The following is a 123,304-nucleotide window of genomic DNA, read 5'->3' on the forward strand; positions in this document are numbered from 1 at the left end:
GTTTAGAGAGACAGAATGGGTTTCTGTAATTCTGTAATTGAAAATAAAGCAAAAGTAAAAAATAATTTGCTGCGTGTTACACTTGGTTTGCTTGATAGTAGTGTCATTAAATAAACTATTTGATTAATAATTATAAACATGTTTATAATTTATAACTCAAAAATAATCTTATTGCATTATTAACCATTAGATGGTAGAATTAAAAAGAATATACTTAGAAGTGTTTAGTAAATTATAAACATGTTTGTAGATTATAAATACGAAATTAATCTAAATGAATAACAATCGTTAGATAGTAGAATATCCTAGAATATCCAGTCATATTCTAGTTTGCTTAAGCAAAACCTATATACTTAAAAATGAATTTAGGGTTAATTAGCTTATCAATGCATGGTTCTTAGGGTTCTTCCTCCACAAGCCCTAAAAAGCTTTAACTTTGTTAATAGTAACACAACATAGGGTAAAGGGTGAAAACCGGCTCGTTAACAAATGATGCGATAATCACACATTCTAGTTAGAACAAACAGTACACAAGTTGATTCAGAAGCAACACTAGCAGTATATACCTTTTTCCTGTCCTTGGGAAATCTTGACAGTATGCCTAGAGCTAGATGTTGTGGCATTGTCCCATGTCCAGTTCAATGCGGCATGATATAGTCTTCTCTAGTAATCCACCATGGAGTAAATAAGTTAACATCCTTTCCAAGGAGCTTCTTAGCTCACTGAACAACAACCTGACCTTGTTCCTTGTCTCAACACAACTCATGTGTGGCTCAGAGAGGCCATTTGTATCATAACACTTATTCCGAACTTATCTCACTGCCTGCATAGCCAACCAGCACGCTTTTCCCTATCAACCAGATTGCGTCATACGTTTTGTTCACGCCACTTAACAACTTTGCTCACAAGCTTGAATTGTCCTCGTACAATATGGTTATAACATTTGCCATAGTTTTATCTGTCTCAATAACAACACCAAAAAAACATTTTGCTACAGGCACATACGTGAGCATCCTCTTGAATCATGCAAAGGCCAAAGAACTTAGTTTAGCAGCCTTGTCGGTGCATAGCAGCAGGAACTTACCAGCAGCTTGAGTTTCAGTTTTAGAATGTTCCCATAAAGTTGCATCATCTTTATTATCACGGGAAGGATCCAGTCCCAGATGGAATTGTCTCAGAGATGAAGGCACACAAAACCTCTTGTCAATGTACCATGCTTGACAACCCTTGGAAGATCTGTTGAGCAACGAGAGGGTGTTGACCAGAAGCACACTTTCCACCTTGTTCATAATTTCTTGCTATCTGACACTTAATTATAAAATATTAAATCACTAATATTGATTCAAATGAGTATATAAACTGTGGAGATCTTTTCAAATCATATCAGTTTATTAATATATTATTTTTATTTTACTTTCATTAAGAATTAGGAAACGCTTCAGTACCAATATAAGTCCAAAATAAAAATTAAATCGAACTTAATAATAATTTTCTTTCCATTCATTAATGCTTGGTTTGATTAATAATAGTTCTTATTATTTATTAATTGTAATTTCATATTATAAACATGTTTAGAGGAAGTGTTTAGAAAATTTTATAGATTATATAAATATTTATAAATTCTAAAATATAAGATTAATTTAAATGAATGACAACTGTTAAATTATCCCAGAATATACAAGCATTAAGTAACCCTAGGTTTGCTTATGCAAACCAAAAAGTTCAAAACTATTTACTTTTTTTAGAAAGATTTTTTAAAATAAAAACTACACCAATTATAGAACCCTAGTTATTTTGTTAATTTGTAAGTTCCAAAGTTTAACAGGTTCAGGAGCTGTTTGTTCAACTAACTGCATCTTAAATTCGCCCAATGCACATTCCTTTGCCTTTGGAGCTTTCATGATCGTTGTTTTCATGCCTCCCCAAACTATCAAACTTGTCAAACCTATCATCTACCCCAGCCTTTGGATGCTTAAACACCTGATTGTTGAGCATGTGGATTTCTTCGGGAGACCAAGTCGGGAAAAAAAGTCTGATCACATCGTCTCAATGGTGCTTCTACTCGTGCTCTGACAAGGTTACTATAACGGTCTTGCAAGGTAGGCTCCACTGGTTTTCATTGAACTTCCAGTCTGCCAGGTACCACATTGTGCCCTCCTCTTCAGCCTCCACCCAATACGTGGCAAGGACGGGATCAATAGTGGATGTAACCTTGCCGTCCTTGTTAAAGGCGTAGTACCTGTTGAATTCATTGAACTTGTGGTCTGCAAAAAAGAGGGAGGGGTACCTTCTTTCAAAAGGCAATTGAACTGGGACTTAGGGAAGATGTGTTTGAGGAGCTGCTGTGGGTGATTTCTAGTAGAGTGGTCATACTCTCCACTCACCCCTGGCCCAGAGGTGCTACAGCTTAGTCTTCAGACGCTTGTGAAGGAACTCCCACAACAGAACGAAGAGAGGCCTTATTGATCTCAGGTGTACCCTATGCAACCACAGAAGTTACCTTTGACGTCTCACTGTGTGCCCAGATCAAGTCGAGGATTTTGCCATAGCAGCTCCTCACGTACACCACCAGCTTGTGCTTTCTTGAGTATTGCCAGAGCCCGCGAGCACTCTTGCAAGTTTGCGAGCCCGAAAACAATTAACAATGTTGCTAATGCCATGCAGGATAGTGAGAGACTTTGTGTAGCTAATACTATTAGTCTTAATCAAAAACTAAAAGTCTTAGTTACACAAAATCTCCCACTATCTTGCACAACGTTAGTAATGTTATCAATTGCTTTCTCAAGCTCTTGCTCTTGATGTATGCCAGTCTTGGATAGAACATGCCTCGGGACACCTCCCCACTTGTTAAACTTTTTGTCCACCTCAGCCTTTGGATGCTTAAACACCCAATCGTTCAACGTATGGATTTCTTCACGAGACCACATCGGGATAAAAAGCCTGATCACATCGTCTCCTTTGAAGAAGTGGTGGTGATTCACAAGGTGGCTATAATGACCTTGCAAGGCAAGCTCCAATAGTACTTATCAATCTTCCAGTTTGCCAAGTACTACACCTTGCCTTCCTCTTCGGCCTCCACCCAATTCGCAACGATGGCAAGGATGAAACTTTGCCATCCTTCTCAAAGGTGTAGTACCTATTAGATTCCTTGAACTTGAGGAGGATAAGGTTCCAACAACGCTTCTGAAGGAGCTCCCACAACACAACGAAGACAAAGCTGGACTTGCTGATCCCGGGCATGCCCAACACAACCACGGAAGCTATCTCTGACGTCTCACTGTGCGCCCAGATCAAGTTGAGGAGCAGCTCCTCACATACACCAGCAGCTCGCGCTTTTTTGAGTATTGCCAGAGCCCCACGAGCACTCTTGGCAGCTGCAGAAACTTACCCCCGGGCTTGTCAAGCAGCGGCGTCTGTGAGAAGGCTTCCATGGGCGTCAGCGATCGCCGCTGCTGTCTCTCGCAGATCTCACAGATCTCGGAGACCTCGTGACCAGCCTGGGATGGGGGCACACCGAGCCGCTGGGATGCACGCCGCCAGGAGCCTCGACATCATCCTCAAAACCCTCACTCGCCAGGAATATCCATAGAATATGTTTTCCCTAATTAATTAAACATTAACTCCCTAAACTTGAGCTAAGTACCACTATTTTATATAAGCAGGGCAAAAAGGGGAAGTTCTCAATTAGTGCAGGATTCCTCGTTAAGATCCTTCGTTTTGCTGATCGGACAGCCTGCTGGATGGCTCTTCCGTCCTGCTGTTGCGTGCCTAAGCTTCTGGATCTCAGCCGGCGATATACATCATACTGTCGTGGATATTAAGGACATGGATCTCTCTCTTTTCTTCTAGATATGCCCTGCTAACATTCCACAAGAACCAGCTAACATGGTTTGTAAGATCCTTGGATCAAACCATGTTCCTGCGATGAGGATTGTAAGAGATAGCGGCTCTAAAAGCAGCTTTAAATGTCGAGTTAACTTCTACTTCTAGAGGGGGATGACCCTCCACATCGATCATGTTTTCAATTTTCCTAGTTTTCTTAAGATGTATGTGGCACCAGGGACTTGAAAAAGCATTCCACCAAAAGGCGAAAACTTCCGGGAAGAATTAGAGAATCTGCATCATTCGCACCTCTACCAATATTTTCGTCCGGGTCTTGCGCACACAAAGAAAACTTCTAAGAAAAAAGAGGCCTTGCCATATAAATTACCAGAGACCTCACGAATTCTATGAACCCCTTCCAGAGATCAAAGCTATTGAATTGGAGAGAAACGAAAGCTTTGATGCCGTATCTTGAAATGCATGAATCCAAGCGCTGCGATTTCTAGAGAGATGTTACGCGCAATCCATCTTACTTTACGTTGTTTTCAAGATGCCTTCACGAGCTTCCTCCGAACTCGACAATCACTACTCGTATGTCGTGATTGTCGTCTGTGTTGCATTCAGAGTTTCTAGAGCTGATCTTTACATCGACGAGGTGTTTAAAAAGTGGATCTTCTTCGCTTGCTTGTTTGAAGGCTCCCTGTATACAGGACCGAAACCTCTGAGAACAAATCGAGAAAACATACCGGTGAAGTTTCAAAGCCACCTGGAATTTCGACAAGCACTCTTTCAAAGGCTTTGAGGTGCAAATTCCGGCCAGCAAACTGCAGAGGATCAAAGTGAGAGGCAAATAATTCCAGGACCCAACATTGCCTGGTTAATTGTGAGACCTTTCCCCGATGATTCTACCAGGGAGTCTCATATCTAGGCCATGTTTGTTGGAAGCTTTTAGATTATTCTCCAAATGCGGTCCAGCAAGTGAATCCTGAAGCCCAGGATTGTCAACTCGAGCATCCTTGGCAAGCGATTTATTGAGTGGAAGAAACATGGGTCCTTGGAGCTTTTGTTTCTTTTCCGATATTGCAAGTCTTGCTGTGGGAAAAGATTAAATCTAGGTACTGGAGTCACACTGGATAGGCTACCTTTCCAAACACATGCCCAGCAAGTTCGTTCTACTCGACGTGTTTCTTCAAGGTGATCAAAAGAACAAGAAACAGTCGCACTTCCATCATGTGATTGAGAAATGGAATCCCAATGTCGCACCAAAATCAGAACACATGAAGGCAGAACTCAAAACCGTACAGAGTGCTGCTATAGACGTCGTCTCATGGAGTGGTGAGCTAGCAGACAACTATGATATTTTGAGAGTAGCCAGTGTATGAATCTATGGGTAGCTCATCGTTGTCCATAGGCCCAGTATCAGTGCAGCGCACGTAATCCATCCTTGGAAAGATAGGAGAACGTTTGCAATGCTGTAGATTTCCTCTTTTATAGGAACCCCTGGAACGTAGTGCCACTCGTAAAAGCGTTTGGCTTTCGAACCTTTGAAATGGACAAAGAAGTTGTCGTCCGGTATCTGTTGGCGGCCATCAGTGCCCACAAACTCCTCCAGGCCTTTCAACGCGTCGAAGAACTCGATAGGCTGTTAAGTTTTCACAAGTAGACTAAACAAGATACACGAAAACTTTCACTTACATCGGGGGTGTCCACTAGAACGTCGTTCAGGAAAAAGGAGGCGGTCTCCTAGTCCATGCTCCCTACAAAACCTGTCGGCTATATTGCCAAAGGGTCTCGTCCAAGACAGTGTGCAACCCAAAGCGGTAATGAGGCCGCCCACCTTACCACACACACCACCATCGTCGCCTAATGCCTATGAAATGAATTTCTCGGCTGGTGCGAATAGGATGGCTATGGTGCAAAGCTCTTCAATCGAATGTCAGAACTGAATGTCATCGATCATCGGAGCAGCAAAGTGGGTGTTCCTGGGGAGCAACATGAATTTCTCACATTTTGGGACTAACTTAGCTCACAGATTTGCGAAGTGGGGTCTCGAAGTCTCCGAGGAGAAGATCTCGCTGAAGACGCTCGAGGAGACGCTCGAGGAGACGCTCGAGTTTGTGCGGAAGCAGGGGGATTCCATGGTCAACATGGACCTCATGGATGCTTTCGAGGGCTACATGTCCGTTCTGGCTCGGGTTTCCTCAATGGATTTCCCACGATCTTCATCGACGAAGCTAATAAGCTGGCTAGCTGGACAAAAAGCGCAGAGGATGCTGCCAATCTGGAAGCCCTACTGATTTCCAAGCAGCAGAATGCGACTAACGTGGTTTTGGCTTCATCGTAGAACTTCTTCCTGTGTGGCCTGGAACCGATCCGTGGTCATAAGAACGTCGTCACGGCAACTGTTGGTTACTTGAACGAAGAGGAGGCCAAAGAGTTCGTGGCAGTCCATAAGAGACTCGTTCGTCAACCGGGAGGGGCTTGGAGCGGAGGTGTTGGGATGACGTTTACGCACATTACGGGGGGTGCATTCTGCTGCTGGAGCCTTTCTGGACGTGGCGTAGGCTCAGAGCCTGGTGAAGTCTGCAAAATCTGGGAGGAGGAGAAGCAGCAGTGCATGGAGACGGCCCTAAACTCTGTTGCTCACACGCTGTCCGGGCTTCACTTTGGGTACCATCTGGACGATCTTGGAAGAACGTCGTGGAAGCCATGACAGGTGCTGAGTCCTGATGGAGTCGTCCCCTTCCACCAACTATCTCAGACTGTGTCTGAACCTAGGCTTGTATCCCCGATTTCTCACATTACAGGGTCAGGGACACTAAAGTGCGTCCTGGAAGTTGGCCTGTTGTCATGCCGGTCAGGAAAGCTCAACATCTGGGAATGAAAGCTCGAGGGCTACAATTTGGAAGAAGGATTGACAAATGATGAGCAAGAAACAAGTTAATAGACTTTGCATGCAGAGAAATCTGATTTGTAGAAAGTTTAAGTTGCATCCAGTATACTTGAAAAAGTTTTGCTCACTCTGCTCTAGCTTTATGCGATGCTTTGTCGATGAGTACATGTACCTTTTAGTTTTGATTCGCATTTTACATGTCTTCATATTTACATCTCTCTAACATGCAAAACTTTTCAGGGGATCCAATCTCAATCCCTCTTTACGGATTGAAACTCCACCTTCATTCCATGATTCTGTGGACCAGACCGCATCAATCAACCTTGCCCCGCCAGAGCGAGAAAGAAGGCTGGGTTCTGCAGCATATGGAGCACATTAGACATGGTCTGGTGCTGGGCGTGCTCGGGATCCAGGCACGACTTGGCGATCACCGCCAGCAGCATGAGCTCCTTGACGTGATCCTCGTCCAGCACCAGTGTCGGATCCACCAGCCTCAGGAAGGCATCGCGCTTCCCGAATTCCATCAGCGGCAGCGCCCTGTGCAGCCACGCCTCGCCGAATCCGTCGCAGCAGCTACTGATGTCCAGCCCCGACAACAGGTCGAGCAAAACCTTCCCGTAGCAGTATATGTCGTACACAGGGAACACGTCGTTTCCGTACTGCTGCCGGCAGGCTTTGCCGAAGCTCCCCAGCCGGACCTCGTACCCTTCGTCCAGGAAAACGCTGCTGGATTTCAAATCCCTGCAAGGCAAGACATCCATGGGTAAGGGGCAAAAGGTGGCAGGCCTAGCCCTAAAACCACGAAAAAGGTGGTAAGCTAAACCTTGATAAACCCTAATCTGGGATGAAACTGACCTGTGAATTACTGCCGGGGAGCAGTCGTGGTGGAGGAAGGCGAGGGCCTCGGCGACGCCAATCGCGATCTTGAACCGCGTGATCCAGTCCAGCGGCTTGGCGGATCCGGCGCTGGACGAGTCCGAGGACTCGCTCGTCTCGCCGTCGGAGGATTTGAATTCGTCGCCCCGGCGCAGCGCCGACGCCAGATCTCCGTTGGGCATCTGGCGCAGCACCAGCAGCATTCGCTGCGCATGCCCATCCGCGCAATCGCCTCCTCCCCCTCCTCCGGCGCTGCTGCTGCTGCAAATGCCGATGATCTGGACGAACCTGTTGGCGCTGCTGCTGTGGCCCAGCCCCGCCAGCATCGCCACCTCCGCGTCAAACATCTCGCGGCTCTCCACGCTCTTGATCACCACCGCTTCCTTGCCGTCCCCGCCCAGGGTGCCCGCAAAGAGCCCCTCGCGGAGGAGATTGCCCTGCGCGAAGCCGTTGGTGGCCTGGTGGAGCTGCTGGTAGGAGAAGTCGCGGAGGACCTGGCGGAGGAGATTGGCCACTGAGAGCTCCGCCGCTGCCGCCGCTGCTGCGGTGGATGAAGAATCCGCGAGGATTGGTGCACTGCTGGACGATCCCGCGCCGTCCCGCCCTCCGTATCTGCGCAGGAGCTCGATGAGCATGAGGAAGAAGGCGAAGCCCAGGCCGCCAAAAACGCCCCACACGGCTAGTCTCACATCCATAAAGTTTCTCTCGCCGGGAGGAGAAAGCGAATGAGAAAGAGAGAGAGAGAGATCGAAGCTCGAGCGGGAGGAGTTTTGGGGATCAAAAATGCCGCTCGCGGGGAAATTTTCAGCTGCAATTGTCTGCTCTCACAGAGCGCGCGTCAGCAAGAACAACTCCATAGGAAAAACGTTTGGAATTTGAGGAATCTACACCAGAGTTGAGAGGGTAGTCCTATCCTATTTTCCTTTTCCTTCTCTAGCAGCAAATGCCCCTGAAGAAATCACAGAGCTACTAAAGCGGGGGAGAGAGAAAAAGAGGGAGGAAAAGAGCTGCAATTCTCAAGGAGAGAAAGCAACCCAAAGCAGACAGGATTCAATTCCTCTGCTGCAGTCTCTGCAGCACTGCATCAGCTAGCTCAGCTATCCGCAGCAGCCCATCTGCTGCAAAAGGAGAAAAGAAAAGCATACAACTGTAGGATCAATCACATTCTTAGAGGAAAAAAAGGAAAGAGAAAACAGAGGTGCAGGCATATTGAAAGAACTGCAAGATTGAGTACAAGGAAAAGGGAGCACACAAATCCTCCCTTGGGACCAAGGGAGTGTTTGTGAGAAGTAACACTTGATCACCAAAAACACTCTTGCACCTGTAAGAGGAGTGGCCAGCAGAGGGACTATCAATATCCATCCATGTATGTAGTATGAGAAGCAGCAGCCAGCAGCCAGCAGCCTTACCTTACCTTACACATTACAGACCCAAGCCAGCCATGCCTTCTGCAGAGACATTCAATGCAAAAACCTTTTTCTTCTTAATTTTTTTTGTCCTTTTACTGTGTTTTTGGTGGTATGTTTTTCTTTTTTGCAGTTTGCAAATCCTCCAGCTTAAATACTGAGAAAATCCAAAACCCAGGTGGTTTGGTTGGCAAACAAAAGGGGAGAAGCTTCTCAACCTTGGGGACTAGTAATTCAATTCACTTCCCCGTGCTCTCGCCCCCAGAGGAAGACTAAACATTTTCTATCCCGTTTAGTCCAAGATGGATCATTAAGCGCACACATCTCTCAAGCCCAAAGAACACTGCTCTTAATTAAGTGTTGGAGAGCCCAGGACCAAAGACTACAAAGACTTTGGTGGATCCAATCTACCCTTTTCTTTTCTTCTTCTCCTCAGTCATCTAGAGAACAGAAGATCATAGACAAAAAAGAGAAGAAGAAGAAGAAGAAGAATGGTCATAGCCATGTGGTTGTACTGTTCCAGTCCTTTTGTTTTGTGTGCATGTTGTAGAAAGAGTGTCTACAAATTAGATATGATAATTTGGAGAGATTTAAAGACAAGAGAGAGTTTGGCCTCTTTTCATTCGAGCACTGGGACATGCTTGCTATTGCAACTACCGAATTGGGTTTTAAATGCCAGAATTGAAACATACCACCGCATAGACAAAGCTTTTTTGAAGTTCACGAACAAGATGGATAGCTGGAAAATACTGGAAAATGCTGGAAAATGGAGCATATCTAGCATTTGCTTTTGACACATCCATTTCTAAACAAACTCGGGTAGTTTCTAGCATGCTTTGCTTTCCCTTTCGCTCTTTCGCTATTGTCATGCGAATGCTTGCCGACCTTACGTAAGCCATCCAAATCATCGTCCATCCTCTCAGCACCAGGACAATAAGTGTCCGCTTTCGAAAATTTCCGCAAAAGATTCCACCCTATCGTACGTAGAGGACAGCGTGAAGGACATCAGCTCGACTACGCGTAAGTGGAGCCTCACTTTTTTTTTTCCTTCTCTTTTTTCCCTTCTGCTTGGCTTGGCATTTTTTGCCTGCCTAGCTCGCTTGTGTTGACAGAGAGAGCGCTGGCTCGAAGTTCCTGGGATTCTCTAGAAAAGGAAGGAAAAGAGGAAAAAACTTAGCTCAGATTCGAGTCAAGTCGTGAGCCAGGCCTCGACTGCCAATCCCTCTTCATTCTATACGCCTCCACCGCTTGGAGCCTCCGGCGCTCCTGCGAGACCAGCGATGGCCCAGCGGCATCTTCATCCTGGACACAACCGAAAAGAGCCACGTACTAAGTTGGAAATGGCTTGCACGGTTTCCAGGACACATACCTTCTTGCGCAGCCGAGGTAGCTTTGGGGGAGCTTGAGCAACCTCTCCAAACGTGACTTGTTCGTGCTTGTACAGTTGCTGGAGGCTGTGGTCTATGGCATCCAGCTGCTTTTGCTTCTTCTTTTCCTTCCTCTCCTTGAGAAACCTGTGCCATGGTGTGGTCAGCATTGTGGCATTTGGAAGCTTTGCTTCTACAGCTTACTTCTTGCGTCGCTCCCGACTCTTGCCTCCAGCGTTCTCGGCTTTCAGCTTCTCGGCAAACTCGTCCAAGCCGGTGTTTCGCCTCCTCTTTTTGGATCCGGGCTTACTTGCATCAGCCGGAGTTTGATCGGTGGAAGGAGCCCCTACCGCATCTTTCTTCACTGTTGTTGCCTAGCAAGCAAAAAACACGAGTAAGTTCTAGCTAGGCATGAAAGAAAGCTACTTACATTCTCAACTTTGCCAGCTGATATTGGCTGCTTGCCTTGGAGACCACATTTTTAGAGGCAAAGTTTCCCAAGGAAAATCGACAAAGACTTACCCTCGCGAGGATCCATGAATTTCATGATCGCGCGAAGCTTACTGGGAATCGCGTCCACATCCTTCATCACTGGCGGAGGCGCCAGCTCCAGACCTGTCCTGTGCGCCGCCTCATAGTTGTGCTGCCGCCTCCGCCTCGCTTTGCCCTTACCCATAAACCCTAATTCTCAGGCCAGACACAAAGTAAAAAAAAACTCTACACCATATGGATTTCACTGGAAGTGTCAATGCTGTGCATGGACGCCACGCACAGCGCATGAGGGGCGAAGAAAAAAATCGCTAAGAAGACCAAAACTCCCAAATCGGCTTCTTCTCCCACGGCAGGCAATCGGGGAACCATCACGTAGACTCTGATCGCACACCAGAGGGTGTAGAGAGCCGCGACTATGGCGATGGAAGCCAGCGCTCGAAGAGGCTGCGAATGATTTGTCTTGATCGATCTAAAGAACAAAGAAAGAGAAAACTAAGTTTGATCGAAGGAGTTCTCGAAAGAACTTACCTGTTGATGTAGATGAAACTTGCAAGGAGTACACTGCAGAGCAGTCCCACAATCAAAACCGACATGAAATCGAGCGGAGCAGCGCCTTGCCACCACCCCGTGCTTAGAATCCACACAAGCATTTTCGTGTGACCATTTTCCTGCCACGGATTCTCACAAAACTCAAACTCGCGTTCTTAGATCTCGTGTGAATTACCTCGAACAAGTTGTCAAGAAAAAAATGTGAGAGACTCCCGGCCGCGATGAGGTACAAGCACTCTTTAGGCTTCAAGTGGACCTGCAAACACAACAAATAGCAAGGATAAGTAAGAAAGGAGGAAAAAAAAACAAGCTTTACCCCGGGTAGTGTTGGAAGAAATCCGGCCTGGAGTAGAATTCTTGAAAGCTTGCTGTACATGAAACAGAGAGGAGCTCCCAGGATTAGTACATAGTACACTGGGTCGTGGACGTAGTCCATGGCTTTGGAGCCGAGAGCCCGACCAAAGCTGCTCGTCTGTGCAAGCCATTCGCAAAAGGAGCCCAAGTCCGGTCCGAGGAACGCATTGAGCGTGTAGACGAGACAGTGGTGCGAGGTGAAAGCTCCTCGCGAGAGATGCATCATTCCTGTACCCATGGCAAGTGTGTACATGAGGTGAGGGCCTGGTCCAGGCATAATTCGCTGGAAAGCAGTGCCGGAGAGAACTTCACCTCATCACACACTGATGCCAAGAACCCTACTTGGTAGTCCTGGAAAAGTCGAGTTTCTGTGGAACTCAGAACTCTACCGGGGATTTACGTGTTAGTCGTCAAAAATTCCAAGCAAAGAACCTGCGATTCTTTGTTCGTCGGGAGCCGTAGCTTGGTCTTCCGAGTCTAGCCAGTCGGTAGAGCCGTTTAGTTTCTTTTGCTGCCGCGCTTGAGTGACTTCTTCCGGATTTGAGCATATCAGGCCTTGGCGACGGGCAGGACGGTCGGCAACGATGAACTTCTGGCCGTCTCTCTCACGTTCGGGAAAACCAGCCCATACTGAAAGAAAGGGAAGTGAGAAAACAGAGTTTTGTCATCGAACTTAAAGCACACTTGCCAGAGAAGTGGTGCAGGACGATCGACGCAGCGACTGTAACGTTTAGCGACGCAGTGCCGCAGCCAACTTGAGGTATGTAGGTGAAGAAGTCGCAAATCTCCATTTCCTTGGGCGATAAACCAGTTCCCTGGGACGAAACACATCTAAAGGTGATCGACGTTGATCGCCAACAGGGAGCTCTCTAACCTCGTTACCAAGCAAAAACGCAGTGCTACGTTGGAATGGATGCTTGTGCACAGCCACAGCTCCCTCGGTTATCTCCACTCCACAGATATCACAACCTATTCCCTTTGGAAGCCACACGTCAAGGAAGGAATGAAAAAATCATCGACCAAACCTTGAGATAATCCCTGGCCTCGAGGAGCGAATGGAAGTGCCGGAAGCGGACATGGTGCGCGGAGCCATGGCTGCCAAAGCTGTTGAAATCCTTCTTCCCGACGAGGATCATCTCCGAAACGCCAAAGGCCGTGGCGCTGCGAGCAAGCGTCCCAATGTTGTGCCGCTTTGCGACATTGTGTACCACAACATAGCACTCCATCCTTGTTGCCCTAAATCTCGAAGCTTAGCGATGATCGATCGATCTGACACGAGTACCCCACTTGCGCCAGGAAGACCTCTTCTAGAACAAGCATCGCATTCATACCGCTAGAGATCCATGCGCCTGTCACGCGGCACTAGTGGCGATGGCAGCGCAATCAAGAAGACCTAAATCCAAGAGGGAAAGAAAGAGAAAGAAATCGCCATCGCCGAAAGAACACACACACACCTCGTTTTCTTTGAATTATAACGTTTACCAATGTCACATCGTAACATGGATACTGTGCTACCAGCGCGCTATAAACAATGTAAGGGTGGCTGGTTTCGAACACCGTACCAGTTTGAAATTTTCCCTCCAAAATCTTGTGAACGTGGCGGCATGACAGTGGCGGGCAGTGAAAAATATGGTGGCTCCAAAATCTTTTTTTCTTTCGAAATATTTATACTGTTCTAGGCTACTCCGGAAGAACAGAACACAGGCTTCGATCATTCTCTAGGGCTTAAAGTACAGGAGAGATTTTGGGCGCGCTAGCGCCAGGATCGCCATGCCGCGGAAGACTGCTCTCTCGCGTTTCTTTCTCTGGCGCTGGCGCCGCGTTCTTCGCTACCGGTAGCGAAATCTGTAGCAGCATTGGCGATCCAGGCAAGGGAAACAAGATTGCTGCTCAGGGTTTGAGTGGTTGCGGCGCCGTGCAGCTAGATCAGGGTGGGATCGAGTGATTCCGGCAGGGATGAAGGGGGAAACGCCGTTGGACTACTGCGTTTTCCAGCTCAACGAGGCCAGGTGAGGTTTGTCGCGAGGAATGCCGCTTTGCTACTGGGATTTCTTTCGCAGATGTGAGCTTTGGATATGCGCTGGAGATAAGAACGAGAAGCTGGCCTCTGGATCGGTCAAGCCGTTTGTAGCGCATCTCAGGGCTGCTAAGGAGCAGATCGCGAAAGGGGGGAGCTTCATCATATTGCAAGCCCCGCCTTTCGTTGGGGATGGATCCCCTTGGTTCACTAAGAGAACTGTAGAACGGTAAGCTATTACAACTTCATTTTAAATTATCTGTGTGCTTAAATTTTTTTATTCCTTTTGGAGCTAGATTTGTGAGATTTGTCAGCACTCCGGATGTTTTGGAGAGTGTTAGCGTACTCGAAGCGGAGCTCGCAAAGCTCGATGATGCAACCTCGATCCTTGTTTCTGATTCTTCATGGGTAAGGCGTCGCTTGAGTTCTTTTTCAGAATTACTGATCCCGTGCTTCGATTCTAGAGTGCTCCTGTTACTCCAAGAACAGGTACTTTTTTCACACTTTGCAAGGGCTTCTGAAGTCTCAAATGTCTCGTCTGTGCAGGAAATCTTTCTTTGTACAAGTCTGATGTAGAGCAACACGGAAGCCAGACCAAGGTACGTAAACGTATCACTCAAGTGCGCAGTTGTGGATCTTCGTCACTAACTTTTTTGTAGGTTTACCCGAAGCGACCTTCGTTTGACTATGCAGGCATTGCTCTATTAGATGGTTCCAAGTGCGTTTCGTGTATCAAGAGAAAGATGTATTGATCATTTGCAAGTTTTGCAGGAAGGATTTGCTCAAAGCGATGGAAATGCGTAGGATGATGCTTATGCACGAACAGAAAAAAGCATTCTCTCATGCTACTGCCGCGGGATTCAACGTCTCGTGCATTTCGGACCTGATGGTATTTGCGAACTGTTTTGGTGCACCACGTCTTTGGTACAATATTTTGTTGAATTTGTCATGTACTAACCGAAGATGTACTTGCAGGGAGGCGTGTTTGAAATATATGACACTATGCAAGAAGAGGCAGGATTCAGGATTGAATCCAGAAGAATCTTTATTCGATTCTATCTCTTCGGGTTCGTCGGATGCCAGCATACAGCTGATGTCGAACAAGTCAGAAACCAGCGACAGCACAGAGGAAACGAGCAGTGGATCAGGAAAAAGCAAAGCACGTAAGACATGGGATCCACAGGTTTTAAGCACCTTGCAGCAGTTGCATGCGAGGAAAGTAGAAAACGGGTCTTTGATGTCTCCAGACGGCAAACGGGTTATCAGAAGACAGAAGACTGAGGATCCTAGCCCTCTCGCAGACGAGGACTTAGTCGTTGGAGCCAGGGAATCGGTGAACAATCCTTACGTGCTGCTCCAATCTTCTAGAAGCAAGGTCGAGCACAAAACTATAAGCGTTCAAGATGCCATTAGCCTGTTCGAAAGCAAACAGCAGAAGGTGGACGATGCTTTGAAGAAAAAGATCACCAAAGAAGACATCGAAGTGACGGAGCCCGTAAAGCCAGCTATTTCTGAAGAACAACATGTAGCAGAAAGCGAGCCAGACAAGCACACAGTGATAGTGGAACCGACCATAGCCGACCTTGAAGCGGTTCCTGAAGCCGGTCCGGAGGAAGTCGTCCCTCAGCAAACTCTTTTATTGCAGCATCCTAGCTGCAAGGAAGATAAGCAGGCGATTCGAAAACCCAGCGCTTTAGCTGTCGTGGCTGAGGCAACGGAGTTGGAGGAATTGGATAACATTGAGTGGAGACCATTATCCAAGTCGTCGGGATTCGTTTTTGACGACATGTTCCTCGACCAGAGAGCCACCGTTGCGCAGAACAACAGAAGACAGTCACTTTGTGTCTGGAAGACTAGCGACCTTGAAAGTTACAACACTCAGAAGGCTGAGAAGAAAGAATCGAAGGGACGGTTTTACGACCAGTATCAAGAAAAAAGAGAAGCCAAACTGAAGCATGAACCTGTTTTGAAGAAAGCGGAAAAGGAAGCGAAGCTCAAGGCTATGCAGGACGTGCTGGAAACACGGAGAGCAGAACTGTCTACACGCAGCATGAGATTAACCGATAAAACTGCCACCTTGACATCAAGAAGTAAAAAGGTATTGTATCTCTTTATCTCAGTTGCCAGAGTTCTTACGCTTCTATAACAGGACGTGGAGTCCAAAAGCTGCGAGCTTAGGATTCCTTCGAAGCGAACGGGTTCCGTGTCAAGCGTTCATTCCGCTCCTCTGGTGTTAAAGGCAGACGCAAACAACGCTAGGACTATCTCTGTCAGAAAGTCTTCACCTTCTTCTCAAAAATCAAGCACAACAGTTCGTGCCTCAAGCTCTTCAGGCAGCAAAATACAAAGAAGGTCTGCAGAGAGCTTGCATTTGGAACACGGCAAAGAGAACGCCGACCCCTTATACACAAGTGATCTCGAGGGCCCCCAGAAGTTTAAGTTCTTGGAGCGAAAGAGTAAGGGGCCTCCGTTTATGACGAAGAAAATCGTTGACAACAATCAGCTTAAAGGAGAACCGGGCAAAGCCTCCAAGTCCGACGGTGCAGTTTATCAAAAGAAAGTGCCTCAGACTCGGCAACCATCTGCAAGCAGTTATGTGAAAGGTAAACCAACAGAGGAAGACTCAAAGTCGCAGAAAACCAGTGCCGACAGTTGCTCCGCCAGCAGCGAGATTTTTGAGATGAAGCTCGAGGGCGATGACACGGAGAGTTCATGCTCCTGTTCAGTTGCTGGGAACGCGACGTCTTTACAGAAAGAGAACTTGGCAGATGATCTAGAACCGGAGGTGACTTTCTTACGAGTGGAGGTGACAGACGTCGAAGCCTGTCCGGACGTGGCCCAGGCAGAAATGCAGGTGAAAGACGAAGCATGCATACCAACTGTGGAAGGTGCTAGTGCTGAGGAAGTCAAGCAGGAGGTTGATAACCGGGAGTTGAAGGGCGGAGAAACAGATGAACATCGTCTCGAGTCCAGTATGAGGGTCGGGAGTCCCGACTCTGATACTGTCGAAGTTGTGCTTGAAACAGCTCCAGACGTGAGCAACGCAGCAGCAGCCAGAGAAGCTCATGCCTCCATTGACATGAGCGTTCTGATTGAAGAGCTTGAGAGGGAGGACGAGCTCTCGGAAGTGAAGAAAGTCGTCGACGTCGAGATCCCGGAGAAAGCGCCGCCATTCGAGAAAGCCAAGGCAACTCCTCTCTTCGAGCTTGCCGAGCTCGACCAGAAGCAGTTCCCGGCCGCCTACAAGGTGTATCCGCCGCTGGAGGACTTCAGCAGCACCACGGGAACGCAGTCGGAGGCGTCAGGCGTGTCCAGTGCGATATGCGGCCCTGGCGACCCAAAAGTCGAGAGCTTCGGCTCGAGCAAAGACGAGGGAGAAGAGGCGACAGCCATCTACAATCCGGACTCCCCGACGCTCATGGTTGGCTCGTTTCTCCCGAGGAAAGTCGTGGTGGCCGGACAGACGCAGCCGAAGTGCACGATCTTCCCCGCAGTGGTGGAGACGAGGAAGAGCTCTTCGGACGCTGCGATGGCCCGATCGTCCAGCGAGCCGGGCTCTCCGACCAGGCAGCCGCTCTTCGATCTCTTGGCCAACGAGCACAACACTCAAAGCAACGCCACCACTTCCAACTCCGCCACCGCCGCCACCAGCGCCGCTACCATCGGTATCAAGCCTCTCAAGTCCGCGTCTCACAAGCTTCCTCATATGTGCAGGCTGCCATCGCCAGACGCCCGGGGCCACGCCACCGCACTGCTCGAGAAGAAGAACTCGGCTCCATCGTGCGCAAAGCTCGACTCTTCGTCGACGTCAAAGCCGCTCAGAGGCATCCGGAAGTTCTTGCGATTTGGAAGGCGGAGCTCGTCAGGATCATCGGCAGCAAACGCAGCGGCGGATCAAACAGGCAGGATCATGTGGCAGAATGGATGGTTCAAGGGGGAGTGACACGAAAAAAGAAAATTCCAGGAACGATGGATCATCATATCCTTGGAACTTTGGAACAACTTGTTTCATCATATATTTTGCTATCATCTTTTGCTACTCATCATACTAATCGACCATACTTTAATTTTAGTGAAGCATATACTAGAATATCCATCCAGTTGCGGGCATCTGACGGTGGGGCGTGGTCCCCTATCCGACGGTTGCGGGGGCCCCAATTTTAAAATAACGTTTTCTTAGGTGTTGTGTGTTGACTGTGTGGCGAGTGACGAGCGCCGGACACGGGGAGGTTCCATGGTTGTTTAAGCCACATCGAGAGAGAGCGCTTCTAGTTTTGGCCCTTTCCCTCGCATTTTTTTTGGTTGGATCCGGAGAAGCGTGCGAATGGCGCCTTTAGGATCATCGGTTTTGCTGCCCAAGACAATGGATTTAAGATCATTCGTCTTCTTCTCCTCGCTCATCCGCTTCCTCCTCCTCGTCCTCCTCCACCTCGCCTCCGCCGCCCTCGCATTCTCATTGCGGCATCGGAATCTGGCGTGAGCGCGGCCGATCGCGCTCGTAATCCGCGGCTTCCGAGATTTCTTGGCCCTAAAGAAAGGTTCTTGCGCCGTGATGCTCTAGACAGGATCTTGGCGCACAGGCATCCCCATTCAATCGTCCTCGAAATTTGGATCGGAATTCCGTCCTCCCGGCCTGGGGAATAGGAACCTTCTTCTTCTTCTTCTTCTTCTTCTTCTTCTTCTTGCGCTCTTCTTCCTCGATCGATCGATCGGCGCACGGGCGCCTCCGCGTCAGCATCGGATTTGCCCCGCAGGTCAGCGATTCGTGGCATTTCCATTTCCTTGTGGCGATAGGACTGTACTCCCACGACATTGCGTACGTGACTCACCACAAAAGCGAAGCTATGGCGGGCGCTAGGCGGAATCTTTGATCCTTGACCGCACGAAATCGATCCATTCCACATCCGGGAGCTCTATCGTATCGATCGGTCCAACCAGGTTTGCGATAATCTGTTTCCTTGCGGCTGGGCCAGGAGATACCGATCTCCCACTCTTCTATCATGGGATGGGAGACCGAGTACCAAGAGAACCTGGCATTCAAATCCCAGGCGGGCGAGGCTCTAGAGATGGAGCTCCAATCCCCGGGATCGCTGGTCGTCTCCAAATTGCCGTCATGGAGCAGCAGCAGCGGCCACCTCCACGATCACAAATCATCCGACGATCAGAGCTGGGATCCCGTCATGACCTCTCTCTTGAAAGCCGGCAGCAACGTCGCCTCGCAATCGCCCACCTTCGATCACGCCTCGAGCAGCTTCCTCCACACGAGCGCTACTACTGGAGCTTTCGCCCCCGGCTTTCCCAAATCATCCAGTGACGAGACAGCGGCGGAGCATCGCTCGGGCACTGGAATTCTAGTCGCTGGCTCTTCGGTTCTAAACGCTCCCTCCTCGGCCGGCGCGACGTCCACCAAAGTGAGCAAGAAGCGATCCAGAGCGTCCCGGCGTCCCCCGACCACGGTGCTCGAGGCGGACAGCGCCAACTTTCGATCCATGGTCCAGCACCTGACCGGCATTCCAGCGCCGCCACCCATGCTCGCCTCGTCCTTCCGCCCAGCCCGGTTCGATTACTTCGGGGCATCGCCGGGGCTCGTCCGGCCACAGCCCACGCGATCAGCTCTCTCGTTCGGCCACCACGGCGGCGCTCCGGGGGGCTTCTCGATCGATGGTGGCAGCGCCAGTGGGGGATTCCTCCAGACGTACCAGCCGCCATACAGCTTGAGAAGGCTGGAAGAGTTCCGCGGCTTCTCTTACGTCTCGGGGAGAGGAGGATCGTCGGTGCCGTCGTCTCACGGAAGTTTCATGGATCCGGCATCGCCGGGGGGGATTTACAGCTCCATGCAAGCGACGCCAGGCGTCATCAACGCCAGGCCATCACACGGCACGACGCAAGAGGGCGTTTATGTCCCGCACAGCGCCACAAACCCGACCACCACTTCCTCCTCCTCCTCCGCCCTGGCAATGCCGTCGCTGTGGGAGTGCGAGGCCAGAGAGGGGGATCAGAGCGTAAATGCGAGAATAAAGCGAGAGGCCGGGGGCCGGGCGGAGGAGGCAACGACGAGGAGTAGTAGTGGCAGACCAATCGCATCGTGGTCAACCGGCAGCATTTAAGCTCGGGTATTCTTCTTTCTTGCTCGTGCAAACTTCTCTCACTTCCTCAGGTGTTTTGCTGATCTTCCCGGCTGGCTGGCTGTGTTCCAGGTGAGCAAGGATCATTAAAGGGAGGAAAGAGAGATCGCTTCGATCGGTGTGTACATAACAAAGACAAAGCAAATCAATCAATCAATCCGAGCGAGGTCGGTTTCCAAACAGCCTGTGAGTGAGGACTCTCTCTTGATTCCAGAATCGTTTTTTTGGTTGTTTAAGTGCTAATGTTTTCTCGGTAGTGATTCCTTTGATCTTCGTCCCACTAGGACACTACACAGGTAAATGCTTTTGTCAACAGTGGTGATGTTACATCTCTCACAGAGATTCTTTGTTTGTTTTTTTTTTTTTCCTTCTTCTTACAGGTGTGCAAGAATTTTGAGGCGCTGTGTCTCCTGCTGTCGTGACCGCTGCTGTGCCTGCCTGGTGGTGGTCACCCAGGAATTTTTGTGAAGCTGCAAAGCTCTCCCTCGATTCATCGATCCATCCGAATTCATTCATTCGCGTTGTCTTGTTCCCTGGCAACGCGCTGTACGTATGCCTGGTGTTCTTCAATGCTTGCTCGCGCTTCTTTGTTTTCGCGCTTGGAATCATTGCCCGCGAGCTGTTCTTCCGAGGCATTTGTTTTTCAAAACAAAGAAAACTCAGTGCCAGAGTTTTGAGAAAGAACACACAGGTAGCCAAAGGTTTTTGAGAAAAGAACAGCCAAAGTCAAGATGTTCTCAGCTTCTTCGATCGAAAAGATAGTAACTCGTGTTTGATTCAAAGAAACTTTTTTCGAGAACAAGCATTCGTCTCACTCACTTCCCAGAAGACCTGGAAAGCAAAGCAAAGCAAAGAACGCGCGTGAGCAAAGCGAGAGCGGAAGAACAAAAATGTATAGCTCACCTCATCTTCCTCAACACGGTGGACATCTCCTCGCGTTTCTTCTTGGCTCTCAGGTGGGTGCCGAGCTTCCGCTTGGCGACCTTGAGCGCGCGCTTGTCTTTGCCCACCTTGAGCAGCTCCGTGATCCTCTTCTCGTAGGGAGCGAATCCCACCACCTCGCGGATGAGCTTCCTCACGAACAGCGTCCTCTTCTGGCCTTTCTGCGAAGAGGAAGACGAGAGATTTTCGAGAATTTCTTGATTAATCGCGAGATCTTACCCCTTTCATGTCGATCGGCCGCTTGGCCGGCGTCCTCTTGGTGACGGCATGGCCCTTGTTGAGGCCGATGGCAATGCCGCTGCTCGCTACGTTGGGCGCCATCGCGCAGTCCCTAAACCCTAAACTCTTTTGCCCTAATGCGGTGAGGTCTCGGGTTCGAATCCTGAGAAGTGTCGAGATTTTCTCGTCTGGCTATGGCGGTGGTGGAGGCGCGCAAGCTCGATCCTGAAGAGCTGTGGAAATGGATGGACGATTTCCACTGGCAGAACTTCCACGGCATCTGGGTCAACTGGCGCATCGATGGGAGCTCTGCCTGCGACCCCGCCAAGGTGTATCGCAGCATCAGGTCATTCCAGTCCCATGCCGACGATCGCTCGGTCGTCTTGCACAAGAACGATTGGTACGACCCCAGGGGCGGCGACAGGGATTGGATGCTTGGCCCGTGGCTCATCAATCGCCAGGATCACTGCGCCGCCGATGGGATCATCCATCCCGCGGTTCCATCGTCGCGGACGCTCATCTTTCCAAACGGAGACCTTGGCTGGCTGCCGCTGGAGATTGATTTCCCCCGCAAGCCCGTGCCATCCGAGGTCCATTTCATGCTTCCAGGCGAGCTCTCTATCTAGCTCCATTCTTCTCTCTTGTCTTAGATCACTTCTTCGACCAGGCAAGGAGGGGAGAGCGGCGATCATCTTTAGCTACAGTACCGATGGATCGGTTTCAGCATCTCAGATTCTCGAGGAGTCCAGAGATTCGGGCGAGCGCCCGGGAGATTCATGGCACGGGAGCGTCTGGAAGCACGAACTCGCCACCGTTCCTCTGGAGCCGAGCCGGGAGGAGCCGCGCGGGGAATTCGTAGGCCAGGAGATGACGTTGTTTCCCTGCGATTTGACGCTGGAGACAAGAGGAGGAGTAGCCTGGGGAGGATTCAAGAGCGCTTGCGACGAAGAACAAGCCTTCATGGTCCATATGCCCTATGGATTCACGGCTTGCGTGCCAAGAAACGTGAATCCTGGCCAAGAATTCGCGTGCGTGGTGAATTGGGTGGTGAGCGCGGATGAAGTGAGGAGGATCTCGTGGAAGTATTCGGCGGAAGGGAAGCTCGATCACATCAAATCGGCAAGCTTCCACTCTGTGAAGACCTAAAACAGAGTATTTTAAAATTTTAAAATTTTAAAATTTGCGGGAAAAGAGGATTAGGGTAAACCCTAGGGCTCCTCTCCTTGTTTGCCCGGGCGATGCGCATTCTCCGGCAAGCGCGGGCGCTAAGCACCGGCGCTAGGGCTGCGCTTCACGATCTGCCGCAGCTGGAGCGGTCTTTCGATTCCATCAAGCGCAGGCTGCTGATGCCGCAGGAGGTGGAGACGCGCCGGATCCCGTCCATGAGCTTGGAGACGGTCAGTGTGGCGACCATGATGAAGAAGGCCAAAGGCGATCCTGACCGGCTCAAATCCGTGCTGCGGACCTCCGTTTCTAGGCTGCTGAGGGAGGAGCTCATGTCGCTCTTCTGGGTCTTCGTCAGGGCCAAGGAGATGGATCTTGCGGAATTGGTAAGAGAGCTGGGATTCCTTATCAAAATGTCGTGTTTTTCCACTGGACTTGGCAGATTTTTGGCTTGATCCGGAAGGAAAGCTGGTACAAGCCACAGGCATCGCTCTACTTGCATCTCATCACTGCCTACAGCGAGAGATTGGATTCCAAGGCGATGGAGAGGATTTTCCAGCTGCTGGATGAATCGGAGGAGGAGGGGCTCATTCCAAATGTTTTCTCGTTCCAGACTCCTATCCAAGCGTGCGTGAGCAGCACCGACTTCGATGCGTGCATGACGCTCTACGACCGGATGCATGCCTCGACGTGCCGGAAGGACGTCCGCTTCTACATGTACCTGACCAGGAAGTTCGAGGAGGCTGGGCTCCTAGACGAGGCGCAGAAGGTTTACGAGCATTATCTGGAGCTACGAAACACACAGGGATTGCGGACTTTGGTAGAAGAAGAGTGAGGAAAATCCATCGAGGTTGGCCAAGCGCTCCTCTCTCTCGCGGTACGTTAACTGTGTTGATTCAAACTTTTCTCATTCTTTTCCTTTGTTTTCCTGTTCAGAAGCTCTTCCAGGATGGAATTCCACTTAGAAACAACTTGGTTTATCAACACACAAACCTTACAGGCTTTGCTTACGCTGGCTTTGGAAAGCAGAACGCCAGCAAGCTCTGTACGTCTTCAGCAATAGGCATGAAAGGCATGTTGACGATGAGATCATTGGCATCTCTCAGGTGGCCCGCACGAGCTAGAAGGTCGATGATGCAGCTAAATTGCAACTTGGTTGGCTCCAGCCCATAATCGACCAGCATGGAAGCGAAGAGCTTGCACGCTTGGGTAGCATCACCCCTGTGGCTGCATCCAAACAGTAAGCTCGTAAAGCACATCTCGTCCGGATTCTCACCTTGGACATTCAGGTCTTCAAACACGTCTTTCTGGAAGCCATCGACGTTGCGGGCGTGGTTGGACAAGGCTGTCCTCCAGGAAGTGAGATCACGATCAGGCATGGCTTGAAACAACTCCTGGGCTTGCCGGACACGTCCGTTCTGTGCGTATGCAGCGAGCATGGAATTCCACGACACCAAGTCACGAGACGGCATACAAGAGAAGAACGCCTCGATCTCGCCCAAGCTTCCATTGACGGACAGGACCGAGTTTAGCGACACAAGGTCCATCTCCGGCATCGCCTGTGACAAAATCTTCACCTGGTCGACATGGCCTCCAACTGAGTAGGCCCAGAGAATGGAGTTCCAGGAGAAGATGTCCACCACAGGCATGCTTTCAAAGAAGCAAATGGCTTGCTCGATATGTCCGTTCCGGGCATAGGCCGCGAGCATGGAGTTCCAGGAGACAAGATCCCATTCCGGCATGTCGTCAAACAAGAGCTTCGCTTCGCTGATACTTTGATTTTGTGTGTATGCTGTTATCATGGCTGTGAAAGTCACCAGAGTGTACGCAGGCAGCGATCTATACAAAATCCGAGCCCTTCCGAAGTAGCAAGTGTGGTTTGAGTACGCAGTTAGCATGGAAGTGAGCGAGACAAGGTTGTGACAAGGCATAGCACGGAAGACATTGTTTAGTGTTTCCATATGCCCTGACTGGGCATATGCAGATAGCAGAGTGTTCCATGAGATCATATCCCACAGTGGCATCTTCTTGAAAGTCTCCACTAGATTGTGCAGCTTTCCAGCACGCGAAAACCCATCCAGCATGCAGTTCCACGATGTTAAGTTCGGTCTTGGGTTTGATTCGAAGCATCGAGCTGCGGCAACAACATGCCCGTGAAGGGTATATGCCGCCAACATCGCATTCCACGCAACATCATCTCTTTCGGGCATAGAGAGAAATAAGATCTCGGCCTGAGCTATTTGCCCCTGCTGTGAATAAGCCGCCAGCATGATTGTCCATGAAACGGTGGTCCTGAACTCCATGGCATCAAACAGTTTCTGCGCCTCGCGGAGGCAGCCATCCTGGGCAAATGCTGTGAGCATCAGATTCCAGCAGAAAACGTCTCTGTGCTCCATGAGGTCGAAGATGTTCTTGGCAGGAGCTGTGCAGGAGCAGCGCACGTACATCCGTATGAGAAGCTTGCTCAAGTAGAGAAAAGTGTCCTGAGATATGTGCTCTCTGTGCTCCTCCACAAGCTTGTGGATTTGCCTGGCTTGGTTGGAGTCTTTGCATGATTTTATCGACTCAGCTAACTTCATAGATTATGGGACCATAGTAATTTACATCAGATTCTCTGCGAGTTGGGACATAGTTTCTCTCAATTCCTACCAAAGTTCTATCGCTAATCTTCGACAAAAAAGACTCTCTCCCTCTTCTCCAATCTGGAGGGAGCTTGTTCCGCCGGAGCATCCGCAAAGATCTGGAAGGACTTCTCCTTGAGCCCAGCCCTGCTAAAGCTCTTGGCCAGGTAGGCGTAGAGGCCGCGATGAACTTGGCACCCCGACGAGCGCATGAGCCTGTAAAACTGGAGGCACGTATCGAAGTCTGCCTGGAGGATGCAGCAGCGCATGGGCTCCGTGAGCATGGCCTCCGACAGGGCGACGCCCTCGCCCTGTGCCGTGTTGAGAAGCTCCAGGATTGGTCTCATTGGTTTCTTCCTCTCGTCGGCGCGGCAGTAGAAGCTGACAAGCCGCATGTAGGTTGATTCGCTCGGCTTGTACCAGCTCTCCTTTCGAATCAGCTCGAAAATCTGCAAAACAGATACTTAGATCCAAGGACATGAAATGCCGTTCGCGAGAACAAGCAGATGGACTTCCAGGAGACGAAACCTTGCGAGGAGACAAGGAGGAGACATGATTTCCACACACACACACACGTAGGAAAACATGAGAGATAACAACACAAACGTAGAAAGAACAAACAACGTTGGGGATGAGATAACAAAACCCTGGCAAGATCAAGGACATGCAATGGAGAGAAAACCACGAGTAAACGAAGGCAAGAACCAGAGCTCGCGAGAACAAGAAGATGGACTTCCAATCATAGAAAACATGGAGTATGGTTTGTTCTTTCTACGTTTGAAGATCCGGGACGAGATAACAAAACCTTGGCAAGTTCAAGAACACGAACAAAGACGCAAGGCAGCATGGAGAGAAAATACAACCTTAAGATCCATGAAACTTCCAATCGCCAGACTTCCAAACAGACAAGTGGAATCTAAACGTGATAGATCTTCCAACAACACTAGGAAGAACAAACAACGAGACAAGGAAACTTGGAAAAAATCTGGAGAGAAAACGACGAGAAAGCAAAGCTTACGAGTAGAAAGCATGGATCTCCACGAACACGAACGTAGTAGAACGAACAAACGAGGACGAGAATGCTACCACGTACCTTGAAAGCCAGGTCTATGTCGTTCTCCTGGTTCTTGAGGAACACATTTAAGACGTACTGGAGATCCTTGCAAAGGAGCCGCGAAGCGTGGCTGCCCAGGTACGCATCGAGCTTGGCCGGGGATTTCTTGGCGCTCCTCAGCAGCTGGATGACCGTGGCGGATTCGCGGCTGGCCCGCAGTGTCTTGGGCGGCGCCGCGTCCCTGATCTTCTTGCTCGGGAAGAGCTCCACAAATCTGCCAATGTCGACATCGTCGCACTCGTAATCCCCTTCCCTGTCCCAGCGATTGGCGCCGAATCGCCTGATCGAGGAGGCAGCAAGAGCAGCGCGATCCAAGAGCTTGATCTTACTCTTGGCGAGCGCTATGCCTAGCAGCATTCCCGCACTAGCGAATGGAAGAACCCTAAATTCCCGCGTGGAAGAAAATGCGCTACACAGGAGATGGATCTCCAGGGCCTCGCGCGGCGCATCAGATCGTGCCGGAGCTTCGCCGAGGCGCGGGAGATCTACGCGCAGGCGCGCGCCAGCAGCGATGGATCTGCCCACTACTCCATCTCGAATCTCCTCGTCCAGATGTTTGCGAGTTGCGGCAGCGTGGAGTTCGCGAGGAGCGTTTTCGATTCGATGGCTGTCAAAGACATTGGCGCCTGGAACACGATGCTGGGTGTCTACGTCCACGCCGGAGATCTCCACAGCGCCACACTTCTCTTCGACGACATGCCCGATAGAAATGAGATCTCGTGGACTTGCCTGCTCACTGGATTCTCGCGAAGCGGCGATCTCGATCGCGCCACCAAGCTTTTCCATGCGATGCCACAACGGGATCTAGTTTCGTGGAACGTGATGCTTTCTGCATTTGCCAAGTCTGGGCATTTTTTAGAAGCTTTGGATCTCTTCCGATCATTTCCAGAACGTAACATTGTTACATGGAACACACTATTTTCAGCGTTTGAAAGCGCAAATCTCATAAATCATGTCCTGGAAGCTTTTCACGCAATGCCCGAAAGAAACACACTGTCGTGGAATGCAGTTCTTGCAGCATTTGCCCAATCAGGGCATATTGAAAGTGCAAAGCAATTATTTGATGCGATGCCGGATCGCGATATGGTTTCATGGACCACACTACTTTGCGGTTTCTCCCGCGTTGGAGACGTTAAATCTGCCGAGGAGTGCTTCAAGGGGATGCCATTTCGGAACTTGGTCTCGTGGAACGCGATGCTTTCGGTGTATGTTCAAGCTGGAGAGATCACCAAAGCGGAGATCATGTTTGAGGAGATGCTCCCGGAGAGAGGAGTGGTCGCCTGGACTGTCATGCTGGGCTTGTACATTGAGCACCAGGGAGAGGATTCCACCTTTAAGGATAACTTCCTTTCGCGAATGCCGGTGAAGAACATTGTGTCGTGGAACTTGGTGCTCGTCGATCTTGCTCAGAAGAGAAAGCTCCACGAAGCCAATTGCGTCTTTGATTCCATGCCCGAGTGGAACCTCGTGGCCTGGAATGCAATGCTCATGGCCTTCTCCCAAGAAGGCGATAGCGGGAACTTGGAAAACGCCACCATTCTCTTCCGAGCAATGCCGTGCAGGAGCTTGATCTCGTGTACGACAATGCTGGTGGGCTTCGTCCAGCACAGGAAACTCGAGCAAGCCAAGTGCCTGTTCGATCATGGCATGCCATACCACGATGCTGTTTCGTGGAATGCCATGCTTGCTGCGTATAACCAGGGCCAAGAGAGGAGAAATCTGCTGGAACTCACTGCCTTGTTCGTGGCTATGCCAGAGAAAGACATGGTTTCCTGGACGCAAATGGTGGTGGCGTATGGACAGAAGGGATGCCTCGCAAGTTCTCTAGTACTGTTCCAGCAGATGCCGGAGAAGAAAGACTCTACTGCGTGGAATGCAATGCTTACACTGAATGCCCAAGCCGGGAACTTTGAGCAAACTTTCGGGATTTACAACGAGATGGCGATGGATGGTTCTCGCCCTGACGAGGTCTCCTTCTCTGGAATACTTCTTGCCTGCAGCCACTGTGGCGATCTTAAAGTCGCCAAGCTTTACTTCGCTTCGATGCTGCGCGACCATTGCTTGGTGGCTACCAAAGAGCAATACGGTTGCTTGGTTGATCTTCTCAGTCGAGCTGGGCATTTAGGAGATGCTCGAGACCTCATTGCAAGCATGCCATTCGTTCCAGAGAGTGGATTCTTGACGAGCTTTGTCCGTGCTTGCCAAGGCTTGAGCGACGTGGAAGCGGGAAACCAGATTGCCGAGAAGGCCATTCTCGGGGATCCAGGGAGTGACGCTCCTTATGTTTTGAAAGCGAGCATATTTCAGTCGAAAGGTGGCTGAGAAGCAGTCTTTCACTTTCTATTTCTTGTAGGAAAGCTTTGACGAGCTTTGGCATGAGTGGGCGGAAGCTTTGCAGCGATGTCGAGCTCCTGAAACTGCCTTGATCTATAGAACAAACCAAGTGCTCGAAGAAGGCCTTGTATTGTTACTTGTTAACGTTTCCATCACAGAGCTTTCCCGCTCCAGGACCTGTCTGTTATCATACAACAAAGGGCAAAAGCGAGCGACTTTCCAACTCGAGGGAAGGTTTGGGAGAACCAGGATTGAAGCCCCAGAAGATCTGGTTTCCACAAGATCGGTGATCGGCCCTTCCACAAGATCGGGGACCGCACGAAGCGAGTAAGAGGCTCATCGAAACGAGTAAGAAGGGTGAATTTTAATGAAAGCACGTTTCCCTATATTTATCCAGAGATCTTATCGGCATTAACCCTACCTGCGATGTTCCTTACGTTCTGAAAGCAAGCTCCTTTTTCTCGAAAATGGCTGCCAAACTTGTAAGCTGATACCGAACAAAAGGTTTACGTAAAACACAGCATTGTTGCAAACGTTTTCCTTACAAGACGTTCGCCTCGTTCCAAGAGACGATGCTGCAAATGCCTAGCCTCGAGCATGAAAATCAAGCAAGCGGCCATACTCTTGCTTGCCTGACTCCACGCCGTGATCCAAGACGATCGACTTGAAGTGCCTCACACCTCTGTCCAAGTCCGGAGTGATTCCTTTGATCTTCAACTTTGGGCGGTGATATCCCTGAGTCCAAGACAACCCCAGATTGGATTCTCCCAGTCTTTCTACATTTACATTTAATGTGTAATTATTTAGGGTCAAAATGCTCATGTCTAGATGTGAAGTATATGCATAAATTTGTGTTGCTATGCAATTGCAAGTTTTCTTTCTCTTTTAATCTGTTTTTGAAGATGAGTTATAAATCAAATTTAAAGGGAGTGTTCATCAGTAAAAATATGACAGTTAAAACATTGACAACAATAAACTTCATACAATGTAAATACTTTGCTGTGGCTTCCATGCAGCAATGCTTAGTTTGTGTGTTTCACCTATTTATTAATCCAATTGATCAAATGGAAATTTATAATTTATAAATATAAGGATAATCTTATTTCGTAAGATTAAACTAGAATATATTAACAAGTGTTTAGGAAAGTTTATAAATTATAAGCGTGTTTATAAATTAGAAAAAAAGATTAATCTAAATGAATACTAACCATTAGATTCTAGAATATCCCAGAATATCCAAACATGTTCTAATTACCATACAGTTTTGCTTAAGCAAACCAAAAACCTACATGATGAAATTTAAAACAAGTTCTTGTAGCAAATAATTTTTAATTATTATTAGCACAATATGAATAAAATATTACAGACTTTAGTCAACAATATTAAATTATATATGTGGCTTGTTTCTGCAATAGATTGGTGGAAGTCTCTTTTTCTTATATGCATTTTGATCAAATTTAGAATGAATCAAATCTTAACTGGTATAGAGGTATAATATAACAATTAACCCTTACAACAATTTCTATACATAATTAAATCTTTCAAAAATATAAAAACCATTAAGAAATATTGCAATAACCAGGTGAAATCATAACTTCAATATCATTGACACACAATATAGTATGAATTTTATTAGTTTTATTTGTCAATATTTAATTTCTCTCTAGATACCCCTCATTGATAAACTTACAGGTATGCCAGAGTGTGTAGCAAACTTGATACATTGTACTTTTGCTATTACAGGGGTGTTGTTTCATTTGGCGTTAAGCACATAGTGCTCCCAGCTACATACGCACACCTTACCTCTTGTATGTACTGGGCTTGTGGTATAGTTCAGGTTTCCTTTCGATAGTCTATTCTATTTTATATTCTGTTTTGGCAGTCTTGCAGTGCCCAACAAAAAGCATGAGACTGTGCAAACAAGTTTGTAAGTTTGTTGTGGAAGTCTTCTCTCTCCCTCCATTCCCATGCTCACGTTCCTCCATCTCCCCGCGCACACCACTCTGAGGTCCTTGTCCCACCACGCTCTTGCTGAAAACTGCAGGGAAAAATTTCTTAATTTTCTATCGAAGTTCAAGTTGATTGTCAGTGTGGTTTTCATTGGACTTGACACAGCTGAAAATCTAAAGCAAATGAAAATAAAAAGAGTGGACACCTGATGGAAAAGTGCTACTTTATGTGTGTTTGGATAATACTTGCAATCCATATAACACGATCACACCTCAGTCATATCATTCTGTTGCTTAGAACCACGTTACAAAAATTCAACTATAAATTATTTATATAATAAGACACTGTGAGTGCATGGAATATGGAAAGGGAATACAGAAATGTGCATATCAATTAGCCCAAAAACCCTATCTTATATACAGGAGTGAGTGGTCCGGATTGAAACCAATCCGACAGCTACCAAAATCCACTACGCTAATATTAGTATACGGCATCGTAGCCGTACACTTGGCCCTCACATCATCCCCTCCTCTCGGAATAATGGAAGGCCGTCAGGGTTCTCTTGTAGATGGGCCAGGATCTGGAGGAACGTCAGGAGGAGGCATTGGCGGATCTGTAGACGGTATTAACTGCTCCTGATCCCTTTGTATGAAGCGTTTTAACCACTGCACATGCACAATCTCCGGAGGATCGGCCTGCTGAACGTCATGCCGAACCTCATAAACTTGCAGTCTAACTTGCCGCAACACCTGATACGGTCCTTTCCACTGCGCAAGGAGCCCCTTAGATAAACCACGTACCGTAAGATGGGGAAAACGGACTAACACCAAATCATCCACTTTGTACTCCGCAGGTGGATGATGATGGGAGTTGTAGCGCCGTTGTTGTCCCACTTGTACGCGGCCTAAGTGTTCGGCAGACTCTGCTCGGACAAGTGGAAGAATGCTTGTCAAATACTGATCCCATGACCTAGCATCAGGAGCTCGTGGCAATCACGAAGGTAAACCCAACTCTGTTGGTAATATTGGATCATGACCATATAGAAGTTTATATGGTGAAGCACCAATAGAACTCTGCACCCCTGTGACATAGGCATACGGAAGAGACGGCAAATAACCATCCCAATCCGAATGCTGAAAGTTCACATACTTCGAAATCATCCCTTTGAATGTCCGAACGAGCCGTTCCACCAGACCGTCTGATTGTGGATGATAAGCACTCGTAAAAGTGTGGCGTATCCCCAACCAAGATGTCAAAATATGAAATACCTCAACCATAAATGCAAGACCATTATCCGAAAGAATCCGCTCTAGACAAGAATGCTGGAACACCACTCGATTGAGGAGGAAGTATCCAACAGCAGTTGCAGAGGCACTAGCAAGAGCACCAACTTCCACCCAACGAGTCAAGTAGTCAGAAGCAATAATAACATACTCATTGCCAACAGTCGATCGTGGAAAAGGTCCCATAAGATCAAACGCCACAAACTCAAACGGACGGGAAACTGCAATTGACTCCAACCATCCTTCCGCAGCACAAGGGGGAGTATTACGAGCTTGGCACCAAACGCAGCTACGCACATATCGGATAATATCACGTCGCATCTCCGGCCAATAGAAAGACCTGTGCAGCTTCTCGGTGACATGACGGTGTCCCATATGCCCACCTAGAACAGGAGAATCATGGTAGGCATAGAGAAACCGCGGAATAAACACCGAAGGTACCACCAGTCGTAAATGATCATCAGGATCCGTCCCCACAAAATAAAGAAGGCCATCTTCAAGGCGATATTGAGAATGTAAATGCCGGAAAGGCAAGTCATTAGCAAGTGATGCAGGATTCTCAAACCCATCTCGAAGCCTTCGAATCCACGGCTCAATCTTTTGAGCCTCGCGAACCTCCTCAAGAGAAGGCAGACCTTGCTCTGCACCCTGTGGACACTGAACGTCAAGGACAGCAACCGCCGACGGCACAGAATCCTCATCTAGAAACTCCATAGATGCTGGAACAACAGGTTCGTCAGAATGATGAGAAGTGAGTGGAGAAGGAAGAGGAGCTCGAGAAAGGGCATCAACATCAGCCATAGAACTCCCTGGGCGATGAAAAACATCGAAATCATATATCTGAAGCTTCAAAGCCCATCGAGTCGTACGACCAACCAGGTTCTTCCGCTTCAATAATGAAGTAACAGCAGCATGGTCACCTTCAAGTAACGTCCGAGAACCATGTAGATATGCATGAAGTTTCTCGAAACCCCAGACTGCTACTAAACACTCCTTCTCCGTCGTGGAGTAGTTCATCTCCGCTGGTTGTAATGTACGGCTTATGTATGCAATGGGATGGCACTGACCAGGCACACTCGAGCTCTCTTGCATCAACACACCTCCAAGACCAATGTCAGAAGCATCCACGCGCAAAATAAAAGGTCGAGTGTAGTTAGGATATGCCAAAACCGGAGGAGTTGTCAATAGCTCTTTGAGATCCACGAACGCCCGCTCACAATCCGGAGACCAGATGAAAGATGACGTTGATGACTTCAGCAATGCTTGCAATGGTGTAGTGCGATCGGAAAGATGATCCACAAAACGACCAAGATACTGCACCTTACCCAAAAAGCGCTGCACATCATTCACACACTTCGGAGTAGAGAACTTTAGAACAACCACAAGTTTGTCAGGATCAACTTGCAAACCCTCACGAGAAATACGGTACCCAAGATAAGTTGTATCCTTGGACCCAAACACGCACTTCGACCGCTTCAGCTTTAAACCAACATCGCGTAGCCGATCCAACACTTTACAAACATTACGAACGTGCTCCTCCCACATCCCCTCCGAGTGGATCAAGACATCATCAATGAAGTCAGCAGTCACCTCTGGCATATCGCAAAGAACCTCGTCCATCATCCGCTGGAAAGTTGCTGGAGCATTGTTCAAACCAAACGGCATCACCAAGAACTCGTACAAACCAAATGGTGTACGAAAAGCAGTCTTAGGAATATCTTCTTCAGCCATTGGTACTTGCCAATACCCAGAAGCAATATCTAGCTTGGTGAACCAATGACTTTGCCTCAGACGATCCAAGAGATCAGCAATGTGAGGAAGAGGATACACATATGGGATCGTCACTTCGTTTAACGGACGATAGTTGATGCAGAAACGAATACTCCCATCAGGCTTTGTCACAAGATGAGGTTCACATGCCCAAGGACTCCGCGACTTTCGAATAACACCCTTTTCCAGCATTTCCTTGACGTTTGCTCGTAAAATTTTGATCTCCTTAGGTGACCGACGACGAACAGGAACCTTGATTGGACGAGCATCCCCGGTGGGAATTGGATGACGTGTGGCAATCTTGGCCCCAGATGATAGGTCAAATTCAAAGAGATCAGAATACTCCTTCATGAGCCGGTCAACTGCTGCAACACAAAGATCGTCGGAGGGATCGAAAAAGGGAAAAGCAGAACAAGATGGAAAGACAGAAGGAAAGAGTGGGGAAACAAAAGTAATGGAAGCAGAGGTAGAAGTAAAGGGATGAAGAGGTATGGAAGTGAGAGGAATGGATGAAACATAAGGAAGTATGAGACAAAGGGGAGAAGCCTCAAAGTCACACTTGGCATGATTGCGCTGCAATCAATCCATACCAAGAATGAGGTCAAAAGCTTGACTCGGCACCACCCGCAATGACTGCAACTCAAGCTCGAGATTGCCCACACGCACAACCAGGTCCACCTCATCCCGTGCACATGCATGTGTACGGCCATTGCCATAAAGAATGAAAACTGGTTCTGCCGCACGACGCAAGTGTAGACGACAACGTGTGGCAACAGGTCGAGCAATAGAAGATAAACTCGAACCTTTATCAACCAACACGGAGAGAATAATAGAAGACTTTTTGTTATAAAAACGAGCTTGGAAAGTAAATACTGGATGAACTGGTGCCGAATGAACCCCTTGATGATACTCCCGAAAGAAAGATGGAGGGGTCACTGATTTATTCGCGCAAGGTCCCTCTGTTGCTCGCACGACTCCTCGTTTCCCGGATGCATCTCGGTGTCCAAACCTTCCACTGCAGCAGCACCCAGGGGACGTTGCTGACGCCAAGGTCTCCACCCAGGAAATGGAGGTCACCAATCCAGAAAACGACGGCAACGCCGATAAATATGACCAACTTCATCACACGCCCAGCAGCGAATATCACGGCCACGACCACGTCCTCGCACTTGTCCTTGGACTCGAGCAGCAGCAGCATCAACCTCCATTGGAACAGGACCATCACCCATAGGAAGTGGAGCGGAAGGACGTGCAGCGAGAAGTGGAAGAGGCGACGTCTCATAACGTTGTGCCAAGTGAAGAGCATTGTCAAGGGTGGCAGGAGCAAGTGCATGCACAAGTCCGACAAGATCTTGACGAAGTGCTGGCCACAACATTCCTAGCTTGATCCGCTCCGACATATTTGGCTCCGCACGAAGCAAAAGACTTCGGAAACGAACGCCAAATTGCATCACCAACTCCGATGGCCCTTGGCGAAGACGATGCAATTGTTGGAAAGCATCATCACAATCATCGGCATGTCCGAAGGCTCGTTTGAAAACGTCCGGGAGAACACTCCAATCCCCACGAGTAGCTGCGCTCAAACCATTGTACCACTGCAACGCCGTCCCTTGGAGACACGTGGGAAACTCACGCAACTGTCGAGCATCATCCCAAGAATGATATGTGGCAATTACCGTAAAGTGATCGAACCAATGGTACACATCATCCCCAGGATTCCCGCGAAAGAACTCCGGCCGAACGCGAGGATTGGCACCAAGAGCAGGAGGAGTTGTACCACGTGCCGTGAACGCCGCTATCAACTGAGTTTGGTTGTTCAATTGCAAGCGCATAGCATCAAGCAATTGAACCAACTGTTGCTCTAGAGTCAAAGGAGGAGATTGCGGATCGGCCATGAAAATGAACGAAAAAGAAAGAGCAAAAGAAGAGAAATGACAAAAAAGCTGGAAAGAAATGGTAGATCTAGACAATGCAAAAAGCTAGATCGAAACCAAAATCCTGAAAGGAAAGAACAAAAGAAAGGAAATGGAAAAAGCTAGATCTAAACCAAAATCCCAAATCTAAGCACTCCCCAGGGACAATCAAAGGTGCCCCTCACCTCCACCAATGTGAGTGCATGGAATATGGAAAAAGAATACAAAAATGTGCATATCAATTAGCCCAAAAACCCTAGTTTATATACAAGAGCAAGTGGTCCGGATTGAAACCAATCCGACGGCTACCAAAATCCACTACGCTAATATTAGTATACGGCATCGTAGCCGTACACTTGGCCCTCACCTGTTAACGAAAATTTCTCTTATTCCCTCCCAGATTGTTAAACTTTATGACCTTCTAGGCAGCACACAGTCGGATTGTTAATCTTTTACAACCTTCTAGGCAGCACACAGTCGGTCAAGGGAGCAAATTTCGTATGTGTCCATACATGCTTATCACATTAAGATCCTTGTGAGCAAAAAATCGTGAGATGAGAAAAAATTGGTGCCTATGACTACCCAAGGCTCAAGCCACATAGACATTCTTCCCGGAGAAGTGCTCCGTGTACACCTCGTGCATGTAGTCCCTGTAAGTCCTGCTGCGGTACTTTTCCGGACTCTCCTGGCTCACCAGCTCTGGAATCGGGCTGATCTCCGCATCTAGTGATGGCCCCAAGAACGCCCCAACGGACAGCCTCGAGCTCTTCGAGTTCACCATCACCCTGTGCAATATGCTCTTGTATCTCCCATTGCTCAGCTTCTGATACAAGACAATCAACCAAGACAAAGATCAATCCACAGTTTCTCAAAACGTTTTCGACTGCTCGTACCTCTAGCTGATCGCCCATGTTAACCACCAGCATTCCCTCGAGTGGCCTCACATTGTACCAATCCTCGCCTTGCTTGAGCTGCAATCCCCCGACTCCATCCTGGAGCACAAACGTGAGGCCGCCGCTGTCAGTGTGGCCTTCCATCCCCAAGGCCTGCCTCGGGTTCGGGCAAGCCGGATAGAAGTTGGCTCTCGTCAGAAGAACCATGTCTTCGAATGCTTCCAGAAGACGGTTTGAGCGGAGGCCAAGTCCCTCGGACATGACCAACAGCATCCTCTTCCCGAGCTTGAAGATGTTTCTGGCGTACTCGGATCCAACGTCTCTGTTGCATATAGACCATCAGCAATCTAGAGCAATACCATAATCAAGGAGCGAGATACTGACTTATAGCTGGCTGGGAACGCGGGCCAGGGGTGCGCTCCGAGGGACTCTTCCTTGAGCCACATCTGGAGGTGGTCGTGCCACTCGAGCTTCTCTTCTTTCGAAGGCATCATGCTGGTGCAGTAGCGGACGGGTGTGAAGATCTCCTCGGTGTAGTACCGCATCTTGTCCTCGCTGGGCGAGTTGAAGAACTCGAGAGCGCACCTCATCACATCCTCGGTGTGAATGCCGTGGTTCTTGAGCTGAACAAGAAATACATCCACTTAGCAAACATGTAGTACAGGAAAAAAGTCACTTCTTGAAATCTTACATAGAACATTCCGTACTTTGAGCAAGCGTCAACGAGATCCCTCTCGAAGCTCTCGCTCGCCACATCGACTATCGGCAGCACCGCGTACCGGGAGACATCGGCAGCTCCATTCGGCATCATGTATCTGTCTGGAACGCTGTCCAGCGTCCCGTTGCAGCTGTCAACAAATGCCTTGATCCCAGCCATGGATGGGACTGTGAAGGCAAGAAAGCTTGAAATGGAAATCGAATGCTTGGATGCTAGGCTTTCTCAACTTTGAGATGCGGGTAGTGTCCTCCCAGTGCCCTGCTTATATAGTTGCAAAAAATAAGATTTTCAAGTGGGCAGCACGAAAATGCTAAGAACGTTACCATTGCGCCGATTCCGGATCCGCCCCCGCTCAAGACCATTTTGTGGACTTTTCCGTATCCGTGATCTGACCAGCGTCCACATGTTGCCTGCCTCGGATCCACATCAAGCGTCAAAGCTCAACTTAGTTGACCCACCACCTAGAAAAATCCATGAACCTTCGCAATTGTCACGTTTTCTAGTGTGTTTTGAGAAACGAAAAGATCGTCCACGCAAGCGACGGCTACTGCAATACGAACAAGACAAAGGCATAAAAAACGATTATTACCTGCGAAGTCGGCAATGGCTCTAGCAATGGCGAGGGAGCTCTTCTCCATCGCCAGCAATCGCTGGGTCATCGCAATGTCGGGCTTCTACCTGATAGCATGCACCGGAGGCACGCTCACCAGCTTCAGCTTGTCAACGCAGGAGCTCAAAATCTCTCTGTGTTACAAGCAGGAGTCCATCAGCTTCTTCAAGGATCTCGGTACCAGCATGGCTTTCCTGGCCATTCGCGGTTGTGTTCCAGACTTTCTTCCAGTTCCACGTCAGCTCCTTTCTGCTCCTCCTTGGGCTTCTACCAACGTTCCTGTATCTACTGCTTAGCCTCTTCCTCGGGCCCGGGCCTGTCGTCCAGAAGTCCAGCGACAAGTACATTCTCAGCTCGTTCCTCTACCCCACCTTTGCCTTATCTCATCGTTGTCACAGTCATCGAGGGGAGCATACCGAGCAGGCTTCCAGCCTCGGTGCCTTTGGTGTTCTTTGGTTTGATGCTGCTCATCGTACTACTTCTGGTTGTTCTGGTTGTCCAAGCTGAGCTTCGATCACATTCGAACGGTGCTGGTGTTGTCGATCAACTCCGAAGCATCCAGACACCACGAGTAATTCCTACATGCCCTACAACGTCGTCTTGGATGGCCATGTCTTCTCTGATCTCGGTAAAGATCATACGATCAATCCAAGCTATTTTCATGACTAAAGCTCTGTGTCAATTGGCTCTGACGATGCTACCGTGGATACATTCGGAGAGATGCTTCGCGAGATGGCGCACGATTTATATCCCGGCTTGGTCAGCTTCTACCGCCTAGACGAATTCTTGCTGGACCACCACAGCGACGAGAGCATAGCGGAGCTCGTTTCCGGCATCGAGCTGGAGCATCCCATCGCCACCGACCCCACCTCCAACGCCGAGACCGCGAGACGAGCTCTCATCCGCTTGTTTGGAAGCGACGAGTAGGCCGTGCACAGGGACATCAAGGAGGACCCGGAGACGCGCAATTTGTACCGCGGCTTCTCCAGGTTCATGCTTGAGGATCTCTACGAGCACAAGAGTTGCAAGAGTCTCCCATCCAAGTCGGCCAAGAAGAAGCTGTGCAGCCAAGTCGGCTTCCTCATATCGCGCCTACTCGGCGATGGTGGAGTGGCTCTTTCCACTGCAACTCCGCGTCTCCATAAATCCGCATCCCAACCAAACTACGGCATCAACGTGATCCACTCCTCGCTCGTGGCGGTGCAGCGCTCCTCCGAGGAGAGGAACTTCCACATACCGACTCAACAAGAACTTGCCATCGGACAGCATAACGTAATCGTGGAGCTGTCCGATGGCAAGTTCTTGTTGCTCCACTTCACGATCATCCGGGGATGAGGATCGGGTGTGGGAGATTTGGCTTGCGAGGAGCTCGAGCATGAGATGCTGCTCAAGCGTGACGGGTTCGAGATGACGTGTGAGGTATCCAGATGGGAGGCCCAGCCACTACAGGCAAGTGAGTGTGTGCTAGATTAGAACAAGCGAGGCTCTAGAGCTCCAAAACAATTTTCGGCACCACGAGGACTCAGATTCCCTGGTCAATTCGGACGAATTTTGGCTTTGCGTGATTGAAGGAATTCAAAAATTTTAAGAGAATCTAAACTGGGATTGCTATTGGCGCTTGTCAAGAATGTCGACTCCTGCTTAGCTTAAGAAAGCTGTCCGTTTGATCCAACTCCAGTCAAAGTTTGCTGAGAAATATTTTCGCTCGGCACTCCTGGTTCCATGCTATCACTTTCTAGGATTTGAAATTCGGCTTCATTGTCTTTCTTGAAGTCCCTGTTTATAAAAAATCTGGCTGTTTGAAATCGTGTTAGAACATCTAGGTCATATTCTGGCCTTCAGAGCAACCAAGTAAGTTAGCACTCCCTGTAATCTATGTCGGAGATGGTTGATAGAAAATGTAGCAAATGGAGAAGGAATGAACTCTCATTCGACATTCAGATATATCCCAAAGCGCCATTATACTGCCATCACGAGTGCATTCTTCTCACGGCATGCTTGAAACACTATAAATCAGGGAAGCATGGGGAAAGCAGTGTTGAGGAAAGTATATAAGGTATGAGCCAGTCATGCATGATATTAGACACATCTAAATCAGGTTCATTAGCAAAATCACTGTTTATATTGTATCACTAGAGAAACTGCCGAGAAGGACAGACAACCACACGATAACCTGGGACCATTTAAACAGTTAAATGCATTAAATGAAATGTATTATATAGTGATCTTGGTAGTTTTTGCTGTACTAGACTATTTGAATTCAACCACTTAAACCGAGTATCTAAGATGCACGCGCAGCTCACTTGCCAGCACTGTCATGGGCTTGCAAGGTCCAACTCATAAGTGCCAGATACATTGTGCTGTTAAGACTGCTGCTTGTGCACGAGACCTCTGTACGATGGTTGCTCCCATGCTGTACGGCGTCCTGATCTTAGACGGTTTCTGGTACCCTCTGTTTCCCTCGAGTTAAGGTTCCATAAAACAGAGCCAGATTCTTGTTGGGGTCACCAATGGAGGCCAAGGCCCTGGACAGTGTAGACAGATGATCAGTGTCCTGAAGAACTTGTAGATATCAAGGAACGGAGGGAAAGGCTGGTAAGCAGGCTTGTCGATATACGCTACACAAATAGGACAGCACCACAACTGATAAGTCCATACTTCATGACCTCAATGAGAGGATGCATGAAATGATAGAAATAGCATAGTTAACTGCAAAATCATATATCTCCCCATTGACCATGAGTTGATCTCCATTTCTCTCCAGGCATTTCCTTCAAATCTGCAACAACTTCAATGCAGCATATGGCCATTGCACAACCGTAGCCCTTCCAGATTGTCACGTGAAACATGTTTAAACTATTCTAGTGGAAAACAAGTATTTCATGCCTGGGACTGCCTTGATTCCTGCCACTTTGGTTTCCATATAGTTTTTTAGTCACATGTTGATATTTCAAATGCCCAGAAGAGTCATGATAGAAAGTGTGAAATAAATCTTGAAGGTACCATTATCTGTAAGTGATCATCAAGATTAGTCTCAACAAAATAAAGAAGGTTGTCCTTAAGGCAATATTGAAAATATAAACTACCGAAATGGTAATTCAATAGCAAATGATGTAAGATTTTCAAAGTTCTCATAAAGCCTTTAAATTCACAACCCAACCTTTTGAGCCCTATGAATTTATATTTTGCATTAAGATATTCTAAGATTGATATTTAAAACATTTATATGCAAAATTTCAACCACTATCCCCATTATATATTTGAAACAGGAACAATTATGAAAACTTACTAAATATGGAATAGTGCTAGATTACAAATCTAGAAGCAAAAATAACACCATTGTATTCAGGACAATCTTTATATGCTATAAATATGCTTAACTAGTAGATCTAAATACATTTTTAAAATAACAAATGGGACTAGAATGGGACTAACACAAGGGGGATGATAGTGAGAGTGTTTGGTAGATGCGATAACTTATTATCTAACAATATTGAGGGACCAAGTTTAATATTACGGGGATTCCTAACACTAGTAAGTGCAAGTTAGCAAATAAGTTTCTCTAACCTGGTCAAGTATGACTAATAACATTTAGGAATTCTATCTTTATACTCATTTAGTCAAGTGCACATATGATGATTAGTTTCTTAATTAGCTTGAGTGGAGACTATAAAAGGAACTAATAGTATTGACCTCCTGCTATAATGGTACGAAGGAGCAAGTGTCTGTAAAAATTGGCAAATAAGTATCCTTTGATATCCGAAGTCACATTTGTAACAATGAGTTAGTCAACTACTATAACACAAAGATCATTTAATGGACATGAAAGTGAATAAAAGAGCAAAATGGAAATATAGGAAAAATTAATGGGAAATCAAAAGTAATAGAAGCAAAAGTAAAAGCACAAAAAAGAAGAACAAAAGTGAAAGGAATGGAATAAATATGAGTAAATATAAAACAAAAGGAAGAATATCACAGTCATACTTGATATAATTGTGCCACAACTAATCTATACCAAGCATGAAGTCAAAAGTTTAACTCAACACCACTTGTAATGATTAAAACATAAATTCAAGGTTGTCTAAATGCACAATTAAGTTTGCCTCATTGTGTGCACATACATATGCATGGCCGTTGCTATAAAGAATGAAAACTAATTTTGATGCACGACGGCAAATATAGACTATAACATATAGCCGAGAAATAGAAGATAAACCCAAAATTGTATCAACTAACATAGAGAGAATAATAAAATATTTCTTATTATAAAAATGAATTTAGAAAGTAAATATTGAACTAACTAGTGTTGAATGAACCTTTTAGTGATACTTTTGAAAACAGGATGAAGGGGTCACTAATTTATTTTCACAAATACCCTTTATTGCTTACATAACTCTTTATTTCCCAAAACAATCTCGATATCCACACTTTTTATTGCAACAACACCACTAGGACATTGTTAATGCTAAATCCTCCATCTAGGAAATAAAGGACACTAATTTAGAAAATGCCAAAACCATTAATATGTGTGGTTAACCTCATCATATGCCTAATAATGGATATCATGGCCATGATCACGTCTTTGCCTTTATCTTTGCAACAGCAGCATCAACCTTCATCAGAACCATCTCCCATAGGAATTGGAGTTAAATAACATCTAGCAAAAAGTGGAAGATGTGATGTTTCATAATATTGCACGAATCAAAGAGTATTGTTAAGGGCGGTTGGAGCAAGTGCATATACAAATTCTACAATATCTTGACAAAGTGTTAACCACAACATTCCAACTTGATATACTCTTATATATTTAACTCTATATAAAGTAAAAGTCTCCAAAAGTGAATGCCAAATTGCATTATTGATTTAAATGGTCTTTGATAAAGAAGATGTAATTATTAAAAAGCATCCTTTTAATTGTTAGCATGTCCAAATGCAAGGTTGAAGACGTCCAGGAAAATGTTATAATCCATATGAATAGTTGCACTTAAACCATTATACCACTATAACACCATCCTTTATAGGTACGGAAACTTATGAAAACATCAAATATCATCCCAAGTATGATAAGTACTAGTCACTGTAAAGTGATTAAATCAATGGTACATATCATCCCTAAAATTCCCATAAAATAACTTTGGGCAGACATGAAGATTGACAGTAATAAGAGGAGGAATTGTACCACTGTGCTATGAATATCATTATCAAGTCTGATTGTTCAATAGCAACCACATAATATCAAGCACCAAGTGCTACTTCAGAGTTAGGAGGAAAAGGCTATTATTTTGCCATGAAGATGAATGAAAAGGAGAAAAAACAAAAGAGAAAAAATTGAAAAAGCTAAAAAGAAAGTGAAATCTAGATAATATAAAAATTAAATCTAAACCAAAATCCCAAATTGAAGCACTCCTTAAAAATAATTAAAGTTGGCCCTCACTTCCACTAATGTGAGTGCATACAATATAGAAAGGGAATAGGAATATATACATCCATTAGCCTAAAAACCCTAGTTTATATATATGATTGAAATCAATCTAATAATTATCAAAACCCTATTATATTAATCTTAGTATATAACATTATAGTTGTACACTTGGACCTCATAAAAATATTCATCTATTTAAATTAATTTGTTTTCTATTTTAAAAGATTTAGACTAAGGTATAACAATTATAATATATTTTTCTTTCTTTTGTCTTATACAAATGTTTAAAGTTTTTAAATCTATTTTTTAATAAACTATATTTTCAATATATATTAATTTAATATAATAATAAAAAATATAAAATAAAATAGAATGAAAATACTTAATAAATTAGGGCATAGCTATATAGTGAGAAAATCACAAAAGTTAGTAAAACTTAATGTATAAATTTTTAAAACTAAAGGTAGTTAAACTTTTTTTTATAAAGGTAGAGTGGAAGATAAGTTATTTCCTAGTTTTTTAATTGAATCAATTGAGATTGTATTAATTAGTTTTTTAATTCAAAGTAGTTATTATAACCATAATATCATCCTCGTCACTAGGTAATCAAGCTGAGTGAAAGTTTATTTTAGTTTTTATTTTTTTGGTTGTAAGTTATATTGTGATGTTATATAAATTAATTATGATCAAAGCACCATAACCATATAAAATTTTAGCCATTAATTATTTTATGAATAATTTGAAAATTAAAAAAATAGAAATTATTTTTGAAATAGAAGTTCATTGTAATTTAAAACATTGAATACTGTAATTAATTATACACTAATGAAAACTTACATTGATTTGATATGAAAAATATTTTGAAACTTGTTAAAATTTGATAATTAATCTATAGAAAAATGCAAAGAAGGTAGAACTAGAAAAATTACTTTTCCTCTTTAGGCTTCACAATAAAATTTTAGCAGTTATGTTAGACACGGATGTTGTTCTTGGCAATAAAAGCAAATGCTTTGAAAATGTCATCAGTTTAGTGCGAACAACATTTTAAAATATTTAGTAACAATTTTGATAGTAAATATGTTTTAGTTTTAAAAATTTGATAGAATAAATTATTTATACTATACAAATTAAAAAATTGTTTTAGCACAACATCTAAATCAAAATGAAAAAGGAACTAAAAATGCAATTTACTTTTAAAATCTCATAAGCTATAAAAGTAAAACTGAAAAACAACCATCTTTACATTCTGAAACCAACCTTTTGCTCGGAAGTTGGAGTGCAAAGGTTTGTTAGCAACACATAAGGCACAGAGCTGCGTGAGTCCAGCTCCAGTGATGATTTGGATGCAGTGGACGCTGTTTTGAGATCGTCGAGACTCTTGCAAGATGCAAGGAAACTCTTCCAATCGTCCACATCCGGCTCGAACGGCATGTTGGCAACGAGATCGAAAGCATCCCGCAAATGCCCAGCTCGGGCAAGAAGATCAAGCAAGCAGCCATACTCGCGCTTGCTCGGCTCCACGCCATGATCCAAGGCAATCGACTTAAAGTGGTGCACACCTCTGTCCAAATCTCCAGCGTGGCTGCAACTAAAGATGAGACACACAAAAGCAATCTCGTCCGGAGTGATTCCTTCGATCTTCAGGGAAGTGTAGAGCTCTGCCACGAGATGAAGTTCCAAGCTCCGGACATGCATTGCTAGAATGGTGCTCCAAGAAAAAAGATCTTTCCCCGGCATCGTCTCAAACGTTTTCATTGCAAGACGGTCGTGACCAGCCACGGCGTAAGCCTCCAAGATAGAGTTCCAAGAGACAAGATCGCGTTCGGGCATTTCATGGAAGAAGTTGGCCGCTTTGTCAAGGCAATCGTTTCGGGAGTAAGCCGCGAGCATGGCGTTCCATGCGACGACATCATGCTTTGGCAAAGCATCAAAGATGGATTTGGCTTCTTCAAGGTGGCTGCGAGATGCGTAAGCCGCGAGCATGGTAGTCAACGCGACTAAGTCCCGGTCGGGCATCTCATCAAACAAAACCTTCGCTCGATCAAGACTTCCATTCGCTTTGTCTGCAAAGCCGGAGAGAAGTGTCGTCCAGGAAACCAAGCTCCTCTCGAGCATTCCACGGAAGAAGAGCTCCTTCGCTTCTTCCAGATGACCGCTTTGGATATATGCAGCAAGCATGGAGTTGCACACGACGATTCCTCTTGCTGGCAGCGTTTTGAAGAATGTTTTTGCTTGATCCAGGTTTCCAGCCTGAATCAGAGCAGCCAGCATCGCGGAGAGGGAGACGAGGTCGTGCTCTGGCATGGAATCGAACACCATCTTCGCTTGGACGACATCCGCCCTCTCGGCATAGGCAGTGAGCATCAGGTTCCACGAGACTCTGTTCTTCACCGGCATCGTCTCAAAGAAGAACTTCCTCGCTCGATCGAGATTCTCCGAGTGGATGTAAGCCTGGCACATCGACGTCCACGACACCACATTCCACTCGGGCATTGCAAAGAACACTCGTTTGGAGCTCTCAACATCTCCGACTTGCGAGAAAGCCGAGAGAAAGGCGTTCCAGGACACGAGATTCCTCATTGGCATCGCGTGGAAAATCTCCATTGACGCTTTAAGATGCCCGTTCTGGGAATATGCTGCTAGCAGCGCCGTCCACGCAATGAGATCCCTTTGTGGGATCTCGTCAAACAAATGCCGGGCCTCAAGCATATGCCCTGCCTGGGCATATGCTGCAATGAGAATATTCCAGGATTGAGCTGACCTATGGGGCATCTTTTGGAATAACTCACTGGCCTCTTCAAGACGATGTGTTCGTGCCAAAAGGGCTATCAAACAGTTCCAAGCAATCACATCTTTCTCTGGCATTGAAAGAAAAAGATGCTTTGCAAGATCAAGATGCCCTAACCGGGCATATGCATTTAAGAGGACATTCCAGGTGAATACGTCTCGGCAGGGCATGCGATCGAATAGCTCTTCGCCGTCGGTGATCCGGCCATGGTCGAGGAAGCCACTGAGCATTGCGGTCCAGGAAACTAGGCCTCGATCGGGCATTTCGTCGAATAATCTCTTCGCGGTGCCAATATCGTTGTTCTGGGAATAGGCCGTGATCATGGAGTTCCAGGAGAGGACGGTCTTGGACGGCATGGAATCGAAGATCTGTGCCGCCATGGCGACATTGCCAAGCCTGCCATACATTTGGATCAGGAGCTCGGCGATCGGGATGGAAGGCGGGCATGGGATGGAATCGTGAATCTCTTTGGCTTGGGAGAGGTTGGGGCAAGATTTGATTAGCTCGGCCACATTCATCCTTCTTGTTCTAGGGTACCGCCATTCTGTCTTCGATCGGCCGCAGCGATGGCGCGCAGGGACTGAGATCGAGCTGGAGGCGATGGCGCAAGCGCGCGTTGCGAAGCGTAAGATTTCCTGCTAGAACATATATCATGTCATTGGATCTGGATGTTGTGGCACAGGCACGCTGGGATTTTCGAGGATTGCGGCCCAGACGAGGAGCTTCGTCAAGAGTCGCCATGCCGTGTCGTCGGAGCTTCTGAGCGCTAGAGAGATCGACTGGAGGCCGGAGGGGAAGAGAATGTTTCCCAGCAAGGAAGCTCTGGCGCTGGTGACCGAGATCAAGCGAGCTGCCAGGGGCAAGAAGGACGTGGAGCGGCTGCTCAAGGATCGCTCTGCCAGAATGATGCGCTACGATTACTTGATCGTTCTTCTCACACTCAAAGACCAGGACCAAGTCGATAGAGTTCTCGAGGTGAGCTCCATCTTTTCTTTCTTCTCTATTTCTTCTGGACGCTCTCTTTCTTCCTAGATATTCGATGTCATACGAGAAGAGATGTGGTACAAACCAAGCGCGCAGCTCTTTCAATCGATCATGGAGTTCGTGATCAAACACGACAGGATCGAAGACTGGAAGAGGCTGCTCAAGAACTTACACGACGAGAAGCTCGAGCCTTCGGAGGAGATGCTCGTTTTTCCAGTGAGGAAGTTTGCAAGCCTGGCGAACTTTGCCAAGTGCATGGAGATCTACGAGGCGATCAAGGCAATCGGGTGTAAGGTTTGCCCGAATTTCTACGCGTTTCTCATCGCCAAGCTCACCAGCGCCGGGGAGCTCGAGCGAGCCGAGATTCTTTTCAAGGACCTCGACAAAGGTTTAGGGTTCTTAAGATGATTTCTCGGAGAGGTGCGTTCTCATCTCTTTTTGTTGGAGTGAAAGCTGATATTCAAATGCAGGATGTGGGTCGCTCGCCCGGAGAGCTCTCGAAGCACAGCTCCAAAAGATACGTCTTTTCCACCGAGCAGCTCCTCTTCTAGGATCGAGGGAGAAGAACGTTGGATTCTTTTGGGCCGACACTCCAGATCCAAGGCCTTCCAAGTCGAAGGTGTTTCGACCCGAGAAGATCCCCAAGGAGTTCCTGCGTCTCCGGGAGTTCACCCAAGAAGCAATGCAGACCGTGACGGCTCTCAGGCATCGCAAGAACGATCCAGACAAGGTGGACTCGTATCTAGAAACAAACGCGCCGAGGATGCTCAAGAAAGACATGCTGTGCGTCCTCACCATCCTTCGCAAGCACCGAGAAGAAGAAATAGCTTTGAAGGTAAAACTTCGTCCTCCAGGAGCTCTTCCTCACGGTTTGCGTCTCCAGGTCTTCCGGATCATCGAGAAGGAGTCGTGGTACGAGCCAAACAGCTACCTCTACCGCGAACTCATCCTCATCCTCACCAATCTACGAAGATTTGACGAGCTGTGGACGACCATGGACGAAATGGACGCCAACGAGATGCATCCCAACCGGCATATGTTCGTCCCGGTGATGAGCGCGTGCTTCGATCTCTTCGACTTCCAAAACCTGGAGAGGTTCTACAGCCGGATGCTCAAAACTCCAGGCTTGCACCTCCATCACCTCGTCTACCGGGGCCTCATCAAGAAGCTCCAGGCCGCCGAGCAGGAGGAGTTCGCGCAGCGCGTGTCAAACGATCTCGCGGACTACATCAAGCTCCAGAAGAAAAGAGGCGTGCCACTGATCGAGCACTACGATGATTTCTGGCGAGACAACTAGTTTCTACAAAGAAGTTCTACGAGGAAGAACTTAGAAGGAAGATATGTCTCATGGGTGACTTCCACAAGAGTGTCGAGCTTATCAAGTCCTGCAACGCACTGTCCGACGCACGAGATGTGGAGCGGTCCACTCGGCTCGTCTATTCGGATCCACTGCCCGCTTACCTCTCGAATCTCCTCATCCAAATGTACAGCCGGTGTGGAAGCATCCACCACGCGAAAGAGATCTTCGATGGCATCCAGGAGAAAGATCGCTACTCCTGGAACTTCATGCTCACAGCTTATGCCCGGCACAGCTACGTCAGGGACGCTGAACGGCTCTTTAATACCATGCAGTGGCGGGACCAGGTGGCGTGGACTTCCATGCTCACGGCATATGCCCAGACCGGGCATGTTGCCCAGGCCAAGGGTCTGTTTGACCAGATGCCGGACAGGGGATTGGTCGCGTGGACTGCCATGTTGACTGGATTTGCGCAGAACGGACACATTGACGGCGCAAAGGACATGTTTGACCGGATGCCGTACAGGGACATTGTGACGTGGAATGCCATGCTGGTGACGTATGCCCAGAACGGGCATGTGGACGCTGCAAGGGACGTCTTTGACTCCATGCCGTACAACGACCTGGCGTCGTGGAACGGGCTGCTGCAGGCGTACGCGAGGGTGGAGCGTACGGAGGAGTGCGACCGCGTGGTCAAATCAATGCCCATGGTCAACCTGATGACGTGGACGACGTTGCTGGCCGTGCATGCCCAGGCCGGGCATCTGGAGAGGGCCCAGGAGGTGTTTAATGGCATCCCGGAGTGGAATCTTATCTCCTGGACTGCGATAATGGCGGCATATTCCAGGCACGGTGAGCTAGAGCAGCTCAATCGGATGTTTCGCAAGGTTGACGAGAGAGAGAAGGACGTGGTTTTGTGGAACACCGTGTTTGTGGCTTACGCGCAGAATGGGAATTTGGAGATGGCCAGAGCGCTCTTTGATCAGATGCCAAAACGTAACATTGTCTCGTGGACTGCGATGCTCTCGGCTTACATGCAGTGGGATTGCTTTGAGGAATCGAAGCTCCTGTTTGATCGGATGCCCGAGTGGAATCTTGTGGCACACAATGCAACGCTCGCGGCGTATGCGCAAATTGGTGACACGGCCTCGGTGAAGAGAATGTTCGATGCCTTGGCCGAGAGAGACTTGTTCTCGTGGACAGCTATAATATCGGCATATGCCCAGGCTGGGAATCTGGATGAATCTTTGCGACTGTTTTCTAGGATACAACAGTGTAATTTGGTTTTGTGTAATGCAATGCTTAGTGCGCATGCCTCAAATGGAGATTTGGAGGGGGCAAAAAGGTTTTTGTCACAAAACATGGCTGTGTGGGATGTTTTCTCGTGGAACACTATGCTCACTGGATATGCGCAAAGTGGACAAGTGGAGGAGGCCAAAGAAATATTTGACACGATGCCCGGCAGAGATTCTGTGACGTGGAATGCCATGCTTGCGGCATATGCCCAGAATGGGTATCTCGAGGAGGCCAAGATTCTCTTTGATGGCATGTACGAGCAAAATCTTGTCTCTTGCATCTCCCTGCTGGATGCATATTCCCAAAACCGGTATCTGGAGGATGCGAAGCGCATATTCTATGGTATACCGGATAAAAATCTGGTGACTTGGAACTCCATGCTAACTGCATATGCCCAAAACGGTCATTTGGAGACGGCAAGTGTTGTTTTCAACCGGATGGTGATTAGAAATCTAGTGACCTGGAACACCATGCTAGCAATGTATGCCCACTGTGGACATTATCAACTTGTTCTGGATATTTTCAAGGAGATGATATCTCAAGGAATTAAACCTGACGAGAGCTCGTTTGTTTTGGTTTTGGTTGCTTGCAGCCACGGGGGTGATGCTCATGTGGGTATTAATTTTTTCAGATCTTTTATTGTTGATTATGGTACCTTGGATCCTTCAAAGGTTCTTTACGGTTGCATTGTGGATCTACTTGCACGGGGAGGGTATCTTGTTCACGCAGAAGACCTCATCTTGCATATGCCCTTTTTGCCAGACTCAAGGGATTGGAACTGCTTACTTAGCTCTTTTGCTAACTTTAACAGGCAGCTTAGTAAAAATCCCGAGAAATCTCTGTTTCCAGGTAGACAAAGATCTGGGCTTGATCTAGATCTGAAAAGTGCTGCCCCTTATGTTCTCTTGTCTAACATGTTTAAGGCTGTTAGGTTGTGACTATTTCCACCAGACCCCGCAAGAATCTATAAACAATATATTCAAAAGTGAAATACACTCGATATACAGAAAGATTAGTGTCAGGCCGCCATTACTATGCTTGTACATACATTTGACAGTATATAATGAGTAGAAAATGTGTTTCACATGCTGAGATATTCTAAGAATATGTCCATTTTTTTGTTTAACAATGGGAAAAAATTCCGCGATAAATGGAACGAAAAGCCAACACGCACGTTCCTTGACTTTCAATGTTCAAACTCAACCTACGCTCCAGAAAACTACAAAAAAAAAAAAAAAAGAAGTGGGGGTTCAAGCAAGAAAATTTCTTTTGTGCTCCAGAAAACTACCAAAAAAAAAAAAAAAACATGTGGGTTCAAGCAAGAAAATTTCTTCTGTTTTGTGTGTCACGGGAAAGGAATTCTCTACTCTTCTTTGGTGAGGCCTAGGAGAAGCACCAGCACCCAGAAAATCTTCGTCTTCCTGCCGGCGACCCGAGCCATCGATTCCAGGACGGCCTGGAATTGCTGCGGATGGAGATGGGGTTGTGAAAAACAAAGAAAGTGAGAAGCTTACTGATTTGTGACGAAAGGATCTTCCCGGCCCCGGCTCTCAATGAACTCCGCGACTCTTGAGTTTAAAAAACAGTTCCATTGTCAACGAAATTCGTAGAGATCTCTCGATGAATACGTACTCTTTGCAAGTGATGGAGACCCTGGGTGCCTGCTTGGCTTGGCTAATTTCCTCCTGACGTCCATGGAGGAGAAAAGTGAATCGAAAGTTCCAAGATCCACAAACGAGGAAGGAATGCAGCTAAGCTAGCCAGTCAACCAAGAACACACGAGGCATTGATGGAAAAAAAAATTAAAAAAAAACCAGGAGGGAGCGAGAGAGAGAGACTAAATCTTCATAGAAGTGGAGGATTTCAAATGCAAAGAGATCGAGAACTCCAGAGACGAAAAGATGAAAAGAACTTCACAGAGATCGATTTGAGGGAGAAGATCATCCATCCAAAGCCAAGGAAAGCTGAGAACACTTACATTCAAGGTAGCTGCCTGTTTCTCCAGCCTAAAGAGCTTTTGGAGGCGCCTCTTCTCCGAGTTGCGGCTGGTCCGTGGCGTGCGCGGCTCGGGCAGGGGCACCGCCACTCCGCTCCATCGGTTGAATGAGGGCAGCGGCGCCGGGACGTGGTGCCTGGCGCCGCTGCTCTCGCCCACCTCCCAACCCTTCCTCTCCCTGCTGCCCTTGCCGCCCCCGGGGACCGGGCGATCCATCCAGCGCTGCGATGCCACAGCTTCCCGCTAGCTAATCCCTCTCCCCCGCTGCATTGCTGCCCCGGATTTCGATTTGGCGAGGGCGATGACGACCGACGAGGACGAGGACGAGGACGCGCTCGCCAGGCGCCGGGCACGAATCTAGGCAGCGCTGCTTCCAGGCATCCGGGAGGATCGCCGGGAATTCCCTGGAGCTGGAATTCAACTAAGACTGCGCCAAGGGGAGCCGCCGCCGGAGTGGAAGAGCCATTCTCTCAAAACTAAAACATGTGGTATATTCCCCGCCAACCGGAGGAATATACAGTCTGACATGCTGGCTTGGCAGAATATGCTGGGAACAGAATATGCTTGGACCGTTAGCGATATATTCTAATAAACCCATGTGGGTATGGAGGACGGGCGCTCGCAGCATTGCCGCTCGGCATTACCGGCGATTCCTTTGCTCCGGTACGCAGGTCTTGGATCTCTCGCAGCTCGGTGCCGGTGCCACTGCGGGGGGGGAGGCACCGGCGCTGGATGTCTTCAAGATTCTAGGGCTCTTCCGGGACAAGAAGGAGCGGGAATGCGTGGATGCGGTGGGCATCGTCGCTGTTCTGCGCGATTCTTCCGACTGGCAGGGCAGGCTGGAGGAGATTTTCAGGCAGCAGCCGCTGAATTCGTCCCTGGTTGAGGATGTGGTGAGGAGCTGCGACGATCCGGACACGGCGGTGGGCTTCTTTCGATGGTCCGTGAGGCAGGATTCGTGCGTGAGCACGCTGCATTCTTACAATTGCATCATCCGCAAGCTCGTGGAGGCCGATCTGGTCGCCCAGGCGGAAGCGATCGTGGAGGAGATGAAGTATGCCGGTTTTTCTCCTGACGTCCAGTCCCACTGCCTCTTGATACGTGGTTTCTTCAAGAGTGGGAGTTTTCAGAGGGGGTGCTCGCAGCTGGATAGAATGCTCGAGGCTGGATTGTTTCCAAACGCGATTCTCTACAACAATCTCATCAGCTGCCTCTGCAAGGCCGGGATGCTGGCCGAGGCGGAGAGCTACTTGAAAAGAATGCCGCAGCACTGCGCTCCCAACGTGGTCTCCTACAACATCATCATCGATGGCTACTGCAAAGCTCGCAACATCGAGAAGGCCTTGGCGTTCCTGAGGGAGATGGAGGAGCTCGGGCATCCTCCGACTCCTCACGCGTACAGCAGCATCGTCCAGAGCTTTTGCAAGACGGGAAACGTGAGCAAGGCTATGGATGTTTTCGCCGAGATGCCAGCGAAAGGATGCGAGCCGGACATTGTCAACTTCAACGTGCTGCTGTCCGGGCTGTGGAGAGCGCGCAAGATTCACGAGGCGAGGGAGCTGTTTAGGAGCATGAACAGCCGAGGATGCAAACCGGATGTTGTCACGTACAACACGATGATCGCGGGGCTTTGCAAGTGGAAGAAGCTTGACGAGGCCGTGTTCTTGCTGGAGAGGATGAAACAGGAGGACGTCTCGCCCACTTTCGTCACTTACACGACGCTGATCGACCACCTTTGCAAGTTTACGAGACTCCAGCAGGCATACGAGGTGTTTGAGAAGATGGCCGAAGGTCCTTGCGCTTGTACCGAGCCTGCATACAGTGTCCTGTTTAACAAGCTCCAGCGAGCAGGGAAGCTGGTGGAGGCCTCTCGGGTGTACAGCGATATGTGCCGGAAGAACGTTTGCATGACGGACAACACTTACAGCCTCGTTGTTCTAGGCTTGTCCAAGATGGATGGAGGAAATGTGGAAGCGGCGAAGCTCGTCACGGAGATGATGGGCAAGAAGATCGCTGTACACCCGGTTGCTTTCAACGTCTTCCTCAACAAGCTGTGCATCGAAGGTGGGATCGACGAAGCTATCAGGCTGTTCAGACAGATGTGTGGGACAGAGCTCTACAAGCCGGACTTTTACGCGTACAGCATACTTATCAACGGGCTTTGCAAGGCAAGGCGACCCGGAGAAGCCAAGGAAATGTTTCAGGAGATGAGAGGCAGGGGGATTAGTCCGACAGTGGTGACTTACAACACTTTGCTCGAAGGACTGCTCAGCACTGCTAAATTGCAAGATGCAATGGAGCTCACGTACTTCATGCTGGATCAAGGTGTAGCTCCGAGGATTGCTACACTCACCAAGCTGCTCTATGCTTTGGTGTGGAAGAAGCGGATGGACGAGGCACTTAAGCTCTACGAAGCAGTGACAAACGAAGGAGTTATGGTGGCGGAAGATGGAGAGAGTTTGGACTTGGTGGTCTTTCCTTACAGTCGTAAGAGTGGCGAAGGCCCCAGCGAGCTCTTCGACGCCACAGTTGCCAAAGGCCTCGTCCCGAGCACAGGCTCTTGCAACGTCATTCTCGACCGGATGATCAAGGAGCACAGGTTTGAGGAAGCGAAAAAACTCTTCTCGGACATGAAGACAAAGAGGCTACCCGATACGTGCTCTTACAATCTCATGATCCGAGGCTTTTGCGCCAACGGAGATACAAATGAAGCCTACTGCCTGTTCCAAGACATGATCAAAGATGGTATCGTTCTCAACACCTGGACTTACAACTTCATGATCGTCGGGTTCATCAAAGATGAGGCCTGGAGCTCCGCGTGGATGCTGTTCAAAAGGATGCAGTCCGGAAAGAATGACAAAGTTCCAGCTCCCAACATGTTCACGTACGAGATCCTCATCTCCAGCCTGTGCAAGACGGATCAGGTGGAAGAGGCCTTCAAGCTCCTGAGCGCGATGCGTGACAAAGGATTCGTCCCGAGCTTGAAGATCTGGGAGGTGCTACTCTCGCGGCTGGCCAGAGCCGGAAGACTGGACGACGCGTTCGAGCTCTACAAAGAGATGTCGAGGATAAACTGCCAGCAGCTTGTGGGATCGAGCAACATTCTCCTGGACGGGATCCTCCGGCGAGGCAGCGTGGACGAAGCCAAGGATTTCCTCAAGCAGATGACCGACACCGGCATCGTTCCAGACAAGTTCACGTATGACAAGCTGGTGGTGGGACTCTGCTGGCAAGGAAAGGCGGATCAAGCTCGAAAGCTGGTGGAAGAACTCGTGAGAGATGGGAAGCGGCCAGAGAACCAGGGACTCCGGCAGCTCCTGGGAGCCTTGTGTGCGCAGGGAGACTTCCAGGGAGCCTACGAGTTCTACTGCTGGCTGCCGAGCGTCGGCGTCGAAGTGACGCTGGGAATGCACAACACGCTGGTGACTTCGTGCTGCCTGGCCAGGAAGCTCGACTATCTCGACATGATCGAGCAGCGCGAGGGCGTTCCAGACGTGATCGTGGAGAGGATCGAGAAGTTTAGAGCCGAGCTCTTCCGGGAGGAGGAAGTGAAGATTTACGAGGAGACGCGTGACCGGAAGATCAGGAGGACGATGGCGTATAGCGAGCCGAGAAGACCAAAGATCGCGAGCTTTAGAGCTATGGATCTCCACTATGGTCAGTAAAACTCTACTCGTAGCTCGCGAACTTTAGAACTATGGATCTTCACTATGGTCAGTCAGTAAAACTCTACTCGTTGGAGCTCGCGAACTGAAGAGCTATGGATCTTCACTAGTAATAAAGAAATGATGACATTTCGCCAAGGTTTTAGGGTTTAAGCGATAGATAGATGCCCGGGAAGGAATGAGAATGGCATTCCTTTGCCGGCAGCTCTATCCCTCCGTGGCTGCGCTTAGATCGCCTCTCGCGCGCAAGCCGCCACTGTGCCGGAGGCTGAGCGTCGCGAGCGGGCCGCTCCGGGCGGCGCAGAGGGGCGGGAATTCGTCGGCAGCGCTAGCGGATGAGGATAATCTCCTCGACAGGCTTCGATCGAGGCGGTCCAAGGAGGGATGGAGCGGCATTGCCCGGGAAGAAGAGGAAGGTAGGAGATGGAGGAGGGGCAAAGGCGAGAAGCTGGATTACGAGGATTCTCTGGCGGAGGTTTCTACGCAGTCGTTCGACGAGCTCGGGCTGGCGGAGGAGCTGCGCGGCGCCATCGAGGAGCTGGATTTGAAGGAGCCGACCGAGGTCCAGAGAATGGCGATTCCAGCGATTCTAGACGGTGAGAATGTGGTGGTGGCGTCTCACACTGGCTCCGGAAAAACGCTCGCTTACATGCTACCGCTTGTCCAGGTTTATTTCATTCCTTGGTGTGCTTATCATTTTCTCACTTCTCTTCTTTCTTGTTGCGCAGAGCTTACGAAAGGATGAAATCGAGAGTGGAAGAACCGTGCGAGCTAGAAAGCCCCGAGCTCTTGTTCTTTGTCCGACCAGAGAGTTGACAGAACAGGTACTAATTTTCTTTTATTCCAGAAGCTTGCAAAAACACTCTTTTTGGTTTGTAAACTTTGTCCAGGTTTTACAAGTCGCCAAGTCGTTAAGTCACCATGCTCGCTTTCGTTCTGCCATGATCAGTGGGGGATTTCGTCCCAGGCCCCAGGCTGACGCGCTCAATGGAGCTCTCGACATGGTAGTCGGGACTCCGGGGAGGCTGCTGATGCATGTCGAAGAAGGGAACCTGGCGTTTGGAGATATCAAGTATGTGGTGAGGCAGCTAAGTTCTTTTGGTTTTCTTCTTTTGCGTAAACTCGGATTTTTTCCCCTCTTCTGTAGGTAATCGACGAGGCCGACACCATGTTTGATCGTGGATTTGGGCCTGAGCTGAAAAAGATAATCGATCCTCTTCGCAACCGTGCCTTGCGAAATGGCTCGGATTTTCAGACCATTCTTGTGACCGCGACGATTACAAAGGTGAACTGCAAACTCTCTCTCGCGTCCTTTTGGTCTAACTTTTGACCTGTGTAGTCCGTGCAAAAGCTCCTTGATACTGAGTTCCCAGGCATTCGGCACATTTTCACGTCCACCCTACACAAAAAGGTCGATACGTCCCGGCATTTCTTCCAAAAAGTTCCTGGCAACATTAACAAGCTCGAGGCTTTGGTTCAAGTATGCTTTTAACTTCTTGAATGCTTCATTTGCACGACTTACGTGACACTTATGTGACTTTCCAGGTTCTTGAGCCCGCGCTTGCCAAAGGAAGTCGTTGTATGGTCTTTTGCAGATCAGTTGATTCCTGCCGGGCTGTTGATCACTACCTGAATGAAATGGATGTCCATTGTGTAAATTATCATGGCGAGGTCCCTGCAGAAGATCGGTACGCATGTTTCTAAGTTCGTGATTGTTTTTAACTGCTTATTCTTTACTATCGCAGGATAAAGAACCTTGCAAAGTTTAAGATTGAAGATGGAGAGGGTCCAGTTCCTGCGCTAATCTGTACTGATTTGGCTGCTCGGGGCCTTGATCTTCAAGTCGACCATGTTATCAACTTTGATTTCCCTTCGACTTCGGTAAAGTTATCTATTTCGTTGAATGAAACTTTAGCTCATGAACTAAACTTGTTCCAGATTGATTACTTGCATCGGAGTGGACGGACTGCTCGCATGGGCTTAAAAGGTCTGTTTTTTTTTTTTTTTTTTTTTTTTCTTGATCGTAGAAACTTACGAGTAACTTTCCTTTCTTTTTTTTCCAGGACGAGTGACCAGCCTTGTTACCAAGCGCGAGCTGGCTCTAGCAAATCGGCTCGAGGACGCAATGCGGCGAAACGAGACCTTAGAAGGCGTGTCTCTCGAAAGAGAACGAGTGCTGGGGGCCAGGATGCGAGCGCTAAAGTCCCGTTACAAAGAAGCTTTCGATCGAGCCGCGGCCAAGGGAGTGAACTTGGAGAAGGTTGGCACGCGAGCTCTGGCCATGGCCAAGGCCAAGGCGAGAAGGATCTGGGAGAAGGAATGCCGCAAGAAGTTTGCGTCCAAGGTGACCAAAACTGGGCTCTCCAAGACGAGAGGAAGAACCAAAGCTTTGATAAGAGCCGAGAGGAGGAGAAAATTCATGGCCAAAGAAGCGTCCTCTCCAGTTTAATCGATGATAGATATGTACCTTTAAAGAGCTTCCATGGTTTGAAAGCTATAGTATAGAACTTGGAAATTTTGTAGGGTTTTGATTATGGAGCAGCAGCCAGAGCTGGATCCTCGCCTCAAGGCGCTGCCGTTCAAGGTGCGCGCATCGTCGCGCGAATCGGCGTCGCAGAAGGCGGCGTATGTCCTCGATCCAGATCTCCGGACGCATTGGTCGACTGGGACGAATGCTAAGGAGTGGATCATTCTCGAGCTGGAGGTCAGTGTCGCGAGTAGTGAGTCCTTTGAGCTTCTATAGTGAAGATTTTGCGCAGGAGGCGTGTCTATTGTCTCACATTCGCGCGCACAACAAATCGGTGCTGGAATGGGAGATTGCCGCCGGGCTCAAGTTTAAGGTGTGGCATTGTTATCTCTTTCTCTGTATTTTTAAGCTCGGTTTGTGTGATTTCTCAGCCGGAAAGTTTTGTGAAAGTAAGGCCACGCTGTGAAGCTCCCAGGCGAGACATGACGTACTATGCGGGCTACACACCATGCCGATTCATTCGGATTTCTTGTCTTCGTGGAAACCCGATCGCCATTTTCTACGTCCAGGTCGGAACTAGTCTTTGTTTTCGTTTTCTATACTTCAACTGACATAGTGATGTTTTTCTCTTTCTTTGCAGTTGATGGGCATTCAAGTTCCTGGTCTAGAACCAGAACTCCAGCCTGTTGTTGACTACTTGCTCCCACGGATTATTTCCCACAAGCACGAGCTACATGCCGTCTACCTTAAGGTATGAGTGAGTTATCATTTTTTCTGTGTAGAAGTTAACATGGAGCTGCAGCTTCTCCAAGACATTGCGAGCCGGCTATCGCCGTTCTTGATTCAGCTCGAGGTGAGAATAGTTCCATTTCAGCTGTTTCTCTGATGCTCATTCTGTAGAGCGACTTGGCGGTTAGCAGTGAAGCTATGGAATCAACTGTTAAGCTCCTGGCGATGCTTGTAGGTCCATTCTATCCAATTCTAGCGTCAGCTGGTGGAAGGTTAGATTCTTTAATAAGGCTAATACTGCGTTTTCACGCACTGTAGTCATACAGGGAAGCCGAGAAGACTGGTATAGATGAAACAGCTCGAACTCAAACTTCCGTATTTTCGGTCTCTTCGAATTTTCAGGTTGCATGCCGTAAGCTTTACATTCTCGTAGTTTATATGTTTCTCTCTTGTCTCAGGCACCTCCAAAACGAGGAAAGGGCTCTGGAGTTTCCCAGAAACCCGTGGGTCTACTTTTGGCCTATAGATTTGATGTCATTCTGTTGCTCTTGAAGGTGGCCAATAAAAACAGTGCTCTTTCAAGGATTTGTAAAAAGGTTTGAGTTCTCTCCGTTTGTTCCTCTAACAAAAGATAATTTCCTTTCCAGGTTGCTGTAATATATACGAAGCTAGCGGGTACAATTACTCACGACGCTGACTCGCTTGAAGCGCCCGTTTCTGATGCTTCAGCTGCTGCTGGTTCTGATTATTCGGAGATTTTTGGAGAAGAGTACAGAATTGTTGAAGAAACAACTGACATAACGAATGCTGGAATATTAGAAATCTCGTTGATTGAAGAGGGTCTTTTGCACGTTCTTTACTGCTTAGCTTCCCAGGTAACTCTCTTTTTTTCTCGGATTTTGAATAATTATGATTGGTGTATGTTGTAGCCTGTACTTTGTAGAAGGCTAGCCGATTCGGAAGCCGACTTGGTGCCAGTATTGCCGTTCGTTCAGGCTACTGTTGGAGGTGCTGGTCCTAATTTTGTTCCTAGTTACTTGTAGTTTTAATATTTCATTATCATCTTCTCTTTCAGCAATCCGTCCTTCTTCCACCTTGCTAACAGGCGCTGAAATAATTGATGAAACATTTTGGCCGTGGCAAGTTCCTCAAGTTCATGGCGTTGTGTCACACGTAAGAAATATCTTTCTTTTTATGTTTCTCATGCAAGCGGATTCTTTCAGGTGGTATCTTTGTCGATCTCGTTGGCGTATCGCCCACTTCTGGACGCTTGTTCCGGATACCTTGCATCATTTTCTGCGGCGCATGTATGATAAACTTTTTTTTCGCTTTAATCGTACTTATCAGAACTTGTGATTTTCTCTAAAGGAGAAAGCGGCCTGTTTGCTGATCGACTTATGTACCGGCCCTCTTTCAGCGTGGTTATCCATGGTTATTTGCAAGGTCAGATGCTTCTTGTAAGTTTTTCTTTCGTTTTTGTATTTCTGGTTTTGTACCTGGGATTCAACGATTTTCATTAGTGCAGGTGGATTTGGCTATCGAGCTCCTTGAAGATGTAGCCGGCGTCATTCAGGTATAATAATCTCATCAGCTCTATTTCGTCTGAAATTATTTGCTGCAGGCTGGCCATAAAAGTGTGAACAAAGCGCGTGCAGCTTTGCTCTACGTAATGCTGGGACTTTCTGGTTATGTGGACGAACTACTAGAGCAGTACAAGGTGAAGCACTTGTCTCATTCACTCTTGTGACGCTATTTTCTTATCTCTAGGACGTGAAAACCAACATTTTGTTTCTTATCGAGATTTTAGAACCTTATCTGATGCCAGCATTGACATTTACCGAAAGTACAATTACATTTGGCGATATGTCTACAATGCTATATGAAAAGCGAGACCAAAATTGCGCCTTGGCACTTGATTTTATCTGCGCCGCGGTCAAAAGGTTCTCAGTTCTGCCTGCTTTAGAAGTGGAATGGCGACAAGGACGTATAGCACCAAGGTACTTTTTTCTTCGTTGTTTCTTTCTGATGTAGCTTCTTTCAACGGCAGTGTATTGCTTTCTATTCTTGCTCCACACTTGGCAATTCCTACTGGTTTACCGAGTCAGGATGATAATACCGTCGCTGATTATAAGTTTGGAGTTGTTGGCGAGGGAAACGATAGTATCGCTGCTGCTGATGAGTCAAACTTATTCTTCATTTCTCCAGAACTTAAGGGGATGATGTTGGCTGCTGACCGGAAAGCAGTGGATTCGGATGGAACAGCAACGATTGTAGCCGATGAAAAATCTCCACTGGATCAAAGGGCCGTAGATCAGTATTTTGATTTGCAGAAGGACTATCTGCAATTGATAAGCCAGGCGGAACGTGAGTTACAAGCGTCCGAGTTTATCCGTTTTGCGGTCGAGCTGCACTCTCAAACAGAACAAAGTCCCGAAAGTCACCAGGCTGCGATCGATTCCTTACTTCTAGCTGCGGAGTGCCATCTGAATCCCGTTTTCATGGATTCACGCAGCGACGATCGGCAGATACTCTCCAAGGTTGGTTCAGGGAAGGACTTGGCAGCGGCAGAATCCATTATCGAATTGGAGGAAGAAAGAGACAAGGCTGTTCTGAGGATTCTCTTGCAAGCGTCAAAATGGGACTGCGACCTGGCACAAAGCGTGGGAGACGTTGGCAGTGCCGAGTTTTCCAACAGTCTATCGGTGGATGCCGAAGACGAGAGACTCCAAGATGCCGCCACTATTGTCCGCCAGCACCAAAGTCAGCTATGCATGTTCTTCGTTCGGCAGCTCCAGAGGGACATGCACAACTTGTACGACGTTTTACTACAGGGCCTCCTGTTCGTTTTGGAGACGAGCACTGGGCCGCTGGTGCCGCCTGGGGATCTAGTTGGGGTTATTCTCAAAAGTGCGGAGCGGCTTAACAAGTCAGTGGTTTTGGAGCACACCCGCGCAAAAGATGGATACTCACAGCGACGCATAGCTAATGCTTTTGCGATACGACGCCAGTGGGCTTTGCTCAGCCGGATGGTCTATGTCGCTGCTGGAAGGCCTTTCAGAGGGAGCGATATTTTCGACGGGGGATCAGCACACAAGGAGCTGGTTCCAGCCTCTTCGTGGCTTCAAGAAATACCGAGGTTTGCCTTGTCAACTTTTCCTCTTGTTCGCTACATCGGCTGGATGTCGTTATCGATCTACGCTCAGACATATCAAGAAGCCGGTCTTCTTCTGGCTTCGTCACTTGAACAGCTTACTGGCGCCCTTCTCATTTTCTCCGACGAGCTCACGGCCTTTGGTCCCGCCAACCGATCATCAAGTAATGAAACTTCTGAGGAGTTTGATGCGCAGATTAAAGCACCGGGTGCAATGGCAAAGCTTGATATCGTGAACTCTATCGACACTCAAGAGTCGGCTGCTTCGGTACTCTATCCAGAGTTCGACTCATTCTTTCCCAAGATGAGAACACATTTCCAAAGATACGCGGACATACTACTGGAATCAGTTCGCTCTCAAATCAAGTCTCTTGCTCCTGCTAGTGTACCCGATCTGCTGGGATGGTTTGCGGAGGTCTGTTCAGATCCGTTTCCTCAACACAAGGATGGTAGCAGTTACTCCGTGAAAGGATTTGCGGCAGCCAACGTGAAACGCATTGTTCTCCAGCTGCTAGAGGTTATTGTGCTAGAGCATATGGAGGCCATCGTACCAGAGATGCCAAGAGTCATCCGTATGCTCCTCAAGCTGTGCTCGAGCTCGTACTGCGACATGTTCATGCTGGAATCCGTGATGAGCGCTTTGCAGCCGCTCGTTGCGTATGCTGCGGCAGCCGGAGGATCAAGTTATGGCGAAGAGCTTCGCGAGTCTTTCAGCGTTATATGCTTCGGTGCTTTGCTGGATGCGCTAAAGAGAGGACCTCAAGACAAGCAACAATCTGTCGAAGGACCGCTCGTAATCTACTTATGCGGCTATCTTCTTCCAGACATCTCTCCGGGTATGCGACCGGGCTTTTATTCTTCTCTTTTGAGCTGGGTGGAGTCGACAAAATCCTGTCCTCCCGCTGCTTGTGGGAAATACGTTCTCGCCTTCGACAAGATCCTGGTAGCACTTTGCTCGCTTATGGAGAACAGCCTTGGGGACGGGGAGCTTTCAGTTTATCGTGGCATGCATTCCATGCAACCGCTGAAGCAGGCTCACCCCGACTCATCTGGTGCGGAGCAAGAAACAGACTTTGTCGAAGTTGGGAATGCCGTGACTGATGACGACGGCGTGCTGAGTGAAGGTGACAGCCTTGAAGGCAGATATGCCGAGCCGCCATCAAGCTGCAGCCCAGACTTACTGGATGACAACGTGGAGAAGTTCCTGCAGGCACTCGGTCCCGAACTTGAGGCCGCATGGAAGCTCCATCCTAAACTTGCTGCGACGGCCGCAAGTACGAGAGCGAGATGTTTACTACTGGCAAGTTATCTCCGCCGGCGGCACCAACACGATGGTCAGCAAGATTTTTGGCACTATGCTCTGATATCCTTGACGGACTCGGTGGCTATGCTGCAAAAGGGTCACTGCTGGCAAGTCGCTGCGGCAACAATGGACTACTTCCTGGCGCTACCATCGTCACTGCACGTACACATGGTGCTTGCTGAAGTTTGCTCCATCCTGCAGTATCAGTGGTCGCGTGCTCCCAGACTGAGCTGGAGGTTATGGACTGTCAAGTGGATGCCACGGGCTCTTCAGCATGTAGGCTTGGAGATCTGGAAGCCAGCAGCATCCAGTTCGCTTGCTCCTCTTCTGGCAGCGATGCTCGAGCATCCCGAGCCAGAGCTGCGGTCAGGGGCATTGCAGCAGCTGAGGGAGCTTTTAAGGAGGAATGAGAACGTCTCAAACTTGGACGTTCAAGTCGCAAGCCAGAGATACTCGTATGATAAGTTTGTGCGCAAGCTTGTTTCTGTTACCTGGGACAAAGTCACATTCTCGGCTGCGTCGGACTCTCTTTTGGGACTTAGACAGCAAGCAATGGAGTTGCTGCTGAAGTTCATTCCTATGGCAGAACCACATCAGCTAAAGACGTTTCTCAGCACAATCGACTCGTTGGTTCCTGGCACGACGTCCTTGCATTTTATGAGATCGGGCCCATACACGAACCTCGCGCTATCTCTACTAGCACGGGCATGCATCTATGCCTCACCAGAGGATGTCACGTCTATTCCTGCTAAGGTTTGGAGAGTTATGGAAGAACAAACAAAAACGAAACCAGGTAAGCAACCAAGTTTGTTCTTCAAGATTTTGACACAAGTTTTCTGAATGGTACAGGAACGACGTGTATGGAAGCTGGACGACGTCTCTGCCAGGTCTTACTGGAGTTTAGGACCCAAGGGAATGTCGTGAAAGAGGTAGAATCTTTTTATGAAAAATTGAGAGCTCTCACAGTTTTTTACTTCCAGAATCTAGAGCAAGCACTACTGGGTGAAGACATCAAACGTCCAAATGATCCAGGATATTTGGCTGTCAGGGACTCAGTACTAGAGGTAAGATACTTAGTTCTTTGCTTTTCTCTCACCAAATGAACACTTCTTCAGGTCTTTGCTCGCCTTTCAGTTCTGCGTGATAGCCCAGACGCGCGTGATGCAGCCGCAGCAGAAGCAGCCAAGGTAATGAAATTTTGGTCTCTCTAACAAAGATCATGCGGGATTTTATAGGAGCTGGAGGAAGTAAAACTGGAGCTGGAGATGCTGGAAGGAAAGCGTCAGCCACAAAGTTCCGCAAATGACCTCGAACAACTTAAAGAAAAAATTCTTCAAGAGTAAGCAGTAGAAAGTTCATTGTCGTAAAACTTCAGAGTGCTTGTAGGCAACGTGAAGAATCACGACAACAAGTTGCGATCAGAAGAGAGCGTCAGCGAATGGCAGAGCGGGATCGTCAGATTGCGTTGGATGAAGCGGCACACCGGGAGATTGTAATCCTGCAAGAACTTGATAGGTGGGCCTCTAAGAGATTTCCATGAGTCATTTATACATCTTTTGATTACAGGGAGCGAGCAGCAGAAGCTGAACGGGAGATTGAAAGGCAAAAGGCTTTGGAGAAAGAACGCGAAAAGACGAGAGAGCTGAGGCATGTAGTAGAACTGGAAATGGAGAAACGCTCACAGGTAAACTCTTGCCAGTTTCGTTTCTTACTTACACTCGAGAACACAGAGAGACTACCAAAGAGAACTTGAGCAAGGAAGCGCGCGGAGCTCGCGGAGAGACTACAGTGCCTCGACCACCTCTGGCAGCAGGTGACTTAAAACTTCTTCTCCGCTTCTTCCCAATCCATGTATCTTCTATCCCAAATGTTAACACGCATCTTCTAGTAGACCAAGAGATCGCGATCGCTACCGCGAGGGCGCGCGAGAAAGTAACAGCAGCTCGAGGCCGGATCGCGAGAACGCAGTGACTCCACCTCCAACGCCACCCCCAGGAGCCGCGGCAGCGTCGGTGAGCCCGACCAACGTCCATCTAGCAGCAGTGGCAACGACAACAGCATCGACTCCAGTGCTCATGACGAACAGCCGCGGCTATCCAAATCCAAACGCTCCAAGCTTCCAGCACCAGGACAGGGCCTACGAGGAGCTCCTGGGAAACGGCGGTGGCATCAGCGAGTACGGGGAGATGGTCGACGAGAGGCAAGCGAGGAACTCCTCGCGGCCTCGCATGATAATGGAGCGCGCGAGCAAAGAGAGGAGCGATGGAAGACGCGAAGGGAAATGGGAGAGGAAGCAATAGCAAATGATAGCAAATGCCCTCTTGAGGTATTCCATACTGGAATTTGAATTTGAAAATTTGAAATTTGAATTCTCGCGGGAAATCTATAAGGCCGGCCTGTTTAGGGCTCACGATAAGAATATGCTATATGCTAGGGTTTTACAGAGGTCTAGTCGTGTAGGGCGTGGCTGCGCGAGCAGCGCTATGAGCGAGGCAATGGAGGCATCTGTGGAGCTCTTCTGCCGAATCGGTATCGAGGAGACCACTGCGCAGAACATTATGGTGAATCCGAAGGTCAGAAGCAGTGTCCTGGCTGTGATCAAGGAGGTAATTGCATGCGATTTCGTGTTTCTTCCAGAGATTCTCATTGTCGAAATTCAGGCTGGTGTGCAAAATGGCTGTAACAAATCGGTTGGAAACGTGCTGTACACGGTAAGCTATCGAATTTTTCCTCCTCGCTTCTGAATGGTTTGTGGCAGATTGCAACCAAGTACCCGGCAAACCGTGCGAACGCTCTTCGTCATCGGCCAAAGTTTTTGAGCTACGTTACTTCTGGAAAGGTCTTGAGATGTTTTTGGATTTGATTCTCTGTGAGCTAAGACGTTATGGGATGTGGCAGATTAAGAGCCATCAGTTGGATGCAGCCTTTCGCTATTTTTCTTCCGATCCAGAAGAATTCCTGGTGGAAGATTTTGAGAGAGTCTGTGGTGTCGGTGAGTTCTAGTTCCGTTAGCTTTCGGTCACTGACTTCTTTCTGGGTGAAAGGTGTGGTTGTCTCTCCAGAGGACGCGGAGCTTGCTGTCGAGAAAGTGCTGGAAAAGAACAAAGCGAAACTACTCGATGAGCGCTACAAATTTAATGGTTTGCCCTTTAGTACATTCAGTGATCTTATTCTAATCTGGAGACTTTACAGTTGGGATTCTACTGGCACAAGTCAGGGAGTTACAGCCGTTTGCGGACTTCACATATGTCAAGGTATTGCTCGGGTAGCCTGATATATGTTTTTAAAACGTGTTTGTGTTTGCTTGTAGAAAGTGATAGACAAGAAAATGCATGAACTCCTGGGTGAGAGAACTGCAGAGGACGACGTGAAAACCAAGAAGAAAAAGCCAAAGCCTGAGGTGCTTATTGTCAGTTTTTAACGCGCTTAATCTTGGTACCAATGTAGGAAGTCAAGAAGGAAGAAATTCTCCCTGTCGAGGAAGTAAGCCCCTATTCAATATTCCCAAAACCGGAAGACAATATCGGAGTTCACGTGGAAATAAGATTCAGCGACGGAACAGTACTGAACCCAGCGAATACGAGAGCTATGCTTGAAAAGCATCTGAAGGCAACCGGTGGAAGAGTCTATACCCGTTTTCCTCCTGAACCAAATGGTTACTTACACATTGGACATGCTAAGGTAAGTGTCTTTTGTGTCATTAGTGTCTTGATTCTGTTTGGCAGGCCATGTTTGTCGATTTTGGATTTGCATGCGATGCAAATGGCTACTGCTACCTGAGGTAATCATTGAATTCCACTAGCAGGTTCTTATGTCTTTTCTACGGCAGGTTTGACGATACGAATCCAGATGCCGAAAAAGAAGAATATATTGAACACATAAAAGAGATTGTAGAGTGGATGGGTTGGAAACCGTTCAAGGTCTTTAAACATTTAATTCCTGATAGGAGTTTTTAACGTCGGTTCTTGCAGATTACCTACAGTAGTGATTACTTTCAGGAGCTTTACGAGCTTGCTGTAGAGCTGATAAAATCTGGTCACGCCTATGTTGATCATCAGGTAAGAAATATGGCGCGCTTTATTTAACTGATTGTTTCTATAGACGGCAGATGAGATAAAAGAATACCGTGAAAACTTCAAGGAAAGCCCATGGAGGAACCGGCCTGTAGAAGAATCTCTGGATCTTTTCGAAAAGATGAAGGCTGGGTTGATTGAGGAAGGGCAAGCTACACTGCGAATGAAGCAAGATATGAAAAACGAGAACTACAATATGCTGGACCTTATTGCTTATCGAGTAAAGGTACAGGCATGCTGTTTATGTTTTATTTCTGAAATAGTCACTTACAGAAAGCATCACACCCTCGCACAAAAGACAAATGGTGCATTTATCCAAGCTACGACTTTACACACTGCATCGTCGATTCATTGGAAAATATATCCCATTCGGTACGTAGAGAATGTTTTTTTTGTTTTGTTTGTTCTGAATTGGTTCTTTTGTTTGTAGCTGTGTACTTTGGAGTTTGAGTCCCGCAGGGTATCGTATTACTGGCTGCTAGACAGATTGAATCTATATCTACCGTATGTATGGGAATATTCACGGCTGAACATGACGAATAATGTGCTGTCTAAGCGGAAGGTAATTTTTTTTCCCTACTGTGCGCGCTTTGACCTCCTCATCCTTGCAGCTAAACCGATTAGTAACAGAAAAATATGTGGATGGATGGGACGATCCTCGGCTTTTGACATTGGCTGGTTTACGTCGACGAGGAATGCCGGCTACTGCTATCAATGCTTTCTGTCGGTCTATAGGCATCACGAGGAGGTAGATTGATGTAAACTTCTCGAAGGTTTTAACGCTTCGTATTTCCAGTGACAATCTTATAAGAATGGATAAGTTGGAACATTTTGTTCGGGATGAATTGAACAAAACTGCTCCAAGAACTATGGTGGTTCTCCATCCACTGAAGGTACGAGTAAAAACTTCGTGAGGTTAGAGTCACTTTATTTCCTCCTTAGGTTGTTATTGAGAATCTGGAAGCTACTGAAGAAGTGGAAGGCAAGAGGCTGCCCGATGACCCGTCGGCTACGTACAAGGTTTTCTGTGGATTGATTCCTTGATGGTTTTTTATTTTTTTCCTTTGCATGTTGTAGATGCCATTTACAAGAGTTGTATATATTGAGCGCTCCGACTTTCGGACGAAGGATTCCAAGGATTTCTACGGGCTAGCCAAAGGAAAATCAGCCTTGTTGAGGTACGCTTTCTTGAAGTTGGAACAATCACCTTAGAGCATTCGAGTGCAGATATGCGTACCCCATCACGTGTGTCGACTATGTGTGCGATAAGGATGGCGAAGTCATTGAAATAAGAGCCACGTACGACGCCAAGAAAAGCATCAAGCCCAAGGTCTACTCTGTGCACTAAATCTTGTGCTTACTAATCGTTTTATATGTTCCTTGGCAGGGCGTTCTCCACTGGGTTCCCGAACCTGCTGAAGGAGCGCGCCCTCTCGAAGTTGAAGTGAGACTCTTCGACAGATTGTTCCTGTCAGAGGTATGAGAACGTGTTAAAGCGGTGATAACTCTCTAGTTTGATCATGGCTGTGTAGGATCCTGCGGAACTCAAAGACACTTGGCTAGAGGACCTCAATCCCCATTCAAAGCAAGTCATACACGGGGCATTCGCTTTGGATAATCTGCGGACGGCGAAGCCGGGGGATAGGTTCCAGTTCGAGCGAACAGGTACTTAACTTCCTTTGGCTCAAATCGTCAAATCGTGACAATTCGGATTATGCAGGATATTTTTGCGTTGATCCCGACTCCTCGGCGGAGAAACTAGTTTTCAATCGTACAGTTACACTGAAAACATCGTATCCATAGCCATTATAAGTTGATCAAATTGTTATCTCGTGCTAAGTCCATGTTGCAAAGAATATACAGAACAGAGAGAGAGTCCCTATCTACATGCATTATTCCGTCCCTCAAAAGATTGTTTGGACATCCTTTATCATTTCTATCTTGGCAATTGCTTCATCAAAGTTTGGAGCCCTCCCATTCCACTAAATTGCTTCACCATGTTTGCCAGCAGCATCTTACTCTTTCTGCCCCTTTCTTGTTGAGCTTCAGGCCTTTCATCTGTTTGGACATTGTTTTTACATTATCAACGCTAGTCCCCGAGCCCTTAGCGATTCAGAGTATACGAGATCCCAACAAACTCATTCTGCAATTCAATACCTTAGTTTTGCATTCAAATCAAAGCCAGAGTTTGAGAGTCAGCTTCGTTTCTCGTAGAGTTTTCTTAACTGTTGAGTGTCAAAACTATGCACATTTACGTTGTTGAATCCTGGAATCATGGACATGAGCTGCGCACACAATCAGAAAAAATAGTGGTTCTCGAGATAGTAAGATCCTTAGAGATCCCATGCTAGTAATGTTCTCGATTTGATCGCACAAGAATTTAAAACTGATGTTTCCATCCACCAAGTTTACACCAACTCTGGCTGCAATTCACTTGGAACAACCTCTTTGATTTTCTCAGCAAAACCAGCTATATCTCCCATGTCTGGAGAGACATGTGGAGTCGAATCAGAAGTTACCGACAAAAGCTTTTTCTCTACTGGAAAACCAAAACCTTGGCAATTGTCAAGGTTTAAAGGAATAGTTACGCACTAAGAGCTCCGCCACCTTTTGCATGGCCATCCATCTTGGTGATTATAACAGCACCGACCTTAGCGCTCTCTATAAAGGCCAGTGTTTGATCATTCGCAGCTTGCCATATGCTGCTATCCATGACGAAAATGATCAAATCGGGGTTCTGTAAAGTTCGAGAGCAAATGCTAAGTATCCTCAAGAAAAAGACTCTAGCAGCGGCAAGCTCCTCATTCTCTTGTTTGTGTCTTCCACTTGTGTCAAGAATGATCAAATCGTGCTTCGCATCGGCGAACTTCCTGACGCCCTCTTGGGCAATCACCACCGGGTCTATCTCCGAGGGGATCTTCACCTTCGTGGCGTTCTGCTTTAGCGGATCGAATGCTCCAGCCCGGACGGTGTCCGCACAGGCTCTTCCCACACCCACGATCATGACGACGTGGTTCTTCCGGCCGGAGTTCATGGAAAACAGCACACGATATTAGATTAGATTAGATTAGGAATGCAATTAAATACTAAATCAAAAGGACAAAAAAGCCCTAAAAGGGCATGTGGCGATCATCCTGCATTATAGATCGACCGAGGCGCTGGATGATAGCATTCTTCCCTCCGATTGAAATGCACGGCCCTCCAGTGGAATGCGAAAGAAATAAAGCATTTGGTCGCCCTCCGGAAGTTCTTGCGAGTTCTCTATTTTTAAAACGCATTCATCCTATTCTATTCTTGTTTTTCTTTGGTTCTGGGTGCTAATTTCAAGTCTTTGGTTCTTGTATAGCTTGGAACCAAAAAAAAAAGGAAGATGAGAGCTCTGCTATCATCGTCAGTAGCAGCAACTTTTCTCATCAACCTGGGCCTCACCTCCGGCGATGGCGCACCCAAACAAACAGGTGGCGGCCATGACGAAGAAGGTTTCGCTGTAGCACTTGGCACCGTGGCACAAGAGCCCGGTCTCCAGCGTGTCAGGGCCCCGATATCTCCTGGCTTGTCGATCGTAGAACACACCCGCAACTTCCACCGACAGGACGAACGTCCCAATCCCCTTTGCGATGTTTGGGAAGCTCTGGAGAACTCCATAGTGTTTGAGCCCGAAGATCTCCGCGATGATGGTCGATAGCAACCGCCCACTGTCCTCCGGTGGCGAGGCCGATGATGATGGAGCCGATGTACAGCGCACCGGGAAGGCCCAAGGCGATGAGCAAGTTGCCGAGCACTAGAAAGCCAACCACAGCAGCGAAGACGAACGGCCGTCCAATGCCAAACTTGTGAGGAATATCTCGGACACGAAGCCGCAGCCGACTGCTCCCAGGAAGTCCCAGATGTTGAGGAGAGCCACGAAGATGTTCATCCTCGCGGTGGAGTCGCTCAGCTGGCCCAAGTTGCTGTAGAAGGTAGACACGGTTCCCAGGCCGCAGGAAGTTGCGATCACCATGAGCCACGTGTCGATGCTCAGCAAGGCGTGGACCAGCCTGTAGTCCTTCCCTCTCACCGGAACTTGGAACCATCTGTAGATGCAAGCGCTGGAAGCTTGAGAAGGAGAATGTCGACGACTTGCAGAGCACTACGGGTGGAATTCATATCCGCGATCTGAGTTTCAGACTTGTCAGTTGGCGGTGGTGTCTGGATGCTTTCAAGTTGATCGACAGACTCTCGTGGTGTCTGGATGCTTCGGAGTTGATCGACAACACCAGCACCGTTCGAATGTGATCAAAGCTCAGCTTGGACAACCAGAACAACCAGAAGTAGTACGATGACCAACATCGAGGCTGGAAGCCTGCTCGGTATGCTCCCCTCAATGACTGTGACGACGATGAGATAGGCCCTTAAGGCAAAGGTGGGGTAGAGGAACGAGCTGAGAATGGACTTGTCGCTGGACTTCTCGACGACAGGCCCAGGCCCGAGGAAGAGGCCAAGCAGTAGATACAGGAACGTTGGTAGAAGCCCAAGGAGGAGCAGAAAGGAGCTGACATGGAACTGGAAGAAAGTCTGGAACACAACCGCGAATGGCCAGGAAAACCATGCTGGTACCGAGATCCTTGAAGAAGCTGATGGTATTGACGGACTCTTGCTTGTAACACAGGGAGATTTTGAGCGCCTGCGAGAACAAGCTGAAGCTGGGCCTCCGGTGCATGCTATCAGGTAGAAGCCCGACACTGCGATGACCCAGCGATTGCTGGCGATGGAGAAGAGCTCCCTCGCCATTGCTAGAGCCATTGCCGACTTTGCAGGTAATAATCGTTTCTTATGCCTTTGTCTTGTTCGTATTGCAGTCCATGTGACGCCCCGACTGCAGCCGTCGCTTGCGTGGACGATCTTTTCGTTTCTCAGTGCACACTAGAAAACGTGACAATTGCGAAGGTTCATGGATTTTTCTGGTGGGTCAACTAAGTTGAGCTTTGACGCTTGATGTGGATCCGAGGCAGGCCACATGTGGACGCTGGTCAGATCACGGATACGGAAAAGTCCACAAAATGGTCTTGAGCGGGGGCGGATCCGGAATCGGCACAATGGTAACGTTCTTAGCATCTTCGTGCTGCCCACTTGAAAATCTTATTTTTTGCAACTATATAAACAGAGCACTGGGTGGACACTGATATCCGCATCTCAAAGTTGAGAAAGCCTAGCATCCAAGCATATTTCGATTTCCATCTTTGAAGCTTTCTTTCCCATCCATGGCTGGCATCAAGGCATTTGTTGACAGCTGCAACGGGACGCTGGACAGCGTTCCGGACAGATACATGATGCCGAATGGAGCTGCCGATGTCTCCCGGTACGCGGTGCTGCCGATAGTCGATGTGGCGAGCAAGAGCTTCGAGAGGGATCTCGTTGACGCTTGCGCAAAGTACGGAATGTTCTACGTAAGTTTTCAAGAAGTGTCTTTTCCTGTAGTACATGTTTGCTAAGTGGGTGTATTTCTTGTTCAGCTCAAGAACCATGGCATTCACACCGAGGATGTGATGAGGTGCGCTCTCGAGTTCTTCAACTCGCCCAGCGAGGACAAGATGCGGTACTACACCGAGGAGATCTTCACGCCCGTCCGCTACTGCACCAGCATGATGCCTTCGAAGGAAGAGAAGCTCGAGTGGCACGACCACCTCCAGATGTGGCTCAAGGAAGAGTCCCTCGGAGCGCACCCCTGGCCCGCGTTCCCAGCCAGCTACAAGTCAGTATCTCGCTCCTTGATTATGGTATTGCTCTAGATTGCTGATGCTCTATATGCAACAGGGACGTTGGATCTGAGTACGCCAGAAACATCTTCAAGCTCGGAAAGAGGATGCTGTTGGTCATGTCTGAGGGACTTGGCCTCCGCACAAGCCGTCTTCTGGAAGCATTCGAAGACATGGTTCTTCTGACGAGAGCCAACTTCTATCCGGCTTGCCCGAATCCGAGGCAAGCCTTGGGGATGGAAGGCCACACCGACAGTGGTGGCCTCACGTTTGTGCTCCAGGATGGAGTCGGGGGATTGCAGCTCAAGCAAGGCGAGGATTGGTACAATGTGAGGCCACTCGAGGGAATGCTGGTGGTTAACATGGGCGATCAGCTAGAGGTACGAGCAGTTGAAAACTTTTTGAGAAACTGTGGATTGATCTTACTCTTGGTTGGTTGTCTTATATCAGAAGCTGAGCAATGGGAGATACAAGAGCATACTGCACAGGGTGATGGTGAACTCGAAGAGCTCGAGGCTGTCCGTTGGGGCGTTTCTTGGGCCGTCACTAGATGCGGAGATCAGCCCGATTCCAGAGCTGGTGAGCCAGGAGAGTCCGGCAAAGTACCGCAGCAGGACTTACAGGGACTACATGCACGAGGTGTACACGGAGCACTTCTCCGGGAAGAATGTCTATGTGGCTTGAGCCTTGGATAGTCATAGGCACCAATTTTTTTCTCATCTCACAGATTTTTGCTCACAAGGATCTTAATGTGATAAGCCACATACGAAATTTGCTCCCTTGACCGACTGTGTGCTGCCTAGAAGGTCGTAAAAGGTTAACAATCAGACTGTGTGCTGCCTAGAAGGTCGTAAAAGATTAACAATCCGACTGTGTGCTGCCTAGAAGGTCATCAAGTTTAACAATCTGGGAAGGAATAAGAGAAATTTTTGTTAACAGGTGTCTCATTATATAAATAATTTATAGTTGAATTTTGTAACGTGGTCCTAAGCGCCAGAATTATATGACAGGTGTGGATTGAAAGTACTATCCAAACACACAAAAAGCAGCACTTTCCCATCAGGTGTCCACTCTTTTTATTTTCATTGGCTTTAGATTGTTAGCTGTGTCAAGTCCAGTGAAAACCACACCGACAATCAACTATAGAAAATTAAGTGAGCTGGGCTGGGAGATGGAGGAACGTGAGCGTGGGAATGGAGGGAGAGAGAAGACTTCCACAACAAACTTGCAAACTTGTTTGCTCAGTCTCATGCTTTTTGTTGGGCACTACGAAACTGCCAAAACAGAATATAGAATAAAATAGATTATCCAAAGGAAACCTGAAATATACCACATACAAGAGGTAAGGTGTGAGTACAAACCGACCGCAGATAGCTGGGAGCACTATGTGCTTAACGCCCTCCCTGCAAGCAAATGAAACAACGCCCCTGTAATAGCAAAAGCACAATGTATCAAGTGTGCTACACACTCCGGCATACCTGTAACTTTATGAAAAGGAAGACAGAACAGATTTTTTTTCTTATTCGTTGGCACATTACAAGCTCGTTTGCGGATTGAAAGTGTACAATGGACACAAGTGCATCAATCCGAGTGGTGAAAACGCTTGTATACGTAAACTGCTTGGTAAAGAGAACTTGGACGAGTCAGCCTCTCGTCCTTCCTATATTAACACATACCCAGCACTCTGATGTTCCCACCAGATCCTGCAACTCGTCATTCATCCTGCAAAAGAACCACCGATGTTTCTAAAAAGTACGCTGTACATATCTTACTTTGAGAATGCGAGCTCCAGAGCTCTCGGTGTACCACACTCCAGAGATGCTCGAATGCGATCCATGGGTCGAGATCGGCGTAACTTGAGAAGTTCGAGTTGTGGTGCACATCTGTTACCTTCGGAAGAGCTGCATGGAAAATTACTACAACTCGCCTCCATCTTCACTGCTGGTGTGCACCTGGAAATCTCTCAAACATTAGGAATTTTGATGTGGATGTGGGAGTACGATTGTGTCGAGCGCCCTTTTTGGAGGGTGGAGCGATCGCGCGTGGGCAATGCAGTGCCTAACACCAGCGAGGATTCAAGATTATATGAGCAGGTTCGTGAATCTTCCCGAGGAGCAGCGGCAATGGGCGGAGAGTGTCTACTCGAATGGGGAAGGATTGGAGCTTTTCCTTTTCCAGGTGAACGCCATCGAAGGCGAGGGCTTTGAGTTGTATAAAGAGACCCTGGAGGCGATTGCCGCAGGCGCGCTGCTGGATGGCTCTCAAGATATGAGCCAAGAGGCTGAAGCCCTGCGTTGCCTCCACAGGGCATTTGCACACCAGCTCCAAGGAAGCAATCCAAACTTGGCACCGAGGCTGAGCGCTTCTGGCATTCTGGATGCGCACAGGTGCCTGATGGGCTCGAGCAAGCCAGACATCGCCAGGAGGCTGAGGCGCGAAGACGAGATTGCCTTCACCATGACGACACTGAGCTTGCCGCATGTTTTCATGTGGCCTTCGGACGTGGAGGGAGCTCTTCACAGGCTCGTGGATGCGGAGCTAGATGAGCTCTTCGCGAGAGATTGTCAAGACACTCTTTTAAAACTATTTATTGTAAACACCAATGTTGCCTATTTCTAGAGGAGATAGAGGATAGAACACCGAGGGGAGCATACCGAGCAGGCTTCCAGCCTCGGTGCCTTTCGTTTGATGCTGGTCATCGTACTACTTGTGGTTGTTCTGGTTGTCCAAGCTGAGCTTCGATCACATTCGAACGGTGCTGGTGTTGTCGATCAACTCCGAAGCATGCAGACACCACGAGTAATTCCTACATGCACTACAACGTCGTCTCAGATGGCCATGTCTTCTCTGATCTCGGTAAAGATCACACGATCGATCCACGCTCTTTTCATGACTAAAGTGTCAGCACGCCACCTTCCTCGCTACGATCGAACTCCTGCTCTTTTCGAAGCATTCCCGGTAGTCATCCCCGTCCACAAAAGGAGGGTCCTGCTTCATACTTTCCACCAACAAGGTATTCGGGAACGGCGCAAGTGACTGCAATAGCTTTGCGAGCAGTACTCCCCCGATCCTCCCATTCCCGTCCTTGAAAGGATGTCAAACTCGAGGAAGAACCGTGCCCCGAGCTTGAGAAGTATCTCAGTCCGATGACTGTGACAACGATGAGATAGGCCCTTAAGGCGGCAAAGGTGGGGAACGAGCTGAGAATGGACTTGTCGCTGGACTTCTTGACGACAGGCCCGGGCCAGAGGAAGAGGCCAAACAGTAGATACAGGAAGGTTGGTAGGAGCCCAAGGAGGAGCAGAAAGGAGCTGACGTGGAACTGGAAGAAAGTCTGGAACACAACCGCGAATGGGCGGGAAAGCCATGCTGGTACCGAGATGATGTTATTGACGGACTCTTGCCTGTAACACAGGGAGATTTTGAGCGCCTGCGAGAACAAGCTGAAGCTGGTGAGCGTGCCTCCGGTGCATGCTATCAGGTAGAAGCCCTGACCCAGCGATTGCTGGCGATGGAGAAGAGCTCCCTCGCCATTGCTAGAGCCATTGCCGAATAATCGTTTCTTATGCCTTTGTCTTGTTCGTATTGCAGTCCATGTGACGCCCCGACTGCAGCCGTCGCTTGCGTGGACGATCTTTTCGTTTCTCAAAGCACACTAGAAAACGTGACAATTGCGAAGGTTCATGGATTTTTCTGGTGGGTCAACTAAGTTGAGCTTTGACGCCTGATGTGGATCCGAGGCAGGCCGCATGTGGACGCTGGTCAGATCACGGATACGGAAAAGTCCACAAAATGGTCTTGAGCGGGGGCGGATCCGGAATCGGCGCAATGGTAACGTTCTTAGCATTTTCGTGCTGCCCACTTGAAAATCTTATTTTTTGCAACTATATAAGCAGGGCACTGGGGGGACACTGATATCCGCATCTCAAAGTTGAGAAAGCCTTACATTTCCATCTTTCATCTTTGAAGCTTTCTTGCTTACACAGTTTCATCCATGGCTGGCATCAAGGCATTTGTCGACAGCTGCAACGGGACGCTGGACAGCGTTCCGGACAGATACATGATGCCGAATGGAGCTGCCGATGTCTCCCGGTACGCGGTGCTGCCGATAGTCGATGTGGCGAGCGAGAGCTTCGAGAGGGATCTCGTTGACGCTTGCTCAAAGTACGGAATGTTCTACGTAAGTTTTCAAGAAGTGTCTTTTTCCTGTAGTACATGTTCGCTAAGTGGATGTATTTCTTGTTCAGCTCAAGAACCACGGCATTCACACCGAGGATGTGATGAGGTGCGCTCTCGAGTTCTTCAACTCGCCCAGCGAGGACAAGATGCGGTACTACACCGAGGAGATCTTCACGCCCGTCCGCTACTGCACCAGCATGATGCCCTCGAAGGAAGAGAAGCTCGAGTGGCACGACCACCTCCAGATGTGGCTCAAGGAAGAGTCCCTCGGAGCGCACCCCTGGCCCGCGTTCCCAGCCAGCTACAAGTCAGTATCTCGCTCCGTGATTATGGTATTGCTCTAGATTGCTGATGTTCTATATGCAACAGGGACGTTGGATCCGAGTACGCCAGAAACATCTTCAAGCTCGGGAAGAGGATGCTGTTGGTCATGTCTGAGGGACTTGGCCTCCGCACAAATCGTCTTCTGGAAGCATTCGAAGACATGGTTCTTCTGACGAGAGCCAACTTCTATCCGGCTTGCCCGAATCCGAGGCAAGCATTGGGGATGGAAGGCCACACCGACAGTGGTGGCCTCACGTTTGTGCTCCAGGATGGAGTCGGGGGATTGCAGCTCAAGCAAGGCGAGGATTGGTACAATGTGAGGCCACTCGAGGGAATGCTGGTGGTTAACATGGGCGATCAGCTAGAGGTACGAGCAGTCGAAAACTTTTTGAGAAACTGTGGATTGATCTTTGTCTTGGTTGGTTGTCTTGTATCAGAAGCTCAGCAATGGGAGATACAAGAGCATACTGCACAGGGTGATGGTGAACTCGAAGAGCTCGAGGCTGTCCGTTGGGGCGTTTCTTGGGCCGTCACTAGATGCGGAGATCAGCCCGATTCCAGAGCTGGTGAGCCAGCAGAGTCCGGCAAAGTACCGCAGCAGGACTTACAGGGACTACATGCACGAGGTGTACACGGAGCACTTCTCCGGGAAGAACGTCTATGTGGCTTGAGCCTTGGATAGTCTTAGGCACCAATTTTTTTCTCATCTCACAGATTTTTGCTCACAAGGATCTTAATGTGATAAGCCACATACGAAATTTGCTCCCTTGACCGACTGTGTGCTGCCTAGAAGGTCGTAAAGTTTAACAATCTGGGAGGGAATAACAATCATTAACAGGATTTTTGTAAGGTCAGATGAGGTGTGATCGTGTGATATGGATTGAAACTACTATCCAAACACATGAAAAACAGCGCTTTTCCATCAGGTGTCCACTCTTTTTATTTTCATTTTCTTTAGATTTTCAGCTGCGTCAAGTCCAATGAAAACCACACCGACAATCAGCTTGAACTTCGATAGAAAATTAAAAAACTTTTCCCTGCAGTCTTCAGCAAGAGCGAGCAAGGACCTCAGAGTGGCCTGGGCGAACGTGGGCGTGGGAATGGAAGGAGAGAGAAGACCACAACAATTTTGGAAACTTGTTTGCACATGCTCGAATGCGATCCATGAGTCGAGATCGACATAACTCGAGATGTTCGAGTTGTGGTGCACCTTCGGAAGAGCTGCATGGAAAATTACTACAACTCGCCTCCATCGCCCCTGGTGTGGAAATCTAGGGTTTTGATGTGGGAGTACGATTGGGTGGAGCGCCACTTTTGGAGGTGGAGCGATCGCGCGTGGGCGATGTAGTGCCCAACACCAGCGAAATTCTCGCCAGGATTCAAGAGAATATGAGCAGGTTTGTGAATCTTCTCGAGGAGCAGCGGCAATGGGCGGAGGGTGTCTACTCGAATGGGGAAGGATTGGAGCTTTTCCTTTTCCAGGTGAACGCCATCGAAGGCGAGGGGTTTGAGTTGTATAAAGAGACCCAGGAGGCGATTGCCGCAGGCGCGCTGCTGGATGGCTCTCAAGATATGAGCCAAGAGGCTGAAGCCATGCGTTGCCTCCACAGGGCATTTGCACACCAGCTCCAAGGAAGCAATGCAAACTTGGCACCGAGGTTGAGCGTTTCTGGCATTCTGGATGCGCACAGGTGCCTGATGAGCTCGAGCAAGCCAGGCATCGCCGGGAGGCTGAGGCGCGAGGACGAGGTTGCCTTCACCGTGACGACACTGAACTTGCCGCATGTTTTCATGTGGCCTTCGGACGTGGAGGGAGCTCTTCACAGGCTCGTGGATGAAACCAATGCGGAGCTCGAGGAGCTCTTCGCGAGAGATTGTCACGACCGGACTGAGAGACTTCTCAAGCTCGGGGCACGGTTCTTCCTCGAGTTTGAGAACATCCATCCTTTCAAGGATGGGAATGGGAGGATCGGGAGAGTACTGCTTGCAAAGCTATTGGAGTCACTTGCGCCGTTCCCGAATACCTTGTTGGTGGAAAGTATGAAGCAGGACCCTCCGTTTGTGGACGGGGATGACTACCGAGAATGCTTCGAAAGGGCCCAGGCAGAGCAGGAGTTCGATCGTAGCGAGGAAGGTGGCGCGCTGAGGTTGACGAGAGAGGGCGCAGTGAGCAAAACTTCTCCTCCAGAGGATCTGGCGGCTTTGGTGGTGGAAGGCTTGTACGTGGGGTGGAAGCGCCTGTTTAAGGCTCTTCATGAAGTGGAAGTTCCAGTGACAAGGGCATGGAAACCAAAGTGGTGGGAATCACGGCAGTCCCTGGTCCAGGCATGAAATACTTGTTTTCCACTAGAATAGATGGCCATATAGTGCCAATATGCCGCATCCACGTCTCACAGCCGCTGAAGTTGTGAAAAAAATGCATGAGAGAAATGGAGATGAACTCACGCCTAATTTTCTCCTGGGGAGAGATACGATTTTGTCAGGGGTACGAACATACAGGATGCATGAAATGATAGAAAAAGGAAGGAAGAAGGTTGGTTTAACATCGGCATCATTTTGCTCTTGATCTGATATAGCTTTTCGTCAGATCTTGGATTTGTGCTAGCTATCCTTTTGTTTTTTATCTCTCCCGGCTATATAACAGTCTTCAAAGTCCCAAGACTCAAAATATTGCCCAAACTCGGCTTCCCGTTCTGCTCATCTCCATGACGTTGCTCACTACCTCCCAGTCGCTTGTCTTGGCTCTTACCTCTTGAGGGCGTGGAGCTCAAGTTTACATATTCGAACAGGGGCCACAGCATGCGGATATCAAGGTTGAGGCTTAGAGAATGGATTACCATTGCCATACTAGTGGAACAGTTGGGAGCAGAGACTCTCGTTGAGGTCGTGAAGTACTCATATTGTCGTGCTGTCCTATTCTGGTGATCGAGTTGGCCAGACCACATATACGAGTTCGGGGAGCTGCAACATACATCGACAAGCCTGCTTACCAGTTTCACTCCGTTCCTTGTTATCTACAAGTTCTTCAGGACTCTGACCATGTCCCTACACTGTCCAGGGCCTTGGCCTCCATTGGTGACCTCATGCTCTGTTTTATGGAACCTTGACTCTAGGGAAACAGAAGCCGTCAAAGATCAGGACGCTGCGAGAGCAGGAAGCAACCATCGTACAGAGGACTCGTGCACAAGCAGCGAGTAATCTACGTCTGATGAACATTGGCAGGTCCAACCAGCTTCTGTTTAGAGTAGGGCGGCCTTGGATGTCTCCCCGTGTCATCAAGTTCTCTCAGCGATATGAAATCGACATCCAGCAGAGTTTTTCATGTGTGAGGATGGCTGGTTCATGATAGATATGGAGTTTTTCCCCGAGGAGGACGGTTGGATTCCCTCATTGCAGGCGTCTGCTGCAGCGATTTTGCAAAGAGCAGGTACAAATCACTGCAGAAACGTTTCCTTTTATAGTTCATGGGGATTTGCGGCAAGGAAACATACTTTACAACACTGGAACGTGGGGGCTGGCCTTCATCGATTTGGATTCACTTATAACATCCAGATAATCTGGCCTCTTGGCGTTGATACTCGGTTTTAAGTGTTTGATTTCAAATAGTCTAGTACTGCAAGCGCCACCAAGATAAATTTCATTTCCTGCATTTAACTGTTTAAATAGTCTAGGTTATCGTGTCCTAGACGATCTGTACAATATAAAAATTGATTTTGATAATGAACCTGATTTGGATGTCCCTGATAGCATACTTTCCTCAACACAGCTCTCCCCATGCTTCTCCTCCCCGAGTTTCAAGCATGCCGTGAGAAGAATGCACTCGTGATGGATCTGAATGTCAAATGAGAGCTCATTTCTTCTCCATTTGCTACATTTTCCATCAACCATCTCCAAAACAGATTACCCGGAGTGCTAAACTTTGTTGCTCTGAAGGCCAGACTATCACCTAGATGTTCTAGCACGAAGAATAAGGTTTCAAACAGCCAGATTTTCATAAACAGGGACAAAAGAAAGACAGACAAAGAAGACAAAGAAAGACAAAGAAAGACAAAGAAGCCGAATTTCGGATCCTGGAAAGTGATAGCGTGGAACCAGGAGAGTCCGTGCCGAGCGAAAATATTTCTCAGCCGACAGCTTTCTTAGGCCGACATTCTTGACAAGCGCCAATAGCAAGCGAACTGGAAAGGTAGCCCAGCTTAGATTCTCTTTAAATTTCTGAATTCCTCCAATCACGCAAGCCAAAATTGGTCCGAGTTGACCAGGGAATCTGAGTCCGCGTCAGAATTCTTGCTGACGAACAAGTCATCAACTTTCATTTATTTTATGTTGAATTGGTATCGACAAGAATAATTGGGCCTACAGTTCGGAAAATTGTTTTGGAGCTCTAGAGCCTAATCTAGCACACGCTCACTTGCCTGTAGTGGCTGGGCCTCCCATCCGGATACCTCACAAGCGCCATCTCGAACCCGTCACGCTTGAGCAGCATCTCATGCTCGAGCTCCTCGCAAGCCAAATCTCCCACACCCGATCCCCATCCCCGGATGACCTTGGAGTGCAGCAGCAAGAACTTGCCATCGGCCAGCTCCACGACTGTGTTGTGCCACGGCGTCGGTATGTGGAAGTTCCTCTCCTCGGAGGAGCGCTGTGCCGCCACGAGCGAGGAGTGAATGACGTTGATGCCGTACTTGGGGCCGCGGTTTGGATGCGGGTGGATGGAGACGCGGAGCTGCAGTGGAAAGAGCCACTCCACCATCGCCGAGTAGGCGCGGTTCCTCAGGATCATGAGGAAGCCGACTTGGCTGCACAGCTTCTTCTTGGCCGACTTCGATGGGAGACTCTTGCAGCTCTTGTGCTCGTAGAGATCCTCAAGCATGAACCTGGAGAAGCCGCGGTACAAATTGCGCGTCTCCGGGTCCTCCTTGATGTCCCTGTGCACGGCCGACTCGTCACTTCCAAACAAGCGGATGAGAGCTCGTCTCGCTGTCTCGGCGTTGGAGGTGAGGTCGGTGGCGACGGGATGCTCCAGCTCGGTGCCGGAAACGAGCTCCTCTATGCTCTCGTCGCTGTGGTTGTCCAGCAAGAATTCGTCTAGGCGGTAGAAGCTGACCAAGCCCGGATACAAATCGTGCGCCATCTCGCGAAACATCTCTCCGTATGTATCCACGGTAGCATCGTCAGATCCAACTGCAAGAACAGAGCTTTAGTCATGAAAAGAGCTTGGATCGATCGTATGATCTTTACCGAGATCAGAGAAGACATGGCCATCCGAGACGACGTTGTAGTGCACACCGGGGGCGTACACGGCTTTGATGAGGTCCGCGACAATCTTCATGGAATGAATTGCGAGCTCCTCGGCCTTGTCGGGGTATTTCCCCAAAGTCTTGTCGGAGTTGCACGACTTCACCGGGAAAGCTGGAAGGATGAACTCGAGAGGAACGTTTCTTGCGACGTGATACCTCACCTTGTCCGCGAACCTCTGCTTGCCCCCGCTAGTGAACCACTGGTCGTGCCTTGGGAAGTGGATGTAATTTGCCTCGATGATGTCCACCACCTTGGAGGCGATCACGTCCACCTCGAGTGGAGTGTGCGATGCGAATGGCTCCAGGAGGCAATCCCTCGTCATGACGCTGTTGTCCAGCAGGAGAGTGGCCAAGTAATCGGTCGCGCTCGACTCCAGCGCTGGTTCATCCATGGAGAAAACCACGCCCTCGAATCCATTGCCAATGTATCTCTCGTACACAGTCGCCTCCCAGCTTGATGAGCTCGCGGCGTCAAGAAAGGATATATTGTACTTATGGATCTCTGGAGTGGTGGAGCGCGTGGCGTTCTTGGCCGCCTCTAATTCCGCGGCCGTGCTCGCAACCATGGAAGAAAACACGAAACCATCGCCTCCTTGATCGGCAACCGGGACATGCCATGATGCGGATTGGGAGATGAAGCACACCTCGCCCCTCTCCCTGTGGATATACATGAACGCGATCTTGTCCTTGGGATAACCCATGATGGAGAGCTGATCAATGCGTGAATTCACACTCTATGAGAATGTAGTTTGATCAAATAAGGGATTGCTAGAAATGCGTTGAGGCGGTTCTTGGGTTTCTTTCTTATAGGTGGCCAAGCCGTCCAACTCTGACGAAAATAGTTGTCCGTGGTTGGACTGTTCTCTCTGAATAATATTGTATTATACGTTGATGGGTACGTGTGGGTACTAGAGACCAGTTCTTGAGCAAGTAGCTTCTCGCTGCTTTCCAGATCCTTTCATGCAAGCTTTGGGAAGCACATGTCTAAATTGATCAATATTAAAGAATAGAAGGTTCGTGTGTTCAAATAACTCTTAAAACATGTAAACGAGTGGCATACAAAGTTTGACCACTCTGTGCTGCAATTGCTCAAATTTGGTTTTGATTTAGGCGGCTAAATCAACCAAACCGACTAACCGAGTAACAGAGTGACCAGGCGAGTAAACATAAAAGTCCAAAACGAGCAAAGACATTAGACATTCTTTGACCATCCCCGGTTTACGTAACCGTATCTGCCCTACGCAAATTTGCCAGCGTTCCTACGTTGACATGAAAGCATGTATGGCGGCAAGGTTCACGACCAAATCCATTCGCAGAAAAAGCACCTTTCATGAAATGTGAACAATCCACACGTCTCAGCTTTTGATTTTGATTTCCAGCTTTGGACTTTTCCAGTGTAGTTTCTTATATGCTAGTCTCTTCTATGCTGTTTTTTCAGCCCTCTCGTTTGATAATTTACACATGTCCTTTCAGGGGAAAATGTAGTATTTGACACATAACATTTGCCTGTACACCTTTTGACATAGGAAAAATCTAGGAATCAGCAAGTCGACATGTAGGCCATAGAAAGTTTTTGTGTCCCTTATCGAGTTTTTCCGAGAACTCTCTGATAAGCTTTGATTTATACAAAATCTAGTTGATTTCAAGGATGCAGGGGGATCCCTCTCAAGCCCAACGTCATGAAATGGCGCATGAGATCAGCAGGCCTGGTCAAGGACTAGTGAGACTTCGCAACCGTTCTCGGCAACAATGACTTCCAGCTTCTCGCGTAAGAACAACATGGCGAAAACTTCCAGGATGAGGAATGTGAGTGTCATTCCCGATCCAGTCTTTGAACATCTTGGCTGGATGGAAGTCATGGCTTGGAGCTTGATCCAGCTGCAAGTGTAAGTGACCAAAATTGACCAGTCAAAGCGACTCCAGTCTAGGAATAGGTTTGATTGTTTTCGAATTCTTTGGCGGGAGACTCTAGGTAAGAGCTATGGAGCGGCTCGATCCGGGCTTCGTCGCGACATTCGACGGCACCAAGGATTTCCTGTGCTTCATGTCGGCTCGATCGGGCCTGTGGCGCACCATCCCAGCGCCGTCCGTGCCCTGGGACGATCTTGTCGCCGCCGATGGCTCGCTCGTGCTGTTCCAGAGGAGGATCGCCGAGGGGGTAAGAAAAACGGTGTTTCTAGTTTTCGACCCAGGCAAGGGCAGCTGCGAGGAGCTCCCGGCGATGGATGGCGAGCCACTCCTGGCGGGATTTAGCATGGACGAAGCGTCCAGGCGGTACAGGGTCGTGGTGGATGGTATAGGCAGGGATTTTCTTCCAGAAGGAAGAATTGGGTCGATCGATGGTGATGGATTTCTCTACAAGTCAGAGGGTAAGGCGTGGAAACGGCTTGAAAGCTCTCCAACGTTTTGGGAGAAGAGACCCAATGGACCTGCGTGTAAGGATGGCGTGATTTGGTGGCGCCTGGGCAAGGAGATCCGGAGCTTCGACGTTGCCCAGGAGAAATGGTGTAAGTGATGTGCTGCCCAGGAAAAGGATGAATCGATCGACCGGGAGGAACGCAAGCGGCAGAGAAAAGAAGAGATTCCGCGAGTGCGTGTGGGCTACGCGGGAGCAAACATGGAAGTTCTCATGGATTGCGGCAACACCCTCTTTGCGAAAGGCTCTCCTCCCTGGCCTGGTCCGAAATGGCTGAGAGCTCCCGGCTGCCACGCAGAGATGCGCGTCCAAAAGCAGGAAAACCACGGCGTTTGCATCCAGCTCGCAAACAACTCAAGCTTCGCAACCCAGGGAGATAGCTCCAGAAATCCCAAGGGCTGGGCGATTTGGCCACACTGTCCACTCCGCAAAGGCATGCTCTCCCTCTACCCTCTCAAGATCGACACAGGCAGCAGGGCCATCTCGAGATTTGTTCCGGAGGAGCAAAAGGTGGCAGGTCCTGGCTTCGTAGCCGCCTTCAAATGCATCAAGAACTTCCTGTGCTTCTACTCGATCGAGAGCGAGACTTGGAGGAGAATGCCAGCTCCATCGCCGGCTTGCTGGGACGAGCTCGTAGCGGCCGACGCCACACTGGTCTTGCTAAAGAGGAACTCGAGAGGTGCCGGTTTGGAGTTCGTGGTCTTCAACCCGGCAACCTGTTCGTGTCTGGAGCTCCAAGCTTGCGGGTTTCTCGAGGACGAGGCCTACATCACGGGCTTCTGGGTGAGCGACGCAGTCGACGGCCTTCCATGTTTCAGCATTGTCTGCGCCAAGCATGAGGATAGCCAGGACGCCTACGTCTATACTTCCCAGAGTGGATCCTGGAGAAAGTCGCAAGCCATGCCAGAGCTCGGTGGATGCTTTGCTCTTGCCGGAGCAAGCAGCCGGCCAGGGAAGTACTCGTGGCGCCTGGAAGACGACTGCTTCGAGCTGCAAGGGCTGCTGACGTTCGACTTTGCGACCGAGGCGTGGTCGGTGCTCGCCAAGTCGGAGTGTAGTGTTCGGTTCCAGAGGAGATCTCTCAAGAACAGGGACTGGATAGAGGCCGTGTATGCGGGGGCTGGCGACTTTGGGGACCTCAAGCTTGTCCTGGACGACGACAACCTCGACATCTACATTCTCAACGGAGATGGCACCCAAAAGTGTGCCAAGCTTGCCTCGGACGTGTGGGACTACGAATGGAGTGGCATCGCCGGGAAGACAGTGGAAGTGATTCTTCACGGAGTGCGTGCTCGGCGGCAGGGAAGCGTGGTGTGCATCCAAGTGGAGGGCCAAGAGTGCGTGGCCATGAAGGATCTCCGGGCAGGAAATGGATCACAATGGATGATGTGGGATCACTGCCCACTTGAGAAAGAAATGTTGGATCTCCATCCTTTGAGTTTAGACTATTGTTGACCAAACGGAAACAAGTCAACCTTACATAGTCAACCCAAATCAAATACCATCTTTGACTAGATTCCCAGTGCAAAGAATGGTGTTAATGGTACATACAAAATCAGCGGTTACGAGTAGCATTACATTGCTTTCATGGGCCGACCCGCGTCTTTGTCACGTCCACAACTGCGAAGAACAAACGCGAGCGTTTAGCACTGCAAGATCTCCTCCTCCTATAACGTACCGGTTACAGCATTCCCGGGATGCGTAGTTATGGTTGTCACAGTTTGTACAAATCCAATCTCCAGCGCGCCAGTGTTTGGCTCTGAAGAGCAAAACAAGTGATTCAATGGTATCAAAGCTCGAAACAACGTGAGAGATCTACGCACCCCTTTCCGACGTTTGGAGGGTTTTGCAACGCTGCCGCTGCTGCTGGATTGGGAAGTCCCAGGTTTGGGATCAAGTTGAGCCCTCCGAGGACAAGCCCTGAACGGTCGTTCCATCCTCCGCAAGAAGTAAAAGATGCCTGCAAAAGAATCAGTGAGAGCGTTTAAACAGAAAAGCATGAGTTACTTACCATGTAGGCCTGGTGCAAGAGATCAACGTGTGGACGCTTGGTTACCCAATCGTTTGATAACTCATCAGAGGCCTGGCGCTTCACCCCAGAAACTAAAGTTTCCGGCACGAGACACAAGAGGAACGTGAGTGAGAGTTGTGGCAATGCGTAGCTTTGAATACCTTGATATCCAACTGTACTCAAGTTTTGTTGCGGCAATGCGATCGCTGGCAAGGAATGACATTGTTTGCACTGCACAGAGCAAATCACAAACAGCTTAAGAGAAGGAATAACCAAGAAAGGGTTTAAGAGACATACCGTGGTTCTCGAAGCATAGTTCACGTAGCCGCAGGTGCACGTCCAGTCCCCAATCCGCCAGTTACCACCGCCTCCACCGCCTCCGCCACCGCCACCAACACCTCCTAAAGTGTTGTCACTCAAGCGGACGCTTCTGGCTAGAGCAGCAGCGTTCATGTTCCAAGTGCCGAGCGAGATTGGAGCCGGCATGATCCCCATGTTGAGGCCCAGCGCGGCTCCATTGGCGAGAGGCGCCGAGACCGCAGCACCCGACCCGGCGGCGGCGGCTACAGACAGTGGCAAGGCTGCGACGTCTCTGGGCTTGCCACACTTGTTACATTTGTCTCTCGAGGCATAGTTGTTGTTGCTACAGCCTTTTGGTACGTAGTAGTAGTAGTAGTACACACACCACCACACGACGTACGCACACACCAGCACCGCGGGAGAAAGAAAGACGCTTGCACGAGCAAGCCATCATCCAGTAAGGCGTCCCCACGCAACACAGCAAAACCAGAAAACAAAAAACAAACGCACCCGGATCACGCCAGCTTGAACAGCTGAATTCGAAAAAATCGAAAGAAAAAAGAACCAAAGAAGAAGGGAAGAAAAAAAAGATGGTCTTTCTAGTGCTTGCTATTGCTACTGCTACTGCTACTACTGCTACAAATGAGCACACACCTTTGCAGGACGCAAACACTTGAGCACGCAAACGCAAACACCAAGGGGGAGGAGAGGATTTACAGACCCGCGCATATCCAGTCGCCAATCCGAGGAAGCCATTTGGAATCCGGGGGCGTGTCAGTGTCGACCAGAATTCTCGGCTGCTTGCAACGATTGCACAGCGACCGGAACGCGTAGTTCCGGTTGGAGCAGCCGGAGCACTTCCAATCGCCTTCCCTAGCTCCGCTGGATCTTGTCATCGCTGCAAGCAAGACGGAACGAAATCTCAGGGACTTCCGCAAGAAATGCGAACCAAGAACAATGCGGCGGCCGTAGATCTGAGAGATTACCTGGTCGACTGTCGACAGATCCGGCAGCGCGCTCGCTCGCCCAAACTCCCACGCAAAATGGACAAACCCTAGCTAGACCCTTTCGAAAGAGAATAGTAAAAAAAGAGAAACTGCCAATGACCGGTATCGAACCCGGGACTGGTCTAGCGATCGAGACGTTGGCTTGGCATTTTAGAGCTCGTTGTCGTTGGTTACCACTATCATATCATCGTCGTGGTTCTTCCCTATCCTATAGTATATTTTAGCTCTAGGAATTCCTCGCGAAGGCGCTGTTAGTGGCGATGCTCGTGCTCGTCGGTGATAATCCGCGTAATACTCCTCCAGCTCCAGATCTCCGGGTATTTCATTGCGATCGCAGGGATCCGGATCCGGGGGGTAGGGTTTTGTAGATTCACGCCAGGAATCGGTCATCGCCGAGCCACATTGCCGTATCGCGGAAGAAATCAGGTGAAGAAATGGCGTCTCCGTCGTCTTCTCTGTCGATCACAGGTGGAAAATCCTTCCGGAAGCTCATCAGCCCGAAATCCTTCAAGACGGCGACGACTCCTTCTCCCAACAGCAGCGGCACAAGGCGCACATCCAGCGGCCGCTACATGACGCTGTCCAAGGACGATCAAGATCTTGGAGGAGAGGTGAGCTCCGAGTTTAATCCCAGCTATCATGTCCACATTCCTCCAACGCCGGACAATCAGCCAATGTCCTCCACACCCGCCGACCAGATCCTGGCCGCCAAGGTGGAGCAGCAGTTTGTTTCCAACACGATCTTCAGCGGTGGATTCAACAGCGTGACGAGGGGCCATGTCTTGGAGAGGATGGTCGAGGCCGACGCATCCCATCCCCAAATGGCGTGCGCTAGGAGCGGGGTGTGCTCGGTGGAAGGCTGCGATGGGAAGTCCATGAGGGACGAGAGGGGCGAGGACATCACCCCTTGCGAATGCGCGTATAGGATCTGTCGGGAGTGCTATGTGGATGCGCTGGAGAGCACAGGGAAGTGTCCCGGATGCAAGGAGGCGTATAAGGTGATCGATCCAGACGGGGAGGTCTTGCCACTGCCGCCACCCCCAGGGAGAGTTGACAGGAGGCTCTCGCTGCTCAGGTCCAGCAAGCCATCGCTGCTGATGAGAACACAGACGTCCGACTTCGATCACGCTCGATGGTTGTATGAGACCAAAGGGACTTACGGGTATGGGAACGCTCTCTGGCCCAAGGACGAGGCTTACATGGAGAGTGGAGATGATGGAGCTCCTCCGAAATTCAACGAGAAGGCGAGGAAGCCGATGTCTAGGAAGACAGGGGTGTCTGCTGCGATTCTTAGTCCATACAGGTACGCACCACTGTTGCTTTTTGGTTTTTTATGTCCTGGTTCTTTACAGACTTCTCGTGATAGTCCGGTTGGCAGTGCTGGGACTTTTCTTGGAATGGCGGGTTCGACATCCCAACAGAGATGCGATGTGGCTGTGGGGAATATCGGTGGTCTGTGAGATCTGGTTCGCCTTCTCTTGGGTTTTGGACCAGCTGCCCAAGCTCTGTCCCGTCAACCGTGCCACCGACTTGAACGCGCTCAAGGACAGGTTTGAAACGCCGAGTCCCGAAAATCCCAGGGGCAGATCGGACCTTCCAGGCATCGATGTGTTCGTGTCTACTGCTGATCCTGACAAGGAGCCAACTCTGGTGACGGCCAACACCATCTTGTCGATTCTAGCTGCCGAGTATCCGGTGGAGAAACTTTGCTGCTATCTTTCCGACGACGGTGGTGCATTAATCTCTTTCGAAGGTCTGGCCGAAGCAGCTAGTTTTGCCAGGTTCTGGGTTCCTTTCTGCCGGAAACACGATATCGAGCCTAGGAATCCAGAGACTTACTTTCTTCTGAAGGGTGACCCGACGAAGAACAAACTGAGGTCGGATTTTGTGAAGGACAGGAGAAGAGTCAAGCGAGAATACGACGAGTTCAAGGTCCGCATCAATGGACTACCTGATGCAATCCGAAGAAGATCCGACGCCTACAATGCTCACGAGGAGATACGAGCCAAACGTTACCAGATAGAAAGTGGTGGTGATCCAAGTGAGCCGCTCAATGTTCCGAAAGCTACTTGGATGGCTGATGGCACCCACTGGCCGGGAACTTGGACGTCTTCGAACAAGGACCACAGCCGAGGAGATCATGCTGGGATCATTCAGGTACGCAATGTTTTCTATTACATTGTCTCTTTCTTACAACTTTCCTTTTTCTCGTTGCAGGTTATGCTCGCTCCACCAAGTAGCGAGCCTCTCATGGGAAGCTCTGACGAAGACAACCTCATTGACACGTCTGAGCTTGACATCCGGCTTCCGATGCTTGTTTATGTTTCAAGGGAGAAGAGGCCGGGATACGACCACAACAAGAAGGCAGGCGCCATGAACGCGCTTGTGCGAACGAGTGCTATCATGTCCAACGGTGCCTTCATCCTGAACCTTGACTGCGACCACTACATTTTCAACTCTCTTGCGCTGAGGGAAGCAATGTGCTTTATGATGGACCGAGGAGGCGACAGGCTTTGCTACGTCCAGTTCCCGCAGCGTTTTGAAGGCATCGATCCAAACGATCGCTACGCCAACCACAACACCGTGTTCTTCGACGTCAACATGCGGGCACTGGATGGTGTACAGGGACCAGTTTACGTGGGGACTGGCTGTGTTTTCAGAAGGATAGCGCTGTACGCGTTCGATCCTCCACGACACAAGAGTCGTGGTTGCTGCGGTGATAGAGACAGCAAGAAGAAGTCGGCCAAGTCGGATATCGAGATAGCATCTTTGAACGGTGGAGACGACGAAGATGCGGAAGCTCAGCTGGTTCCAAAACGGTTTGGAAATTCTATCAGCTTTCTGGAGTCGATACCCGTGGCGGAATTTCAAGGCAGGCCACTGGACGCACAAGGTGTGAAGTATGGAAGACCTCCCGGAGCTTTGACAGAGCCTCGTGAACCACTGGATGCTGCAACCGTGGCTGAAGCTATCAATGCCATCTCTTGCTGGTACGAGGATAAAACAGAGTGGGGACACAGAGTAGGATGGATTTACGGCTCGGTCACAGAAGACGTGGTAACTGGCTTCCGAATGCATGACAGAGGCTGGAGATCGGTCTACTGCGTGACCAAACGAGACGCCTTCAGGGGAAGTGCTCCTATAAACTTGACGGACAGGCTGCACCAAGTCTTGCGATGGGCTACCGGGTCAGTGGAGATTTTCTTCTCACGCAACAACGCTCTGTTTGCAAGCTCGAGGCTGAAGTTTCTCCAGCGGATAGCCTACTTGAACGTCGGGATTTATCCGTTCACGTCGATCTTCCTTCTGGTCTACTGCTTCCTCCCGGCACTGTCGCTCTTCACGGGCCAGTTCATCGTCCAGACGCTCAACGTCACCTTCCTGGTCTACCTCCTGACTATCACGGTGACGCTGTGCCTTTTGGCTGTGCTGGAGATCAAGTGGTCGGGCATCACACTGGACGAATGGTGGCGGAACGAACAGTTCTGGGTCATTGGGGGAACCAGTGCGCATCTGGCAGCCGTGCTCCAGGGGCTACTCAAAGTCATCGCTGGTGTGGACATATCTTTTACTCTGACGTCCAAAGCAGGTGGAGAAGGCGAAGATGACGCTTACGCCGACCTCTACATCGTCAAGTGGTCTGCCCTGATGATTCCTCCGATCACCATCATGATGACCAACTTGATAGCGATCGGGGTCGGAGTTTCCAGGACTATTTACAGCGAGATTCCCCAGTGGAGCAGGCTACTCGGCGGAGTGTTCTTCAGCGCCTGGGTGCTGTTCCACCTCTATCCGTTTGCGAAGGGACTCATGGGGCGACGAGGGAGGACTCCGACCATCGTTTTCATCTGGTCGGGACTTCTCGCCATTGTCATCTCACTGCTCTGGGTGTCGATCAGCCCTCCGTCTCAAGCTCAAGGCATTGGTGGTGGCTTCCAGTTTCCGTGAGTTTACTCTCAGGTATGGTTTAAATCCAACTTTCTTTTCAACTTAAGACGACGTTCTTGCTGACTTGATCTCGTGTATGCAGGGGCCCTCTGTCTGTACAAAAATGATATTCTCTCGCTTGATTCAGCCCCCGATTGTCAAGAGCGGCAGTCCTGGCAGTGACATTCCAGTTGCCAAGCGTCCAGCAATTCCAGCTGCTTGATGTGCACATCGTTGTCGATCTCGAGGTGGTCTCTCAAGTCGCTTATTAGCTTCTCCTGGCCCCAAGTCAAGCCAGTGCACCTCGAACGAAGCGCTCTCAGCACGCACGAGTAAGCCTTTCTCTGGATGTACTTGATCATGCAGTATTCCTCCCCGGGTCCTCCTTTCCCTCCCTGCTGCTTCTCCTCTTGCCGGTTTTCTTCCATTCCCTTCGATAGCTGCTGCTCCTCCTGTTGCTCTGGCTCGCGAGTCCCATTCCTCCTCTCCCCCCGATCACCAAGGTCCGAGCTTTCAAGATCCTTCCTTTTCCTCCCGTTCACGGCCGGACTGTCGAGGTCCGAGACGTTCATCCTTTCTTTACTGTTTGTTCCCGCCTGTGGTGAGCCCGGCGGTGTCAAGTTCGCATTGTCTTGCGAATGATCGCTGGGTGACTTTAGAGGCACCCCGTCGTTGAGCTCTTCTTGCTGGTTGACGTTGTGCTCCGCCTCCTCGTCATCTTCGTCGTCTCCCCTGCGCTGCTGCTGCTGCTGCTGCTGCTGCCGCCTGTCTTCTCTGTTGGACACTGGCACCCTTCTCTCCGAGTAGCCCCGAACTTGGTACTTTGGCTGGGTGTTCTTCCGGCGATAAGCCTCCAAGCACGGATTCCTCTTCTGCGGGTGGACAAGCAAGCGAGCATAGCGTCAGCGATCCAGCGCAACGACGAAGTAACCAATGCAGGAGGAAAAAACAAAAACCAAGACCTTGGAACTCACTACTTTGGACGAGGAAGAGCAAAGAAAACTCTCAGCAAAGAAAGATCTCGGTTGAGCAGCAGTACCTCATAGACACGAATCCAGATCCCGTTGTGCCAGTCCTGCCGCAATCGCAGCAGCGCCGCCGGGTACTCCATCTCCTCGACGCTCTCGCGGAAGTAGACCACGTACTTGTTGTCGGGCTCCACGACCCGGGTGACGGTGCCGACCCACCAGCCATCGCGGTCGTAGGCCTCGATCGCGTCCCCCTCGTCGAACTTGGCCGCCGGGGCCGCCGGGGGAACGGGCCTCACTTGCGCCAGCGGCACGCATTCCTCGAGCGGCGCGTCGGAGCTCTCCCCGATGAGCGTGCGGTAGCGCACCCAGCAGCTCTTGTTGCTCTTCTTGAGAAGCGTCGCCTCGTACCAGCTGCCCAGAAACCCCGCCTCGTCGCTGCGTACCTCCACGCGCTCGCCCTTGCGCAGCCGATTCCCCGCCGCCATGCCGCCGAGGAGCACGCGGGGCGATTGAAGCAAGACCGCTGGCGATTCGCTCGTCAGGCCATCGCGCACAAAGAGAGAGAATTTTAGGGCCCGGAAAAATATCTATCGAAATATGCGATCTGGTAGCAGAATATGCCGTTTTATGTTTTGGATAGTTATAGTGAGCTTTTTACATCTTTTTAACATTAATAATTTTTATATTATATTTAGTATTTGAATCCAATAAAAAAAACTAGGATTTTACTAAAGTTTTTAGAAGATAAAATAAATAAACTCTTCAAGTTACCTGGAAAAAATTGAATGTTATTGCTAATTAAAATTTCAAAAATATTTTTTGTTACTTATTAAATCATTACTTTTTTATTACTAAATTTTGAGAAATGGGAATAAAAAATTAATTAGGTCTAAAAAATTGATATTCAGTTCCAAATAAAAATGCTATAGTGTAATAATTAATATGATACTTAGTTAAGATAATAAATGTATACACTAATTAGAGAATTACATCATATTATTTTAATAAATAACATGATTTTTCTATATGGCAAAAAACATTAACAGATAATATAACAATATTTAGAAAGAATAATTACATTTATAGATATAAAAATTAAAGGTTTCTATTTCCAATATCACTTTCTTTTTTTGCACCACAATGAAAATTTAATAGCTTAAACAACTTCATAGTAAAATTTGTAAAGTTATCATTTAAATTTATAAATATTATGTGTAAAAGAAAACTTTAAACAACAAAAGTGTATTATATTTCTTCTAGAAAAAAATTTCATATGAATATCAAATAACAATATTTATTTTAAGTCTTTTTTACCTAAATTTTCAATATAAAATTAATCACAATAGCTAAAAAAGTACAATATATTTTATTTAATTACTTCATAGTTAGAATTATTATCATTTGGTATTTTATATGTCAAACTCAAAATAATAGATATTAAAAATTTATAATTATTTTAAATATTTATTAAAACTGTATCAAATATTGATATTAATGTGTTTAATATTACTTTTAATAATTTTAATACTTAACTTGACTTTTATATCATCAAAGTAAAGTATCATAATCTATACTAAATAATTTATTAGAGTTGTCAGTGAAGAATTATATTAGATTACTTAAATTCTTGTATGACTTCCATAAAATATCAAAACTTAATTACAAATAAAGAAGATTTAAGAAATATATTGATTATAGAATGTTCAAATATTAAAATCTCATTATCAAATAAAGTATTATAAATTTTGAGAAATGAAGTTTTATTTTATTTTAGTATAAAAGTTTTTTATAGTATCTAGGGGTGGGATGTTGCTTGATGAAAAGTATAGCATTAATAATGATGACTATAATAAAAAGAAAGAGATTTTTAATAATGTCAGCACTTGACTATGAATGCACTATTGATGAGTTTTAATTATAATTTCATAATGTAGCCTAATATTAGATGATTGTTTTTTTAATGAAACTAAAATTTTATTTTTTATGAAAATATTTTACAAATATGAATTAATAATAAATATATTACTATAAATAACTATATAATATAGATAATAAGTATATATATTCTAATTAAGAGGATGAATAATTTGCTGGTACCTCCACTAGAAAAGGTAGAAATAAATTATAGTAATAAATGATAAATTTGTTGAAAGGTAATATTAGAATCTAATAGTTTTTAGAGAAAAAAAGTAGTATATAACTTAAATATCTTGTTTGTTAAATATCTACAAAATATATTTTAAATCTCATTAAATTTGAATGTTTATGGAATGTGCTTCCAAAATAGATTTATCACAGATACAAATAAAAAATTCATAGATGTATTTGCTAACTACCAGACTCTAACTATCCATGAAGTTCCTAAAGAACCTGGTAAGTTGGTTGAAGCATTTTTATGTCAAACTCATGCATTTTTTTAATGCTAAAGTTATAAATGAGTAGCAATGAAAGATTTTGGCAAAATATAATAATATCCAATTGTCCAACCTCATCTAGCAAGACCAAGGACTAATTATGAGGATCTCTTACTTTGATTATTTTCCACAAATACCAATTCCACTATTTTTTATCTTCAGCCCCAATAAACTAGAGAGCTGTGGCCAGGTGTTTAATCTTGTCTATGCATGAAAGCAATGATTGACTTCACTTGGAATAATAAAATCTTAGAACATACCTTACACTTTATGCTTTGATTAGGAAGATTTAAGTAATAAAAAAATAAGGAAATAACCATATGACTTGATTTTAGTTAAGTAAGTCCAATAATGTGAAATTGAAACTTTTGGACAAAGTGTGTTACTTAAAAATTATTGAATTCTAACATTTCTCAGTTCCAAGGGATCTATATAGTGGCAATGGAATGTAATTGTTAAAGATGGGATATGACAAAATATAGGAATATTGTAAACTATTACCAAATAGTGAATTTGAATATAAGAATTTAATATTAGGCTTCTTGAATGTTTTTAGTTAAAAACTAGATAATGGATTTGGTATTTAAGCAAGAAAGAAAATATAAAAATAATTGTTACTACTCTTTTGAAATACATATTATTAATAATATCAGAAAGTAATTTCTAATTATTTCATAGTAGGAAATGGTTTTAAAATTTTATTAATTATAAATACAAGATTAATCTAAATGAATAATAACCATTAGATGATAGAATATTGAGGTATTTTATAGGTATATCCACTACCATATAGCCAAAAATATCATGTTGAGTAAAAATTAAACTAAGATAAACTATAAAGTTGTTGTTATGTAAAATTTTCTTGAAGTATTTTTTTATTTCTGTGGTAAAACTAGAGCTGTGATATTTTACTTATCTTTCCATAATTTTTCATTGCACAGTATTATCTCTACATCTGCACAAAAGGCCTTGAAGATTGTTTATTTAATATATAAGAACAAAAACCTCTTAGTACACAAGGAGAAAGGTAAACAACAAATACCAACTGCTTACTTTAGATTTTTTTTATACATACACAACTAAAGTAAAACTTTTGGCAGAAGTAATAGCCAATAAGGGATAGTTTTCTTTCATGTATATAAAATATATGAAAAATCTGGTGGTTTTCACTCACCATGTAACTATAGCTCAAATATTAATTTTAAAGTATTGCATAATAAACTAATAAAATAATGTATTTATAAATTATATTTCCTCTTTAACCCATAATAGTAGAGAAATTACCTTATCTTACCATCTCTTGTGTTGCAAGGAACTATTATGCATTTCTTAGATTTTATCAATTTATATTTTCTCAATGTGTCTAGAACCATTCTCTATTGCCAACTTTGAGGTTTAATATAAATATGGTAGCAATATGGATAACTTATGTATGTTTTTAAATGCAAAATCCAATACATAATAGAAATTTTAGTAAACTATGAATTCAGATAAAACTCATTACACACTTAAAATTATAATGTCACCAAACCAGTTAGAAAACCTAGTTTACAATTCTTTGGTTTTGTGAAAACTCAATTGCTTTTAAAGCTTGATGTGTTTAGGGTTGTGTATCTTTTTATGAAGGCAATTAAAAAAATTCAAATTCAAATTTCATGATGATAAAATAAAATGATTTTATCTTCCCCAATACATACATTATTATCTAATTTCAGTATTGTTCTTTGGAGATAAATAGTAGCAAATTTAGATATGTATACAATCAAAATTTATACAAATCTAATTAACATATTAATTCTAACTATCAAGAACACCCTAAAACCTAAACATATATTCTTGTGAGCTAGTATGTACTGTGGTTCATGACTGGCATGTAACGAAGTTTTCTATCGTCTTTTGTAATATGTATGTTTCCTTTCTATCAACATAACTATGTGTGCAGAATGAGAGTTTTGCCTATTGCTTCCTGGAGGAATCAATTGATCTGTGATTTTCTTTGCGATCATCATCATGCACTACTTTGATAACCATGAGGATCCTCCACTCAGTCAAGTTCCAGATTGTCCAACCAGAACAAATAACTTGATCAATGTATGATGTATAGAGATGAGATCCTCCAGAATATCATAACAGTTAAATCTATACATATAAGTGATAGTGGGGAGGCCTGCTGGCTGTTGGATCCCAGGCCTGCTGGCCATTGGATCCCAGGCCCGGGCTAGGGTCAGTAGCCATGGTTGTGTGAGAATTTTTTCTGATGTTTGCACTGGCCAGTGGGAGACCACTACAGCTCTGGTGCTCATTGGCTCCGAGCGAGGCAAGACAGGCATCTAACATGTGCCACCAGTGGTGTCCTATCCCCGTGCCTGTTCTTTTTAGCTCACCCTAGATGCCTTGCCACAATTGAGCTAATGCTTGCTTGCCGGATCCAGCGGCAGAGTTGGAGCCAGAGCCAGCCTTCACAGCCAAAACCATCAAAGAGTTTGCAGTTTGCAGGTAGCAGCGTCGCATGTTCCCGAAAAATCAGCCAAGAAGTCCGGAGAGCCACGGATGGACAACCACGTTTAATCATTGGTGGCTTTAAACCACCCATATTCAGGAGGGTCTTGTCCTTCTATGAGAGAGAACAAGCCCAAGGTGAGTTCTCAACTCCACCCACCTCTCACGGCTCAAACGTCATTGTATTCTAAAAAGCATAGGAGGCTTTTTGAATGCTCACTACGCCCTGGAAAATGTGTGCCAGTCCTGTGTCTAGGTTTTATTGGTTGTTAGATTAGTCTCTTTTGTTTATAGCTTCAGGCGTGTACAGATTGTGCTCTCACTATATAGTCTTCGATTTTTTTTTTTTTTAATTTTTTCTGGCTTTTACTTAAAACCTCTGAAAATTTTAAGATAAGTTCTTTGATTTTCTTTGATGCATCACTTGCATCTATTTCTTGCCTTAAGTTTAAATTTGCACTAGATAGGTTATTTCATTTTATTTATCAAATAAAATTTCCTCCCTAGCAAATATGCCTCAGCTTCGTGAAGTATTAAGAGGCATATGTCACCACTTGCCTCCAACTATTGACATTAGCACATATATTCATACTCACAACAACCTTGCATATGCTAATGAAGAAACTAATTTAGACTTTGAACATGCTAATACAAAAATTACTTCAGATCTTGACAATGCTAAACATAGCACATGCTGATGAAGGTCACACAAATATAAACCTTGAAAATGCTAATGAAACTAATACAAATGCATGCAATCATCATAGTTATACTGTCTATAAGTTAGCACATCAAAAGAATTATAATAACCATACAACACATATATTTAATATTGGAAATATGTCATTTATATGTGTTTTTTGTAATGCATTACATTTTGAAAATGAGTCAAAATCAATGTGTTGCCAGAATGGAAAGGTTTTCCTTCCCCAACTTTCATCTTTACCTACTATATTACGTATGCTTTTTAATGAAAATAAAAACTCTAACTTCAAAATTAACATAAGAAATTTCAATAGTGCTTTAGCTTTTCATCAATGGGTGCTAATGTTAATAATTTAAGTGGTAAAGGCCCATATTGCTTTAGAATACATGGTCAAATTTATCATAATATTGCTTCAACGTATCCTGCTGCTAACATGCTACCATCATGTTTGACACATATGAGGCTACAAATATTAGAAAGCAAAACCCATTCAACACAAATTGTGATTTTAATTTATTATTACAATTAGATCACTTGTTAAAAATAATAAACCCATATGCACAAGCTTTTCAAATGATGTATGATTTTAAATCACAAGAACAATGTTACTCAATTTGCAATGGAATTCCAAAACATAGTGTTTACATGATTGTTAAAAGTGAAGGTACTAATCTACATTGTTATAACTTGCCACAGACTAATGATATTGCTATTGTTTTTGCTATCGATAAGGATGAGCCATTTTTTGATAGAGAAATATACATACATCTATATAACTCACAGCCAGAAAACATTTCTATTCTTAATGAAATTTGTGATCTTATGATTTATCTTTTACTTTTGCCATTTGGTGATAAAGGTTAGCATGAAAAATTTTACCACAATGAGTCATATGTAACACTACTCTAGTACTATACATATCAATTATCTCAATGGGATAGCATTGACAACTCTTTCCTTTATGATCAGGTGCTACATGTTGGGAAACTCACTTAACAATTTATGGTTGATGCTTATATAAATGTTACCTTAATTTCTTTTGCACTCATTAAAAACACTTAAAAGTGGATACTACATAGATTTTATGGACTATGTTAACAACAAAGCTACTATTAATAATGCTGAACTTGGAAGAGTTATAATTTTGCCTTTTACATTTCCTAGTAGCCTATGAGCAATGCAACAACATCATCAAGATGCTATTATTATTGTTACACATTTTGAAAAACCTAACTTATATATTACATTTACATGTAACCCAAAATGGCCTGAAATTATGCAGAACTTACAGCCAAATGAATCACCTGAGGATCAACTTAATCTTATTTCAAGAGTTTTCAACTTGAAACTTAAAAAATTCCTACATGACATAAGTATCAAAGAAATTTTTAGGAAGTGCATGGCATATATTTATGTTATTAAATTCCAGAAAATAGATTTGTCTCATTGTCATTTTTTAGCAATGTTATTAAGTGAAGACAAGATAAAAAACCATGACTCAATTGATGAATTTGTCACTACACAGTTACCACATCCATTGCTAAAACCAGAATTGCATAACATAATTATAAATTATATAATACATGGTTCATGTGGTTATCTGAATCCTAGAAACCCTTGCATGGAAAATAACAAATGCTTTAAGAATTATCCAAAATAATTTAATATTGAGACCATTTATTGATTATCCTGATAACTATTGACCAAATAACAGATGCACTTTCATAAAAAATGGTTGTACTATTGATAATAAATGGGTTGTTCCTTATAATAAATACATTTGTAAGAAATATAAAGCACACATCAATGTATATTAAATATTTATTTCAATATGTATACAAAGGTTATAATTGTGCAACATTAAAATTCCTAACCACATCTTAAGAATGAAGGACTTTAAATTGGGATGAAATCTCAATCTTTGTCGATGTTCGATATATTTCTACTCCCAAAGCCATGTGGTGTATATTTAAGTTTCATATGCATAATAAATCACTAACTATTATATAGTCTATTTCATACTAGGTCATGAATAAGAAGCACTAGAAAGAGCCACTCAAAATGAATAATGCTTACACAATAGTTCAATTTAAATATGCAAAATATTAATGTAAGGCAATACATATATGCTTAAATTATGTTGCACTACACATATAAAAAATCTTCTCATAAATGACAATTACGCTAACAAAAAGCTAAAATCATATTAAGAATGTATTTCATATCTCCTTGTACCACTTGTGGCTTATATTACTCTATAAAAATGGTGTATTATTGAAAATTCCTCTTTTAAACAAATAGCTATGACAATGGGGCTTTTAGCAGATGATTCAAAATGGTAATATTGCATACAACTTTTAAAATGACATCCCAATTAAAATAGTTATTTGTTTTTATTTTTTTTATATTATTCATTAAAAGATCCAAATCTATTATGGGATGAATTTAAAATTGATATATCTAAGGATTACGCTAGAAATAATATAAACTATTTTGATATTGCTTTACTCAATATTAACTCAAAATTCCAACTACACAATAAATTTAATTGTGATTTTGGTTTACCACTCCCAACTCTTACTCCCATTATTAAACATATGCTTAATACACAGATCCTTGATCCATCACAAAACCAAATCAATGCAAACATAAATTAATTCAATCATGAACAATGTTATATTTTTTACCTCATTATGAATGTCATTGACACAAACCAACATCAATGTTTCTTTATTGATGAACTTAGTGGTGCTAGGACAACTTTTCTACTTAATACCATCATTACAGCATTATAATTAGAAAAAATAAAAGTAATCAGTATGGCATAGACTAGGATTGCAAACATTTGCTAAAATATGGTTAAACAGCACATACAACTTTTAAACTTTTTATTTCTTTAAATGAAACTTCTATCTCTGCTTTAATAATTAATAGTGTTGCTAGAAAAACCATTAAACAAGCAAATATTGTCATATGGGATGAAATTAGTACAGTCCACACATATACTTTCTCTACAGTTAATAAATGTTAAAGCATTTCCAATGTAATTTTAAATCATTTGGAGGTGTTATAGTGATTATAAATGGTGACTTTTGTTAAACCCTTTCTATTGTTCCCCATGGCCATAAAACTTCTATTATTTCAAGCTTAGTTAAAATGAATAAACTATAGTCACTCTTTACAACACTAACACTAATAAAGAACATGAGTTCAAGCAATTTTTGTTTTTTTGAATGGCTTATCAAACTTGGCAATGGTGATAATAGTTTGCAATTGCTATATCTCCCACAAGATATTATCCAAATACCACATGCACTATCTATCTTTACACTTGTTGTAAATTTTGCTTTTCCAAATACCAATAACATTATAAAGACTTACATAGCTGCATCAAAAGTTATTCTCACCCCATTCAATGACAACACATTTAGAATAAAAAATGACTTGGTTGGAAGACTACCAGGTGATCCATATATTTACTTGAGCATTGACATAGTTGACTCAAATCACCTTGAAGAGTTCTTAATTGAATTCTTAAATTCAATCGCCCCATCAAGACTACTACCACACAAATTAATTCTAAAACAAAATATTATTTTGATTCTTCTTAAGAATATATCTCCACAAATTGGTTTATGCAATGGCACTCACCTCATTCTCAAGCAAGCATCCCAAAATGTTTTAGATTGTGAAATTATCATGGGACAATTCAAGGGATTGTGAGTTTTTATTCCACATATTACCCTTACACCTTCAAATGTTGAAATCGCTTTCAAAATGTCCCAAAGACAATTCCTAATTCATCTGGGTTATTACTTAACTATTTCTAAAACCAGGAAGCAACAGAATGAAAACTGTACATCTGCCATTAGCAGCTCAATAACACGTTGCCATAACCAAAATGGCACACCACCCAAGTGTAGCGCATGTGATCATGGGATGAGATTTGGATATATTGTCACCGTGGATCCTTGGAACCTTGGGGGATAAATGGGGATAAAATAACCACTAAGGGCTCTTTCATCAAGCAATTGCCCCTTTTCCAGTTGGCTTAAGGGGAGAGAGATAATGTGTGCTACAGTTGGTATCGGAGCAAATGGCACGGGTTCGATTCCCATTGATTAGTGGCTACTTAAAATATAATATACCCTTGAGCAAGGTATATTCCTACCCCTAAATTTGAAATCGTACGTATTGGGCATCCATGCGTACGTCCTTCCTCTTGTGTGGAGTATCCACGGACCGTGGTTCCAAGAGTAGGGGTTGCTAGTCAATAGTCAATGAGGACATTGACATCTCTGAAGGGGGGGTGAGTGTAGCGCATGTGATCATGGGATGAGATTTGGATATACTGTCACCGTGGATCCTTGGAACCTTGGGGGATAAATGGGGATAAAATAACCACTAAGGGCTCTCTCATCAAGCAATTGCCCCTTTTCCAGTTGGCTTAAGGGGAGAGAAATAAGGTGTGCTACACCAAGGCACACCAATCAATACTAGCTTTGTTGTGGCCTTTGTTGTGGCATGCACTTGAAACTCACAATTGCAAGTCAATGGTGGCTAAGTAGGTAACTTTGTGGAATCATAGTTGGATTTGGAACTGTCATATATTTGTTAGTTTATTTAAGAATTTCAGCATAGACTGTATTCATAATGTAAAAGTGTTAATCATATGGTATAAGATTGTCTTGGAGGGGGGTTGTGAGCACTTGAACACAAAGTTGTTCAAGTGATCTACACCTTGAGAGAGCAATATAAAGTTGATTATGTGTGAAAATAGATTGGGGGAGGTAAATGCTAACATGGTTGAAAGTTTGGCCTTGAGTGCAACTCTTATTGCAGTATAATGGTTTCCAGCTCATCCCAAAAACCTCTCTAGCAAGCTGTGAAGCAAATAGCAACACTTGCACCAAAGATGGGCTTGGAAGTATTCTTTGGGCTCTTTGTGTTCAAAATGGAGGAATGCAACTCAACAGTGATTTAATCTTAACTTATGTAATGCTCATGGGTAGAGTTCATAAATTCCAGCATAGGAAATTTGGATTTGAGGAGTTTAGACAACATTTATAAAATAGTAATGCACATTTGGTCAAGAGAATGTCTTTCAAATGTGGAGTTGATCAAACAGTAAACATAGCTAAACTTAGCAAACCTCTTGAAATGGCATCAAATTTGCCAACCACCTAGCAATTGCTAGTAACAGTCATAAAAACAAATTAAAGAATGTTAGGGCGGAAATGGATTTACTCGCCCCGACTACGAGCGTTCGGCGCGTCTTTGTGCATCCCGCGAGGACGGTGGTTCCACAGGACGTGCCCATCTCCGCCAATGTGTGCGAGGTGCCATCTCGTATCACAGATCAGAGCTCTTTATGGGTTTGGCTCAAGAATCTCCATCCCGATGTGGAGTCGATCTACAGAGCAGGATCGGCCATGTGGGTTGAAGTTAATGAAGTGTCCACCAGTCCTTTGCCGCCCTCGTTCACATTGCATGTCCGCAGAGCACCGCCAGGTATTCGTGTAGAATTTGGATGTAGCTTGATGCTTACTCTGCTTGTTACTCAGCTCCATCAAGTCCATTGAGCTCAACTCTTGCCAGCATTTGCCGAGATGCGGTAGCAATGGCTACCGAGTTGATAAGCTCTTATGGTGTTCATGGACAACATGAGGCTCTTACACTCCAGGCTCTCTCCGACCCTACTAAAGAGAGCATCATCACGACCATGGAGAGCGCGGAAACGGTGGCAGTGATGGGCCGACAGTGCATCAGCTCACTTATCACTTTTATCCGGGACTCGACCGTCAGGCGCTCTAAGTTTAACTTCGTGCTCGGATCAGCATCGTCTGGAAAGACTTACAGCGTCCGTGCTGCGTCCCTGTTCCTCTTTCTGGAGTTTGTTTCCTCGGCACACGGAAGGCTGATGCACGTCAACGGGGAGGAATTTTCGAATTATCCAGCTTTGACGCTCATCCGCTCGCTTGCCTTGGGTTATCACGACAGCAATGCCGCTCACTACTACATTCAGAACCTCAAGGATGACAAAGATGCCAATCAGGTGATCAAGATCATGCAGAAGATAGTTCGGGGTGATAACAATAGAAGGCTTTATCTGGTGCTGGACGGTGGTCCTGAGATCTCTGCCGAGCATGCGGTTTTACTCCGGAGTATTGCTACTTTTGGTGCTGTAGTCTTGTGCGGGAAGTGGCAAGAGTTTCTGAAGGTGCAAGATCGCTCACTTTTCATCAACGGCGGATTCAACGTAAGCTCGATCTTCATGCTATGTTGCCTGTACTAAACTCTATCTGCTTGATTTAGGAGGTTGAAATAACAAACTACTTGGCATTCGTGAAGGCCGACGCTAATACTACAAAAGAAAGTATTTGGTGGAAGACTGGCTGGGTTCCGGGATTGGTTGCCACCAGGAGCGATCGGAAGTACCATGAGACTCTTAAAGGGTACATCCGGAATCTACCTTCGGAAGATTGGCCCCGTTTCTCCAAGCTCATCTCGAAAGGAATTCTTGAGGATGATGGCGATGACGACATTTTTGCAGAGCAAGCCACCGGGCTGTTCTACAGGGGTGCTGACGGAATAGCGAGATGTCTCTCAGAGCAGCTTCGTTCCTACGCAGCAAACCAGTTCATGCTCGTGGCAAGTCTAGTGGATAAGGAGCAGATCGATGAGCAGATTCGGCTGTGGACATCAGTTATCCAAAGCGATCCCGGTATTTGCTCACGAATTGGTCTGAACATAGAGCAGGCATGCATTCTTGTGGCCCGATACAAGCAACCCGTCATAGAGTATGACCAAGATGCTTCTGTGACCATAACTCCGGCAGCAGTCCGCCAATTTCGTGGGAGCTTTACAATGGCGATGACCAAAGGGATCTCCGTTGCGACGCTTTTTCTTCCTATTCATGGGACTGAGAAAGGACTCGATTGTTACTATGTTGCATATTCGCACTTCGTAGTCATCCAGTTTGCAACAGGGGCTCGAGCGATTGAGGATCACAACCATATCAGGCCGAGAGCACGGGAATTGTTCGTCTCAGATGACAAGTCGAGGTCGCACGTCCTGGCGTGGGTGGTATACTGCACGAGTCATTGGTTTGAGACAAGGAAGCTTGATGTGGCGGGAGGTGTCTACCATGAGGTCTATCTTAACTTCGGGTGCTTTGACAAGATCTTAGCCTGTATCGACGAGAAGCTGGAGAAGCTGCGGGATGGGAAGTACGGTGGAGAGGTAATCAGCTTTCGCTTGCAGTTTTATATTATCTCATTTATTTATCTAATGCAGGCAAATCCTAGATGCTGTGTTTGTAATAATCAGGAGACTGTTGAGGACGCGCTGTGGGTGCAGTGTGAAAACTGTGAATGCTGGTATCATCAGGCTTGCGAGGATTTGAAGGTCCATTGCCAAGGTTGCTTGGAAGTTGCTCGGAAGAAGGAAGCCAAGAAGGCAGCCAAAGCCCAAAAGGAGCAGGCTCGAAAAGCAGAGGAAGTCCTAAGGGCAACTGTTGCAGCGGAGGTACAGGAGGTGGAAGTGCATGCAAGGGACAGCAGAGGTCAGTTTCATAAATTGGCATGCTCACTCCTGAAGTTCTTTTTGCTTTTGCAGCCAAGAGGAGGCGAAAAAATGCAAGCTCGTAAAATGCAATAAGGAAATGGTTTGTAGCCGGCAGGACTGTTGCCAGGGGTCTCTGTTCTGATGCTAAACTCGATAAGAGACAGATTATAAAAGCGTTAGCATTTTGACCACGCTCTCCTCTCTGTACACTGGGAACAAAAAATGCATCCGCTTTGCTAAAGATTGATCGCAGCAGTGTGTCTCTAAGACACCTTAGCATAGCAGCATTACAGCACATCTGTGAGAGGTGGGCGACCAGATGATGTCGTAGGAACTCACTCAACACAAGAAGCGACCATTCAGATTTTTTTTTTCAGCTTACCTCGTCACTGCTATTGCTGGCCTCCAGGATCTTGTTTGACTTTTAACACTCCCACAAACTTCCTCTCATCTAAGCTTTAGGAATGCTAGTATGATTTAAGAACCTGCCTTTCCCGAGCTTCAAAGTGCTCCATGCATGACTGGGCAAAAGGTACCCTAAAAAGAGTTTCAAGGTTAGAGCATATTTGCTACTTTAGTATATTATTTTTATATAAGTTAAAATATAGTTGTGTAATATATAAATATAAAATGCTACTTTAGTATCTTGGATGATTGAAGGTTTACAGTTGATGGAGATTGATGAGTCTGATGTGCCTTTATATCCATAGTAAACAATCCATTGAGTATGTACAGACACGTCTCACATCAATCCAAACATATGAGAGCACTGGCATTCAAGAAAACCAACATGATAATTGCGCACTCGCCCAAGCCCTAAAAAAAATTCCTCACTTAATATCTCTGCCGCAATCAAAGGCGGCAGCCCTAGTGGCCTTGTAGAAATGAGCTCCATCGTTGTTCTCTTGCTCCAGTTTTTTTTAAATAATAAATACAACTATCAAGAATAAGTAAGAATATTCCTTAAAACCTAAATGTATATTCTTGTGAGGTGCTTCTTTAACTCCAGATGTCCTCAATTGTAATGTTATTTTTTGTCATCTCTGGTTAAATTTGGTCACCTATAATTGTCTGAACGCTCCTGGATCAAGCTCCAAGTCATGACTTCCATCCTTGCTGGATCGGGAATGACATTCATCCCAGTAAGTTTTTGCCATATTTCTGGTCTTGTTCTTATGTGACGAGTCGAGAAGCTCCAGGGATGTTGTCAGTGTCTCGGGGCTCTTATTGTTGCCGAGCAAGGGTTTGACGTATCACTGGTCCTTGATCAGAGGCCTGCTGATCTCATGTGCCATCTCATGACGTTGGGATTGCGCTGGCAAGCAGTGTGGGGTTTGATTATTTTCAAATTCTTTGGCAGGAGATTCTAGCGTAAGAGTGGGCTTCGTCGCAGCATTCTACGGCACCAAGGATTGGGCCTGTGGCGCACCATCCTAATGCTGTTCTTGTCCTAGAAAACACCATTTTTTTGGCCTTCAGTGATCCTCCGAGCTGGAACAGCACAAGCGGGCCATCAGATCGTCCCAGTTTTCGATCCAGGCAAGGGCAGCTGCAAGAAGCTTCCGGTGATGGATGGCAAGCCATCCTGGAGGGATTTAGCATGGACGAAGCGGGTCGTGGTGGATAGTATAGGCAGAGATTTTCTTGCATGCTTTCTTAGCCACTCACCAAATGTCTATTGTAGTTGTAAACATTATTTTGTTGTATACCTTAAGTAAAATTATTCTAAAATCCTGGTAAGATCCATTTTGCTCCAGGGAATTCATCTTTTATAAGTGTTTTTATTAAGGTGTTATCGATGAAACCTGTTAATTGTGAAGTTACAATTCTTTGGACTAAAAGTATAGATAAGATATACAGTACGAGGTTATTTGTGCAAACAACATTATATGCCATTAGAATAAGTTAATTTGAAGCGAGATGGATTTTGAATGGTAATCTAACTTATTTGTCATATTTTTGTAATGCTGTCAGTTCTGCAGGAGTCAATTGTAAATTGTGGGAGTGTCTCTTCTTTTATTCCAGCAAACAAAACTGCTTGAGCATGGTGTGGGGGTATTATCAAGAATTAATTTATGTGCTTGTGGTCCATTGATGATAATAAGATCATTGATATATTAACTATTCAATATCATGGTATGCCATCTTTAAGTTGCATGATATTCATAGTTAAAGAGAAATATAGTTAAAGAGAAATAAATTACACTAGGCTAGTGAATAAAAGAACCTCATTGGAATACTTACTATATATTTCTATATACAGGTGCCAAGATTTTTTCTAGTAGATTCAGTGTAAATTCTTAGTTGAAATCACTAAACAGAATGCCTTTGTTTTGATTATGCTATTCCAAGGAACTGCAATGTGTTTGAACTTTGATACGTATCCATGTTTTTTGTGTTAGTAAGCACACTCTACCAGCTTTACCACCAGAGAATACAAGGCTTTAATTTGGAAAATCAAGTGGGACTTCGGAATACTTAACTTAGACTTCCTCTTGGTTACTTGAATGTGTAAATGTATTGAACATTTCTTTGTAATTATTGAGGCCTCCAACCCCAAAACTCCGCCAATGAGATTTGAACTCAAGACTTGCTTTATACATAGATTAGGTTTTTAGATTAGTTTCGGGTTGGAAAAAATTAGTTTTAAGAGTTTATATAAAAGTAGGGTTTGAAGACTTCAAAATGTTTAACACAAATTTAGCTTTTATTTTAGTATTTTATAAATAGTTTTGACGTCTAATCCTCTTCTTTAACTGTAGTTAATTTTTGATACTCTTGCAGAAGTTATATAAAGTATTAGAGTAATCTAATATAACACTTCATTTGTAGCTCTAAAAAATTATTTAACACAAAAAATAGCTTTTTGGTTTAAAGATAAAGATTGGTATACCAATGAAGTTTAATAGTATGTGGTTTGAGTTTTATAATTTTCTTAGTCAAATCAAAATTGAATCACTAATACACTTTAACACAATATATCTATGAGAAAGTTTTCACTTTTCCCTTCTACAAATGCACTAAGGTGTTTCATCATTCATTTGACATAAAAATCACTTGCATAAAGATAAAACCTCCTATTTTATATTCCTAGAATTGATGGTGCTCATTGGTAAACTTTTCCACCCTATCTTGAGTTACCTACAAAATTTGTTTTCACACCATTAGAATCTCATCAAGTTATATGATTAAATCAATTATGTCTAATCAAGTTTGTTTTAAACATCCTTACTTAAATGGAATTTTAACTTCAATATTATTTTGAGATGCCTTCCAAATATGGAAAAGGAAAGATTTAGTTTGGTTATATTGGCTATTATTGTAGGCAAATTACAATAATGGAAATATATCCTTCACTAACTAATTCACACATTTAGTCTATTTATCTAAGGATGATTTTCACTCAAGAGCTTCAAAATCATTTGTATAGCCTTGCAGAACTTTTTAAAATCCACTAATGAACTTTGAGTCTCAATCACTGATAATGTCATTTGGCAAACCAAAATTAGAAAATAACTTCTCTAAATAAATCATAGCTAAGTCTTCTAAAGAACCAACAATTGCCTATACTTTGCTAAAATTTATTATAATTTACATTTGCTCCTTTTGCCTTTGTATTCATAATAAACAAATGATAAAGTATATAGAGATATTACACCAACACTCTAAGGAATATGTAAAAGTTATAAAAGTTCTAAGACACCTCAAGCTCCTCCAGCGCAAGGGGCAGAAGAGGAGCATGGTCATCAACTCAATGCTGTTTGAGCCCAGTTGCAGCACTTGGATGAGCTTGTTGGCTGACTGTGAGAGGCACTTGAAGGTGGAGTTGGGCAAAAAAGCTGCAGATTAAGTTTTTAAGATGGAACCAAAGAATGCATTAGCTTACTTGATGTTTGGGAAGATCTACATCAAGCTCCTCCAGCTCAAGAAGCTTATGGAGGACAGGGGTCTCAAGAGGCGCTGAGTGGTAGTAGTAGTAGTAATAGTAGTAATCTTCCTCCCTCCACCACCACCACCACAACAGACTATTGCTATTCTTCCTTGTATGATAGCAAGAAAGATCCATTGACTTTGAGACCTCCTTAACTATGAAGCTGGAAGAACCGTTTTACGAGTGAACTCGATCGAGAAGCGTAAGCTTTTAGTTGAAAGAACTGAAATGTATATAGCAAAAACTCAACCTTCTTTGTGTACAGTTACAACTCCTTATTTTGGAAGAATGCTTCTACTTTATGAATTATAATAACTCTTAATTTGAAGGTGTTATATTGTGTTGATTGCAAATATGTAACAATAAAATTGAAGCTTGCAACTTAAAATGGCAAGCCTAATGTAAATAAAATTGATGCAATTAAGTGTATCTTGGTTTTGCTTGCTTCCCGAGAACTTAAAGAAGTTAGTTTATGTGTATAGCAACACAAGAGTGGTGAATCATGTTGAAAGTGAAGGAATGAAATTCCTAGAAATCAATTTTGACACAATTGTCATCGAACCACAATGTATGAAAATTGTTAACATGTAAACTAAACTTCAATCTCTTGATATAAAAAATTTAGAGATGCAAGTCAAACAAGATCTTCTAAATAAGGATGTAAGGATTGTGTGAAACATAAATTCCTAAGCCCTAAAGTGGAGCCAAAAGTGTGCCATATGATAGTGGTCAAAGCTTGAGTTTAACAAGTGTAACATATCTAGATAAAAAACTTTGACTCGAAAAGTCAAAAGCAAAAATGGAAATTCTAACAAAATTCTCAAGAAACAAATATGAAGCTATTAATGAATGAGTCTCTAGAAAGGGACACAAGAAGGATTGACACATGTGAACTGCCATGACATATAGAACTGTTGGGACCGAATCTGAGATAGAGTCCAAGATGGATCTAAGATTGAGTTTGAGATAAAGTTCAAGACAAAGTTTAAGACCAGGTCTAAATATTAATATAAATTGTGGGGTGAAAACCCAAAGCGATCGTCCCCTAAGGGGGTTTTAAAAGTATAGTAGGGAGAGTGTGGGGGTTAAACTTCAGTAGAACCAATTTGGCGAAGAAAGGCTATTATGACTCAAGAAGGCTACACCCACGTTGTGGGTGACAATATAACTATTAAAGAGTTTAAGGCTAGAGTAAACATAAATAGACAAATGGGATAACATAATAAAGTGTTCAAAAGTTGGGTTTAGCTCCCCTAAGAGATCGTGTGGTCAATGCTTTTAATTCAAGAGTGGGTGGCACTATCTACTTGGATACCTAGTGTGGCTTATCAAAACCTCACTCTAGCCATATAGCTAGAGCACTTAAAGGTAAAAGGTGGGGGGAGTACTCACAAGGCATATGTAAGGCTGTAGTGTTTCAAAATCTTATTCTAAAGTCCTGGACTGTGGAAAAAAAAAAGAGTAGTTCTCTTAGGTAGTGACTAAGGACATAATCATATGGTAAGGAAGTCTCAAAGGTCAATGGGATTTAATAGTCATGCTTTTAGGCCTTGACTTAAGGGTGATGTTAACGAGCATAACAATGGATGGAGAGGGATTTGGTAGAGACTAAAGAAGAGATATTGTTGAAAGGTGTTCCCCATATCTCTAAGCATCCTAAGGATGTTAAGGTGTGGTCATGGTATGACCACTTATAGGCAGATAACCCAATCTTTAAGAGACAAGGCTGTGGTATGTTACTAATGAGATAAAGGTGAATGAACATAGCCTTAATGTAAAGATTGATGTAAGTAACTAAAGGGAATAACTTGAAAAATGATCTATAGGGTTCAAATATAAAAAGAAAAGGTTCATGATAAAAAATGCACCCCTTTTTCAATCTTTAAAATATTTAAGGTTAAGTGTCCTTGTGTTTGAATAATACTAAGTTGGGTGACTTCCAAAGAAGTCCAAATTCAGGAGTTTACATTTGGTATCAGAGCAATCTTGGGTTCAACTCTGTTAGTTGGCTAGGGAAATCTCACCACATGTAAAATTGACATCTAGCAAATTCTATTTGCCTCTAGCTGGGCTTGACCCAAGGGGTAGCATCTTGATTTTAAAAGTATAATAAGGATAATGAGGTCTAGGAGAAAAAATTCTCTAATGGTGCTTCTAAACTAGCTTGAGGTTGGGATTGAGAGTTAGGGGCCTTGGGTGGGAGTGAACACAAATTCAAGCAATGTTAAAGAGGCCACCAAGTGCTTAAGAGCAACTCCCACTCCAAGAAGGAAAATTGATTGTGGTGCTTTCTTGGTCCTCACTCCTTTTTATGGATTTAAGCCTTCCCTTTGGGATGAAAGTAGGGGAATAAAAGTATTTATATTGGGTTGTTAGGCTATGGTGTTTCCCCTTGGGGTCATGAAGTAAGAGATGCATATAATGCTTGGGCTTTAAAGGGTCTTATGATTAAATCTTGTTGTACCAAGGGATGTTAAAAATCTAAAGGCTTGGTGTGCTTAAATGCTTATGCCTATAAGGAATGTAACCGAATTTTAAGTTTAATCTAACCTGGAAAAGAGGATTAGGAGAGAATTTAGGAATTCATAAATGGATAGTTAACACTCTATTACTTGTGTAGTGAGTAGCTAAAACTAAGTAGAACCAAGTAGGAATTGGTGCAATAGGCAGGAACCTTGGCAAAGAAATTTAATTAAGGCTAGCTTGGATAGACGAGGTAAGTTGGCAAATTGGAAATGAAAAATTTGTGGCTTACAATTGATATATTAGTAGTATTTTTGAATGTCTATAAGTGAATTGGACATGTGAAGCACTTGGACCAAGTGCAAAGGCAAAATAGCATAAATGTTATTCACAAAGCTAGCAAGTCCCCAAGTTGGGAATAGAACTTATGGAGATTGTGAATGAGACTTCTCCAAGTCGTCAAAGGTATGGTTAAATGACTATAATATAATGGAAAAATTAGTCATTTACAAATTGTTGGAAGATGCCAGAAATCTCAAGGAAGTTGCCAAAGATGTTGAAGAAGATATAATTTCTAATGCTTTAGTTTTTTTACTTTTAGTAGTTTGGTTTTTTTTTTTAAAAAAATTTAATCAAAAAAAATTTATAAACTGATTGGCCATTCAACACTTCACAGCCAATCAATAACCATGATAGTGATCCCACAACCTCTACTATGATCCATTTCTTGCCTAGAGATTCTTCTTGGCCCTCCACTTGGATGTACACCATGCTTCCCTATTGCTGAGCATGGACTCCATGAAGAATCACTTCCACTATCTTCTTGGTGATGCCACTCCATTTATTCCAATGCAAGTTTAGCACACTTTTTGCTACCATCTCCATTGAAAATGTGGATGTCAAGGTTGTTATTATCCACAACAAGCTTGAGGTCTCCAAAGTGACCAGCCCCCATATACATGGCCTCTATCCAGTCCTTATTCTTGAGAGATATCCTTTGGCCTGGAACCAAAAACTATGCTCCAACTTGGTGAGCACCAACCAGTCAGCAGCCCTTGCAACTCAAAGTAGTCATCTTCTAGGTGCCAGAAGTACTTCCTTGGCTGGCTGTGTGCTCCTGCAAGAGCAAAGCATCCACCAAGCTTAGGTCTTCAAGATCCACTCTGGGAAGTAGAGATGTAGGTGTCCTTGTGCTTGGCACAGACAATGCTGAAACTTGGAAGGTCATTGACTGCATTGCTCACCCAGAAGCCTGTGATGGAGGCCTTGTCCTCAAGAAACCTGCAAGCTTGGAGCTCCATACATGAACAGGGAACTCTAAGCTGGTGCCTTTCAAGTTTTTCTTTAGCAAAACCAGTGTGGTGTTGGCCGCTACAAGCTCGTCCCGGCAAGCCAGTGATGGAGCTGGCATTCTCCTCCAAGTCTCACTCTTGATCAAGTAGAAGCACAGGAACTCTTGATGCATTTGAAGGCTACTCCAAAGCCAAGACCTGCCACCTTTTGCCCCTCCAAAACAAATCTCAAGATGGTCGTGTTGCCTGCGTGAATGATCTTGAGAGGATAGAGGGAGAGCATGCCTTTAGAGTGGACAGTGTGGCCAAATCACGCAGTGACATGAATCACAGGAATATTCCAAGACTATTCCATAGCAATATATTTACATGTATTTTTATGAAAACTTTTCCCTTTACCAAACCTGGGCTAAGCTGGCTTTGGAAAATAAACTATATGGTCAAAAAGTATAGCGTTTGCAGCCCATTATTCTAATCAATTAACAATGATTATAGTGACTAGTCTAAATGACACTATGCTTAAGAGCCTAAGCTAACTTCAAAAATATCTAACGGAATATGCTGTTTCGTGACCGCTTATTTTATTTATTTCCGTTTGGGGTTTTTGTAGGGCAACGTGATGGTGGAGCCCTAATTTTCGATCGATGGATCCGGCAGTGCTCGACGATTTGATCGGGCGGCTGCTCGAGGTGCGCAGTGGCCGCCCGGGGAAGCAGGTCCAGCTCTTGGAATCGGAGGTGCGGCAGCTTTGTGTGGTCTCCAAGGACATCTTCATGTCGCAGCCCAATCTTCTGGAGCTCGAGGCGCCCATCAAAATCTGTGGTAAGCTCCGCGAATGAGCATTGCGCTCAAGTCTAGCAGAGAAGTGGACTTTGAGGTTTTGTTTTCTTTTGCCTGTTTATTGTCTTTGTTCCACTTCTCTTTGTTTGATCTGAAAATCTCTCTTTTTTCTCGTCTAGCAGAGAGGTGGACTTCATTTCTTTTTGTTCGATCGTTTCCTTTTGCCCGTGTTTATTGTCTTTGTTCTATGGCATAGCCACTTGCTCTTTGTCTGAAATTTCTTTGGTTTCTCACGAGAAGATTTTTCTTCGTGTGCTAGGTGACATCCACGGCCAGTACTCGGATCTCTTGAGACTGTTTGAGTATGGTGGCTTTCCTCCCGAGGCCAACTACTTGTTCCTGGGTGACTATGTTGATCGTGGGAAGCAGAGCTTAGAGACGATATGCCTGCTTCTGGCCTATAAGATCAAATACCCGGAGAACTTCTTCCTGCTCAGGGGTAATCACGAATGCGCCTCCATCAATCGTATATATGGCTTTTATGACGAGTGCAAGCGCAGGTTCAACATTAAGCTATGGAAGATTTTTACAGATTGCTTCAATTGCCTCCCGGTGGCTGCGCTCATCGACGAGAAAATCCTGTGCATGCACGGTGGCCTCTCTCCCCACATGAAGACCTTGGATCAGATCAAGAGAATCCCCAGGCCCACCGACGTACCAGATTCCGGTCTCTTGTGTGATCTTCTATGGTCCGACCCCGACAAAGGTGTTGACGGCTGGGGTCAGAATGATCGAGGTGTCTCATTTACATTTGGTAGCAACGCGGTTGCGGAGTTTCTTCAAAAGCAGGACCTCGATCTCATTTGTCGAGCTCATCAGGTATGATGCTCGTGAGTTCTTTCTTTCTCGTTGCTTTGAGCCCCATGTCTGCAATAACAATAACAGGTGGTGGAAGACGGATACGAGTTTTTCGCCAACAGACAACTTGTGACGATATTTTCGGCACCCAACTATTGTGGGGAGTTCGACAATTCAGGCGCTATGATGAGCGTTGACGACACACTAATGTGCTCGTTTCAGATACTTAAGCCAGCGGAGAAGAAGCCTAAGATGTCAACTGGCCATCCCAATCTAGCTAGACCAGGAACTCCACCTCGCGGATTAAAGGTGCGTGTTGTCATTATAAGCTCGCTTGTCAATTCTCCTCAAAGTTTTCTCAATGTTATCAGCAGGCAAGAGTGTGAGTTTGAGATTAGGAAACGGGGATTGCGCCATCCTCAATAAAAGACGTCGCGCTATTACTTGGTCGTGATCAGTTAAGCGAGAGGGAAGTTACTGTACAGCAGCTTTGCGTAGCGGCACTGTGGTCACTGCTGGTGGTGCTGCTGGTGGGAATCCAATGAATGACAGAACAGTGCTTGATTTGTATGTTTGTTTTTTTCTTTTTATCTGCAGTTTTCTCGAGAAGAGTTTTACTTATACGAGCAAAAGGCTCAGCACCTCGAGGCTGGACAAATCGGGATGCTTGAAGCCGTGAAGAGCGTAACAAAACAAGTACGTTCTAGATTCGTGCTCAGCTCGATTTTGTCTTGGTTCAAGAGCTTGAGATGGCTGTGCTGGGATGTTGCGAGGCCACCTGTGAGTCTGCTTTTTTTTTGTCTCTTGGAGGATTGAGGGTGTCATGCAGGATCCTGAGGTAGCTGGTTTGCTAAAACATCTTCATTTGATCACACACTACAACAAAGCAGACGACTCCACCACCTCGAGGCTGGACAAGTCCGGATGCGCCATTCCAGCGAGAGCCAGCACCTGGTTATCGCCAAAGTTATACGCTCGCCTGAAGCTCTCCACGCACCGCGCCGACTGCGACGTCGCGTACTCCCCGGTGCAGAGCTTGCAGCCGCAGAAGTGCGTGACGAATGGCCACTTTTGGCGATCGCCCACGTTGCCTCTGGCCGCCATCTCCTCGAAGCCGTCGACGATCACCTCCCAGAAGCCGTGGAGAGCGTACCCGGCCTCCAAGTACGTCCTCCTCTCGTGCTCCGTCTTGTTTCGTCTTAGGAGATACGCCAGCGCGCTCTGATCGTCCGCGGGCCAGTTCCTCGGACGCGTCCTGAACTCCCTGTTCAAGATCTCCGTGAGATGGTGCCTGCGCTGCGGTGAATCCGGCCGGAAGCTCATCCACTTGTCCAGGAAGTTGCGAGACCACTCGGTGTTTCTGATGAGGAAGATCCCGGCATTGAGGCCCAGCCAGTCCGGATCGTCACCATAAACCTGTAAGATCAGATGATCACTGCTTTCTCTTGCGTTTGAATCTACGTACCTTTTCCCAGTATCCAGGAATGATCATGTCCTTGTTCCAGCTCTCGTAAGTTTCCAGCGGGATCACGAACGACATATCGGTGAAGAGCGCGTCCGAGTCCATCCACATGAACCACTCGACGTGGGAGTTGACGAGCATGAGCCTCTTGAGCAGCGGATAGCGAGCCCAGGTTCCAGTGAAGCCCGGCTGCCACGACTCGAGGCTGTACCACACCTTGCACTGGTGTAAGTTGCAGTAGTCTACCTTGTTCTTGAGCGACATCATGAGGAGGTGCGAGCCTTGCCTGGTCTTGCACGAAGTCGGCTGATCGGCGGTGACCAGGAGGAACTTGAGCGGCTCGGGTGGTGCTTGCTTGAGGGACTTGAGCATCCGCATCCTCGAGTAGAGGTCGGAGTGTGCCGAGGCTATGATCAGGGGAGCTGGACGGTCTGCTGCTGCTGCGTCATGCTTGGACGATTTTGATAGAGATCGAGACGGATGATCGATCGTGGTGTCCTGCAAGGTTGTGAGGAGGAGCACGACGATGAGGAAACAGGCTGCGACGAGGAGCAATCCAGCGAGCAGCGCCGGTGGTGAATTCGCCATTTGAGTGAAGTGAGGCCTCGAAGAAGCTATGCTCGTTTCTTAGTATTTCTTTCCCCGGGCATAGAATTTGCGTGGTATCATGCATTCGGCCCTTCCGGGAAGAAATTCTTTTCCTTCTGTCCAAAATCGGCGCGAAAATGCGCCACCGCGGGCGAGCGCTCTGTTCCTGCCGCCACCGCTGCTGCTGCGAATCGATCGGTCGAGGTATCTTTTCCATCCATCCAATGTAGGATGCGGTCATAGCTTTCCTCGTCTTCCTTCCACCAGGGCCTTTTCCTCTTATATTTTTTGACCAGGATTCAACAATACATTAAAGAAATTAATTTGTAATAATAAAAAATTAATTTTTTATGTTGTAGATTTTGTATTTTTTATTTAATTTATAAATATTAAATATGAATTTATATAAATATATTTACCATTTTCAGTAACTGGTTATACTTATTACCAAAGTTCAAGACAAATCTTTTTACCTTTTTAAAAAAATTTTAAGTTAGAAAGTCAATTGCTTTTTTATTCATTTTTTTCAATAGTTTATAAAAATTTTAAGCTCTTAGAAATATTTAATTGTTTATTATTTTAGTATAAGTTGATTAATATAAAATTTTAAATAAGCTATTTATACATAATAAAATTAAATATGATAAATTTTAACTACTATGGAATCACTATAAAAGTTAACTTTGTAAATAAATGGTACAAATAGTATTTCTTTGATATTCAACTGAATTCACAAGAGCTCAGAAGTAGATTAATACAATTATCAGTATAAATAATAAAATTTATTAAAACAAAATTACTTTAATCAAAATGTCATAAATTCATTTGGCATCTAAAGTTAAAATACCAAATCAAAGTATTATTTTTAATGAATGTGCATCCAAATCTAAATTTAATACTAATATATAACAAAATAAATATTTATATTTTATTATTTATTTTTAGAAATTTAAATTTCCTATGTATAAAGTTATCATCACCACTTTTATATTTCTAATGCTTTTTATTGATGATAAAAATATAATTCAATGAATTTGAAATCATTAAATCAACCTCATTTTTATTGTAAACTGTGTAATATAAGTGTTTTATTTACAATTTAAATTCTATTATTATATTTTATAAAATACTAAAATTACATAGTGAAATTTTATTTTAAATGTATATATATATATAAAATTTACTACAAGTCCCTTCAACATATTTAGTATATTGAAAATAATTTAACAAAGTTAGACTTATTGTAAAAATTTGGTTCTTTCCTAGATGGTATAGTGGTATATGCATAAGACAAGGGGCATATTTAATATATATTTATAAATATAAAAATTCATTTTTAATATAAGTAACTATGTTATAATCTTGATATGAGTGCAAAAATGTAAAATGTGTATTATATTAATTAAGAATTTTCTTTCAACATTTTATTTTAAGATCTCTAAAAAAGAAATTGCAATTTAATAATTATGAAATTTTGATTTTCAAGCTTGTGAGGTTTTATTTATAAGAAAATATTTTTCTCTATAGAGCAAAATAATCATAGAGCATAATAAATTTTCCTAATATATCTATCTATATATCTCATTTCAAAGTTAATAAAACGACGTCTTAGGGCTTAGGCTTACTTCTCAGGAGCCATGGGCGAGGAGTATTTGGGGCACACTGGCGAGTTCTTCCGGCGGATCGATTGGTGGCGCCGCGATCCCAAGCTCCAGGTGACCGCCAAACACATGGCGCCAGGATTGGGCACCGCCGCCGTCGCCTTTGCCGCCTTCTGCGTCGGCGAGTTCGTGTGGGACAAGATCCGGGGCCCCAAGGAGCACCACGGCGACGCCCATCACTGACAAGAAAGAGAGAAATCAAGCCAGAGATGTGTCTTTCTTCTTTCTTGTTCTTGTTTTCTCAGAATGAAGATGCAAAATTTCTTTTGTCTTGCAAGAAAAACCTTTTTTTCTCCAAGAAGCTAGGCTTGGATGATGATACATTTTAGCCAAAGTTTGAGCTGGATCGTCGACTCTCAAGCGGGGCTCTTGGCAAATTCACCAGCCTGTGCCGATTTTCTTCTTGAGCCAGCAGTGATAAGAGCTTTGGACCGAGAAATATAAAAATGTATCTGACAATAAATTTTTAGGGTTCTTCGCAGTGCCCTGAGCGCCAATGATGATCAATGCGGAGCGCTGCTGCGCAATCCGGAATCTTCCCGACCGCCGTTCGTCCCAGCTGCCGGCTCCTCGGCCAAGAGCTCAAGTGTTCTTTCCAAGGGTGTGCTGCGTGAATGCCGGCGCTCTCGTCATCGAGGAGCAATCCAAGAATGCGGAGAAATTTACGAGCAGTGCTGCCAGAATCCAGGTAAGGGAATCTATGGATAGCGAAGTAGTGATGAATTAGAGAATTTCCAGGAGAAAGTGGGAAGATTTCTTCAAGAGAAGCTTAGCTTGAATCACTGGATTGTTGGCGACTATTACAATCTTGTCGCGGATGTCAACAAGCTGGAACCCGAGATGAAAGCGTTATCGGACAAACAGGTGTGGCGATCCTTTCACTTCTCTTTCTCAAGAATTTTCTTTTTTTCCTGCAGCTAAGAGCAAAGACGGACTACTTTCGACGGCGACTCGCAGCTGGGGAGAGCTTGAATGACATTCAATCTGGTGAGATATTTCCCTCTTCCATTTCATTGTGGAGGACTGATAGCTTTCAGTGTAGAGGCATTTGCTGTTGTACGTGAAGCTGGGCGAAGGCAGCTCAATATGCGGCATTTTGACGTCCAGGTAGAAACTTAAGTCTTTGGTGGTGGGTTTTGGATTCCAAGAGTTCATGTTGGCTAGATTGTAGGTGGCGCAGTTCTCCACGATGGAAGTATTGCGGAAATGAAGACTGGAGAAGGGAAAACTTTGGTCTCCACTCTAGCAGGTTCTTTCCTGTTCGAAGAGCTGTTTTTTTTAACTTGTTCCTTGCCTTGATGCAGCCTATCTCAATGCTCTAACAGGCGAGGGCGTCCATGGTATGACTTCAAATTCTTAGCGATTATAATGTTGGGACTCACTTCAGCTTTTTCGTCCTAGTGATAACTGTCAACGATTATCTAGCTCAACGAGACGCGGAATGGATGGGCCAAATTTACAAGTTCTTGGGGCTTTCTGTTGGCCTTGTGAAGGTAATTCTGGCTTACCTGAATTGTCTTTTCTTTGTTGAGATTAGTCTTTCCTATAGAGCTCGCTTGAGCCGGAGGAAAGAAAAGCAGCATATGCATGTGATATTACCTACGGCAATAATTCGGTAAGTTGGGCTATGGATTTATTTCAAAACTCTAGAGGTCTGGTTTTTTAGGAATTCATTTTTGACTACTTGCGGGATCACACCTGTTCGACAAAGGAAGAAATGGTTATGCGCTGGTGCGTGTTAGTGCTTAAATTTTCAGCATGCTAATGATGTCATTCCCTAGGCCGCGTCCTTTGCACTTTGCTGTTGTGGATGAGATAGACTCGGTGCTGATTGACGAGGGAAGAAATCCTTTTTTACTCAGCTCAGAGGTACTCGCTTAAAAAGTATCTCCATTGAATACACTGGAGGAATGTTTTATGACAGTCTTCCAAAAATGCTTCCCGGTATCCTGTTGCAGCTGAAGTTGCCGATTTTCTTATCGTGGATCGCGTAAGTTTTTTTCCTCGACAATTGCGTTTTGGTTTCAATTCTTTTTTCCCTCATGTTTGCAGCATTATACCGTTCAGCAAAAGCAGAAAACTGTGGAACTTACTGAGGAGGGTGTCGCTATGGCTGAACTTGCTCTCGGCATTGAAAATCTGTGGGATGGAAAGGATCCCTGGGCACGGTCTGTAGTGAATTAACGGTTGTATCTAACACAACTTTATTATGCGTTCCAGGTTTGTCGTGACGGCTTTGAAGGCCAAAGAGTGTTACTTTCGTGATGTAGATTACATCGTTAGGGACGGGAAAGTGCAGATTGTCGACGAGGTTAGCTTCGTCAAAAGAGAAAAACAAATTCCTTCATTCTAACCTTTCGATTTGCAGTTTACTGGTCGCGTGGCTACTAATAGACGCTGGTCTGATGGAATTCATCAAGCTGTCGAGGCAAAAGAAGGCGTGAAAATAAATGTACGATCCTAATGTATGTCCATTTTCCCCTGATTTTCTACTTCTTGACAGCCGGAAACTGTTATGTCTGCTCATATGACGTATCAATCGTACTTCAAGCTTTACTCCAAGGTTTCAGGGATGACGGGCACTGCCAAGACTGAGGTTTTATATGTTGCTCAAATTGGCTTCGTTTTTCTGAACTATTCCGCAGGAAAAGGAATTTCTGAAACTCTTCAACATGCCTGTTGTTGAAGTACCTACAAATCTACCCAACATACGCGTGGACTTGCCTTTACATATTTTCCCGGTGTGTAAATTTCACATGACGGGTTTATCATGACATGGCTTGTGTTGTAAGACTGCTCGTGGAAAATGGAGAAGAGTACGGGAAGAAATCGAAATAATGCATGCTCAAGGTCGTCCTGTTCTAGTAGGAACGACGAGGTAAAATTCACAATTCGTTTTCTACATGGCAGAACTTGTTTCTTGCAGCGTAGAAGAATCGGAACTTCTTTCAGCGTTACTACATGAACACAATATTCCCCACAATGTTCTAAACGCTCGTGCAAAGGTTTGTGTTTCGTGCGGTTGCTGCGCATTGAACTCACTGTTTTACAGTACGCGGCTAGAGAAGCCGAGATAGTTGCTCAAGCTGGGAGGAAAAGCGCAATAACGATCGCCACAAACATGGCGGGGCGTGGAACGGATATTATACTCGGTGGGAATCCTGAGGTATTTGAGTCGCATATTGGCAATTTACTCCAGCATCATTTGTCTTTTAGATGCTTGCCAAAGAGATCCTTCAGCGGAGAATACTCCCTTTTATGGCTTCTGATTCTCCGGATGTTGAAACAGATGGAGCTCCACTTTCGCAAAAGGTTTGTGATCTCACCTTGCACCTCCACTAAGAAGTTCTTTATATTACTTGATCAGGGGTTATCGACTATAAAGCTTAGTGGTGTTTCTTTTAGCAGAATATTCAGGGCTTGCGCTGCAGGTAACTCTTCTCGAGCTGGCCTTTCAATGACGTAAGTGCTTTTTGTTTCAGCAAAAGTTGTGTGTGGAAGTGGTGGTGAAGTCTTTAGTTATCGTGAGGCGAAGGACAAGCTACTCTACGTATTCAATAATGCTCGTTTCGAGGACGAAGATCGGCTAATCGATCTTGCGAGCGGAAGCGGTGCAGAGACGCTTTCACTTGGCCCCAGTATAGCTCTGGCTTGTCTTTCTGTTCTACGAGACTGCCGAGCTTACTGTTTGCTAGAAGGAAACGAGGTGAAACGATTGGGTGGCCTTCATGTCATCGGTACAGCTTTGCATGAGTCGCGTCGGATTGACAATCAAGTAAGACGTTTTATGTTTCTACGTCCCGCCAACATTTTATTCTGTTTTCTAGTTGCGGGGCAGAGCTGGAAGGCAAGGGGATCCAGGCTCTACTAGATTCATGATAAGGTACAAAGAATCATATCTCGATTCTCAAAGACTGACGGCTGTTTTGTTTTTCTAGCTTTGAGGATGATATGCTACAAAAGTATGGTGGTGAACTAGCGTATAAGCTGATGAAAGCAGTAGGCGTTGAAGATGTGGATGTTGGCTCCGGCATAACAAGACATCAGGTATGACTTTTTCAGTGCGCGAAAGCACGCCAATTCTTAATTACGCGTTCAAGGTGTTGTCTATTCAAACAAGCGTTGAGAAGTATTTCTCGGGAGTCAGGAGACACATGGTAGAATATGACGCAGTTTTGGAGGTAAAGATCGTTTGGTAACAACTATGGCTGTATGCGTTTGCTGACCGCCGCCCTTTCGGGTGGAACATCAGGTGCACAGGAGTCACGTTTTCAAGCTCCGAGAGGCCTTTGTTATGGGGACGTTTGACTC

At 46.1% G+C, this 123,304-nt stretch overlaps 31 protein-coding genes across 40 annotated transcripts in view; 16 read left to right on the forward strand and 15 right to left on the reverse strand.

Moving 5' to 3' along the window:
• Nucleotides 1–6,874: 6,874 nt before the first annotated feature.
• Nucleotides 6,875–9,021, reverse strand: LOC9657794 (probable LRR receptor-like serine/threonine-protein kinase At2g16250). 2 transcript variants are annotated; one of them, XM_024683276.1, is made up of 3 exons: nucleotides 8,913–9,012; nucleotides 7,571–8,706; nucleotides 6,875–7,456 (listed from the first exon to the last, which is right to left on the reverse strand). In XM_024683276.1, exons 2-3 carry the CDS (start codon nucleotides 8,284–8,286, stop codon nucleotides 7,033–7,035), a joined length of 1,140 nt encoding a protein of 379 aa, XP_024539044.1. In that variant the 5' UTR covers nucleotides 8,287–8,706; nucleotides 8,913–9,012; the 3' UTR covers nucleotides 6,875–7,032. The 2 variants fall into 2 exon arrangements, with proteins under 2 accessions (XP_024539044.1, XP_002978140.1); XM_002978094.2 differs by having other exon boundaries at nucleotides 7,571–9,021.
• Nucleotides 9,022–9,764: 743 nt separating this feature from the next.
• LOC112349219 (coiled-coil domain-containing protein 137-like) lies at nucleotides 9,765–11,066 on the reverse strand. The gene is made up of 5 exons (XM_024683274.1): nucleotides 10,887–11,066; nucleotides 10,795–10,829; nucleotides 10,569–10,738; nucleotides 10,367–10,511; nucleotides 9,765–10,299 (listed from the first exon to the last, which is right to left on the reverse strand). Exons 1-5 carry the CDS (start codon nucleotides 11,038–11,040, stop codon nucleotides 10,171–10,173), a joined length of 633 nt encoding a protein of 210 aa, XP_024539042.1. The 5' UTR covers nucleotides 11,041–11,066; the 3' UTR covers nucleotides 9,765–10,170.
• A 3-nt stretch (nucleotides 11,067–11,069) lies between these two features.
• Nucleotides 11,070–12,129, reverse strand: LOC9653117. 2 transcript variants are annotated; one of them, XM_024683271.1, is made up of 5 exons: nucleotides 12,072–12,110; nucleotides 11,722–11,987; nucleotides 11,581–11,661; nucleotides 11,385–11,524; nucleotides 11,070–11,325 (listed from the first exon to the last, which is right to left on the reverse strand). In XM_024683271.1, exons 2-5 carry the CDS (start codon nucleotides 11,983–11,985, stop codon nucleotides 11,082–11,084), a joined length of 729 nt encoding a protein of 242 aa, XP_024539039.1. In that variant the 5' UTR covers nucleotides 11,986–11,987; nucleotides 12,072–12,110; the 3' UTR covers nucleotides 11,070–11,081. The 2 variants fall into 2 exon arrangements, with proteins under 2 accessions (XP_024539039.1, XP_002978141.2); XM_002978095.2 differs by having other exon boundaries at nucleotides 11,722–12,129.
• Nucleotides 12,125–13,202, reverse strand: LOC9653118 (putative TrmH family tRNA/rRNA methyltransferase). 2 transcript variants are annotated; one of them, XM_024683273.1, is made up of 5 exons: nucleotides 13,091–13,202; nucleotides 12,785–12,995; nucleotides 12,634–12,735; nucleotides 12,448–12,574; nucleotides 12,125–12,389 (listed from the first exon to the last, which is right to left on the reverse strand). In XM_024683273.1, exons 2-5 carry the CDS (start codon nucleotides 12,983–12,985, stop codon nucleotides 12,163–12,165), a joined length of 657 nt encoding a protein of 218 aa, XP_024539041.1. In that variant the 5' UTR covers nucleotides 12,986–12,995; nucleotides 13,091–13,202; the 3' UTR covers nucleotides 12,125–12,162. The 2 variants fall into 2 exon arrangements, with proteins under 2 accessions (XP_024539041.1, XP_024539040.1); XM_024683272.1 differs by having other exon boundaries at nucleotides 13,042–13,202.
• Nucleotides 13,203–13,464: 262 nt separating this feature from the next.
• LOC9653119 lies at nucleotides 13,465–17,856 on the forward strand. Its single transcript, XM_024683267.1, has 9 exons — nucleotides 13,465–13,768; nucleotides 13,820–14,005; nucleotides 14,073–14,184; nucleotides 14,241–14,265; nucleotides 14,323–14,375; nucleotides 14,436–14,494; nucleotides 14,548–14,700; nucleotides 14,752–15,874; nucleotides 15,926–17,856. Exons 1-9 carry the CDS (start codon nucleotides 13,716–13,718, stop codon nucleotides 17,717–17,719), a joined length of 3,558 nt encoding a protein of 1,185 aa, XP_024539035.1. The 5' UTR covers nucleotides 13,465–13,715; the 3' UTR covers nucleotides 17,720–17,856.
• Nucleotides 17,857–18,766: 910 nt separating this feature from the next.
• Nucleotides 18,767–20,687, forward strand: LOC9657795. Of its 2 annotated transcripts, none has more exons than XM_024683268.1 (4): nucleotides 18,767–19,889; nucleotides 19,974–20,091; nucleotides 20,159–20,197; nucleotides 20,282–20,687. In XM_024683268.1, the coding sequence occupies exon 1, from the start codon at nucleotides 18,777–18,779 to the stop codon at nucleotides 19,881–19,883; it is 1,107 nt and encodes a 368-aa protein (XP_024539036.1). In that variant the 5' UTR covers nucleotides 18,767–18,776; the 3' UTR covers nucleotides 19,884–19,889; nucleotides 19,974–20,091; nucleotides 20,159–20,197; nucleotides 20,282–20,687. The 2 variants fall into 2 exon arrangements, with proteins under 2 accessions (XP_024539036.1, XP_024539037.1); XM_024683269.1 differs by having other exon boundaries at nucleotides 19,974–20,087.
• Nucleotides 20,647–21,207, reverse strand: LOC9657796 (60S ribosomal protein L36-1). The gene is made up of 3 exons (XM_002978097.2): nucleotides 21,063–21,207; nucleotides 20,805–21,004; nucleotides 20,647–20,732 (listed from the first exon to the last, which is right to left on the reverse strand). Exons 1-3 carry the CDS (start codon nucleotides 21,162–21,164, stop codon nucleotides 20,717–20,719), a joined length of 318 nt encoding a protein of 105 aa, XP_002978143.1. The 5' UTR covers nucleotides 21,165–21,207; the 3' UTR covers nucleotides 20,647–20,716.
• Nucleotides 21,208–21,217: 10 nt separating this feature from the next.
• On the forward strand, nucleotides 21,218–22,253 carry LOC112349218. Its single transcript, XM_024683270.1, has 2 exons — nucleotides 21,218–21,671; nucleotides 21,730–22,253. The coding sequence occupies exons 1-2, from the start codon at nucleotides 21,257–21,259 to the stop codon at nucleotides 22,206–22,208; spliced, it is 894 nt and encodes a 297-aa protein (XP_024539038.1). The 5' UTR covers nucleotides 21,218–21,256; the 3' UTR covers nucleotides 22,209–22,253.
• LOC9653120 (pentatricopeptide repeat-containing protein At1g62350) lies at nucleotides 22,228–23,274 on the forward strand. Its single transcript, XM_002977920.2, has 3 exons — nucleotides 22,228–22,612; nucleotides 22,669–23,103; nucleotides 23,163–23,274. The coding sequence occupies exons 1-2, from the start codon at nucleotides 22,301–22,303 to the stop codon at nucleotides 23,059–23,061; spliced, it is 705 nt and encodes a 234-aa protein (XP_002977966.1). The 5' UTR covers nucleotides 22,228–22,300; the 3' UTR covers nucleotides 23,062–23,103; nucleotides 23,163–23,274.
• On the reverse strand, nucleotides 23,234–24,805 carry LOC112349121 (pentatricopeptide repeat-containing protein At4g02750-like). Its single transcript, XM_024682905.1, has one exon. It carries the CDS (start codon nucleotides 24,803–24,805, stop codon nucleotides 23,234–23,236), a length of 1,572 nt encoding a protein of 523 aa, XP_024538673.1.
• A 1,945-nt stretch (nucleotides 24,806–26,750) lies between these two features.
• On the forward strand, nucleotides 26,751–28,283 carry LOC112349122 (pentatricopeptide repeat-containing protein At4g02750-like). Its single transcript, XM_024682906.1, has one exon. The coding sequence runs from the start codon at nucleotides 26,751–26,753 to the stop codon at nucleotides 28,281–28,283; it is 1,533 nt and encodes a 510-aa protein (XP_024538674.1).
• Nucleotides 28,284–35,800: 7,517 nt separating this feature from the next.
• On the reverse strand, nucleotides 35,801–36,497 carry LOC9653121 (probable 2-oxoglutarate-dependent dioxygenase At3g111800). Its single transcript, XM_024682907.1, has 2 exons — nucleotides 36,105–36,497; nucleotides 35,801–36,034 (listed from the first exon to the last, which is right to left on the reverse strand). Exons 1-2 carry the CDS (start codon nucleotides 36,375–36,377, stop codon nucleotides 35,801–35,803), a joined length of 507 nt encoding a protein of 168 aa, XP_024538675.1. The 5' UTR covers nucleotides 36,378–36,497.
• Nucleotides 36,452–37,481, reverse strand: LOC112349123 (protein DMR6-LIKE OXYGENASE 2-like). Its single transcript, XM_024682908.1, has 4 exons — nucleotides 37,412–37,481; nucleotides 37,146–37,232; nucleotides 36,829–36,989; nucleotides 36,452–36,727 (listed from the first exon to the last, which is right to left on the reverse strand). The coding sequence occupies exons 1-4, from the start codon at nucleotides 37,479–37,481 to the stop codon at nucleotides 36,452–36,454; spliced, it is 594 nt and encodes a 197-aa protein (XP_024538676.1).
• A 6,612-nt stretch (nucleotides 37,482–44,093) lies between these two features.
• Nucleotides 44,094–46,022, reverse strand: LOC9657798 (pentatricopeptide repeat-containing protein At4g02750). The gene has a single exon (XM_002978100.2). The coding sequence runs from the start codon at nucleotides 46,020–46,022 to the stop codon at nucleotides 44,094–44,096; it is 1,929 nt and encodes a 642-aa protein (XP_002978146.2).
• Nucleotides 46,023–46,164: 142 nt separating this feature from the next.
• On the forward strand, nucleotides 46,165–47,947 carry LOC9653123 (protein THYLAKOID ASSEMBLY 8-like, chloroplastic). 2 transcript variants are annotated; one of them, XM_024683235.1, is made up of 4 exons: nucleotides 46,165–46,267; nucleotides 46,325–46,617; nucleotides 46,675–47,046; nucleotides 47,097–47,206. In XM_024683235.1, the coding sequence occupies exons 1-3, from the start codon at nucleotides 46,243–46,245 to the stop codon at nucleotides 47,032–47,034; spliced, it is 678 nt and encodes a 225-aa protein (XP_024539003.1). In that variant the 5' UTR covers nucleotides 46,165–46,242; the 3' UTR covers nucleotides 47,035–47,046; nucleotides 47,097–47,206. The 2 variants fall into 2 exon arrangements, with proteins under 2 accessions (XP_024539003.1, XP_024539002.1); XM_024683234.1 differs by lacking the exons at nucleotides 46,165–46,267; nucleotides 46,325–46,617 and adding an exon at nucleotides 47,510–47,947 and having other exon boundaries at nucleotides 46,940–47,046; nucleotides 47,097–47,461.
• A 26-nt stretch (nucleotides 47,948–47,973) lies between these two features.
• Nucleotides 47,974–50,157, forward strand: LOC112349124 (pentatricopeptide repeat-containing protein At4g02750-like). The gene is made up of 2 exons (XM_024682910.1): nucleotides 47,974–49,419; nucleotides 49,549–50,157. The coding sequence occupies exons 1-2, from the start codon at nucleotides 47,974–47,976 to the stop codon at nucleotides 50,155–50,157; spliced, it is 2,055 nt and encodes a 684-aa protein (XP_024538678.1).
• Nucleotides 50,158–50,315: 158 nt separating this feature from the next.
• LOC112349215 (guanine nucleotide-binding protein subunit gamma 2-like) lies at nucleotides 50,316–51,796 on the reverse strand. Of its 2 annotated transcripts, none has more exons than XM_024683236.1 (4): nucleotides 51,198–51,457; nucleotides 50,852–50,904; nucleotides 50,734–50,787; nucleotides 50,316–50,438 (listed from the first exon to the last, which is right to left on the reverse strand). In XM_024683236.1, the coding sequence occupies exons 1-4, from the start codon at nucleotides 51,429–51,431 to the stop codon at nucleotides 50,342–50,344; spliced, it is 438 nt and encodes a 145-aa protein (XP_024539004.1). In that variant the 5' UTR covers nucleotides 51,432–51,457; the 3' UTR covers nucleotides 50,316–50,341. The 2 variants fall into 2 exon arrangements, with proteins under 2 accessions (XP_024539004.1, XP_024539005.1); XM_024683237.1 differs by lacking the exon at nucleotides 50,316–50,438 and adding an exon at nucleotides 50,469–50,684 and having other exon boundaries at nucleotides 51,198–51,796.
• LOC9657802 (pentatricopeptide repeat-containing protein At1g62670, mitochondrial) lies at nucleotides 51,758–55,018 on the forward strand. Its single transcript, XM_024683232.1, has one exon. It carries the CDS (start codon nucleotides 51,776–51,778, stop codon nucleotides 54,878–54,880), a length of 3,105 nt encoding a protein of 1,034 aa, XP_024539000.1. The 5' UTR covers nucleotides 51,758–51,775; the 3' UTR covers nucleotides 54,881–55,018.
• Nucleotides 55,019–55,020: 2 nt separating this feature from the next.
• On the forward strand, nucleotides 55,021–57,395 carry LOC9657803 (DEAD-box ATP-dependent RNA helicase 39). Its single transcript, XM_024683233.1, has 9 exons — nucleotides 55,021–55,547; nucleotides 55,609–55,704; nucleotides 55,771–55,959; nucleotides 56,028–56,165; nucleotides 56,220–56,360; nucleotides 56,426–56,568; nucleotides 56,626–56,761; nucleotides 56,819–56,867; nucleotides 56,944–57,395. Exons 1-9 carry the CDS (start codon nucleotides 55,059–55,061, stop codon nucleotides 57,327–57,329), a joined length of 1,767 nt encoding a protein of 588 aa, XP_024539001.1. The 5' UTR covers nucleotides 55,021–55,058; the 3' UTR covers nucleotides 57,330–57,395.
• Nucleotides 57,396–57,410: 15 nt separating this feature from the next.
• On the forward strand, nucleotides 57,411–64,899 carry LOC9657804. Of its 2 annotated transcripts, none has more exons than XM_024683230.1 (25): nucleotides 57,411–57,584; nucleotides 57,640–57,720; nucleotides 57,779–57,916; nucleotides 57,988–58,098; nucleotides 58,150–58,200; nucleotides 58,248–58,348; nucleotides 58,403–58,478; nucleotides 58,535–58,672; nucleotides 58,724–58,951; nucleotides 59,006–59,084; nucleotides 59,152–59,249; nucleotides 59,300–59,383; nucleotides 59,445–59,519; nucleotides 59,602–59,649; nucleotides 59,698–59,793; nucleotides 59,844–60,073; nucleotides 60,124–63,323; nucleotides 63,380–63,459; nucleotides 63,511–63,594; nucleotides 63,646–63,717; nucleotides 63,766–63,869; nucleotides 63,917–64,045; nucleotides 64,097–64,214; nucleotides 64,261–64,343; nucleotides 64,419–64,899. In XM_024683230.1, exons 1-25 carry the CDS (start codon nucleotides 57,414–57,416, stop codon nucleotides 64,828–64,830), a joined length of 6,087 nt encoding a protein of 2,028 aa, XP_024538998.1. In that variant the 5' UTR covers nucleotides 57,411–57,413; the 3' UTR covers nucleotides 64,831–64,899. The 2 variants fall into 2 exon arrangements, with proteins under 2 accessions (XP_024538998.1, XP_024538999.1); XM_024683231.1 differs by having other exon boundaries at nucleotides 64,422–64,899.
• A 63-nt stretch (nucleotides 64,900–64,962) lies between these two features.
• On the forward strand, nucleotides 64,963–68,442 carry LOC9657805 (glutamine--tRNA ligase). Its single transcript, XM_024683173.1, has 22 exons — nucleotides 64,963–65,136; nucleotides 65,191–65,241; nucleotides 65,289–65,369; nucleotides 65,429–65,522; nucleotides 65,575–65,670; nucleotides 65,723–65,784; nucleotides 65,841–65,930; nucleotides 65,978–66,211; nucleotides 66,256–66,311; nucleotides 66,360–66,450; nucleotides 66,502–66,588; nucleotides 66,632–66,829; nucleotides 66,877–66,975; nucleotides 67,034–67,165; nucleotides 67,215–67,351; nucleotides 67,400–67,496; nucleotides 67,546–67,623; nucleotides 67,681–67,781; nucleotides 67,831–67,933; nucleotides 67,991–68,080; nucleotides 68,136–68,268; nucleotides 68,324–68,442. The coding sequence occupies exons 1-22, from the start codon at nucleotides 65,014–65,016 to the stop codon at nucleotides 68,404–68,406; spliced, it is 2,316 nt and encodes a 771-aa protein (XP_024538941.1). The 5' UTR covers nucleotides 64,963–65,013; the 3' UTR covers nucleotides 68,407–68,442.
• Nucleotides 68,443–68,798: 356 nt separating this feature from the next.
• On the reverse strand, nucleotides 68,799–69,607 carry LOC9657806 (signal recognition particle 54 kDa protein 1). Its single transcript, XM_024682911.1, has 3 exons — nucleotides 69,196–69,607; nucleotides 69,018–69,088; nucleotides 68,799–68,888 (listed from the first exon to the last, which is right to left on the reverse strand). The coding sequence occupies exons 1-3, from the start codon at nucleotides 69,605–69,607 to the stop codon at nucleotides 68,799–68,801; spliced, it is 573 nt and encodes a 190-aa protein (XP_024538679.1).
• Nucleotides 69,608–71,785: 2,178 nt separating this feature from the next.
• LOC9653124 (flavanone 3-dioxygenase 2) lies at nucleotides 71,786–73,107 on the forward strand. The gene is made up of 4 exons (XM_024683138.1): nucleotides 71,786–72,029; nucleotides 72,096–72,334; nucleotides 72,397–72,718; nucleotides 72,789–73,107. The coding sequence occupies exons 1-4, from the start codon at nucleotides 71,844–71,846 to the stop codon at nucleotides 73,020–73,022; spliced, it is 981 nt and encodes a 326-aa protein (XP_024538906.1). The 5' UTR covers nucleotides 71,786–71,843; the 3' UTR covers nucleotides 73,023–73,107.
• An 8,130-nt stretch (nucleotides 73,108–81,237) lies between these two features.
• On the reverse strand, nucleotides 81,238–82,842 carry LOC9657809 (spore wall maturation protein DIT1). Its single transcript, XM_002978102.1, has 2 exons — nucleotides 82,083–82,842; nucleotides 81,238–82,025 (listed from the first exon to the last, which is right to left on the reverse strand). Exons 1-2 carry the CDS (start codon nucleotides 82,840–82,842, stop codon nucleotides 81,238–81,240), a joined length of 1,548 nt encoding a protein of 515 aa, XP_002978148.1.
• A 3,172-nt stretch (nucleotides 82,843–86,014) lies between these two features.
• On the reverse strand, nucleotides 86,015–88,265 carry LOC9657810. The gene is made up of 9 exons (XM_024682912.1): nucleotides 88,050–88,265; nucleotides 87,855–87,933; nucleotides 87,590–87,766; nucleotides 86,866–87,218; nucleotides 86,730–86,799; nucleotides 86,569–86,660; nucleotides 86,381–86,517; nucleotides 86,236–86,316; nucleotides 86,015–86,177 (listed from the first exon to the last, which is right to left on the reverse strand). The coding sequence occupies exons 1-9, from the start codon at nucleotides 88,263–88,265 to the stop codon at nucleotides 86,132–86,134; spliced, it is 1,251 nt and encodes a 416-aa protein (XP_024538680.1). The 3' UTR covers nucleotides 86,015–86,131.
• On the forward strand, nucleotides 88,077–91,966 carry LOC9653126 (cellulose synthase-like protein D2). Its single transcript, XM_002977932.2, has 4 exons — nucleotides 88,077–89,178; nucleotides 89,228–90,032; nucleotides 90,093–91,835; nucleotides 91,906–91,966. The coding sequence occupies exons 1-3, from the start codon at nucleotides 88,310–88,312 to the stop codon at nucleotides 91,821–91,823; spliced, it is 3,405 nt and encodes a 1,134-aa protein (XP_002977978.1). The 5' UTR covers nucleotides 88,077–88,309; the 3' UTR covers nucleotides 91,824–91,835; nucleotides 91,906–91,966.
• On the reverse strand, nucleotides 91,839–93,496 carry LOC9657811. Its single transcript, XM_002978104.2, has 2 exons — nucleotides 92,842–93,496; nucleotides 91,839–92,674 (listed from the first exon to the last, which is right to left on the reverse strand). Exons 1-2 carry the CDS (start codon nucleotides 93,256–93,258, stop codon nucleotides 91,961–91,963), a joined length of 1,131 nt encoding a protein of 376 aa, XP_002978150.1. The 5' UTR covers nucleotides 93,259–93,496; the 3' UTR covers nucleotides 91,839–91,960.
• Nucleotides 93,497–103,629: 10,133 nt separating this feature from the next.
• Nucleotides 103,630–106,173, forward strand: LOC9653127. Its single transcript, XM_002977933.2, has 5 exons — nucleotides 103,630–103,903; nucleotides 103,957–104,651; nucleotides 104,708–105,634; nucleotides 105,689–105,956; nucleotides 106,010–106,173. Exons 1-5 carry the CDS (start codon nucleotides 103,630–103,632, stop codon nucleotides 106,039–106,041), a joined length of 2,196 nt encoding a protein of 731 aa, XP_002977979.1. The 3' UTR covers nucleotides 106,042–106,173.
• An 8,094-nt stretch (nucleotides 106,174–114,267) lies between these two features.
• Nucleotides 114,268–115,903, forward strand: LOC9653128 (serine/threonine-protein phosphatase PP1 isozyme 1). Of its 2 annotated transcripts, none has more exons than XM_024683130.1 (4): nucleotides 114,268–114,466; nucleotides 114,744–115,303; nucleotides 115,370–115,591; nucleotides 115,654–115,903. In XM_024683130.1, the coding sequence occupies exons 1-4, from the start codon at nucleotides 114,289–114,291 to the stop codon at nucleotides 115,666–115,668; spliced, it is 975 nt and encodes a 324-aa protein (XP_024538898.1). In that variant the 5' UTR covers nucleotides 114,268–114,288; the 3' UTR covers nucleotides 115,669–115,903. The 2 variants fall into 2 exon arrangements, with proteins under 2 accessions (XP_024538898.1, XP_002977980.1); XM_002977934.2 differs by having other exon boundaries at nucleotides 115,657–115,903.
• Nucleotides 115,904–116,158: 255 nt separating this feature from the next.
• On the reverse strand, nucleotides 116,159–117,332 carry LOC9657813 (xyloglucan 6-xylosyltransferase 1). The gene is made up of 2 exons (XM_002978106.1): nucleotides 116,748–117,332; nucleotides 116,159–116,698 (listed from the first exon to the last, which is right to left on the reverse strand). Exons 1-2 carry the CDS (start codon nucleotides 117,330–117,332, stop codon nucleotides 116,159–116,161), a joined length of 1,125 nt encoding a protein of 374 aa, XP_002978152.1.
• A 1,601-nt stretch (nucleotides 117,333–118,933) lies between these two features.
• Nucleotides 118,934–123,304, forward strand: part of LOC9653129 (protein translocase subunit SECA2, chloroplastic) — a 5,540-nt gene continuing 1,169 nt past the window's right edge. Inside the window, exons 1-26 of one of the 2 annotated variants that reach the window (XM_002977935.2) lie at nucleotides 118,934–119,681; nucleotides 119,732–119,857; nucleotides 119,911–119,980; nucleotides 120,036–120,100; nucleotides 120,158–120,242; nucleotides 120,298–120,333; nucleotides 120,395–120,486; nucleotides 120,543–120,608; nucleotides 120,660–120,724; nucleotides 120,775–120,862; nucleotides 120,918–120,983; nucleotides 121,046–121,161; nucleotides 121,214–121,304; nucleotides 121,362–121,445; nucleotides 121,497–121,589; nucleotides 121,639–121,734; nucleotides 121,786–121,871; nucleotides 121,920–121,998; nucleotides 122,046–122,159; nucleotides 122,210–122,305; nucleotides 122,361–122,424; nucleotides 122,476–122,768; nucleotides 122,821–122,876; nucleotides 122,932–123,040; nucleotides 123,094–123,174; nucleotides 123,246–123,304. The exon at nucleotides 123,246–123,304 is cut by the window's right edge and continues 21 nt beyond it. In XM_002977935.2, the coding sequence (XP_002977981.2) occupies nucleotides 119,490–119,681; nucleotides 119,732–119,857; nucleotides 119,911–119,980; nucleotides 120,036–120,100; nucleotides 120,158–120,242; nucleotides 120,298–120,333; nucleotides 120,395–120,486; nucleotides 120,543–120,608; nucleotides 120,660–120,724; nucleotides 120,775–120,862; nucleotides 120,918–120,983; nucleotides 121,046–121,161; nucleotides 121,214–121,304; nucleotides 121,362–121,445; nucleotides 121,497–121,589; nucleotides 121,639–121,734; nucleotides 121,786–121,871; nucleotides 121,920–121,998; nucleotides 122,046–122,159; nucleotides 122,210–122,305; nucleotides 122,361–122,424; nucleotides 122,476–122,768; nucleotides 122,821–122,876; nucleotides 122,932–123,040; nucleotides 123,094–123,174; nucleotides 123,246–123,304 (2,468 nt within the window). In that variant the 5' untranslated portion in view covers nucleotides 118,934–119,489. Of the gene's footprint in view, nucleotides 119,682–119,731; nucleotides 119,858–119,910; nucleotides 119,981–120,035; nucleotides 120,101–120,157; nucleotides 120,243–120,297; nucleotides 120,334–120,394; nucleotides 120,487–120,542; nucleotides 120,609–120,659; nucleotides 120,725–120,774; nucleotides 120,863–120,917; nucleotides 120,984–121,045; nucleotides 121,162–121,213; nucleotides 121,305–121,361; nucleotides 121,446–121,496; nucleotides 121,590–121,638; nucleotides 121,735–121,785; nucleotides 121,872–121,919; nucleotides 121,999–122,045; nucleotides 122,160–122,209; nucleotides 122,306–122,360; nucleotides 122,425–122,475; nucleotides 122,769–122,820; nucleotides 122,877–122,931; nucleotides 123,041–123,093; nucleotides 123,175–123,245 lie in introns of those variants that run through there. The other variant, XM_024683073.1, reaches the window with a different exon arrangement.

Source organism: Selaginella moellendorffii, unplaced genomic scaffold, assembly GCF_000143415.4.
Source record: "Selaginella moellendorffii unplaced genomic scaffold, v1.0 SELMOscaffold_36, whole genome shotgun sequence".
NCBI lineage: Eukaryota > Viridiplantae > Streptophyta > Lycopodiopsida > Selaginellales > Selaginellaceae > Selaginella > Selaginella moellendorffii.

What these genes read in the sequence shown, in the direction of transcription:
- LOC9653121 (XM_024682907.1), bottom strand. Translation starts at nt 36,377, where the DNA reads ATGCTGTTGGTCATGTCCGAGGGACTTGGCCTCCGCTCAAACCGTCTT. An exon ending in ACATGGGCGATCAGCTAGAG is followed by an intron (nt 36,035 to 36,104) that starts GTACGAGCAGTC and finishes GTCTTGTATCAG; the next exon opens with AAGCTGAGCAATGGGAGATA.
- LOC9657794 (XM_002978094.2), bottom strand. Translation starts at nt 8,286, where the DNA reads ATGGATGTGAGACTAGCCGTGTGGGGCGTTTTTGGCGGCCTGGGCTTC. An exon ending in TCCCCGGCAGTAATTCACAG is followed by an intron (nt 7,457 to 7,570) that starts GTCAGTTTCATC and finishes CTTGCCTTGCAG; the next exon opens with GGATTTGAAATCCAGCAGCG.
- LOC9653128 (XM_024683130.1), top strand. Translation starts at nt 114,289, where the DNA reads ATGGATCCGGCAGTGCTCGACGATTTGATCGGGCGGCTGCTCGAGGTG. An exon ending in GGCGCCCATCAAAATCTGTG is followed by an intron (nt 114,467 to 114,743) that starts GTAAGCTCCGCG and finishes TTCGTGTGCTAG; the next exon opens with GTGACATCCACGGCCAGTAC. An exon ending in TCATTTGTCGAGCTCATCAG is followed by an intron (nt 115,304 to 115,369) that starts GTATGATGCTCG and finishes TAACAATAACAG; the next exon opens with GTGGTGGAAGACGGATACGA.
- LOC9653119 (XM_024683267.1), top strand. Translation starts at nt 13,716, where the DNA reads ATGAAGGGGGAAACGCCGTTGGACTACTGCGTTTTCCAGCTCAACGAG. An exon ending in TCCTGTTACTCCAAGAACAG is followed by an intron (nt 14,266 to 14,322) that starts GTACTTTTTTCA and finishes TCGTCTGTGCAG; the next exon opens with GAAATCTTTCTTTGTACAAG. An exon ending in TGACATCAAGAAGTAAAAAG is followed by an intron (nt 15,875 to 15,925) that starts GTATTGTATCTC and finishes CTTCTATAACAG; the next exon opens with GACGTGGAGTCCAAAAGCTG.
- LOC9653117 (XM_002978095.2), bottom strand. Translation starts at nt 12,036, where the DNA reads ATGCCTGGACCAGGCCCTCACCTCATGTACACACTTGCCATGGGTACA. An exon ending in TTCTTCCAACACTACCCGGG is followed by an intron (nt 11,662 to 11,721) that starts GTAAAGCTTGTT and finishes TTGTGTTTGCAG; the next exon opens with GTCCACTTGAAGCCTAAAGA. An exon ending in TTCTTGACAACTTGTTCGAG is followed by an intron (nt 11,525 to 11,580) that starts GTAATTCACACG and finishes AATCCGTGGCAG; the next exon opens with GAAAATGGTCACACGAAAAT.
- LOC9653120 (XM_002977920.2), top strand. Translation starts at nt 22,301, where the DNA reads ATGCGCATTCTCCGGCAAGCGCGGGCGCTAAGCACCGGCGCTAGGGCT. An exon ending in AGATGGATCTTGCGGAATTG is followed by an intron (nt 22,613 to 22,668) that starts GTAAGAGAGCTG and finishes TGGACTTGGCAG; the next exon opens with ATTTTTGGCTTGATCCGGAA.
- LOC9657811 (XM_002978104.2), bottom strand. Translation starts at nt 93,258, where the DNA reads ATGGCGGCGGGGAATCGGCTGCGCAAGGGCGAGCGCGTGGAGGTACGC. An exon ending in TCTGGATTCGTGTCTATGAG is followed by an intron (nt 92,675 to 92,841) that starts GTACTGCTGCTC and finishes GTCCACCCGCAG; the next exon opens with AAGAGGAATCCGTGCTTGGA.
- LOC9653118 (XM_024683272.1), bottom strand. Translation starts at nt 13,088, where the DNA reads ATGAATGCGATGCTTGTTCTAGAAGAGGTCTTCCTGGCGCAAGTGGG. An exon ending in AGGCCAGGGATTATCTCAAG is followed by an intron (nt 12,736 to 12,784) that starts GTTTGGTCGATG and finishes TGGCTTCCAAAG; the next exon opens with GGAATAGGTTGTGATATCTG. An exon ending in CGTTTTTGCTTGGTAACGAG is followed by an intron (nt 12,575 to 12,633) that starts GTTAGAGAGCTC and finishes GTTTCGTCCCAG; the next exon opens with GGAACTGGTTTATCGCCCAA.
- LOC9657804 (XM_024683230.1), top strand. Translation starts at nt 57,414, where the DNA reads ATGGAGCAGCAGCCAGAGCTGGATCCTCGCCTCAAGGCGCTGCCGTTC. An exon ending in TACATGCCGTCTACCTTAAG is followed by an intron (nt 58,099 to 58,149) that starts GTATGAGTGAGT and finishes ATGGAGCTGCAG; the next exon opens with CTTCTCCAAGACATTGCGAG. An exon ending in AAATGGAGAAACGCTCACAG is followed by an intron (nt 64,215 to 64,260) that starts GTAAACTCTTGC and finishes TCGAGAACACAG; the next exon opens with AGAGACTACCAAAGAGAACT.
- LOC9653123 (XM_024683234.1), top strand. An exon ending in AAGAAGAAATAGCTTTGAAG is followed by an intron (nt 47,462 to 47,509) that starts GTAAAACTTCGT and finishes TTGCGTCTCCAG; the next exon opens with GTCTTCCGGATCATCGAGAA.
- LOC112349124 (XM_024682910.1), top strand. Translation starts at nt 47,974, where the DNA reads ATGGGTGACTTCCACAAGAGTGTCGAGCTTATCAAGTCCTGCAACGCA. An exon ending in CGTGGAATGCCATGCTTGCG is followed by an intron (nt 49,420 to 49,548) that starts GCATATGCCCAG and finishes GAGGATGCGAAG; the next exon opens with CGCATATTCTATGGTATACC.
- LOC9657806 (XM_024682911.1), bottom strand. Translation starts at nt 69,607, where the DNA reads ATGATCGTGGGTGTGGGAAGAGCCTGTGCGGACACCGTCCGGGCTGGA. An exon ending in AAAAGGTGGCGGAGCTCTTA is followed by an intron (nt 69,089 to 69,195) that starts GTGCGTAACTAT and finishes ATGTCTCTCCAG; the next exon opens with ACATGGGAGATATAGCTGGT. An exon ending in GTGAATTGCAGCCAGAGTTG is followed by an intron (nt 68,889 to 69,017) that starts GTGTAAACTTGG and finishes TTGTGTGCGCAG; the next exon opens with CTCATGTCCATGATTCCAGG.
- LOC112349219 (XM_024683274.1), bottom strand. Translation starts at nt 11,040, where the DNA reads ATGGGTAAGGGCAAAGCGAGGCGGAGGCGGCAGCACAACTATGAGGCG. An exon ending in ATTCATGGATCCTCGCGAGG is followed by an intron (nt 10,830 to 10,886) that starts GTAAGTCTTTGT and finishes GTGGTCTCCAAG; the next exon opens with GCAAGCAGCCAATATCAGCT. An exon ending in CAGCTGGCAAAGTTGAGAAT is followed by an intron (nt 10,739 to 10,794) that starts GTAAGTAGCTTT and finishes TTTGCTTGCTAG; the next exon opens with GCAACAACAGTGAAGAAAGA.
- LOC9657798 (XM_002978100.2), bottom strand. Translation starts at nt 46,022, where the DNA reads ATGGCGGCACAGATCTTCGATTCCATGCCGTCCAAGACCGTCCTCTCC.
- LOC112349218 (XM_024683270.1), top strand. Translation starts at nt 21,257, where the DNA reads ATGGCGGTGGTGGAGGCGCGCAAGCTCGATCCTGAAGAGCTGTGGAAA. An exon ending in GGTCCATTTCATGCTTCCAG is followed by an intron (nt 21,672 to 21,729) that starts GCGAGCTCTCTA and finishes TTCTTCGACCAG; the next exon opens with GCAAGGAGGGGAGAGCGGCG.
- LOC9657796 (XM_002978097.2), bottom strand. Translation starts at nt 21,164, where the DNA reads ATGGCGCCCAACGTAGCGAGCAGCGGCATTGCCATCGGCCTCAACAAG. An exon ending in GGCCGATCGACATGAAAGGG is followed by an intron (nt 21,005 to 21,062) that starts GTAAGATCTCGC and finishes TCCTCTTCGCAG; the next exon opens with AAAGGCCAGAAGAGGACGCT.
- LOC112349122 (XM_024682906.1), top strand. Translation starts at nt 26,751, where the DNA reads ATGCCACAACGGGATCTAGTTTCGTGGAACGTGATGCTTTCTGCATTT.
- LOC9657809 (XM_002978102.1), bottom strand. Translation starts at nt 82,842, where the DNA reads ATGGGTTATCCCAAGGACAAGATCGCGTTCATGTATATCCACAGGGAG. An exon ending in CCATGTCTTCTCTGATCTCG is followed by an intron (nt 82,026 to 82,082) that starts GTAAAGATCATA and finishes CTGTTCTTGCAG; the next exon opens with TTGGATCTGACGATGCTACC.
- LOC112349215 (XM_024683236.1), bottom strand. Translation starts at nt 51,431, where the DNA reads ATGGATCGCCCGGTCCCCGGGGGCGGCAAGGGCAGCAGGGAGAGGAAG. An exon ending in GTCTCCATCACTTGCAAAGA is followed by an intron (nt 50,788 to 50,851) that starts GTACGTATTCAT and finishes TTTAAACTCAAG; the next exon opens with AGTCGCGGAGTTCATTGAGA. An exon ending in GATCCTTTCGTCACAAATCA is followed by an intron (nt 50,439 to 50,733) that starts GTAAGCTTCTCA and finishes TTTTTTTTGTAG; the next exon opens with TTTTCTGGAGCGTAGGTTGA.
- LOC112349121 (XM_024682905.1), bottom strand. Translation starts at nt 24,805, where the DNA reads ATGAAGTTAGCTGAGTCGATAAAATCATGCAAAGACTCCAACCAAGCC.
- LOC9653124 (XM_024683138.1), top strand. Translation starts at nt 71,844, where the DNA reads ATGGCTGGCATCAAGGCATTTGTTGACAGCTGCAACGGGACGCTGGAC. An exon ending in CAAAGTACGGAATGTTCTAC is followed by an intron (nt 72,030 to 72,095) that starts GTAAGTTTTCAA and finishes TTTCTTGTTCAG; the next exon opens with CTCAAGAACCATGGCATTCA. An exon ending in ACATGGGCGATCAGCTAGAG is followed by an intron (nt 72,719 to 72,788) that starts GTACGAGCAGTT and finishes GTCTTATATCAG; the next exon opens with AAGCTGAGCAATGGGAGATA.
- LOC9653127 (XM_002977933.2), top strand. Translation starts at nt 103,630, where the DNA reads ATGGATTTACTCGCCCCGACTACGAGCGTTCGGCGCGTCTTTGTGCAT. An exon ending in TCATCAACGGCGGATTCAAC is followed by an intron (nt 104,652 to 104,707) that starts GTAAGCTCGATC and finishes TGCTTGATTTAG; the next exon opens with GAGGTTGAAATAACAAACTA. An exon ending in ATGGGAAGTACGGTGGAGAG is followed by an intron (nt 105,635 to 105,688) that starts GTAATCAGCTTT and finishes TATCTAATGCAG; the next exon opens with GCAAATCCTAGATGCTGTGT.
- LOC9657803 (XM_024683233.1), top strand. Translation starts at nt 55,059, where the DNA reads ATGAGAATGGCATTCCTTTGCCGGCAGCTCTATCCCTCCGTGGCTGCG. An exon ending in TTGGAGATATCAAGTATGTG is followed by an intron (nt 55,960 to 56,027) that starts GTGAGGCAGCTA and finishes CCTCTTCTGTAG; the next exon opens with GTAATCGACGAGGCCGACAC. An exon ending in TTGATTTCCCTTCGACTTCG is followed by an intron (nt 56,762 to 56,818) that starts GTAAAGTTATCT and finishes AACTTGTTCCAG; the next exon opens with ATTGATTACTTGCATCGGAG.
- LOC9657805 (XM_024683173.1), top strand. Translation starts at nt 65,014, where the DNA reads ATGAGCGAGGCAATGGAGGCATCTGTGGAGCTCTTCTGCCGAATCGGT. An exon ending in TTGGAAACGTGCTGTACACG is followed by an intron (nt 65,242 to 65,288) that starts GTAAGCTATCGA and finishes GGTTTGTGGCAG; the next exon opens with ATTGCAACCAAGTACCCGGC. An exon ending in AATGGCTACTGCTACCTGAG is followed by an intron (nt 66,312 to 66,359) that starts GTAATCATTGAA and finishes TTTCTACGGCAG; the next exon opens with GTTTGACGATACGAATCCAG.
- LOC9657813 (XM_002978106.1), bottom strand. Translation starts at nt 117,332, where the DNA reads ATGGCGAATTCACCACCGGCGCTGCTCGCTGGATTGCTCCTCGTCGCA. An exon ending in TTCCTGGATACTGGGAAAAG is followed by an intron (nt 116,699 to 116,747) that starts GTACGTAGATTC and finishes CTGATCTTACAG; the next exon opens with GTTTATGGTGACGATCCGGA.
- LOC9657802 (XM_024683232.1), top strand. Translation starts at nt 51,776, where the DNA reads ATGCTTGGACCGTTAGCGATATATTCTAATAAACCCATGTGGGTATGG.
- LOC9657810 (XM_024682912.1), bottom strand. Translation starts at nt 88,265, where the DNA reads ATGACCGATTCCTGGCGTGAATCTACAAAACCCTACCCCCCGGATCCG. An exon ending in TGGCGACTGGATATGCGCGG is followed by an intron (nt 87,219 to 87,589) that starts GTCTGTAAATCC and finishes ACGTACCAAAAG; the next exon opens with GCTGTAGCAACAACAACTAT. An exon ending in TCCCGGGAATGCTGTAACCG is followed by an intron (nt 86,178 to 86,235) that starts GTACGTTATAGG and finishes TGTTCTTCGCAG; the next exon opens with TTGTGGACGTGACAAAGACG.
- LOC9653126 (XM_002977932.2), top strand. Translation starts at nt 88,310, where the DNA reads ATGGCGTCTCCGTCGTCTTCTCTGTCGATCACAGGTGGAAAATCCTTC. An exon ending in GCGATTCTTAGTCCATACAG is followed by an intron (nt 89,179 to 89,227) that starts GTACGCACCACT and finishes GGTTCTTTACAG; the next exon opens with ACTTCTCGTGATAGTCCGGT. An exon ending in ATCATGCTGGGATCATTCAG is followed by an intron (nt 90,033 to 90,092) that starts GTACGCAATGTT and finishes TTCTCGTTGCAG; the next exon opens with GTTATGCTCGCTCCACCAAG.
- LOC112349123 (XM_024682908.1), bottom strand. Translation starts at nt 37,481, where the DNA reads ATGACCCAGCGATTGCTGGCGATGGAGAAGAGCTCCCTCGCCATTGCT. An exon ending in GATCCGGAATCGGCGCAATG is followed by an intron (nt 36,990 to 37,145) that starts GTAACGTTCTTA and finishes TTGCCTTCACAG; the next exon opens with TCCCATCCATGGCTGGGATC. An exon ending in AGAGCTTCGAGAGGGATCTC is followed by an intron (nt 36,728 to 36,828) that starts GTTGACGCTTGC and finishes TTTCTTGTTCAG; the next exon opens with CTCAAGAACCACGGCATTCA.
- LOC9657795 (XM_024683268.1), top strand. Translation starts at nt 18,777, where the DNA reads ATGGGATGGGAGACCGAGTACCAAGAGAACCTGGCATTCAAATCCCAG.